Source organism: Phascolarctos cinereus, unplaced genomic scaffold (assembly GCF_003287225.1).
Source record: "Phascolarctos cinereus isolate Bilbo 61053 unplaced genomic scaffold, phaCin_HiC Scaffold_1;HRSCAF=81, whole genome shotgun sequence".
Taxonomy (NCBI): Eukaryota; Metazoa; Chordata; class Mammalia; order Diprotodontia; family Phascolarctidae; genus Phascolarctos; species Phascolarctos cinereus.
The window spans coordinates 281,010,401-281,153,674 of record NW_027555514.1 but is presented as its reverse complement, the minus strand read 5'-3'; the positions used below and the strand labels follow the sequence as shown (position 1 = coordinate 281,153,674).

Genomic DNA, 143,274 nt, shown 5'->3' with positions numbered 1-143,274 from the left:
TCCCTTCTTTCCATCACCCAGAGTGCCAAGCACGGATTGTTCTATGGAATTCTAGACTCACAATATTCTGATTTGAAAGGGACCTTAGAACAGGGAATGTCAGAGCTGGAAGGGACCTTAGAAGAGGAAAGGTCGGGGCTGGGAGAGGCCTTAGAACAGGGCACGTTGGATCTAGAAGGGACCTTCTGGGGAATGTCAGAGGTAGGAGAGAGAGCTTTGAGATTATTCCCACACTTTACAGGAGACGTCACTGAGGCCCAGAACAAGGCCTACTTAGTGGGTGGCCAGCTTCCATATCATGGAACAGGCTCTGGCCTGGATTCTGGGTGCAGGAGAGCAGAGATTGAATCAGCTGTGAGCACCTTCTTTTCCTCTAACCAGGAGAGGGCACAGCAGGGCTAGGTTGGGTGCCTGGGAATCCCTCCCTCCTGGAGAGGTGGGGCCAGGCCTGTTTCCATAGTTAAAGATTGCTAACAATTTCTCTTCCTGGAGCCCAAAGTCCTGGTGTCCTTGGCCACTAGACCTCCTCTGGGCATGGAGAAAAATCCAAGTTGCCCAAGGTCACTCAAGGACTCCAAGGCCAAATCAGGACTGGGATCAGCTCTCAGGCCTCCAGGTCTGCCTTTTCCCATTGTTTCTTAAAACTATAGATGGAAGGGCCCTTATCTGGGAGGGGAACAAATATTTATTAAGCATCTACTGTGTACCAGGCCCTGTGCTAAGTACTTCACAAATACCATCTCATTTAATCCTCACAACAATCCAGGGAGATAGGTGCTATTATTTCCAGTTTATGGTTGAGGAAACAGGCAGCCAGAGATTAAGTGACTTGTTCAAGGTCACATAGCTTGTAAGAACCTGGGACTAGATCTGAAGTCAGATATTCCTAACTCCTTCCCTTTTTTCCTTAAAGAGGGAGTGTGGCAAAGTGGGAAAAGTATTAGTCTGGGAGCCCAAAGTCTTGGGTTCTAACCTCAGTTCTGCTGCTAACTCACTACATGTTGGTCAAGTCCCTTTTCTTCTGTGGGCCTCAGTGGCAGTCTCTATAAAAGAAGGATGTTTAATTAAATGTCCTCTAAGGGCCATTTCTTCAGTCAAACCTGTGATTATAAAACCTATCCCGCCCCCCTTTTTTTTTTTTACAGATAAGGAAATCAAGGTACAGAGAGGAGGCAAGGAACAACTCAAAGTGATTCTGCTCTTCCTGCTTAGACCAGAAATGATTTTCGGTGATCTTCTTAGTACCAGCTGGTTTCCTCTAAGGGGGTGGAAGAAAAATAGCACCAGGTCAAAGAAAGAGGTGTAGGGTGGATGATGAGGAAGACAGGCAGAGCCAGAGTGTAATGACCCATATTAATCTGGTTTAAAAAAAATTCACTGTTGGCCGTAGGGTTCTACAGAGAGCCTTCATTTTCTAATTCAACTCAATCAATCAATAAATCAGCCTTTATTAAATACCTACTATATGCCAGGTTCTCAGCACAAGACAGTGGATAGATGCTAGATATGTGCTTTTATTGATGTAGAAAACTCTCAGGTGAGGAAAGTCCCTCCACAAAGCAGGTGGGCATCTTCTCTGAATCTTATAGTCTTAGAGGGCTGCCCAGGGCACTCAAGGTTACATGACTCACCTGGGGTCACAGACTCAGTGTGTGTTAAAGGTAGGATTTGAACCCAAGTCTGTGAGACCACCCTGTCTTTCACTGTCCCTTATTCGAGGACCTGGAGATATGAAGGCAAAAATAAAACTCTCCCTACCCCCAAGGAGCTTATACTTGATAGGAATTTATTAAGCCTTCCTATGTGCAAGATCTTGGGCTTGGAAATTGGAAGAAATGCCCAGTCACTGTCCTCAGGGTAATTTGTATAATTGGTGGATGGGATTGAGAAACGAGTATCATGATTTAATAAACACAGGCAGTGATGACTGCCCTGGTGGAAGGAGGTCTTTGGAATGTAAAGTGAGAAGTCTGCTGCAAAACTGATTGTAATGGGGACAACTTCAGAGAAACTTGGGAAGATTCATCTGAACTGATAAAGAGGAAAACAAACAGTACCAGAAGAACCATTTCACTGTGATCAATGCAATGATCAACCCAGTAACAAAGCACCTCCTGACAGAGAAGAGCTGGACCCAACATGCAGAATGAGGCAAATGCATTTTTGGACTTGACTTACATCATAATTTATTTTACTTGATTGTGCATCATTCATTAGAAGGGTACATTTTCTTTAATCTCTCCCATGGACAAGGGAGGAGAGAGCTAGAGAAAATAGATTTTTATTAAATGAAAAGAAATTAAATTAAATTAAAACAAAACGAACTGCCCTAGGGAAATCGAAAGAGGGAGAAAACTCCTTCAGCTGTTGGGTTTGGCTACGGATGGTATCAGGGAAGGCTTCCCAGAGGAGGTGGCATCTGTGTTGGCATTTAGAGGAAGAAAAGGACATGAAGAGTTGAAGATTGAGGAGGAGGGAACTCCCAGGGAGGGGGCAGTCTTTGAACAAAGGCTTAGAGCAGGATGACAATGGGGCAGGAGGGTAGGGCAGGCAATAAGCTCTAATTTAGTGCCCATTTGCCTGGGACGCTGCTAAGGGCTGGGCTACAAAGGCAAAAATGATCCCCAGCTCTGATCTCCAGGAACTTATAGTCTAGCTGCAGCAAAAAGTGTGTGAAGAGAGAAGAGGGTGGTAGAAGGTTGGCTGCTGGGTTGGACCAGGGCTGTGGAGAGCCAGTGGGGAAACCCCTGTGACCAGAGTGAGCTTCAACATCTCAGACATCAGCAGATGCTACAATGGCTCAGATTTTTTTAACTGGTGGGTACAGGAATGACAAATTATAGTGGTGCATTAGGGAGACTAGTTGGGCAGAGTGTGGAAGATGGACTGATCGGGAGCAACTGGAGGGAGAAGGTGTGTTCTTTTATCTGGAAAAGTGACTTGAGAAACTGTTATTTCTGGGCTGGGGCTTCCTTCCCTCCACGCTGTGCCAGAAACCCCTGCCCTGGGCCCCCTGCAGCTGAACCAGCTATAAGGCTCAGTATTCTGTTCCCTGTGATGTGGTCCTGGACCCAAATGTCCCTCTCCCTGTCCTCCTGCTGCATCTTGCTGCCATCCCACTGCCATCCCACTTCCATCTAGTTTCATCCCATTTCCATCTTGTCATTCTGCTGCCATCCCACCACCACCCTATGGCTGCCATCTCTACGTATTCCAAATCCTTTCTCCTTTCCCCTTCCTTTGCCCCCTGTTGTACATCCCAGGCATCAGCATACCTGTCCCAAGGCATTTATTTACAAGAAAAAGAAAACAAAGTTAACTATAGAAGTAAGGCTCATTGAATCAATAAAGTCTCCCAGAGAATTCTCTACATTCCAGTCCAATCAACCTGCATTAAATAAGCCCTGACCTGTGCCAGCCACTTGTGGAGGTGCTGGTGACCCAAAGATAAACATGAAAACAACTCCTTCCCTCCAAGGGCTAACATTTTCCTTAGGGCACGTTGGATGGCTGAGTACTTTCTAAGCCATCCAGTCTGATTAGCATTTCCCCTATTATGATCGCGGCTTGTTAGGATGGCTCACATTTCAGTAGCCCTTTGAGGTTTACAAAGAGCAAACAGGAGACCTTTGTTAGCAGCTCCGGGTATATAGAAGAAGAAACAGGATCAGAGAACCTGCCTCCAGACTTGGTCTGGTCCTTAAGCCACTATGTCCCTCTTTCCCTTTCCGGTTTGACTCCTGCCTGTAGGAGAATGCCATCCATCCATCCCTGTTAGAGCGCTCCCCTTGCCCAGCTCCAGAATGTAAGATTGGCCTACCTTGGTGCTCCAGATGAGGTGACTTGTTTTTGTCTGCACGGCAATCCCTGGCATGCTTTCAGCCAATCAGAAGGTGTTAGGATCCCCATTGATGGTGGGCTTTGGGCGCTCCAGCCACACATCTTTACTTAAGCACTGTCTAACTCACTGACCTCCCCGGCTGGATGACCTCCATGTACTACCACCCCTTCCCTCCTCAAGACCATCGGATAACCCAGGGACAAACAGAAACTACTCTGATTATCAGAAAGAATGAAATGTTCCTGGGCTTGGAATCTCAGCAAGAAAAAGGGCCTCAAAAGAAACAAAAAAGCAAATCAAGCATTTGGAAAGCCTAAGGAGAATTCAGACTCGTGTCAGGAGGTTGGATGGAAGAATGTGACACTGAGGAGTGAAAGAAACTGGCAATTGGGGGCAGTGGAAAAAGATGGATTTGGAGTCTGGACATCTGGGTTTAAATCCTGATGCTGCTAAGTACTGCTTGTGAGACCTTGGGTAAATCATTCAATTTCCTCTTCCTTCCTTCCTTCCTTCCTTCCTTCCTTCCTTCCTTCCTTCCTTCCTTCCTTCCTTCCTTCCTTCCTTCCTTCCTTCCTTCCTTCCTTCCCTCCCTCCCTCCATCATTTCCTTCTATTCCTTCCTACCAGCCATTCCATTCTTCCTTTTTTCCTTCCTTCCATTTTTCCTTCCTTCAATCCATTCCTTTGTTTCCTCCCTCCCTCCCTCCCTCTCTCCCTTCCTTCCTTCCTTCCTTCCTTCCTTCCTTCCTTCCTTCCTTCCTTCCTCTCTCCCCTTTTCTTCTTTTCTCCTTTCCTTCTTATCCCCCATCATAAGAAGCTGTTATGGTGAAAAGGATGCCAAGACACAAACCCAGAAGAGAATGACTTTAAAAATCTACAAACAAGATGTCCAACACAACTTGGGCACAAATTCAACTAGAAATCTACAAGAAGTAAAACATGAGTTTAAAAAAAATGATTTTGCAAATGAAGAGAGTGCCAGAAGAAAGAACTGGAGACAAAATGAGAGTTATAGGGGAAAAATTTAGAAAGAGGATAAACAGCTTGGCACAGGAGATATAAAACCACAGTCAGGTTATAGACTCCTTCAAATGCACCAAATAAGACAAGAAAAAATGTTAAAACAAAATCAAATGACTGAAAAAATAGAAGAAAAAATGAGATCAGCAATATCCAGCTTGCAAAAACAGATAGAAAGATCATTTAAGAACTACTAAATTACCTGAAACTCATCACCAAGAAAAAAAAAAGAGGTGCCTAGATGTCGCATTTTAAGAAATCTTGAAAGAAAACTGCTCATATCTCTTGGAACTAGACGGCAAAGTGAAAATACTAGTCACCTTTTGAAAGGAACTCTCAGATGAAAACTCTCAGGAACATTGTAGACAAAATTCAGAACTTTGCCCATAGTTGGTGCTTAATAAATGCTTTTTCATTCATTCATTCATTTTCGTGGTCATCTTGAATGGTCCCTTTGCCGTCCTTGTGCCTGCTGACAGTAGCAATGCTGGATCACTCAAAAGAAGAGTGTGTCAGGCCTGGCTTCCCCTGGCCGAGACTCTGCTGTGTTGCAAGTACTATCTCTACGCTCCCATGAATAATGGAGGAGAGAAGAGGACAGCTTCAAGAAACTGAGGGGCAATTCTTGGCAGCTGACTAGATATGGCAGAGAGGCGAGAAGAGCGAAGAGTTGAGGATGACTCCAAGGTTTTGTCCTTGGGTGCCTGGAAGGATGGTGTTAGCATCTACAGAAATGGGATAATGGAGAGAGATCATGGGTTTGGGGCTTTTGTTGGACGTGTTTATTTTGAGGCATATTTGGTACAGACATCAAGCTGGAGACAATGAAAACTGACTAAATAGACAACGAGGGTCCATAGAAGTCATCTATAAGTAATTGGTAAGTAACAATTATGAAGGAAAAAGAGGTATTAGACTGTCTGGTGACACATTGGTGATGCTACCATATGTTGACCTAGCACAAACAATAGGCTGTTCTACTCTCTTCCTGGGGTGTGACCAAGAGCCACCTAAGACTGGTTAAACCAGATGACCTCTATTCGCTTTTGGTGATTCATGTAATAGAAAAATGATACCGCAAACAGGAACCTAGAAAGCATTGCGAGGGGTTATGTAGTTTTGAATAAGAAATGGAGCCATGAAGGGCACAGACTTTTTTTCAGTGTTACTGAATAAAGGGCTGGGACATCAGAAGAGAAAGGCAGATTTGGGAAGCTAACAGCTGGTTAAGAGGATTGTGGCTGAGGATAAGATTTGCATTTATGGACTACAGCTTAAGCCTTAGAAATGATCAGTGATGTGTGTGCATATGTATGCATATATGCACATGTGCACGTGTGTGAGCATACACATGTATGCATGCATGCATGTGTGCGTGCGTGCATATGTGTGTGTACTGTGTGTGCGAGTGTGTGATGTCCCAAAGTCTTAGTGTAGTTGTAAGCTTTTATAACTTTTAAGCAACTATGAAACTATCATTAAAGCTGCTAAGCTTGAATTATCTTAAACTGCACAAAGACTTTTGGGACAACCTGAAGATCTACCTTTGTGTACTTATACAAATTTTATCTGGAGCTGTGATCAAGAAGGCTTTGAAAACTGCTCACAGAGATCTACCAAAGCAAAGAGCAGCAGATGGGCACTATGCTATCACTGAAACAATCTTGGATTTGGAACTGGAAGACGTGGGTTCCAACCATGGCTCCGCTCCTTACTCTCTTGGATAAATCCTCTCCTTTCTCTGGGTCTCAACTTCCTGTTCTGAAGAATGAAGGGCTTGAGGGGCAGCTAGGTGGTGCAGTGGATAGAACACAGGCCCTGGATTCAGGAGGACCTGAGTTCAAATCCAGCCTCAGACACATAAAAACACTTACTAGCTGTGTGACCCTGGGTTGGTCACTCAACCCCACTGCCTAGCCAAAAAAAAAAAAAAGAATGAAGGACTTGGGCTACATGACCTCTAAAATCCTTTCAAGCTCTAAACTGATGCTATTCTCTCCTTTTAGGCATCTCATAGGAAGAAGAATGCTCACAATATCAGTTATCTATAGGAAGACAGTTTCTTAGAGACAATATCTAAGAAGGGGCACAGATGTCGATACACAAATACACAGATGACTAGTAGTCAGAAAGGTGAACCAGAGAGCAAAACACAGGGAGGGAAAAATCACCTTGATAGGCATCACTGAGGCTTAGTGGGATGTGACTCATGGCTAGAATATGGCCAAGAAAGGGAATGCCTCACACAGATGGAACACATTTGATAAAAGGGGCAGTGAGTTTCATTGTGTCTGTCCTTTCAACTTGCCAGTCTGTTTTTTTTCCCCTTCTTTAATTGTACGGGGAAATACAGATGTATGCACATCTCTGTGTGGGGTGTGTGTGTGTGTGTGTGTGATCTACACACACATACACAGAGTTTTGTTACAATGCCCATCACAAACAACATATTTCCTGTCAAAGTTTAAGCTGTGGACTTTTGGCCCAATGAGTGAGTGAATAAATGTTTCCTAATGTTTCAGGGGAAAGGTACACCATTAACAGATAAAACAAAATTGGCTATTAAGACCACACATAGAACAGCTAGGTGGCCTAGCTCAGAGAGGATTTCATTTGGAGTCATGAAGACCTGAGTTCCAATTTTGCCTCAGACACTTTTTTTTCATTTTAAAAAACGCATTTATTTATTTAGTTTTAGTTCTCAACATTCACTTTTATAATATTTTGAGTTCTAAAATTTCCCCTCTCCCTCCCCCTTCCCCAAGACAGCATACAATCTGATACAGGCTACGCATGTACGATCATATTAAGCATATTTCCGCATTAGTCATGTTGTGAAAGAAGAATCAGAACAAATGAAAAAAAAAACACAAGAGAGAAGAAAAAAGAGCAAATAATATGCTTGGATCTGCATTTAGACTCCATAGTCCTTTTTCTGGACGTGGATGGCATTTTCCATCATGAGTCTTTTGGAATTGTCTTAGATCCCTGCGTTACTGAGAAGAGCTACGTCTATCAAAGTTGGTCATCCAACAATGTTGCTGTTACTGTGTGTACAACATCCTCCTGGTTCTGCTCATTTCACTCAGCATTAGTCCATACAAGTCTTTCCAGGTTTTTCTGAAGTTTGCCTGCTCATCATTTCTGTTTTTGTTAGGCAATGGGGTTAAGTGACTTGTCCAGGGTCACACAGATAGTAAGTGTTATGTGTCTGAAGCTGCATTTGAACCCAGGTCCTCCTGACGCCAGGGCCGGTGCTCTATCCACTGCGCCACCTAGCTGCCCCTGCTCATCATTTCTTACGGAAGAACAGTATTCCATTCCATTCAAACATCACAACTTGTTCAGTCATTCCCCAATGGATGGGCTTCCCCTCAGTTTCCAATTCTTTGCCACCATAAAAAGAGCTGTTATAAATATTTTTGTACGTGTGGGTCCTTTCCCCTTTTTATGATCTCTTTGGGATACAGACCTAGCAGTGCTATTGCTGGGTCAAAGGGTATGCACAGTTTTATAGCCCTTTGGGCACAGTTCCAAATTGCTCTCCAGAATGGTTGGATTAGTTCACAACTCCACTAATGATACATTAGTGTTTCACTTTTCCCACATTTTCTCCAATATTTATCATTTTCCTGTTTTATTCAGATACTTATTAGCTACGTGACCCTGGGAAAGTCACTTAACCTCTGTTTGCTTCAGTTTCCTCATATGTAAAATGAGGATTATAAGAACACAGAACATAACATCTCTGAGACTGTATTATAGCCATGTTATAGATCTGTATAGATCTGGAGAAAATTTGTGCCCCTGCACTGCCTTGCAGAAATCAAAACACTGATCTAGACCAAAACAAAGCAAAATCCCATGCGAAACAGACCATAAACTGAGGGGGGAACGCACAGGGGAGAGTATTTGGGTGAAGAAAACTAATAGCCTCAGACACTGAAGTGGTTTTGTGGTCACAGAACATTCACACAGCACAGAGCAGATTCTCTTGGGGGTAAAGTAGTTAAGCTGAAGCTTCCCCTGGTAGAGAATTAGCCCTGAAAATAGACCACAAGTCTTGGGTTTGAGTCTTGGCCCTGCATCATTGCTCCTGATTCTAAGCTTGAGTTGGGATGCTAAACCAGAGGGAAGAAATGGATGATGCATCAGGAAGTAGATCTCAAACCTGGCAAGGACATAGGTAAGATACAGCAGTGAGGGGAGATTTCCATTGTCTGAACATCTGCTGGAATTTTCCCTGTTCTAAAGACATAAAATGGCCACACAATTGCTGACTGGCCTTACTGAGCATTTTGTTCTTCAAAGATAGAGGAATTAACAAGGGAGCTGGACCTGCTTGTGACTGGTGGGCACAAGGAGGAGTGATAGGAACTTTAGGAGGAAATGACCAAGCTACCTTCAATTTCTTGAGAGATAAAGAGGGAGAGCTGGCTTGAAACATACAGACCTTATATTTGGTGGAAGCTGATTTCAGAGAGTTCAGTCTAAAGCCAGCCCAAGATGAATGAACATGGAACACTGGAACTCTTTGTTCCAACAAGGAAGAAAAGTTGGAACTGTGCAAAGAGATGGATTTTTGAAAGACATGAGCATAACAGAATCAAGAATCATAGAGATGGAAGGATTAAAAGAGCATAGACTGAGAGCTGAGAGGGACCTCTGAGCCATCTCTTCCAACCCCTTCATTTTACAGAAGAGGAAACTGAGACCCAGAGAGATAAAGGGATTTTCCTCAAGGTTACACCTTTAGTAAATGTCAAAGCAGAATCATCCATTCACAGATCTTGAGCTGGAAGGGAGCTCAGAGGTCATCTAGTCTAACCCCCTCTTTTTACAGGTGAGGAAACTGAGGCATGGAGAAGTTAAGTGACCAGGGTTTTACGAAATGAGAAGAGACTGTGTGTCTTCAAGCTATAAGTCTGATGAGCTTAATTTTAATTCTTGGCCAAATCCAACAATTTACTAAAGTTTGTGAGCAGTTAGAAAGGGAAGTGGTGACCCCTAAGAACCGGTCATACCAGACCAACCTCATTTCCTTTTCTGGTAGGATTACTGGATGGGTGGATCATAGGAAAACCACAGATAGAGTTTACCTTGAATTCGGCTGTGTCTGTCACGCCAGGTTGTAGAGACGTGGGATCATAGACAATCAGAAGCCAGCTCAGAAGCCAGCTTGTCTGATCTCCTCAGGTTAGGCAGCCACGTAGCACCATGCCACCTCAATTTGGAGGCATTGAGGTCAGAGTCAGGAAGACCCAAGTTTGAATCCTGCTGTCACGTAGTCCTCAGTTTCCTCATCTGTAAAATGGGGATACTGATAGTACCTACTTCTCGGGGTTATTGTGAAGATCAAAGAAGATAACGTATGTAAAGTGCTTATACAAGAAAAGTTATAATGTTATAAGAAAAAATCTTGTAAAATATTATATAATGTTTCAATATAATCACAATTATATAATTTAATTTATAATTCAATTTATATACAATTAATTTATATACTATATATACAAGTATATAAAAATGTGCAATTTAATAATATAAATGAATAACTACAATTGTAATATAATTATATAATAATAATCATAATTATTATAGCTGAGGGTCAGAGACATTAAGGGACTTGTTCAAAGTCCTAGAAGCAGGGAGCATCAGAGGTGGGGTTTGAACTCAAGTCTTGAAGTCAGTTGTACCACACTGAATCCTAGATCTCAAAAGCACTTGGTAGTTGAAGTGGTCCTGGAGCCCAAGTCTTCAACTCCACCGTCCCATACACATGTAACAAACTTTGTTAGAGCTTTGAAGGCGTCTTGGAGAATCTCTCATCCAACCCCACAGAGAGGCCCAGAGAGGTTGAGGAACTTGCCCAAAGTTACCAGCACCTTGATGGAGGAGCTAGGAACGTCAGACAGGTCTCTGGACTTCTAATCCAGTGCTTTTTCTTCTACTTCCAGGCTGCTGAACCTTTCTCCCAGCTCTTTAAATGAAGTATACAGGCAGGGATACATTTTGTCTGTCCTTTAGCCTCTCGGAGACTTCTTTCTGTAGCCTGGGGCAGGACAGTCATCACCACTCACTGCACAAATATGTATAGCTTGCATGAGGAGGTATGGGAAAAGACTCTCGCATTTACCTGGTATTTTACCTATAGCCCCTCACTTCTGAGCCCAAGAGACATATATCTAAACTCCTTCAGGACACGCACACTTGCCTGGTAATCACACCAGTAAGACCTCAAGCTCAACATGTTCAAAATTGCACTGATTCTCCCCCCCCCAGTAATGCTCTCCCTCCTGACTTTACTCCTTCCCCCATGTTTGACACTCTGAAGCTTTTTGCCTATTTCCCCTTTCTCTCTTCTCCCATCTAAGCTATCACCAGTTTTTGTCCCTATCTTTGTAGCAATTTCTCCATCCATCCCCTCTCCTCCCCCGCTGCTTGCCACTCCTAGTCAGGTCCTCCTTATCACCCACTTGACCTATTGTCACAGCCTATCCCAACCTCTCATTCCAATCTATCCTTCATATGTAGATCAGAATCCACGAATCTACATGCCTCCTCTGCTCAAAATTTTTCTGTGGCTCCCAATTATGGGCGGAGCAAAATTCAAATTCCCCTGCCTGGCTTTCAATGCCCACCAAAATCTGGCACCAGCCTACCTTTCCGTCCTTATCCAGTTTTTATTTTTATTCTAGACCTGTAAAATTCCCCCTACCTACCAAAGCAACCTGTCTGCAATGGATCGTTTTGGAAAATTGCTATGGGCTCCAAGAGCTTAAGTGACTAGGGTCATTCAGCCAGAAAATAGGATCATAACTTTAGAGCTGGAAGGGAACGTAGAAAGCCATCTAATTTAACCCCCTCATTTTACAGATGAGGGAAAACATTCTGTGTTCTGACATTCTGTGTTCTAAGGCCCCTTTGAACTCTCATTGCAAATCCCTTCCAGCTCTGTCATTCTAAGACCCAGCCCCAGCTCCTGGCCTAGGAGAGAGGATAAGAGACACAAAGTGGTTCTAATCCAAGGCAGAGTCTGCTAAATGAGAGAGCAAAGTACGGAAGCTACAATACCAGAGGGTTGAGAATTCAGAGGAGTGAGTCAGAGCAGAGATTATCCCTCCCCATTGTTCCCAAGTCCTTTACTTTAGAGTTCAATTGCCTAGATCTAGACAGACTCTCCCCTCCCCTTCCGCCCTGCTTGGCTGACTCAGTTTGGGAATGGAAGACAGTGTTCTACCTAGGGCTTCCCCTCCCCCATTCTGCAGACCCCCACCCTCCCCAACTTTCTCTGGCATTCCCCAGTTTCACAGAGTGCCTTTCTCCTTCACGGGTCTGCCCCAGGTTCTCTTTCATGTACTCTGTATGTATCTTGTCTGTAGCTAGCTACTGATATGTTGTCTCTCTCATGTGGACGTGAGCAGGGACCAAGACTGTGTTTTGGCCTTTCTTTATTTTCCCAGCACCGTTTCCCGGGTGTTTAATGAGCTCTTCTTGAATGATTGAATAAAGCTTATACTGATGCTTCTGCAGCCTCCCCTATCCCCTTTAGTTCCTACTAGGCTGCTAGGCATAATATTGGTTTTTAAAAATGGATATTGATATCTTTCGTTTTTACATCATTTTCATTTCCAAAGAAGCTCCTCTTCCCACCCCCCACCCCAGAAATCGGGAGAAATTTACAATAAATTTAAATAGAGAAGGGACCGAAAAGCAGCTTGTGATAGATTCAAATTCAGCTGATGTGTTGTTGTTTAGACAAGTTGCTTTTTGTCTCCTTCTATATGTATTCCACATCCATGATGTCCCACCTCTGCAAAGAAGGGAGGGAGAGGGCCCGGGAAGTTTCACTCATTTCCCAAATATATTATTTATGAAGTTCTTGCTCTGGGGAAGTACAAAGCCTAGACAAGAGCCTAAAACAACCTTTGCTTCTGAGACCGGGTTCAAATCCCAATGATGCTCACTGTTTATATAGTTTTAGATAGGCTCTTTAAACTCTCTCAACCTCATCTGTAATTATATACTCAGCCCCTGTCCTTCATAGATCCCCTCAGCTAGTATGGGAATAATAAGGTAGAGGGACCAGACTTGTGATTCCTCCTGGAGGAGGAAACACCTTTCCCCCATGAAGATCAGCACTTTATCTTATAATTTATACAGTTATCCCTTCCACATTGCAGGAGTTAGGGGCGCAGCACCCCCATGGAAAATCCTCATAAAAATTTTTGGCTGTCCCTTCATACCAGAGAAGAAGCCTGAATTACTGCAGTGTGAAAAATGTTGATATTATAAAATACTATACATACATTTTATGTATTTCTGAATTTCTGAACTTTTTCTGTGTTGTTGGCTGGCCTAACTGTGCCATCCTCAAAACTCCCACAAAATTCCCATTTAATTTTTTATGCCAACCCGTGATATATTGAAACCATAATGGGGGAAAGCAGATGTGGAAGGAATAATTTTAGTCTTAAAAAACTGTTGAGAGCACTCGGGAGTTAAATGATTTGCCCAGGTTCTCTAGGCCAGTACCTGTCAGATCTTGAACTCCTGTGTTCCTGTCTTGTCTCTCTATCTGCTCTGCCACATTGACTCTCGGAGGAATAATAAGCATGCCAAGCACTTTATGTATTTTACCTCATTTGACCCTCATGCTATGAGTTATGGTGTGGTGTGGTGGGTAGAGCGCTGGACTTGGAATCAGAAAGGCTCGAATTCAAATCCTGCCTCAGACATTTAGCAGCTGGGTGACCCTAGGCAAATCACCTAAGTTCTCTGAACCTCAGTTTCCTTATCTGTAAAATAAAGAGGCCATGGGACTCAAGTATCTTGAAGATCCACACCAGCTTTAAATCCATAATCCTATGAACAACCTTGTGAGACAGGTAATGAAGATATTATTGGGCCTCTTCACAGAAGGCTATTAATGTATTTGGTGGGTTTTTTTATGTTTTGTTTGTTTTTTGCTAGGCAATGGGGTTGAGTGATTTGCCAGGGTCACACAGCTAGTGTTATGTGTCGGAAGCTGGATTTGAACTCAGATCTCCTGACTCCAAGGACAGAGCTCTATCCATTGTGCCACCCAGCTGCCCCAGGGCCAGAAGGCTTTTAATGTAAAGGCTGTAAAAAAAAAAAGAGTAAAGAGGCTTTTCCATGGTCACACTAGTTAGTGTCACCTGCCAAGGTAGATGTTAAACCCACGTGTACCTGCCTCCGATCCAGAACTCCATTCACTAGGCACAAACACAGATGTTAGTGACATACCGCCTTACATGGTAGATGGGGCAAAACAAAGTGTTATATATTTATGATAAATGTTTTATCTATATCGATATATCTATATATATATGTATATATATGAAGGACATTACCAAAAAGAAGATTTAGGAAGGTTTCCTGGAGGAGGCAGCATTTGATTTGATCTTGAAAACATGGCAAGGAATTTAACAGGTGAAGAGAAGGAGGAAGGGAGAATTTTCCCCTCATTTTCTCTGCACCTTTGCATTTGCATGTAAAATTCCTTTTATGGAATAGCATCTGGAAAGGCAAGGAGGCAGGAGGTAATTGGTGTCTATTCTTCATTCTGGAAGAGGACCCTGACATCAGGGAGGCGATGCCATGACTTGTAAGCGAATTGGATTACAGTGAGGGAGGGCTGTGCAAAGTCACCAGCCTCACTTTCTCCTCCAGAGCCATCTATGGAACAGGACGACTGGAGCTGGCCCGGGTGAAGGCAGGAAAGACTAGAGTAGGAGGAAGTGGAAGGAGGGGTCAGTCCAGAACGACTGAGCATCCTGCTAGTGCAGGGAGATAAGGTCCCAAAGGTAGAGGGTGCCTGGTTGTGGGAGGCCTTGAATGTCAGGCAGAGTTGGAATCTGGGACAGCACAGAGCGAGTGGTGAATATTAACCAGAAAGCACAACATGATCCAAATGTCTCTTGGCATCTATGTGAAGGATGAAAGGCGGCTTAAAGGAGATGGGATGAGCATGGTAGGAAGCCCCATAAGGAGGCTATGAATGGAAGTGATCTTTAAAGGGAAGGGAGCAAGCATTCTGTAAATACCCACTCTGGGTGTCCTACACTCCAGGCAATGCTGTACAATTATTACCTCATTTGAACTTCACAATGACCTTGGAATGTAGGGGCTATTATTTTCATTTTCAGTCGTGTCTGATTCTCTGTGCCCCATTTGGGGTTTTCTTGGCAGAGATACTAGAGTGGTTTGCTATTTCCTTCTCCAGCTCCTTTTACTGATAAGGAAGCTGAAGGTAGACAGGGTGAAGTGACTTGCCCAGAGTCACACAGCTAGTAAGTGTCTGAGGCCAGATTTGAACCCAGGCCTTCCTGACTCCAGGTTAGGCACTCTATCTACTATGCTACCTACCTACTTGTCAGGTGGCTGCCTCCAGGCCACATGTGGCCTAGACCTCTGCCCATTATCTCCTTACATTCTACAGCGCCCTTGACGAGATCACCCTATCACTGCTTGAAAAGCTCCAGTGTTAGGGAGTCCACCATCCCGAAGGCAGCTTCCTCCTATTCGAGACAACTTTTAATCATAAGGAAGTTTCCATGTTGAGCCCAAATTGGCCTCCTCTAATCTCCACCTGCTGAAGCCTTCTCCTCTCCAGCAGTTGCAGCAGCCAAGTTGAAAGGAGGAAGATGTCCAGTTTCTTCCTCCCTGGTAGCCTTCCTCCCAGGTTCTCACTGTTGTCTCAGACTGGTGGTACCCAGGAGTAGGTGAACCCAGCCCTCCCAGCATGGTCTCACCAGAGCAGAGCTGGCTCTGTGCACTCTGTTTCTATTAATCCTAATCAACCACATCTGATGGTTCGCCTGATTTCATCTAGCTCTGGTCCAGGGCCAACGGGGGCGGGGGCTGCACTTTCCCTTCTGCTGCCTTCCAAATGCACTGATCTCATGGGGAAGCCATTTGCCTCGAGCTTATGTGAGGCCAAAAGTCTAGGATTTCCTCAGGAGCCTGGGGTGAAGGGGCCTTTCACTCTAGGCAGGTTGTTTCTGTTGTTGAACCAGAGACCAGAGCCAGAGCTGGGGAGATCTAATCGCCCCCAGTGCAGGAAGACAGCTCACGCGATGCTGCCGTCTGTGCCTGGGGCCACCCCTCCCTTTCTGCTGCAGCAGCTCCATAGCAGCCTACCAGCCCCAGCAGGGCTGAGCAAGGACGGGAGCTGGGGAATTTGGGAGCTCAAAGCACCTTATTGAGGTCACTGTGCTGTGAGACCATACCTACCTCACCTTTCTTGGGAGTCATGTGGGAACTGGGCGAGACCCTCCTCAGTCCAGCAACCCTTAGAGTCAGTCCGCAGTAACAATTCCGGCCATTTAAACACGTGCTTAGTTATTCGAGGGGTGGAGACTTGGGTCCTACTTCCATTTTCCCATTGGCTTGCCTTTGGGCATGTCTGAAGCGCTCCAATTTTTTTCTTATTTGTCAAATGGGTGTAATAAATCAGGTTCTGCCCCATCCTTTAAGAGGGAGTTGAGCCCCTGAGGTCTGGGGAGGTGGGAGTGGAGTGAGTGGGTGGATGGCAGACCTGGAAAAAGCGAACTCCGTCTAACAATCTTGGCTCATACTCATCAGTCCTAGGGGTACCACCTGGGCAGCCTGGACAAGTCTCTTCCGTCCCGGGAGCCTCAGCTTCCCCATGATTGCTCTGACCTGACCTGTTATTTCATTAGTCGGATAACTCTTGATAAGAAAACGCCCAACGACAATGGCAACTCCCAGCCTTGGAGTCGTCTGGGCCACTGAGAGTTGACTTGACTTGCCCAGTCATACAGCCAGCATGTGGCAGGATTGAATCCGAGTTTTCCTGGTTCCTGTGGCTGCCCTCTAAACACTATGCCCTGCTGGCTTTCATGGGATAGTCTCATTTCTACTAATGAGAAGCGGCATTTCTATGGAATTTTAGGGTCTGCAAGGTATTCTACATACGATACTTCATTTGTGCCCCCAAACAACCTGGGGGGCAGGCATTCTCATTTTGCAGATGAGGAAACTGAGGTTTATAGAGGTGAAGTAATATAGGCACAGTCATATGGCTAGAAAGGACTTTCTCATCAGAAACAGGTAGACATGGGGCTGGGGAAGTTTGTTTTAGTCACAGGGTTTGGCATGAATAAGAGATTGAAGAGGGCAGGACAAGAACAGGGATGTGAACAACCCAATTTGGCTGATAGGCAGACTACATGAAATAATGACTGGTGAGATGCAAGGCTGGTCAGGTAGGTAGAGCTTTGAATGCCGGCATTAGAAAGTCCTTGAATGCCAGAATCAGGAATTGATACTCTACTCCATAGGCAGTGTATTTTTCAACTGAGGAGTGAAATGATCTGACCTGGGCATTAAGATTAGTCAGTCAGCAGCGTGAAGGATAGTAATGGGAGACCAGTAGGAGACATAGCATTTCAATTCGACATATTTTTTTTTTCAGCCAAAGACAAGGTTTATTAAAGATCTGCATATTAGCTAGACTCTTGAGGAATCTGAGAGTCTGTGAATTATTGGCTAGATTTTAAGAATCTAAGCAGACATATTTTTTTTCCCCAGGCAATTGGGGTGAAGTGACTTGCCTAGGGTCACACAGCTAGTTTGGCCTGAGGCCAGATTTGAGCAGGTCCTCCTGACTTCAGGGCCAGTGCTCTATCCACTGCGCCCCCTAGCTGCCCCTATATCTTTTTTTTAAAACGTCCATATACACAAGGTTCTTCTTACAGCCCTGTTCAGCTATTGATAGTAAGATGACCAGTTAATAATAATAATAATTAACAGTAATCATTAACAGTGGTCATTATTCCTTAATCACTAATAGTAATCATTATTAATAGTGATTGTTAGTGATAATAAATTCTGACACACAGAAACACTAAAATGATGTTGGCCAAGGGAATGTCTTAGCAGACTTTGCTGCAAAGACTGGGGCCTTTTTGTTACCTCCAATCAATCAGCAAACATTCACAAAAATATCAGTAACCCCGGTCCCAAAGCCCACTGGTATGCAGGTCCCTCCTTATTGTTGGAGATCAATGGGCAGAGTCCTATACCAATGGGCTTTGGGGTTACAGATCTTTTATGAGGCACCTTATGGTTTGTAAAGAGGTATTATTGTTCTTGATCCTCACAGCAGCAGTGTGAGATAAATAGTATTATCACCATTTTACAGATGAGGCTAGAGAGGTCAAATGTCTTGACCAAGATCACTCTTCTATAGCGTCAAGGATCTGAGGTGGTGCTTGAAGCCAAGTCTTCCTGACTTCAGGGCCAGCAGTCTATCCACTTAGCCCCCTAGCTGGGGACTGGGGATATAATGAAATAGCTTTTGCCCTCTAGGAGCTTACTTTCTGTCCGAGGGAGACAGTACCCACGCATACACAAATTAATCAATCATTCAATCATCAGACATTTGTTAACTGCCTTCAGTGTGTCAGCAAGGGTTTAACACCCTGTTAGATGAGTGCTGGGGCCAGAAGACAAACCTAAAACAATCTCTGTCCTCCTAGAGTTCACATTCTCATCATCTTTCCCCGAGACTATTGTAATAAGCAGCCTCCTTATTTGCCTTCCTTCCTAGAGTCTCTCAAGGCATTGAAGATTCAACAACACTTTCACTTCCCCATCACCCTGAGTCTCAAAGGGCTGGAAGATGACAAACTAGAATTCTTAAAATAACTGAAGTTTGTGTTGAAACTGGACTTTCTTTAACAGTCAGGTGCTAAGTAACTTGATGGAGAAGACAAGGCATTGCAATTGGAATCAGGAAGACCTGGGTTCAGATCTCAGCCTCAAACACTAGGCGTATGACCTTGAAAACAAGATGCTGCCTCAGTTTCATCATTTGTAAAATGGGGGAGTTGGATTCAGTGACCTCTATCTGAGCTTCTTCTAGTTGTGAATCTAAGATTCCGTGCTCCCAAAATGAAAAAAAAAAAGAGACTTAGCTATTCAAGAGGCATTTATTTATTAATCACTCTGTGGCAGGCGTGGTGCTTTGGGGTTACAAAGAGAGGTAAAAACACCCTCTGTCTTCAAGGAGCTTACATTCTAATGAGGGAGACAACATGTGAATAGCTAGGTACATACAAGATACATACATAATATAGTCTGTATATTCCATATACAGTGTATATGATATTTACTATAAATGTATATGTATATACATATGTATACATGTGTATACATACATACACATACATATACAGCTATCTATCTGTCTGTCTTTCTATTTATCTGTCTGTCTGTCTATCTATCTGTCTATCTCTTTGCCTATCTATCTGTCTGTCTGTCTATCTATCTATCTATCTATCTATCTATCTATCTACCTATACCAGGAGTGAGGAACCTGTGGCCTCCATGTGGCCCTCTAAGTCCTCAAGTATGGCCCTTTGATTGAATCCAAACTTCATAGAACAAATCCTTTTATTAAGGATATATGGTATATATATATATATATATACATATATATATACATATACATATATATATATATATATATATACATATTATATACATACATAGCTAGAAAGTAATGTCAGGGAAGGCAGTAGCAACCAGGGACACTGGGAAAGGTCTCCTGTAAAATATAGAATTTCAGCTGAGTTTCGAAAGAGACCTGGAATGCCAGGGGCAGAGGTGAGAAGAGAAAACATTCCAGGCATGGAGTACAACTAATACAAAGTCACCATCAACAGAGGACAAAGACGCTGTTGTTCCATCCAAGGAAGGAAAGAAACAAGAGTTTATTAAATACCTACTATGTGCCAGGCATTGCACTAACTTTACAATTATTATCTCAGTGGAGATCTTTGCAAGAACCTTAGGAGGTGGGTGCTGTTACTATCTCTGTTTTACAGTTAAGAAAACTGAGGCAAACAGCGGTTAGGTTGCTTAGGGTTACCTGAAGGCAGATTTGAACTCAATTTATTCACTGACTCTATTTGTTCCCTGAGCCACCTAATTAAAGCTACTGAGTGGCCAGGCTGAGGGTGCAGCATTGGCAATCCTCACTAGAAATACCCAAACCTAATTTTTCTCAAGTGTCAACATTTTCCGTCTTGGATTTACACTTCTTACTTCCAGAAGACATCAGCTCCACTGGGGGCTCCACTAACCTTTGTCCAGTGGCCCCTTGCCTCACCTGAAAGAAGAGGAAAAAGGAAGGTTTCTTCCTAGTTCCTGGATTCTGAAATGAGTATGGATGGTTGTGTTTTGGCTATAACTCACAAGATACCTTGGACTATCTACTCTGGCTGCACAGATCATAGAATGATCAGAGTTATATCAACAATTTTTCAGGCCAAAGGTCATCTATCAGATAATCATTAAAGCTAGACGGGGTCTGAGAGGTCATCTGGGCCAATCCCTTCATTTTACAGGTAAGGAAACTGAGGCCCAAGGAAATGATGAGATCATAGATTTAGAGGTGAAAGGGACCTGAGGAACCATCTAGTCCACCCCTGGCATCTTACATAGAAGAAAGCCGAGATCCAGGGATTTGTCCAGGAAGGGTCATACAGGTAAGAGTTGTCAGAACTGACATTGGACAAACCCAGTTCCTACGACTGCAAAGACAATATGGAAAAGACTTGGATAGCTCTAAATTCTGGGTGTGGTTACATGTTCCTCATCCCTTGGAGAGAGAGGTGCCACCATGCTACCTATACTTGGAACCCTTCTAGATTTCTGTGCTGTGGCTAAAAAGGGGAATTGAAAATTAGCTGCAGATGTGATCACACACATAAATTCCTCTGAATGGGAGCATGGAAATGTTGATGACCGGCATTATGGAGAATTGTTATAGACGGGCATTAGTAAAGTGTCCCTTACATATTTGTCCAGATAGACCATGGTTCTTTGGTGTAATTGTCAAAACAATTCAGTCCCAGGGTGCCTTAGAATCTATAATTATATTCTACCTTGTCCTCAATGCATTATTATCAAAGATATGAGTCTGTTATATCACTCTTTCCTTAATTCACCTGCCACCAATGTCTCTCTGACCCTCAAAGGTACCTAGGATGTTTGTGATAGGCATGTAGGTGTTTCAAAGGATAGAACACTGGGCCTAGGGTCAGACACTTATTAAGGGTATGACTTCTGCTTGTCTCAGTTTTCTCAATTGTAAAATGGAGATAATAATAGTGAAGCAGCTAGGTGGCACAGTGGATAGAGTGCTGGGTATGAAGTCAGGCAGACTCATCTTCCTGAGTTCAAATCTGGTCTCAGACATTTACTAGCTCTGGGACTGTGGGCACGTCACTTCACCCTGTTTGCCTCAGTGTCCTCATCTATAAAATGAGCTGGAGAAGGAAATGGCAAACCACTCTGGTATCTTTGCCAAGGAAATCCCAAATAGGGTCATGAAGAGTTGGACACAACTGAAATGACTTGGCAGCAACAAACCCAGGGTCGTTGTGAAGATAAACAGGAGATAACATTTGTAAGGTGCTTAGCACTGTGCCTAGTATGTAGCAGGTGCTTAATAAATGTTTTCTTACCTTCCCGTCCTTCCTCCCTCCTCCCTCCCTCCTTCCTTCCTTCTTTCCTTCCTTCCTTCCTTCCTTCCTTCCTTCCTTCCTTCCTTCCTTCCTTCCTTCCTTCCTCCCTCCCTCCTCCTTTCCTTCCTTCCTTCCTTCCTTCCTTCCTTCCTTCCTTTCCTTCCTTCTTCCTTCCTTCCTTCCTTCCTTCCTTCCTTCCTCCTTCCTTCCTTCCCTCTCTTCCTTCCTTCCTTCCTTCCTTCCTTCCTTCCTTCCTTCCTTCCTTCCTTCCTTCCTTCCTTCCTTCCTTCCTTCCAACAACCATGCCTACCCATGGTTACCAGCAAATTAGTCAGCATTCTGTTACATATGACTATGAGATACCTTTCTCACCTCTAAGTAGAGTCCTGGAGCATGTGAGCAGTGATGGCTCCTGCTCTCTCCTAACTATCAGAGCCGTGGTCCTTTCCAGCTGTTGAGCTAACTGATGATGAAGGTCTAAATGCATTTACTGGAAACAGGGGCATAGCCACATGTCTGACAAATCTAAAAATATCCACGACGTGGAGGACCTTAGAAGGAAGCTAGAGGACAAACTTCATGAAAGTAACCAGTGGGATTGGGAGTCTTGGTTTGTTTCTACTTTGTGGTCTCTTGGTATTGTTTGAAACAATTGCCCCATGATGCTTAATTCATATTATGAAACAGGTGTCAAATGGTCTTAGCCCAGAACAAAGGAAAGGCATGTATAACGTATATATTGAAATTGTTGAAAAGGGAGAAATGGAGAGAAAAAAAAATAAGGAATCGGAGGTCTTGATCAAATAGGATTGAATTTTGAGGCCATGAAGGGAGTGGGATTATAGAATCATTTGAAATAGGTTCTCAGACTGAAATTAAGCTTTATTGTGTAGGGTGTTAGTAGATAGAGAAGGCAGCAGCCAGAAAAATAAACCTAAACTTGATTCTAAAAATGTAGCAACAAGAATTAAGGAGTTGTTTAGAAATTTGCAAATGTTAAGGTCCTGCTTAGAGGGTCCAAAAGACGACTGATATATCTTATTAGTAGATAACTTTTATATAACACCCACTCTGTCTGTGCTAAGTGCTTTACAATTATTATCTCATGTGATCTTAACAACACCCCTAGGAGGTAGGTGCTATTATAATTCTCATTTTACATATGAGGAAACTGAGGCAGAGACCAGTTTAGTGACTTGCCCAGGGTCACACAGTTAGTAAATGTTTCAGCCAAATTTGAACTCAGGTCTTCCTGACTCCAGGCTCAGCTCTATCCTCTGGGTCACCTAGCTGCCCTGTCATGTTAACACAAAAATAGAGGGATATCCATTCAGTTCTGTTTTGTAATACATAGAGAGGTTAAACTAGAAATAGCTATCTAGATCATATGTATAAAAACTATGTGGTCAGGTCTGTTACTCAGAGTTTGATGAAATGTATGAGGACACTGGGCTGGTCTGAAAATCTCTCTTTCCAGGTACATGAAATGAGAGCAATAAAAACATAGCTCTTTCTAAATACAACGAGAAGCTTGTTCCTTTGATGCTATGGTTATAATAAACTTTAGAGTTGAGAGGGGATTTAATGAGGAAACTGGGAAAATGGAGAAATTAAGTGACTTGCCCAAGGTCATACAGCTACTAAGTAGCATAGACTGTGAACCCAGATCCCCTACTTCCCAATCCATCATTCCTTTCACTAACCTATGTTGGTGAGATTCTCAGGGCAAGACCCTTTCCTGTAAAAGGATCAGACACATGTCTCATGGCCCCTCAGGGAGGGAGTTGTTGAGAAACTCAAAAAGTTGGCTATGATTCACTGGCTTAAAGATAGCTTCCCAGAATCCCCGAGTAGAAGGAGGTCTTGGAGGTGTTAGCCTGGAAATCAGTGGTTATCTCTCCTTTCTCAGGGGAACTCTTTGATTTCTGAGGAAGTAGAGGCAGAATAATGTAGGAGGAAGTGCTCCAGACCCCGGCACTAGGAGGTCAGAGTTAAAAAATTGACCTAATACAAATTGGTGATTTTTTTCCCCTTTCTGAGATTCAGGGGTTTAGGCCAGGATATCAGATGAGCAATAGAAACTAGAAACCATAGAAACGAAGATCTGTTCTCAGAGCCAAGTGCTTCTCTGCCTGAAGCCCAGAGTAGCAAATCACCCCTGGGAGGGGCCGTGTCCTGTGAGGAAAGAGGACCTGGAGGAGGAGGGGGAGAGCTAGGGTGCTGGCACAGTAAGTTCCTCCTGTGTCTGCACTTGTGATCTTTATGTACCTCTACTCCTCCCAAGATGTTTTGGAGGGTGTGTACCAGGTTTGGGGGAGGGGTATGTTTTGTGTATGTTTATCCCCCATAAATACTTCTGTGCATTTCAATAAATGCCTTTGCTTTGAGGCTGGTCCTCTGAGCAGAGAGATAAGGCGAGCACACTAGTGGGGGCTCGTGAAACTTTTGAGAGTGTAGACCTATAAAATACCCTGAACCTGGAGTAGTTTTCCTGCAGGTGACCCACCAAAAGTGAAAATTCCAGGGTGCAGCCCAGAGGGCACCAAAGGAGATGAGAAATTACGGGTGGAGAAAAAACCTTTATTTACATCCGATACCTTGGTTAAAAGCCTGATACCTAAGACATACAGGGAGTTAATCCATATCAAAAATTCAGCACCATTTCCCAAAAGAAAAATAGGCAAAGGATATCAACAGTTTTCAAAAAAAAAAAAAGAGTTGTAAATGATCAACAACAACAACAAAAAAAGAGTTGTAAATGATTAAAAAATGTTCCACATCACGGAGAAGAGAAATACAGATAGATTATAACAACTCTGAAGTTTCATTTCCTACCTAAGACGATGAACGATAGAAGTAATGTTGGTGGGGCTATGAAAAACCAGGCACATGAATGCACCATCTATGGAGGCCTGAACTGACCTGACTGGTCTGGAAAATAATTTGGAGTTATTGAAGAAAAGTCACTAAATTGTTCATATGATTTCACTCGATTCAGCACTGCTGCTGCTGGGCATGTATCCCAAGGAGGCCAAAGACAGAAAGAAAGGCCCTATTACAGGCTATCTGTAAAAGTACATTAAGAACCAGAAACAAATCGGGGGCCCCTCCAAGAGTGGTTCCATAAACTGTAGAATGTCAACATAGTGGAGTGTTATTGGGTTGTGAGATTATAAGACAAGGAACATGACAGTAGATAGAGAGCTGGCCTCTGAACTAGGAAGGCTTGGGTTCAAGTCTTCCTTCTAACATGTACTGGCTGTGTATGTAGGTAACTCATGTAGAACCTTTCAGTGACTCCAGAAAATTTTTGAAGACTGTGAATGGAAAAGAAGGTGCTCATTTGCAAATACAGAAGAAATTACTCACTAGGATCTTCCTAAAAATGAAAATGATTTAAAAATTCATTTTTAATGAATACAAAGAATTCTAAGAATTCAGAGGAACATAGAAAGACATTGTATGAACTGATAAAGAGTGAAGTCAGCCCAACCACTCTAATGGAAAAGGAAATTGGGAGATTGACCTGTGATTTCATGGGTGGAAGGAAACTCCTCTCCTAAGAAGGGTCCAAACTTTTTTACATTTTGTAAGGACTAGTGGCTCTCTATTATCTCTGCCTCTTGATAAATGATCAACTACTTTCTCTTCTTTTTTCACATTGTGGTGCCTGGAGGTGAGGATACCATCCCTAGTCCCCAGGAGATCCCTGTGTTTAATGACTTGATTGAGTCACACCACTAAAGCTATAACTTCCGAGCCCCCACTGATGTATTTACTTTTCATTACCTAGCCATAGGAAACATTTAGGTCAAAACAAAGGCATTTTCTAAAATGTCATGGTAAATCATCTATTTCCCCTATAAATACAAATATACTCAGCATAAGCCGGGAGAGGGTGTGTATGTAGAAAACACAATCAGAAAGGCTCTTGTATCCAATCTACCTCATTACACTTGTTTTATTGATGCCTTCTGTTTTATACACCACAGCTGTTTCCAGATACATTCCCCCAATTCCATAGAACTCTCCTGTATAATACAGAAAAATAGTTAAATCCAACCGACAGAACATTTGATATGATGGCCTGTAAAGCATTTAGCCTTTGCAGTGGCCCTACTCTGACTGTGTCAGAGTATATAGGAGGATGAGCACCTCTAGGGTGAGGGCTGCTGGCTCCTTTACAGAGCTGCTCATCTATCTGCCTTTGGTGTCCACCTTTCACCCAACTGTCACCCGTGCTTCCAAGAAGCTATAGCATGCCCAGCAACCCCACCTTGGCAAAACCATCTCAGCAGACCTGAGCCAGGTTGGAGGTAACCACCAGGAGTCTCTGTGAAGTGCTTAGAGCAATGGGGCCGAAGTTAAATAGACATGGGGGAGACCAAACCATATAGAAGGATCCCCACTGGAGCCTATTGACTTAGGAAACCACAATGTTGATGTTATCTATGTTGTACTGTATTTTTATTTATTTTGTTAAAAATTTCCCAATTACCTTTTAATCTGGTCCAGGTTGTCTTCTGGAGTTTTGTGGGCCTTGAGTTTGACACTTCTCATTTAGAGCACTGGAAAATTAATCGTCTTGTCTTCGTGTGTAGAGAAGGCACTTGAACCAAATTCTTCCTCTTCATCTATTATGTCATACGTGAAATGACTAGAATTCAAAAGAACACCAAAAGCCAGCTGATCTCAAACTGAAGGTGATCACCAATATGAATTCTAGGAAATAGATGGTGAAATAGGGTAGATTCTGTATGGAAGATGTATGGAAAAGCAAGACCAAAAGTGATACAGCATTAGAAGACACAGATGGTACCCACGTTAGATTAATTGAAGCATTGAAGGAAATAGTAGCCCAGAATCTTAGATTCAAACAATTATAGAGAATTATAGATTCTAGATTCATGAATCTGTATCTTGAATCTAGATTCTAGAATCTTGGAATGGGCAGCTAGGTGTCAAAGTGGATAGAGCACAAGGCCTGGAGTCGGGAAGACTCATCTTACTAAGTTCAAATTTTGCCTCAGACATTTCCTAGCTATGTGACCTTGGGCAAGTCACTTAACCTTGTTTGCCTCAGTTTCCTCATCCATAAAATGAACTGGAGAACCACTGCAGTATCTTTGCCAAGAAAACCCCCAAATGGGATCACAAAGAGTGGGATATGACTGAAAAATGACTGAACAACAACAATAAATAATCTTGGAATTATAGAATTCTGACTTGCAAGGGTCTGACCCTCCATCAGCTACTAAATGTGGAGTGGTTTGAAAAACATTGTTCTCTACTGCCTAATAGCTGTAGAAGATTGTACCAGTATGCTTGCTTCTCTCTTAGATGTTGTCCAATTGGACTTCCCACTCCATGTAGGATATTCCCTCTAGAGTATATCTGATTATCTGGTCTTCTCTTGAAAGCCTCCAAGGACAGAGAGATCACTACCTCACAAGATAACCTATTCTATTTTTGGGGGGTTTTGATAGGAGTCCTAGCTTCCTTTAAGTCCCAACTAAAATCCCTTCTTTTGCTGGAAACCTTCCCTATTCCCTCTTAATTCTAGTGTCTTCCTTCTGTTAACTATTTCCTATTTATCCTGTATATAGCTTGCTTTGTTTATATTTGTTTACTCATCCTCTCTTCCATGAGATTGTAAGCTCCTCGAGGGCAGGGACTGTCTTTTGCCTCTTTTTGTATTCCCAGAACTTAGCACAGTGCCTGGAACATAGTAGTTACTTAATAAACGTTTATTGATTGAGTTCTTCTCTTGTTTTCCAACCTAACCTGTCCTCTCCTTATCCTGGTTGTCTTTCTTTATTTCAAGTTCAGAAATGGAGGAGGTCCGTGTGGGTGCCCCCTGGAGACACCTGCTAAAACAGTGCCCTAAAAATGCCCTTCCTTTGCTTGCGGTAAACAGTGCCAGTTTTTTTTATGTATCTTTTTCACTTTGGTAAGAGGTCTTGAGTAACCAGGCCCTTGCAGTTCCGGGAAAAGGGAGATTAGGGGATGTGGGAGGTATGTGGCTTTGCTACTAGCCAGAAGTGTTACTTGGGCTGGCCAGGGCTACAGAGAAACAGTGTTATGCCAGTGTGGAGCAGAGACCTCCACTCCCCCTCTCCATCTACTCCTCATCTTCTTAGCTGGCTGACTTCTTAGGTTTTATCTGACTGCTCAGGGCCCTTGTCAGACTTCTGGAGGACAAAGACAATGAAAAACTCAACCTCTTGATTGAGTGAATACTCATGAGTGGAGCAGGGTAGATTAAGGAACCCGGGGTGGGGGGGAGTCTCCTCAGGCAAATGACTTGACTTCTCCAGACCTCAATTTCCTCATTTGCCATATAGGGATGATGACCTGTGTCCTGACCACCTCTCAGGGTTGTTGAGAGTATCAAATCATAGGAGATCAGAGCTGGGAAGGGCCTTAGAACAGGGAATACCCTAATTGGGAGGAGCTTTCCAACCTAGAATATCAGAAATTGGAGGGGAGGGTAGAACCTGAAAACATGGAGCATCAGAGCTGGGAAGGGCCTTACTGACCAGCTAAGTGCTTTATAAATACTATTTCATTTAATTCTCACAACAAGCCTGGAAGATAGGAGCTGTTATTATCCTTATTTTACACTTGATGAAACTGAGGCAAGCAGGCGAAATTACTTGTCTAACTGGCAAGAGTCTGGGACTGGATTGGAACTCGGGTCTTCCTGACTCCATGCTTAGCCTTCTATCCACTAATCCTCACTTACTCAATGAATGTCTGCATGTCAGAGCTATTGGGAACAACCTTAGAACATGGAATATCAGAGCTGGGAGGGTCTTTAGGACATGCCATGCAAAGTGGCTTAGTAGTCAGAGAACAAAACTTGAGTGAGGGAGACCTCAGTTCAAATCCTGATTCAGACATCTACCAACGTATGTGAATCTGCTCATCACCTCACCTGTGAGCCTCAGTTTCCTCATTTGGAAAATGGAAAGAACAATAGGGTTGTGGTGATAAGATGACACCACCAGGGACAGTGCTTTGTAAAACCTTCAAGGAATGAATGTCAGGTAGCGTTAACACACAAGGTCAGACCTTGAAGAGCTTAGTACGTGTTTGGCACATAGTAGGTGCTTAATAAATGTTTATTGAATTGAATTGAAAAGACCTTAGAAGCTGGAATAAGAGCTAGGAGGGCTCTTAGAACAGAGGATGTTATGGCCTCGATGGTCCACTTCTTGGAACATAAAATGACAGCGCTGGGAGGGGCCTAAAGGCATAAAATGCTAGAACCAGCAGTGATCTCAGAGGTCAGTCCACAAGCTCACCTGTTTTGTGTCTTGGACGCCTGTGGCAGCCCGTCTGGTGAAACTTATGTACCCCCTTCTCCTAGCTCTGTTTTTAAATTCCAAAGAAAGCAGGGTTACAAAGGAAACCAATTCTATACTGATATAGCTATATATTTTTTTTAAAGTTCACAGACCACAAGTTAAGAACGCTTGGGCAGTCTCATATTACAGAGGAGGAAACTGCCAAACTGCCTGCCCTCCGATAATGGATATGTGGTGGTGAGAAGAGAGAATCAGGAGAAGAGGAATCAGCATCAATGCACCCTGGGGGGGGTGAGGTGCTCGGACTCCTGGACCCAATTCCAGAGCCCTAGAGGACTTTGACTTGTGCGCGCGTATGCGCGCTCAATCTTGTGATGTAAGCCTTAATCACAGAATCCTAAATTAGAACCAGAAGAGACTTTAAAAATCATCTTGTCCACACCCTTCGGTTTTTAAACAGATGAGGAAACTGAGGCCCATAAAGCGGAAGTGGCTTGCTGGGGATCCCACAGCTAGACGTGGGGCAGATAGGAAGGGTTTGGTGACATTCTGTGTACAGTATATAAAAGGCTTCCCGTGTGGGGAGGAGGTCACACTGACTTCTCGCTTGGAGCACACGTGAAGGAGCTGAGGCTTGGAGAGGGAAGTGAGCTGCCCCAGAACCCCGTCCGAGAGAGGTATGAGAAGGGAAGCTCGGGGGCGAGTTGGGGACTGTGGTTTGTAAGTAAGGGAGCCGGGAGGTGTGTGTCTGTATGTGTGTGTGTGTGTGTGGGGGGTGTGTAAGGGCTGCCAGCGCATTCCGGGAGACTAGGAGCTGTGAGGTGGGGAGCCGGAGACACACCGACTTTGGGGGCCCGAGACCGGCCCGCCCCGGCGAGCGCCGGAGGGCCCGGGCAGGTGTGGGCGGGTAGAACTCGCGGGAAAAAAGGGAGGGAAACAGGAAGCTGGGGGAGGAGTGTTGCCTCGGGGAGGGTGGGGAGGGGTCAGAAGTCCAGTGGAAGGGGAGGAAAGAGGAGATGGGGGGGAAGAGGGAGGTACTGGGGAGGGGCAAAGGGAGGAGAGGTGGGAAGGGAGGGAGGAAAGGAGGGTGAAGAGAGAGAAGGAAAGAAGCGGAGAGGAAGGAGAGAAGAAAGGGAGGGAAGGAGGGGAAGGAAGGAAAAGAGGAGAGGGAGAGGAAAGGACGGGGTCTGTGTGTGTGGGAGTGTCGTTGGATGGTTGGATGGGACCTTAGGAGTCTGGGTGGGAGGAGAAAGAAGAGGAGGGCGAGGAGGAGAAAAGGGGAGGGGAGGAGCTCAGGACCCCGCCCCCTCCCTGCACCGCCGCGGACTTGCCGCCTCCGCCCCAGCTGCGGGACCCAGGAGTCCGAGGCGGTGGGAGCAGGCGGGTACCGGCGGGGCAGCATGCGGGGTAAGGGCGGGGCGGGGAGAATGCCCAGGAGCTCGTCGGAGTGGGGGGCTCCGGCCAGGCTGCGGTGGCGTTGGGCCGGAGGGTGTGGGTGGGCGCTGGACAAGCCAGCGGGCGACTTCTCTTAGCCGGGAGAGCCGAGCTAGTGAGCGTGCTTAGGGATCCAGGCTGAGTCTCCTGCTTGGGGTGGGCATGCAGGCTTGGCTCCTTCCCCAGCGGGCCCCTGCCCTGCTTCCCCAGCAGTCTTGTGTTCTGGCCGACAGGATGCTGCCCCCGGGAAGAGTCAGGAAGCCGCTTCTGGAGTGCAGGGAAAGGAGAGTGGGAGAAGGGTCGGTGGGAGCTAGTTCTCCCTGGCCCTGAAACAAGGAGGTGGTGCCCCGGGAAGGGTCCTGGGCCGGAGGGAAGGGAGCTCCCAGCGTCCCAAACCCCTTCTACTCCTGCTAGGAAGGAGGAGAAGGAGCTGACTTAAATCATCCCGGGGTGAGAGAGAACCCACGGCTGGGCTCATTTCCTCCCCTTTCCCCCATGCACTAGGGAGATCAGGAACACGACCCCTGTGGAGGGGTGGTGTGGGAGTATCATACAAGGCAGATAGTATTTCAGAAATGCCGAGTTTGGTACCTGCGGAAGAGAGGCGTGGGAATGGTATGGATACGTTCTGCACATCTGGCTAAGTCCCTTTCCCCTCTGGTTCTTGGAGTAGACAGTGATGGAGCCGGGCAAGACTGCTACTAATGGTTTCAAGTCCTTCCCAGCTCTATTGGGCTGCAGTACTGGGCCATAAGATCCCCTCCACCTGTAGCACTTTCTATTCCAAAGTCGGTCCTGGGGTTTTATGTTCTGTGTCCCCAAGTCTCTTCTACCTTCACCATTCTATAGATGCGCTAAGGCAGTGGTGTCGAATTCAAATAGAAACCGAACATTGTCTGGCTTGTATTGTATGCTTATTTGTTTTGTCAAAGATTTCCCAATTACATTTTAACCTAGTTGGGGAGTTTGACAACTCTGTTCTAAGGTCCTTACCATTTTTGACAAATTGTGTTTTAAGGTTTCTCCTCCATCTGACATTCTATGATATTTTCTGCTTGTAATATCCTATACTCTAATGCCTTTCGTTCCCAGTTCTGATGTTCTGTGTTCTAAGGTCTCTCCCAACTCTGACTTTTGGTGTTCTACAATCCCTCCTGGATCTGCCATTCTTTGATCTCTTCTACCTGTGACACTCTATAATCTTAAGTCTCTTCCAGTTCTGACAGTCTGTGTTCTCAGGTTCTTCCCAGTTCTGATGTTCTGTGTTCTAAAGTTTTTCCTAGATCTGACATTCTTGGATCTTTTCCATGTGTAACATTCTATAATCTTAAGCCTTTTCCAGTTCTGATGTTCTTTGTTCACAGGTTCCTGCTAATTCTCACATTCTGTGTTTTAAGGTAACTTGCTGGCTCTCGTATTCTAGGATTTTTGTGAAGCAATCCATCCCCCCATGTAGCTTTTCCTTTTTCTTTTTGACTCTATGGGTTGAGTCAGCCATCTAGGGCCATATCTCCTTGTCTTCAGAGCCCCTGACCCTTACAGGGCACCTGTATTGTTCCTCCCACGTGACTACAGACTCAGAGGATGAGGCCATGAAGCCCCCATTGGCAGCTGAAGTGGAGGAGGAGGTGGGCTCTGAGGAAGAAGAGCTGTGGGAGAAAATCGAGGGTATCCGGCACAAGCTGACTCGAGCGCTCAATCCCGCCAAGCTCACCCCGTATCTGCGCCAGTGTCGGGTGATTGATGAGCAGGATGAAGAGGAGGTGCTAAGCACCTATAGTTTCCCCTGTAGGATCAACCGAACTGGTGAGAAGCTGGACCTTTGGACTGAGGGAGAGAGCAGGGAGGGGGCTTCTTAGGAGGTGCTGTTGAAGGCTTTCTTTCTTCTGGGAGTGAACATTGTCATACGGTGGAAACCTGGGGGCTAGGATACTTGGGTTAGAGATTCTAGCTGTGCTGTGTGCTCTTGGGCAAATGACTTCCCTTCCCTGGGCCTCTGTTTCTCTGTCTTAAAATGAGGTACAGGGACCAAAGTGATGTAATAATAATAATAACAGGTAGGATTTAACATTTGCAAGGTGCTTTATGTGTGTTAACTCATTTGATCCTCACAACAACACATATTACAGATGAGAAAACAGGCAGATGGATTAAATGACCTTCTCGAGGTCACAGAACTAGTAAGTGTCAGAGGTGGGATTTGAATTCAGGTCTTCCTGACTCTAGGCACAGTGCCCCTACCTAATATATTAGATCCCTTCCATCTCTCTTCCTTCTTCTATAAAATGAAATCAAAGGATGATGAAATTTAGAGCTATTTTAATTATGCCAAAAGACCTCAAGTTAGGGTCTCTTCTACTTATAATTTCTATGGACTTTTGTAATTCCGTGAGGATCTAAAGCATGAATGTTTGTGGCATAATACCTGAGTACTGGTCTACAGCCTTAGGCATGTCTGTTTCCCTCTCTTGGCCTCAGTTTCTCCATCTGTAAAATAAAGGCATTGGGATCAATAATCTGTAAGATCTCTCTAGCTTGAAGTCCTAGCACTTCATCTGTTCTTAGCTACAGCCCCTCAATTTATCCATCTCATCCCAGGGCGACTGATGGATATCCTGAGATGTCGTGGTAGGCGAGGTTATGAGGCTTTTCTGGAGTCCCTAGAGTTCTACTACCCAGAACACTTCACCTTACTGACTGGGAGGGAGCCTGCTCGCCTGCTCAACGCTGCTCCATGATCTTGGGTGAGTAGGCCTTCTCTTTTTCTTCTCTGCGGGAGAGAGTCCTTAGAAACAACGGCTTTGAATTTCAGAGAAGAGATATACAGTAGGGGATCCTAGGGATCCCAAATGAGACCTGGAGGGTCTTGTCTGCTCCGTGGATTATTGAGGGATAGGAAGAGAGGGAGGGGACATCAGGTGACCGGGTGGCTGTTAGGCTTTGGAGAAGTCTGTTCTTTTCTAGCCTGTTTCTTCTTCTGTACCATGTGGATGATAACAAAGCTTGGTGTAATGGAAAGAACGTTGGTTTTGGAGCCGAAGGACCTGGGTTTGAATCCAGACTGCTGTTTATAAGCTATGTGACCTTGAGGTCATCTCCCATAATTTCTGTAGGCTACAGTTTGCTCAGCTGTAACATGGACATAATAATGCTTGCATCATTTGCCTCACTGGATGATTTTGAGGAAAGCCCTTTGTGAACCTTAAAACACTAGACAAATGTGAGGGGTCACTGTTACTCTTCCTTTTCTGGAAGAGTAGATCAGCCTGTGTTCAGCAGCAGGAAGAACGTAAGGCAGATAGGAGGAAGGACTTCCTGAGAGAGGATGGGGTGTGTGTGTGTGTACATGCACGTGAACACTGGAATAGGAGAGTATCTAGCTTTTCCATCTTCTGAGAAATATTGTATTAGTATATTTTAAATGATATCACTTGTTTTCTATGTCACCTTTCATTTCCAGGTATACTTCCTCTTGCTCTCTCCAGAGAGCCCCCTTTATAGCACAGGGAAGGAAAAAAAATTGGTTCAGCATAAGTACCCCACACATCTGCCCTATTTACCAGTATATATACTCCTTCACAAGTCCCCCTTCCAAGGAGGGAAAGTGCTTCATTTTTTCTGCAGAGATTTAAGAATAGATTTGATAATGTTCAGTTGCTATTCTGCTTGAATGGAGAAGACTGACTCAGATGATAAAGGAGTATAGTGTGATTTCATTGCTATAAGGAACTCCAGGATGAGGAAATACCCTTCACCAATGCGGGTCAGCACCTGCTCTGCAACTCAGAATCTTAGAGAGTATTGAGAAGTTAAGTGACTTACTTGTCCAGTGTATGTCAGAGATGGGACTTGAATCCAGAATGTCCTAGCTCTGAGGCCAGTGGCCCATCCTCTACAGAAGACCACAAGTAATATTTCACTCTGTATCTGTATCTAGATAGCTAGATGGTTGGGTCATCTAGGTGGAGAAGTGGATGGAGGGCCAGACCTGAAGTCAGGAAGACTCATCTTCCGGAGTTCAAATCTGGCCTCAGACTCTTACCAGCTATGTGACCCCGGGCAAGTCACTTAACTCTGTTTGCCTCAGTTGCCTTATCTGTAAAATGAGCTAGAGAAGGAAATGTCAAACCACTCCAGTATCTCTTCCAAGAAAACTCCAGGCGGGGTCACAAAGAGTTGGAAATGACTGACTTAACTGAACATGATAGATACGTAGACAGAGATTTCTAGTTTAAAAAGTACTTATGTTGATATGCTTTTATTTCCCATTTAATAGAAGAGGAAACTGAGACTTGGTGAGTGAGAGTGACTTGTCCAGCTCGTTAAATGGCTAAGCCGGGATTAGAACCTGGGTAGACGTGCCCCTTTGGGACTTTGAGTGGGAGCTGAGCAAGGTTTGGGATGCTCACCTGTCACTTGCCCCCTTGCAGATGAGGAGGGTCCCGAGGGCCTGACCCAGTTCCTGATGACAGAGGTGAGGCGGCTCCGAGAGCAGCGCAAGGCCCCAGCTACAGAGGGAGCAGCAGTTGCAGGCCCAGACCCGGGCTCTGGAGGAGGAGCGGGCCACACTGGAACGCAAGCTAGGGGAGCAGCTGCAGGCCCAAGAACGGTGTCAGCGACTCCGTGAGGACTGGGAGTCGGGTAGCCTGGAGCTGCTGAGGCTCAAGGAGGAGAACTACATGATAGCCATGCGCCTGGCCCAGCTGAGTGAAGAGAAGAACACAGCCGTCTTGCGCAGCCGAGACCTGCAGCTGTTGGTATGGGCCAGGGGTCCCTGGGAGTCAGCGGAGGGTGGGGGTGATGTCCGGGCATGTGCTAACCTTCCTTGAGAACCCACCTCAAAATTCCCTTCTGTGACATTCAGCCTACCTTGGTAGAGAGAGCTTTGGTGTCAGAGAATCAGAGTTTAAATTCCAGTCACCACTTACAAGCTGTGTGACCTTGGGCTAGACCCTTTACTGTTCTGGGCCTCAGTTTCTTCATCTACAAAATGGGAAGAATTTTGCTGAATCTCCAGGTTATTATATGAATCAAATATAGCAATGTCTGTAAAGCTTTTTACATTTTTTAAAAAATGTAGCTAGATCTATCATTACTATATCAGTGATTATAGTCTATGGGCAGTAAAAACATCGAGGTGGTGCAGTGGATAGATTACTGGGCCTGGGGTCATGAAGTCCTTAGTGTCCCAGACAAACCTGTTACCTTTGTGACCCAAGGCAAGTCAGTGCCTCACTCTCCCCAACTGTAAAATGGGGATAATAATAGCACCACCTCTCTCCCACGGCTGTTGTGAAGATCAAAGCAGATAATTTGTAAAGTGCTTTGCAAAGCGCTTAAAGTGCTATAGCAGTGCTGTATTATTATTAATAGTAGGTGGCATGCATCTGTTGATTTAAGGTTTGCGTGGGGCTTTATAAAAATTATCTCATCTGAGCTTCACAACAGCCCAGTGAGGGAGGTTGGAACATCAGGGAAAATCATTTGATCTGGTCTAAATTCATGTGATCGTGTGGGGTTTAGTGACCAGTGCTGGACTTGGCATCAGGAACACCTGGGTTCTAATCCTGCCTCTTGGCATGTCCCAGGAGGGACCTTGGACCAATCACTTAACCTCCCAGTTTCCTCATTTGTGAAATGGGAATAACCATAGCACCTACATCAAGTGTGGTTGTGAAGATCATATAAGATCATATGTGTGAAGTGCTTTGGAAACCTTAAAGGCCTACAGAAATGGAGGTTATGATTATTAAATTTTTGATTGTTTCTGGTCTGGATCCATGACTTTATTGACATAGGGAACTCTTGGAGTGAAAACTCCTATATCAATTATAAATTATATTCTTAGAGGGTTGCCTTGGACACTGAGAAGCTGTGACTTGCTCTCCGTTAATATCTGTGTCACTGTAAATCATAAAGAACATAAAAATCCTAGATCTTGATCTGGAAGAGACCTCAGATGCCACTGAGTCTGACACCCTCCCTCCCTCCCATTTTACAGGTGGGGAAACTGAGGCCCAGAGAGGGGAAATGATTTGTCCAGGGTCACATTGCTAGTGTCAGAGACAGGATTTGAACCCAGGTCTTTCTGACTGTAAGGCAGCCTCTGTTTATATGTCATGCTGCCTCTCCGTTATTATTATTTCCATCATTATTATTATATCACTGTAGCTGACTCCTTTGGCCAGAGCATCATGTGGTTCAGGGTGGCGTCTTGGGCCTCAGTCCCTGTGGATCATTTTGCAATTCTAAAGTGGTAAAGACCTTCCGCCTGTCCTCTACTCCCCACTTTTTTATTTTTTTAACCACCAAGGCTTGATATGAGTCATGTGGCAGATGGGGTGAGAAAGTGTAGCTGGTTTAGACCAAACCTCTCTCCTAGAGGTAGAGCCCAGTGTGCTTTCTTTGACTCTTTGCCATCAGTCACACACAAAGGGGTCCCAGGGGCCTGTCAGTGTTGTAGCGTGGGCCCAAGGTTGGGCTGTGATACGAGGTGTGCATGAATGGAGCTCCTGGGTCCACCCTGTGGTTGTTTATGAGGTTGTTGTGGGCCTGTAGGCTGATTGTCATGATTTGTGTTTGGCCCTAGGCAGCTTGCATGAAGTTTGGTTTGTGTGTCTGTGCTGTTGACTGTCCATGAGAGTGTAGACTGGTTGTAATCATCACAAGTGAAGCAGAAGTGATTCTTCTTCAGGTACTGTGTAGATTCTGTGGCCTCGAAGCTAGAGAGAGTCAGAATCAATAAATGAATCAAAAAGCATCTACTAAGCACTTGCTATGTGCCAGACACTGAGGTAGGCACTAGAGGTACAAAAGGAAAATAGTTTCTGCCGTCAAGGAGCTTATGTTCTTTCTGAGACCTAACTACCCAGCTCTGCTGCTAAGCATACCCCAACTCCTCTCCCTCCCTCCCTCCCAACCTTGGGTCCTGCTCTGAGATTCTATGATTCTGTGCTCTCTGCTCATCAATGTGTGGCTACAGGGGTGTGTATTGGTGTTAGGCTATAGGTTAGGTGTGTGTGTGTGTGTGTGTGTGTGTGTGTGTGTGTGGCTGTGTGTGTGTGTTTGTGTATTTGTGTGTATTTATCACTAGACTTGAATGGACATCAGGTACCGACAGCCGGTCTATCATATTTCCTGACCTGGAAGCAAAAATGAAGATTTCTTCCTGAGCCTCATATGGGGAGGGGGCTGGCCCTTGGTTCCTGGTCTTTGAGATGCCTGTAATCTTCGGAAGGGTGCTACTAGTCTGGGGAACTGGGAGACCTGGATTTTAGTGCTGACTCTGTCTCTATCTCCCTTTTTTTATCTTGGGCAAGTTACTCCTCATCTCTGAGCCTCAGTTTTCTCATCTGTAATAATATTGATAATAGATCTAATAAGCTATTATTAATTTATTATTCTTGTTATTAATATATTTATTTTATGAATTTATATATTTATAAATATAGCATATAAATATATTTATAAATTTATAATTAATATATTATTAATAAATATAAATAATATTTATATAGCCCTTTAAGCCTGGCAAGGCACTTTAGAAATATGATCTCATTTGATTCGCTCCTAATAGCTATCCAAGGAGATAGGTACTATTATTCCTCATTTTATGAGGGAGGAAATAAGAGGGTCAAATGACTTGCCAGGGTCATACGGTAAGTCATAGGATCACAGAATTATAAATTTAGAGCTGGAAGGGAACTTCCAGACCATTCAGTTCCACTTCTTCCATTTTGTAGATTAAGAAACTGAGGCTGAGACAAATCAAGTGACTTGCTCAGGACGGCGTGGCCAGTAAGTGTCTCAGGCGCAATTCAAACCCTGGTTTTTCTTAACATGTATCCAGCACTAAGGGCCCTTCGGGTTCTAAAAGAATGAGCTGACTCTGTGTGTGTGTGCATGTGCTTGTGTGTGCACGTGTCTTCCTTTGGGGCCTGCACTGTGGGGCGTGTTCTTTTCCAAGGTGATTTCTCCACCTTGGGTACCCTCTGGGCACCAGGCTCTGGCATGCACTGAAGGGATGCTGGGGAAGGACAGGCGTGTGGGTGGGAGGGGACTCTGGGCCATGAGTTCATAGAGACCTTTGGCCAACAGTGACTGCATTCTTCTGTCTGCCCCTCTTCCTGACCTGACATTTTTCTAAGAACTTCACGGTGGTGCCCTTTTGGTTTGCGCTATTCATAGGAGTCACAGCCAACTCTGGAATTCTGGGAAGCCTTTTCAACATGCAGTTTTCTGACTTTCAAGGACACGCCGTAGCTCTACCTAGATGTTAACTGGGTGTCTTGGTGTGTAGGCTCTGCTGAGAAGTCCTTCAAGTCTCTGATAAGGTTCAGTTGAGTTTCCATTTGACAAGCATTTATTGGGACTCTGAGAGCAGAATCAGGGAGCAGAGGTGGTCACAGCTGGAAGAAACCTTGGAATATATAATGTTAGAACTTTTTAGATTCTCACAACCGGAAAGGACCTTAGCATACAGAATATACCTGAACTGGAAGGAATCCTACAAGGCGGAAGGACTTCAGCGCTGGGGGGGGTCCTTAAAACATAGAATGTCAAAGCTGGAGAGGGGACCTTAGAAAACATTGATCGTAACTCCTCATTTTACAAGTGAGGGGACTGAGGCCCAGGTGAGGAAATGCTGCCCAAGATCACACAGGGGGTTAACACTAGAGGGACCAGGTGCATCAATTAATGCAAAAGAATGTTAGAATTTTACTCTGAAACAATATATTTTATATATGAATATAGCAACATCAGTCCCTTATGCCATTAATTCAGTCCATCAAACCTCCCTACTGTGCGCCAGGCCTATAGTCAAGCCACTAGCACGTGAAGACACAGACAAAACTGTCTCTACCCTCAATGAGATCCCTTTCTCCTGGGCTTTCAGGATGGGAGACGACACATAGAAAGATAAGTACATGCAGGATAAGTGGAAGAAGTAGAGGGCATTTTCAACTTGGGGAATCCAAAAGGGCTTCCCATTAGAAGGGGCTTGTCTGCCATGGCTTCTAGGAAGCTATGCATCCCAGGTGTAGGGGATCACCTGGGTGAAAGCCTCAGTTTCTTCATCTGTAAATGGGAATAATAATGCCTGGGTCACCTACTTCCCATGGTTCTTGGGAGGGAAAGTATTTTGTAGATCAAAGGTTTATTAGTTTAGAGCTAGAAGGGTCCAGACCTCCCATTTTACAGATGAGGAAACCTAGGTCTTCCTAACTCTGAGGCCATTCATACTGATGCACTGACATTCAAAATGGCCAATAAGCACTGGAGAAATGTGAGTTGTAATTAGTTTGCATTCACTTTGCATATATTTTGTTTTTATTTTCTATGAATGTGTGGCTTCCTTACATAGTATGTAAGCTCTGTGAGGGCGGTGACTGTTACTCATCTGTAACTTTGTATCCTCAGTGCCTGACACATAGTAGGTGCTGAAGAAATGCTTGCTTCTGGAAAGGGCCTGCTGATGGGCTGCCCAACGCAGCAGCTAACCAGTCCCCAGATCCCTTTCCCTGGCCATCATTTCCCTTTGTGTATTGTCTCCTCTGTTAGAATGTAAGCTGCCTGAGAGCAGGTACCCTCTCACTTTTGTCTTTGGTTCTCCGGTGCCTGATACACAGTAGCTGCTGATAATACTCACCGATGATTGTTATTAAAAGATAAAGGGCTGAGACATGAGTAGGAAGTGCGTCATGGCTTAGAGCCCCGGCTGACCATCTTTCCCTCCTTGCTCTCCTCCCAGGTAGACCAGCTTCGGTGCAAGGTAAGCCGGCTAGAGGAAGAGTGCTCCATGCTCCGGAGAGCCCGGAGCCCAGCCCCCTCTGCCCTAGACATGGAGGAGAAGGATCCCGAAGCGCCTGACCTCATCTCCGAGCTGCAGGCTGAGAATCAGAGACTGACCACTTCCCTTCGAGAGCTTCAGGAAGGCCTAAAGCAGGTCCTGAGCCCTGGAGGGTTGGGTGGGCCAGGACCCCCTCCCACACCTCCTTTTCTGTCCTTATGAAGGCTTCTGATGACAGGGACAGTGTTCTGTTCTGTTTCGTTCTCCCCTCCGCTCCTCCCTTTTCTTCTCCTCTTCTCCCCCGGAGTAGGGGAAAGGACATTGGACATTGAGCGAAGACACTTGAACTCAGGATCCCATTTGGCCACTTATTAGCTGTGCAACTGTGGCGTCTGACCTTGCTTCTGGGCCTCAGATTCTTTATCCATAAATGAGGATAATTAATACATTCACCCTCTATTCCCCTAAGAGATGTAAGGAAAGTTCTCAAAGTAGAAACTTTGAAATATACTACAGGGAAGGCAGATAGATGTTTCCCAATCTAGGACTGAGGCTGCCAGGTACATTGGAGAATATTAGTTCTTTGGCTCATAGAGCTAGCAGGGATGATTTAGTTCTTTTTACAGAAGAGGAAACTGAGGCCTCAGGCTCTTAGGAGAGTACATTTAGAGCTGGAAGGGACCTCAAGCCGTTCAATCCGACTTTCTTATTTTACAGATAAGAGGCCCAAGGAAGTGAAGGGATTTGGAGTCATAGCTAGAGTTAGAGGGAACATTAGAAGCCATCTGCTCCAACCCTATTATTTCTTTTACAGATGAGGAAACTGAAGCCTAGTCAATGGAACAACAGGGTTTTAGACTGAGGTCCTCTGGATTTGAATCCAATGTCCCTCCCTTCCTTCCTTTCTTTTTTCCTTCCTTCCTTTCTTTTTTCCTTCCTTCCTTCCTTCCTTCCTTCCTTCCTTCCTTCCTTCCTTCCTTCCTTCCTTCCTTCCTTCCTTCCTTCCTTCCTTCCTTCCTTCCTTCCTTCCTTCCTCTGTTCTTTCTTTCCCTCTTTCCCCTTCCTTCCTTCTTTCCATCTCTCCCTCTTTCTTTTTCTTTTTTCTTTCTTTTTTCCCATTCAACTTGATTTTATTATCAGCCCCAAATTCTTTCCCTTCCCCAACCACTGAGAAAGCAAGAAATACAATACCCATTATGCGTATGAAGTCATGCAAAACAAATTTCCACATTTACCCGTCTGTGTTCTTTCTACAACATTTACTGCTATTGCTTTGTTTTTTTCAATTAACAAGCATTTGTTTCTCTCCCTCCCACCTCTGCCCTAATTAAAAACAACAGAGAAAAAAACAACCCTCGTAACAAATAGTTAAGTGAAACACATTGCTGTTGGCCATACCCAAGAGCTGTGTCTAATTCTGCGTGCTGAGTCCAAGCTGGGTGGTGGCCCAAGACTTCATCCTCCAGAATCATGGTCATTGTGTCTATCAGGGATTTTAAGGCTTTCAGTCTTTTCATGATTGAAGGTGTTCTGGTTCTGCTCCCTTCCCTCTGGTCTGGTTCGTCCTGGTCTTCCCATGTGGCTTGGGGCTGGCTGGCGATGGTGGTGGGGAGGCACTTCCTGCCCCCCAGCCTTCTGGGGGCTCTTCCTCCTGCACAGGGGAGATTGGAGTTGTGTCTGCTTTGCGGTTCCCCAGGACCCTGGCTCAGAGCAGATCCTCTTGGACATCTTACAACACGACTGGAAGGAAGCTCAGGACGATCGTCAGGAGCTCTGTCAAAAGCTCCATGATGTCCAGGGAGAGCTCCAATGGGCGGAACAGCTTCGGGACAAGGTAACCTTCCAGTCTGCCTCCCCTTGTGACCTTGAACCCACCTGCAAGGATCGATGAGCTTCCAGCAGGATGGGCATGGGAGACCTGGGAGCCAGGATGCCTCCAAGTCTGCCCAGCATGCTCAGGTCCAGATGCAATCTGGGACCACGCCAGGTCCTAAGAGGCCATGGCAGAAATTGCTTTGAACTTGAAGCCGAGACCAGGGTTCAAATCCTGGCTCTACTCCTAACAGCTTTGTGATCCTGCAAAAGCAACTTCCCTTCTCTGACCCACCCTCAGTTTCCTCATCTGTGAAGTGGGCACAACAGTGCCTGTATTCCCTACCTCACGAGGTTCTGTCTGGGAGAATACTTCGTAAACTTTTAAAAGTGCCCATAGAAATGGGAGCTGTGATAGAATGGAGGGAGCTGGACTCCCTGGGTTCAAATCCCACCTGTTTGCCATTTGCTACCTTTCTGACTTTGAGTACATCATTTAGCCTGTCTGGGCCTCAGTTTCCTCATCTGAAAATGAAGTGGTTGGACTAACTGCCCTCCAAGGTCTTTTCCAGAGCTCCTCCAGAGCTGGGAGCCTAAGTTACTGCCTCACTGTGGGCCTCAGTTTCCTCATCTGTAACATAGTGGAGTAGGTGACCCTGCTTGGAATTGGGATCCTTGAATCCTTCTTTCTTACACCCCTCTGGCCATGTTCTCCTTGGCGGTCTTCAGAGGAGGATTAAGGTGACAGCAGAATGGAGGATCCCCATCAGGAATCCTCAGTTATATCCTAATAATGCCTCCTGCTTCCATAGATTTACCCTTTCCCACACTGTTCCCTGTCAAGGCCCTGTGTTTTTATGAGCACAATTGTGCCCATTCTGCAGATGAGCACACTGAGGCTTGGAGAGGGGAAGTGACTTGGCCAGGCTCAGACCGCGGATAAGTGGCCTGGCCAGGCCTGGAACCCTGGCCTTTGTAATTCCAGGCGTCCCCCCCTCCCCCCTTTCTTCTCCTCCACACTGTGCCTGAGACTCCTCTTTGGGTCATCTCCTGATGACCTCCTTTTCCCAGGATCCCATCTGTTCTTTTAAAAACAAGTCTCACTGATGCCTTTTGTTGTATGGAACAGTCATTTCCTGCCATCGTCCCCTCCCATGGAACCCTTCCTCATAAGCCAGAACAGAGGCTAAGCCACGTTGAGAGCATCTGCAGCGCTCCAGACCCAGGCCTCTTTGGGGAGAGGAGGGGAGGGCGGGGAAAGGCTTCACTTGGCTTTGCACCTGAACCAATATTGGACTTTGCGTTAGGCTGAGCTCATCTGCCTTTCAGGATAGTTTGCTCTCCTGCTTCTGTTTGCTTTGTTTGACATCGGTCATTCTATCAACAGACGTTTGTTAAAAGCCAGGCGTTTTGGAAAGCGCCAGCAGAACACTGAAGGGCAAATTGGAGAGTCCTGGATTTAGACCTGGGGGGACCTCAGACGTCTACCAGTTCAGACTCCCTCATTTTACACATATGGAAACTGAGGCTCAGGGTCACACAGCTGGTAACAATCAGAAGCAGGATTTGAACCCAGACCTTCAGACTTCAAGTCCAATGCTCCATTCACTGAGAAACATTGCCTCCTGTGTCTCAGATTTCAGCTTGTTCTCCAGACTCCTCATATTTGTTTATCAGGGGCTCAGTAATATTCCATTATAAGCCTAAACCATCACTGGTAGAGCCATTCCCTAGAGGACCCTGTTCTTGGCTGACCCAGTCTATTGAATCATGGCCCTAACTGGGCCAAGGTCATGTTGTCCACTCCCACTGGATCCGTTGACCTCACTCCATTCCATTGTTAGGAATAAAAATTCATTCAGTAAGCATCTCTTAAGTACCTACTCTGTGCAAGGCCCAGGAGTTACCAAGACAAAAATAAAGCCTCTGCCCCTGAGGAACACATGTTCTATTTGATGGCCACATGTGCCCTGGTTCACCATGAGGTCTGTAGTGTGGAACAGCAAAAACCACTTGAATGTGGCTGCAGGAGGCTTGGGTTCGAGTCCCAGATCCCCTGCTTGATAGCTGTGTGACCTTGGGGAAGTCACTGTCCTATCAGTCAATCAATAAGTGCCTACTATGTGTCAGGCATTGTGCTAAGGCATGGAGGATACAAAAAGAGAAAAGGAAGTCTCTGCCCTCAAGAGTTTAGTAGGGGTTATGACAATCAATCGATAAACACTTACTAAGCTCCTCCTATGTACTGGGCACTGGGCTAAGCCATGAAGAGGCAGAAGATAGCCTTTGCCCTCCAGGAGCTTACAGTCTAATGAAGGAGAACCTTAAAAAGAGGGGGTTGGACCAGATGACTTCAAAGGGCCTTTCTAGCTCTAACCCTGAATCTGTGATCTGCAAAATAAAGACAACCCAACTTTTCCTATGAATAAATGCCTCTGACATTTAATAATAGCAGCTAGCACTTAACAGTTTGTAAAGCATTTTCTAGGTTATTTTATTTGAGCCTCACAAAAAACCCTGTAAGGGAGGTCTGTTATCATCCCCATTTTACAGATGAGAAAACTGAGGTTGAATGACTTGGCCTCCCAGCTGATAGGCATTGGAGGCAGGATTTGAACTCTCCATTTTGATTCCCCGCTCTATCCATTAGGCCATCTAACTTAGCTGCTTCCCAGTTTCCATAGAAGTGTCTGCACATTATCTGCTTTGAGTTTCTCAAGAGCAGTGATACAGCAAAGCCCTTTGTAAACTGTTAAGTACCATGGAAATGTGAAGTCTACCTATAAACGTCCGATTGCCTGGTTCCCTGATGCTCCTCCTTATTTCATTCCCCAGTACCTACGGGAGATGGAAGACCTGCAGCTGAAGCACAGGACCCTGCAGAAGGACTGTGGCCTTTATAAGCACCGAATGGCCACTGTCCTGGTCCAGCTGGAGGAGATTGAGAAGGAGAGGGACCAGGTGAGCCATGCTTCTGCCCAGCTGGGCTTAGCTACAAGCCCCCAACCTGAGCTAGAAGCTTGTCTGATGTGGCTGCCTGCCTGCAACTGATGCCCAAAGCCATTCATTCGTTGCTGCTGCTCTAGGAACAGGATGTGGGAGCCAGCTTAGAGAGGCGGGGCTAGGCTAGACCTTTATCACTGCCTCTTGTTCCTTACATTTGGTAAAAGGGGTTCTTGGTCGGGTTTGGGTTGGGCTGGGTGCTCTGAAGTTCTCCCCAATTTGAAGAGTCCAGGATCTGGTGGGAGGTGTTCTCCTGGGGCTCAGGTGCCCACCAAATCATGACCGTGACCAAAGCCTAGCGATGACACAAGGGGAGAGTCCCTGGACTTAACCACAGCCACAATTCTCTCCCTCCCCCAGGCCTCTGGTTCTCCAGCTTAACAACCAGCAAATCATCTCGGTTCTCTGGACCTCAGCTTCCTCTCTTGCAAAAGAGGAGGCTGGGTATTGTGGTACAGGACAGAGTCCTGGATCTAGGTGTCAAGACCTGGGTCCTAATCTTGTCTCCATATGACTTCTGTCAAGTTACTTTCCCTTTTGCTAGGTCCCAGTTGCAGCTCTCTGGCCGAACCTTTTCTCTGCTGCTCAAGGGTCAGTCTGGGCATCCACAGAAGACCTTCCTTCTCTCCTAGGCCCTTAACCACTCTAGTGCGAATGCTGGCTTAATCAACCAGCTCCTCCTTGCTAGAAGCTAGTATTATTACTTTATTATCATTATTTTAATGCTATTTTTATATGATTACTTTTCATCTCCTCTCTGAAGGAGGAAGAGATGGAGTGACTGCTCTCCAGCAATCATTCCCACGCCCTTCTCTATAGTTCTCTGGATAAGGAGCTGGAAGGGGCCAGAGAGAGGCCTTGGTCTCGGGAGCACCAAGGAGTGGTTGTCGGTGAGCTCAGGCTGAGGATGTGAAGGGCCATCCATCCAAGGCACTGGGTGGGTGGTTGGCCATGTGGCCACATCAGGTCTAGATAGGAGGGAGGTAAGAATGGGGCCAGGAAGCTGCTGCTGGCCTCAGTGGCCAGATTAAACCTATCCTACAAATTTCCTGGAATCTATAACTCAGCACTTTGGGATGCTGTGACTTTCTTGCCTTTTCCTATGTGTATTTTTTGTTGCTGGAAAAACAAAAGCCAACGTTGGTGGTGTTGGGTTACTAAAGGGAAGGAAGATGGGGACAGGCCCTTGAGGCAAGGAGAGCAGGGGAAGGAGGAGCACGGACTTGAAGGGGGAGATTAAGCTGGGACTGGTGGCATTGGCAGGGTGGTATAGAAGGCCCAGCCAGGAAATGTCACATACAGAACAATGGTGGAAACATGTGGGGTCAGAAAGCCTGGGATTATCAGATTTAGAAGGGGCCTGAAGGTTCCTAATTCCACACCCCATTTTATAGATGAGGAAATTGAGGCTTAGAGAAGGAGTGTGAATTGCTCAAGGTTGTGACCCTAGATCTTGAGTTGAAAGGGCTTTTCCAAATCAGTCCTTTCCATCTTTCAAGTCCTAGAATCCAGTTTAGCAAGTACTGGTTAATTAACAAACATTAAATTCCTTCTGTGGGTAATGCCCTGTTCTTGGGAGGAGTACAGAGATAAAAAATAACACAGTGCCTGCCCTCAGAGAGCTTACCTCCAAACTTCTGTAAGTGAGAAGTCTATCCCCTCTTCTCTGGACTATGCTAATAGCCTCCTCCCTTCAGGCTGTCCTCACTTCATTTCAGCCTCCACAGGGACTTTCTTTTTTTTTTTTTTTTTTGGCTAGGCAATGGGGTTAAGTGACTTGCCCAAGGTCACATAGCTAGTAAGTATTATGTGTCTGAGGCTGGATTTGAACTCGGGTCCTCCTGAATTCAGAGCCAGTACTCTATCCACTGCATTACCTAGCTGCTTCCTACAGGGACTTTCCTAAAGCATAGGTCTGACCAATGACTTCTAGAGGCTCCAGATCTAAAGCCCTCAGTCTGCCACCTAAACTCTTCACACCTGACCCTCGCTACCCTTCCAGCCTTATTATGCGTTACCCACCATCATACACTCGGTGATCTGACCCACCTGGCTTTCTTGCTATTCTTCTCTCCCCTCCCCCAACATACTTTTATTTGTCTCATTAAGTATTTCTCAATTACATGTACAAAATTTTAACATTTGTTTTTTAAAAGTTTTGAATTCCAAATTCTCTCGTCTTCCTCTCCTCCCCGCTCCATGAGAAGGCAAGCAATCTGATATCAGTTATACATGTGAAGTCATGCAAAACATATTCCTTATTAGCTGTGTTGCAAAAGAAAATGCAGACCAGAAAACAAACCAACAAAATAAAACAAACCCCCCTGCTGTTCTTCTTCTGCTAAAATCTATTTCCTGTCTTCCTGACTTTTCATTGGCTGCAGCGCCCCCCCCCCCCATGCCCTCCCAGCTCACCAGCACTTCCTACTCCACGGGACCTCATCACTTCTCCACCACCCCTGTTACCTTGTGTTCATCTTGTATGCTTACCGTGCCCAGATTGGAAGCTTTTTGAGGGCAGGAGTTCTTCATTTTTGAATTGGCATCTCCCTCGCCTAACCTGTAGTGGGTGATACATATGAGACCGGGAAGGGAGCTTCGAATTCATCAAGTCCATTTCCCCTCTTTTAAAGATGATGAAGCTGAGGCCTGGGGAGGATGAAGTCACGAGTGACTGATTAATGCTACAAGGTCAAGTATGATAAAGAGGGGTAAAAGAGATCCAACCAAAGACCTGTGAGGAATTCTGGGTGGGCAGAAATCCCCTAGTGGCGCTGGTGTCAAGGCTGCCCTCCCCTCCTTTCCAGGCCCCAGTTTCTATTCCCCCAGGAGCCTTGGCCCCAAGACTGGCTGAGACCGGAGTGTGCTAGTGGGGGAGCATTTGTTTGAGTCTCACCCAGCCCCATGGGCAAGTTCAGAGGAGGCCCTCCTCCAGGGCAAGAACAACTTCCTGACCACTCGAGAAAAGGAGGGATTACCCAGGAAGACAGTGAGCTCCTCTCCACGGAGTGCCATTTGTGGGGGCATCTTTTCTTGTTCAGAGCTCCTTTTCAGCTCAGAAATGCCAAGCCTTTGCACTGACTGTGTCCCCTGCCTGGAATGCTCCCCCTTCTCACCCTGGATTCTCAGAATCTCAGCTTCCTTCAAGACTCCTCTTCTGTAGGAAGCATCTCCCTTTTCTAAAGTTCTCTGTTTTTTGCTCAGGATGTATCAATCTCTAAAATCTTGTCTCTCCCACCCCCCCTTAGAATATTTAATTTAATTTCTTTAATGAATAAAAATCAATTTTCTCTTTTCTTTTTCATTGGGAAAAAAACAGAAGCAAAATTCTTGTAACAAATATACTGATTTTGCTTTTTCTCTGTCTCCCCAGGGCTTGGTACTCAGTAGGTTCTTAAATAAATGTAATTGATTGAGGAAATAGGACTTGAGGCAGGAAAGGGGCCAGCCCTCCACACTCGCCCAGCCCCACTTAGTAGCTTTTTTCTTCTTATCTCTGCTTAGCCGGTTCTTTCCTGGCCATCCCCCAGCCCCCAGCTGTTGAGGGGTGTGGCCCTTTCTGGCTCTTTCCTTCCCCCAGTCAGAGGATCTGGGCTTCAGTCCCTGTCCTGCTTAGCCTGGGCGGGCGGGATGTTGGGATGTACCCTTTCTTCCCCAGAGTTCACCCAGCGAGGATAGTTTTTTCTAGGGACTGAGAGACTGAGCGATCTGGTAGAGTTTGGACGCAATCAGGCTCCATCAGCTCCCATCTCCCTTCTGTGCCGTGTGGTCACTGCCAGAGCACTCTGGGAGGAAGACCCTCCTGGAGCATTCTTTCACTTGGTGAGCAGTTGGGGATTCTGCCTGCTTAAAAGTGGGAGCACAGCCCCAAAGGAATCACGATAGAAATGCTCTCTACCTCCAGATAGAGGGATGATGTACCCAGAGCATAGATTGAAGCAGATTTTTTCCTTTCTTTATTTTTCTTGCTTTTCCCCCCCAGAACATGGCTAATAGGGAAATATGTTTTGCATGACTCTATATGTAAAATGGGCATTGTATTTCTTGTCTTTTTAATGAGTAGGGGAGGAGAAAAATGTGCAACTGGAAATAGAAATAAAATAAAAATTAAAAAAAAAACCCAACCAAGGTGGTTGGAAGGCAGGACAGTCAGAAGAGTGAAGTATTTGGAGTAGTAAGACTTGAGTTATAATCCTGTGACCTTGGACAAGGCATTTAACCCTCTCTGAGCCTAGTTTCTTCATCTGTAAAATGGGGGTGTAGACTTCCTTGGCTTTCAAGGAATCCTCTGTTCCTACTTACTTCACACAGAGAGATAGAGATGGGGCCTGCATCTTCAACTGACCTGATGTGGGGGACTCGCCTTTGCAGTACAGATCTGATACCTAGGGAGGAAGTGGATCCTCAGGACAGGCCCTCCGGCTTTGGCTGGATGGCATCCTTGGAATGTCAGGGACATTCTAGAGGGAAATTGGGGGTGGGAGTAGAAATCCCTTCTAGCTTTGATTCTTTGAGAATAAACATTAGTGGGGCGGCTAGGTGGTATAGTGAATAGAGCACTGGCCCTGGAAACAGGAGGACCTGAGTTCAAATCCAGCCTCAGACACTTACTAGCTATGTGACCCTGGGTAAGTCACTTAATCCTGATTGCCTCCAAAAAGAAAGAAAGAAAGAAAGAAAGAAAGAAAGAAAGAAAGAAAGAAAGAAAGAAAGAAAGAAAGAAAGAAAGAAAGAAGGAAGGAAGAAGGAAAGAAAGAAAGAAAAAGAATAAATACCAGTTAAACCCAACTCCAGGTTCCTTATCCCATTAAAAGCTGGTGCCTTTCAAGGCTCCTTTCTACCAGTCTCTTAGGCCCATAGTTTCAGATGCCAGTGGGCAGTGGACATACAAGGCAGTGGAAGGAGTTCTGGATTTAGATGCAGAGGAACTGAGTTCAAATGTTGGCTTGGCTGTCTGCTACCACGATGCCTTTGGGTGATTCACTTCTCTTCTTTGGGTCTCAGTGTCCTTCTCTGTAAAACAACCTCTGAGTCTCCTAGAGCTGGGATCCTGTGATCCCTCCTCGAATTTGAGGCCCAGAATGGGACTCAGTCTTCCTGACATGGTCCGACCCTCCCTGCAGGCCATCCAGAGCCGGGACCATATCCAACTCCAGTATTCCAAGAGTCTGATTGAGAAGGACCAGTACCGGAAGCAGGTGCGAGGCCTGGAGGCCGAGAGGGATGAGCTGCTGACCACAGTCACCCGGCTCGAGGGGGCCAAGGGCTTGCTGGAAGCCCAGCTCCAGCGGGCCCAGAGCAGTGTGGGCATGAAGGTGAGGCAAGTGGCCCCCCAGGGATGGATGGGGCCAGGCTGGGGCAGGGGCTGGGATGCTGTCCCAGGGCATGGACTGCTGAGATGTGTAGGAAGCTGGCTGCTTAAAGGACTGACTGACTGACTGAAAAGCCATTTATTAAGTATTTACTGTGTGCCAAGTGCTGGGATACAAATGGAAAATCCAGTATTCTCAAGGAGTGTGTGTGTGTAGTGTAATATGCATAGGAGCGTTTAGCTGTCGGGCGAAGTCAAGGTCCAGGGGTCTGGAGGGCACAAAAGCAGGGCAGATGGGAAGGCCTAGTGGTTCACTAGATTATCAGAAGGATTGTAATGGGTGACACCTTGTTCATCAAAGCGGCGTGAGTGGTCTTGTCCACTCTGAAGCCAGAGGGGCTAGAGGGACCCAGGCCCTTAATCTTTGGGAAAAGTAAAGGGGGCAAGACAGCCAGAATAGAGCTGACCCTTCAGGCTTCCTGGGATTGAGGATGATTGAGGTCTCTTCTAGAATATGGTGCTGAGTTTGGGGTTTGCCCAAAGTGAGGTTTGGATCTTGAAGCTTGGGAAAGGTGGGCTGGGGATGGACATCCATTCTCTAGGTCTTTTGCTTCTGGAACCTTTTCTGAGTCCGCTTTTACTTTGTCTAGATCCTATACTTAGCTGCGACATGTTGGAATCTCTGTAGAGTGTAAGCTCCTGGAGGGCAGAGCTGACTGCTCTTGTCTTGTTACTACCACTGTACTTGGTGGGGCCATCGCTGATCTTCCCTCCTTTCTCCTCAGGCCTGCAACTCTTCCCATTCTCTGTGCTCCAACCTCAGCAGCACGTGGAGTCTGAGTGAGTGCCCCTCTCTGCTGGGGAGTCTGGACGTGGCTGGGGAGACCACCACTTCTGGAGGGGCTGAGCCCTGTGCATTGGTAAGACACCGAACTTGAAGGCGTTGGGGATGGCAGAGGTGGACAGGAAGCAGTTACTGCCCTGGGCTTGGGGGTCATTGTCCTGGCTTTGCTGCTTCCTACCTGTGTCACTTGGGACATGGCATGTGCCTCCTCGGAGCCTCAGTTTCCCCATCAGAAAAAACAAAGCAAAACAAAATTGGTCGTCTTCCTAGCTCGAAGAGGATTGTTGAGAAGGAATTCTTTTGTAAACCTCAAAGTCCTTTAGAAAAGGGAGTTGTTTCTATGGGCCTGGGGTTCTTAGGTCCCTTGCCTCTGAATGGGATGTAGCTGTAAGGCGTGGGAGGCCATGCAGGCTGGTATAGAGCCTGGCTCAGAAGCTGGACGATTTGGGCTCCCCAGTTTTGCCCCTGACTTGCCTGGGGCTTGTCCTGACCTGTGAATGGGAGAATAGCTAAGGGGTCATAGGGCTTAGGCCTGAATGAGGTTGCCCATATGTCTTCATTTTACAGATGAAGACATTGAGGGCGGGAGGTTAGGTGACATGCCCAAGGCCATCCAGCTAGTACAGAGTTAAACTGGGAGCTCTTTGGGAACGGGGAGGGCGAGTGAATGGTCCCCAGACTCCTTGTTGGACCTTCCCTTCCCAGGAGGAGACAGTGGATAATGAGAAGGAGATCAACCGCCTCTCCATCCTCCCCTTCCCCCCCAGCGCCGGCTCCATTCTCCGGCGGCAGCGAGAGGAGGACCCTGCTCCCCCAAAGAGGTAGAACGCATGATGAGACCCAAACCTTCGGGAGGGCGTGGCTAGCCCAGGGGGCGAGCCGTGTTTGGGTCGAGTGGCTGGTGCTTTCCCAGCTGGTCCTGAGGACCTGGGAGCACTCCTGCCCCACCTGCCCCTCTTCAGGGATGGCGTGGGGGGCGCGGCTGGAAAGTCTTTGTCTCTGGGCCTGGATTCTCTCTTCCTTTACCCCATCCTCCTCATCTTCTCTCTCTCTCTCTCTCTCCCTCCAGGTCCTTCAGCAGCACGTCTGACATACCAGGTAGTGAAGCCCATGGGCTGTGGGAGGGCAGGGGCTGCACGTGGGTCAGAGGCAGAGAAGGGTCAGCCCAGCCAAGGTCCCGGCTCAGTAGGCCTTCCCCAGACTAGGAGAGGGTGAAGAGGGAGGGGTCATCAGGGAGTGCTTTGGGCTCCTTTGGAAACCTAAGTAAGTCCCTCTTTCCGAGGGATAGTTTCCTGTGTTCCCAGGGTGGAGGAGGATGGGAACCTCCCCCGACCTTTTTCTGGCTTATGCTTTAATCCTCTTCCCTGATGCCAGCCCAGCGTGGACCCCTGGCTTGGGAACTTTGAATTGGATCCTCATGTAGAGCAGGAGTGGGGTTCCCAGGGGCCCCAAATCTAGAGGAGTGAGCTGAGTGGTGTTTAATCTCGCTTCCTCTCAGCCCAAGCTTTGGGATCTTTCTAGTACAAGGTTTGATTGCAAAGGTGCTCAGGGAGTACAGATCAGCCCTGATGGGCTCAGGGGCCCCGGAGGACATCTGGAAGGAATAAGACGGGGACCCAAACCTTAGAACCGACAAAACAGTGACTTTGGCCTGTAGGACTGGGGGCCTCCAGGTTCTGGTGTGTGGGAGGGGAAGCCCCAGGTCCCAGAAGGCTACTCTTCCTGCCCATCCCCCCTGGCCTTCTGGACCCCTGATTTAAGGGCAGGCACAGATCTAGATGCCTATTCTTTCCCCCTCCAAGGGAGCGTCACCCTCAAGCCGTGGTCTCCTGGGCTTTCCTCATCCTCATCCTCCGATGTCCTGTGGCCCACAGGGAAGTCAGACGCCATTACTGCCCGAGGCTGTGGCTCAGAGATGCTGAATAGGTACTGTAGCCAAACTCTGCTCCCTTCTTTCTTATGAGATGGGGGTGAGGGTGCTAACTGTGGTCAGTGCTTGGGCTGAAAAGTGGGAGAGAATGCTAACTGACATTCATCTACGGCTTTACAATGATGAAGCCTTTGTATCCATTAGGAACCAAGCTGTGCAAGTACTGGTGTACCCATTTTACAGATGAGAAACTGAGGCTCAGAGAGGGAAAGAGACTTGTATTTCTTGTTTCTTTGAAGGGTGTGTGTGTGTGTGAGAGAGAGAGGGAGAGGAGAGAGAGAGGAGAGGAGAGGGAGAGAGAGAGAGAGAGAGAGAGAGAGAGAGAGAGAGAGAGAGAGAGAGAGAGAGAGAGAGAGAGAGAGAGAGAGAGAGAGAGAGAGAGAGAGAGAGAGAGAGAGAGAGAGAGAGAGAGAGAGAGAGAGAGAGAGAGAGAGAGAGAGAGATAAGGGAGGCAGAAGGGGGCATCCTGATAACCTCACACACCTTACTTCAATTCAGTCAGCATTGATTAAGCTCCCATTGCATGCTGTTTGACACTCTTGACCACCCCATCCCCATAGGGTCCTAGACAGGGGCCTCGGAGCACCTCTGGTCCAGCCCCATCGTTGTGCAGATGAGGACATGATCCCCTGGGGCCAGCCTGAGATTTGAACTTAGGTTCTTGGACTCTCATTCCATAGCATTGCCCGCCTCTTGGTGATTCTGTCTTTTCTGGATTTTCTCGACGTTGGTGTCTCCTGGTTCTCCTCCTGTCTTGGAGGATCTGTCATATTTTTTCCTGACTCATAACTGGGTGTTCCTGCAAGCTCAGTCCTGGGCCTAGTTCTCTCCTCTCCTAATTCTCTGTTCAAGAAGCTGGCAGTGGGTCATGAGATCCTGGATTTAGATCCAGAGCATTTTCTGCACTTGAACTAAAGAGACTTGTCCAAGGTCACGCAGATTATTAGCAGCATAGCTAAGATTCAAATCCAAGGCTTCCAGCCCCACATCTTGGTCTCTTTACTTCTATACTTTCAGAGAGATTTTGTATCTGTCTTTTCATTTGTTGGAGCATCTTAGGGAGGTAGGCAGGTTTGTCCCCTTTTGAGAGGCTCTCTGCCTGCTGCAGGAAACTTTCTGTGCCTGTGTCAGTGCCAAGGCTGGTGTGAATATCTGAGGAAGGATCCCTTCCCCCACCTGCACACACACACACACACACACACACACACACACACACACACACACACACACACACACACACACAGAGGCTCCGAAGCCTCTGTATTGTTTTGTTCTCACAGACTGTGTTTCTGGGGAAGGGGTAGAAGGAACCACCCTTCCCTCTCTTTCCTGCTCCTTTCCGGCCCCCCTCCTGGGCCCCCCAGCGGCCCCTTCCTTTGGGAGCTGGAGCTCAGCACTGCAGTGGGGGCCATGGCTGCTGTCCAGCTCTTGGCTGTGGAATGTGGGCCTAGCCTGAGTAGTTCATTCACAGGCCCTTCCTGCCCCAGCCTGGAGGCCGTAGGAGGGGGAGCTGCCTTAGCAGTCAGGCCCTTGGTGCTGATGGGGGGACAACAGATGGGCAGGCAGGCAGGCAGACAGGCAAGGCGTTGGGAGGGGGATAGACAGTGAGATAGGGAGTTGGGGTAAGGGGAAACAGACATAGTTGGAGGGACAGATTGGGGGTGTGTGTGTGATGATTAGACCTACAGAAAGCCATGTAGAGGAATAGAGGGAAGACAGATAAAAAGACTGTGAATAGACAGGGATGGAGTAAAGTGGGGGCAGTGAATGGGGTGGAGATGGAGAGAGGTGAGAAATGTGAAAAACCAATGGATTCCAGGAGCAGAAAGCTGGGCTCTGACATCAGGGTGTGGGTCCAAATCCTGCCCCTGAGACTTATTATGGAGGCTTGGGAAAGTCACTGAGCATTGCTAAGCCTCAGTTTCCCCATTTGTAAAATGATGGAAGCTCTGATCCAGTTCTAGGATCACATATAAATTGTATTTGGTGTATAAAGCCCTTTACATCCTGGCCCTTTTCTACCTTTCCAGTTTTCTTATACGTTATTGTCTCCCTGAACTCTGCAGTCCAGTGCTACTGGCCTATTTACTGTTCCTTACACAGGGCACTCCATTTCCTATCTCTACACCTTTGCACTGGCCATTCCTCATGGTCTCCTTCCTTCTCTCTACTTCCTGGCTTCTCTGGCTCCTTCAAGATGTTACTCAAATACTTCCCTCAGCTGCTAGAGCTTCCCCTCTGAGATTACCTTCACCTACTCTCTATGTATCTTGTACATACCTAGTAATTGACATTTTGTCTCCCCCATTAGAATCTAAGCTCCCTGAGGGCAGGGACAGCTTCTTCTTTTTCTTTGTCTCTTTGGAGCCCAGCGCCTGGCATATTTTAGGTGCTTAATCCGTGCTGAGCGGGTTGCTTCTTTGGCTTTCTGATCCTGTAATAATAAGAGGGTTCAACAAGCATTTATTAGATATCTGCAATGGGTGCCAGGCTCTAGAGATATAAAGATGAAATATCCGTGTCCTCAAGGAGTTTGCACTTTATTGGAGGATCACACACACACACACACACACACACACACACACAGAATTCTTGGAAGAGGGACAGAATACTTGCAGTGGGGATTTGGCAGTGGGGGTGGGGTGGGGATCAGGGAAGTCTTCCTTAAGGAGAGGTGCTATGTGATTTGAGTCTCAAAGACAGATTCTGCAAGGTAAAGATGAAAAGGGACAGTGTGCCAGGCCTAGGGTATGGCTTCTGTGACTGCACAGAGCTCAGAAAGTGTAGGAAGGACAATATGGCTGTCCAGCTTGTGGGTGAGAAGCTCCAAGTTGTGACTTACATGCTTTCTGTCCAGGCCAGAATGGGAGCAGGTTCTGGGTTTGGGTGGGTCACCTTACAAATACATATCTGATTTTCTCCCTTCCTTCCTTCCTTCCTTCCTTCCTTCCTTCCTTCCTTCCTTCCTTCCTTCCTTCCTTCCTTCCTTCCTTCCTTCCTTCCTTCCTTCCTTCCTTCCTTCCTTCCTTCCTCCATCAGTCAATAAACATTCATTAAGCACCTACTATGTGCCAGGAACTGTATCCACACTGGGGTACAAAGTAAGTCGAAAGCCCTGCCTTGGAAAAACTGTTGTTCATTCAAGATTTACTTAATATCCAATGTGAAAAAGGTTTGGTTTTATGATAAATTAAAGAATGTGTAGACAAATCTTGCATGCGTAAATCTCGTAGAACAGCTGTTTGCAATAAAAGGACATATTACATATTAATTTTTGCAGAGTTATTACAATGGTAAGGTTAAAAAAATAGGCAATTCTTATGCACGAGGAGCCCACAGTCTAACGGGTGAGACAACATGCAGACGGTTCTGTGCAAACAATACAGACAGAGTAAATTGGGGCTGATCAGCATATTAGGGCAAGCGCTAGAATTCAGGGGATTAGTGAAGGCTTCCTCCCCCTGGTGGCCGGCTGCTGTTACTACATCTCTCTGAGTTCAGTCATACAGTCCTTTGCTGGAACAGAGCTAGAATCCTCACCAGCAAGGTGGGACCTAGCACAGCTTATGCTCCAGTGTCATAGCCTTGGAGAGCCCCCTCCAGGCTTGGCTGAGATGCTGGGAGGCGAACTTTACTGGAGATATAGTAATAATAATGATGATTATGGTTATTATGATTGTAATTATCACCATTATTATCCTCTAAATGATGATTGTAGGATGGAAAGGCAGCGTGTTGTAATGGACTGGAACCTGTGAGTTCAAGGGCTGCCTCAGACACTTTGGCTGTGTGACCTTGGACTAGTCAACTTCTCAGCACTTTAGACATCTCTCTGAGACTATAAATTGCAAAGCAGGTAGTACTGTGCATTGGTGGAGGGGATTTCCTCACTGTTATTCACAGGTCAAGATCCTCCCTGTTTCCTAACTAAATGAATTACACTGGAGTGAGAGGCAGCATAGTAAAGTGAATAGAGGTTTGGCCTTGGAATTAAAAAGACCCGTGTTCAAGTCCTGCTTCTGATACAAGCCACTTAACCTTTCAGAGTCTCAGGGTATTCTTAAAGGTGGTGGTAGTAGTGATAGTAGTAGTAGTAGTAGTAGTAGTAGTAATAGTTGTAGTAGTAGGAGGAGAGTAGTAATAATAGTTGTAGTAATAGTAGTAGTAGTAGTAGTAGTAGTAATAGTTATAGTAGTAGTAGTAACAACAACAACAATAATAATGATAATTCATATTTCTATAATGTTTTAAGGTTTGTAGAGCACTTTATGGGTATTATCTCATTTGATCCTCACTCTGAGAGATAGATGTTTATTATTATCCCATTTTATATATGGGAAAACTGAGGCAAGCAGGGTTAAGTGACTTGCCCAGGGTCACCCAGCTAGTGTCTGAGGTGGAATTTTCTGGGTCTTTGAAGCCCAACACTCTGTCCATTATGCCACCTACCATAATTCATTAGATTGTGAACTCTTTGAGAGCAGAGACTGGTTTTTACCTTTCTATGCACAGGGTCTGGCATACAGTAGGTGATTAATAAATGTTTATTGACTGACTGATTAGCCTCCCTATTTCTACATTGGTAGGAGATTTCTAAACCAATGAAACCACAGGTCCAGTCCAAAATCATAGCGTCAAAGATAATAACAGCAATAAGGAAAATAATAATAAATTACATTGTGCAGAGTATGTGTCTTCCTGGGTGTGGGCCTTCTGTCTACTGAGGCAGATTCTTCTTGAGCTGGTCTTTGTGAGTTTCTGTGGCTAAGAAAACTCCTCCCTGATTGGGTGATGGTGATGAGGCTCTCAGCTTAGTGGGTCTTATCCTTTGTGTGTGACAGACACCCACTCTTTCACCATCACAGCCAATTCCAGTGGAGAGACCACTGCCTTTGGAGTCGTAGCCTTCAGATTGAGAAGGGACCTTAGATGTCATTGAATCCAACCTTCTCATTTTACAGAGAAGGAAACTGAGGCCTGGAGAAGTCTTAAGTGACTCACTCAGGATGGCACAGCTAGTACATGTCTAAGGCAGGATTTGAATTCAGGTCTCCCTGATTCCTGGTCCACCCCTCCCTCCACCATGCCATCTTGCTCCTTAAGGCGAGAGAGTTTCTGTGTTTAAATCCTAGCTTGGCTGCTTACTACTTGTGTGATCCGGAGCAAGGAAATTCACCTCTATGAGCCTCAGTTTCTTTATCTGTAAAAATGAGTAGGTTGGACAAGTCTGCCTTTGGGATCCCTTCCAGCTTAAAATCTGTGCTCTTAGGACCAGCCTTGTCCCCAGGGCCATCTCCAGGGAGGGTTAGGACCTGCTGGAGCATGTAGTTTCCTGGCAAAGCTTTTGAGAGCCCAGAGTTAGCCCCAGGACAGGACGAACATGCAAGGAGTGTTTTGATGGAGGAATGTAATTATATGCTTGGTTGACTCTGCCTTGGCAGCATTGAAAAGTGAGGAAAAATGGCTTCAGAGTCAAAGGACTAGAGTTCAAATTCTGCCCTGGGTAGTCACTACCTGTGTGATGTTAGGTGAGTTGATCCAATTTGATGGGCTAAAGTTTCCTATAAAATGTAAAAATTCTGTAAATGGCAGGGTTTGATGCGCCCCTTCTAATTCTAGAACCAAGATCCAAAGATCCTTAGGGGTTCAGAGAAGGGAATTGGTTAGTAACTCTGACACTGTGTGCATCACCCCTTCCTCCCCTCCCCACCTTCTCTGAGAGCTAGAGATACCTGGGGATCTCAGGTACCAGGATGGTCCAGGTCCATTCAGAGCTGAGACCCAGGAACCAAGATACCTAGAATCCTTGAAGGTTCAGAGAAGGGCATTGGCTCCCTCCTCTCCTTCCCACCTGTTCTTACAGCTGGAGATACCTGGGGATCTCAGGTACCATGATGGCCCACGTATGTCTAGATCAGAGACCCAGCGGCCTCTGACATTCTACTGTATTGGCTGAAAAGCCCCAGGTATCAGCCTTGCAAGAAAAGCTTGCCCTCAAGCTGGACAGCAGGAAACAGTCAGCCAGTCAATAGTTAACAAGCGTTTGTTAGCCAGGCACCATACTAAGCACAGGGGATACAAAGAAAGGCAAAAGACAGTCCCTGCCCTCTAGGAGCTCACAGTCAGTGAAGACAACATTCAAGTGGCTATACAACAAAATTTACACAAGATAAATTGGAGGTAATGAACAGGCAGGGGGAGTGGGTTTGGTTCTTAGTAACTGAATGTTGAGAAGAAGCACCCTGGGACTCATCAGTGGGGCCGTGGGAGTCTTCTTGCACTTTTTCACCACCCTGTGCTGTAGTTACTTCATGCCTCGGTTTCCGTACCTGTTTCACAGTTAGGAAACATTCCCAGAATCAGACCTTTACAAACTTGGAGCAGGGAAGAGGGGTAGATAGGCATTTCCTTCCAGCCAGGTAAAGTGAGATAAGTCCACTTCTGCTTGGAGCACTGGGCTAAGGAAGGCTATTTGCACGCGGTATCCTTGGACTAGGGTGCTTTTGGCTATGACTGAGAAGGGAAGTGGGGTGTGGGGGGAGGTGCCTGGGTTCTAGAGCCAGCTCCCCGATTGTGCTGCTGACTATTGGGGTTACTTGAGGCAAGTCACACTGTGAGACCTAGTCCCTTCATCAAATAGGAGGGTGGTGGTTGTGCTTAAGACGTCCCTTGGCACATAGTAGGTGCTATATACACCACGTGTATTCCCTCCCTATAGTCTTGTCATTTTATGTTTGGGTGCCCAATTCTATGTTAAGAGTACTTATTTAAAATAACTGCTGGGACCCAGGTTCAAATCCACTTCTCTGCAATTTATTTTGTGACCTTGACCAAGTCACTGTCATCTGTGAAAATGAGATGAGCTGCTAGGTGACTCAGTGGAGAGAGTAAAGGACCTGGAATCAAGAAGATCTGAGTTCAAGCTTCAGATATTTGCCAGTCATACGACCCTGGACAACTCACTTAACCTCTGTCTGCCTCATTTTCCTCAACTGTAAAATGGAGATAATAATAGCCCCTACCTCCTGGGACTCTTGTGAGGATCAAATGAAATATAATTGTAAAGTGCTTAGCACAGTGCCTGGCACATAGTAGGTGCTATATAAATGCTAGTTATCATTACTATTAATTATAATATGACCTCTGGTGTACCGTCCTGCCTTAAATCTGTAATCCCATGATCCAGTGAGAATTTTACATAAGCGTGAAAATGAAACAGTCCCTACTTTCCAAGAGTTTACATTTTATTGGGGAAATAAAATGGTCACATCAGTAAATACAAACATTGATTATATGACTGCTGTATGCGGAGCCCTGGGCTGGAGGTGTGGGGAGATACGCAGTTTAAATAAGATCTGGTCCAAGTGTAGTCAAGACCCCCACCCTGGGACATAGGGCTAGTGCACAATTGTGCCATGTGAGGTCTGAAGGGGAAGGTAATTTATTTCCTTTTGAGGGATGAGGGCAGATTTCCTTGAGCAGGTGACGTTTGGATTAATGGGCTTTAAGATGTGGGAAGGGATTCAATGGGCTGATGGATCCCAGGTTAAGAACTGTATGACATAGGAGATTTCAGAGTTCTTACAAGTTGATTGGTTGGAATCCGATTCTCTGTCCCTAACATCCCTCTTTCTTCCTTTCTCCTCAGGTCCCTAGCTGTACGGGGATCATCTAGGCAGAGCTCTCCAGGTGGGCCAGAGTCCCAAGAGAAGGGACAAGATAGTAGCACATCTTTCCGTGGGAACAACCCCTGTGGGGTGGTGCTACGCCGAGCACTATCGGGCCCAGGAACAGAATCCATAGTGAACGTGCAGGATGGCCACCAGTTTTTAGAGGTGAGACCTGTGGCTGATTGGGCCCTGGACATGGATTGGGTTAGACAGTCCTAGATTGGGTTGAACAACCTTGGTGGACTGAAAATCCCAGATTCTGAATCATTGGGAGGGCCTCTGGGTAATGGCCCACACAGAGGTGGGTCTGAGTGAATGGCAGTCTCACTGACTCTACCTTGATTTCAGGGAAGGGACTTTAGACTCAATGTTGGAACTGGACAGGACCTGAGAAAGTGGGATGCTAAAGCTGAGAGGGCTCTTAGAACATGGAATGTCAGAGCTGGGAGGGCCCCTAGAACAGGGAGTGTCTGAGCCAATCTTAAAACATAGAATGTTAACATAGAAAAGTACAGGTCCCAGAGGTGACTGGGCAAACATTCTGTGTCTTTTGGGGGTGTCCAATTTTGTGTTGTTTTTCAGTCATTTTTCAGTCATGTCTGACTCTTTGTGACTCCATTTGGGGTTTTCTTGGCAAGGATACTGCAGTGGTTTGCCATTTCCTTCTCCAGCTCATTTTATAGATGAGGAAACTGAGGCAAACAAGGTAAAGTGACTTGCCCAAGGTCACACAGCTAGTAGGTGTCTGAGACTGTATTTGAACTCAGGAAGGTGAGTCTTTCTGACTCTGAACCTGGTGCTCTATCCACTGCAATGCCACCTAGCTGCCCATCCAATTTTACAGGATATTTATAGTCTTCATAGGGAGACAAAGTGACACAGACTATCCAGATGGGGGCAGTAAATGTGTTGAAGGGAGATTCACTTAGAGAATGCAGTTTGGGTGGCATCAAACAGGGAACTGCTTGGTATTTGGCATGGAGAGGGGTGTCTCTCAAATTTAAATTCAAATAGGACGAGAAGGGGAGGGAATAGAGCAAAGGTTCTTTTTGTGTCCTGGACTCATTGATATCTGGTGTAGCCTATGGACCCCTCCTCAGAATCATGTTTTTAAATGCATTAAGTCAAATGAAGAGGATTCCAAAGGAAACTAAATGCATGGCAGTACCATTACCTATCTCTCTGTCTGTCTGTCTATCTATCTATCTGTCTGTCTGTAGGTCCATCCGTCCGCCTACCCGCCTACCCGCCCACCTGTCCATCTATCCATCTGTCTATCTATCTATCTATCTATCTATCTATCTATCTATCTATCTATCTATCTATCTATCTATCTATCCATCCATCCATCCATCCATCCATCTATCTATCTATCTATCTATCCATCCATCCATCCATCCATCAAACCAAGTCCATAGGCCCCAGTTTAAGAACTTAGAGGGTCACAGTCTGACATATCAGGATAATACCAGGCTGACATATCAAGGATAAAGGCCTTTCATCATGCTATGTTCACTCAGCCCCCAAGACCAGGAGAGGAGTGGGATGTCTGTGACTGGGGGTGAATTCTGCCTGGGGAGAGAGGCATAGGATAGAATGCCAGGCAGTGGGACAATGTTCCATCAGTCCCTAAAGCCCATACTTGAGTGTTCCTGAAAGTTTGCCTTCCCCTCAAAAATCCAAACCCAACTACCTTAATTTCCTGGGGCAATATCTTCACTTTTTCCTTTTCTCTGCCTCACCAGCTGAGAAGAGACAATACAAGCCAGGAGGACGCCCAGGGCCAGCTGAGCACCCTGCGCTGGAATGAGGCTGCCACCTTCACCTTCTTCCAGGATATGAAAGGTGAGGAACATAATCGTTCCTGGAGCTCAGCCCTGTTCTGCAGAAGGAGTCTTACAGTGAGAGGTGGAAGAGGAGGGGCCTTCCAGCCAGGCTCTCCCTGGCACTGCAGCCCTTACAAAGTGGGAGGGCAGGATCATTTCTCTGCCCTTCTCTCACTGGTCTGGGCTTAGTTCCTTTCTCTGTTTTCCGCCCACTTGGATTAGAATAGAAATTCGATATCTGGAGACTCCTGATCATAGGAATCAGGCTCATAAGGTATTAGAGATCAGGTATATAAATGTCCTCATTTCATGGCAGAGGATGGAAGTGCTTATACTCAAGGTCACATGAGAGAATGAGGTGTGAAGCTTGGGAGTAAGCCCCAGCCTAGCTGCCTTCTTGGTCTGGGCCTGCCTCCTCATTCTGATTTCTTGACTGCCAGTTATCTGCCTTCCTTATCCAGTTGCTACTGTAGTGTAGTGGATAGAGCACTTGGCCTGGAGTCAGGAAGACTTGAGTTCAAATCCAATCTCAGACACTTGCTAGCTGTTACCCTCGGCAAGTCACTTAACCTGTTTGCTTCAGTTTTCTCATCTATAAAATGAGGGGAATGATAGCACCTGTGTCCCAGGATTGTTGTGGGGGTCAAATGAGATAATTATTGTCAAACACTTAGCACAGTATCTGACTCATAGTAAGTACTATGTACATGTTAGCTATTATTATTATTATTATTATTATTATTATTATTATTTTGACCTTGATAAATGCTAATGAACATGAACATCTCCCTGCATAAAGACCAAAAAAGAGATTTGTATAACTATGAATATCTATTACATTATAGCTTTTTTACTTTTATTTTTAAACTCAATTTATTATTTATTTTTAGCACTTATTTAAAAAAAAAACTTTTGAGTCTTGAATTCCCTTCTTCCTGCCCACCCCTATCCCACCCACTGAGAAGGCAAGAAATATGATATCAATTATACATGTGAAATCATGCAAAACACATTTCCATATTAGCCATGTTACAAAAAGAAAAAGCAAAAAAAAAAGTGAAAGTGAAAAAATTATGTTTCGATCTCCACTCAGAGTTCGTCAGTCCTCTCTCTGGGGATGGGGACCCATGTTTCATCAAGGGTCCTTTGGAATTGGCTTGGATCACTGTCACAGTTGATCATTGTTACAATGTTACTGTAACTGTGTACAATGTTCTTCTGGTTCTACTCACTTCACTTTGCCTCAGTCATATGAATCTTCCCAAATTTTTCTGAAACCACCCCCTCTTCAGTTCTTCTAGCACAATGGTATTCTATCACAATCATATACCACAACTTGTTCAGCCATTCCCCAACTGATGGGCATCCCCTCAATGTCCAATTCTTTACCACCACCAAAAGACCCAGCTTTTAAAAAATGTGTGCAATCAATTGGATGCCTTAATTCTAAAACTCTTCTCCTTCTCTGTCTCCCTCTGGACTTAGTTCTGTGCGTTTAAAAACAGTGCTTAATTTTTATATTCTTTGCTTTATTTTTTTTTTCCATTCTAAATCAGCTGATACTCTTTTTCCTAAGAGGGCAGCCCTTGGGTTTGGCTTGTTACTTCTCCCAAGTGGCTTCTTGTCATCCTCATCCTTTTTCTTGTCCTGCCTAGAAAGGGATACAAGTTTTCAGCCTCTTTCCATCCCTGTTTACAGCCCATGCCCCCACTTTGGGCTTTTTATTTGCATTCAGAGTTCATCAGTTCTTTCTCCAGAGGCAGATAGTTTCTTTTACCATGAGTGAGGAACCTCACTGTTAATCATTATAGAGCAATGGGTGCTTTAAAATAGCATACAAAAAGAAAACCTTCTAAAGTTATTGTCACTGTGCAGTGATCCAAAGCTCTACAGTGGCCTCTTCCCTATGTGACCTCCACAGATCTCTCCCCTGGATGCAGGCTTCCCACCATCACCACCCTTGGGCTCTTGCTGGCTCCAGCCTCTGCTAAACTTCATCTCATTTTAGTCTTTCCTTATTGCCTCTTTCCTTTGTCTTTCATGCTCCCAATTCACAGGTGGTGGTGGGGAAGTTGGACTGCTCCTTGCTTCCCATGGCCACATTCAGGCTCTCCCTCTGCCACCATAACTCAGAAACCTCCTTTGAGGTTCATTCTCTCTGCATCTCTCTTCCAATCTGGATCCCAGTAACTGTTTCTACTGACTCCAAGGATGCGCTCTTTCCTTCTTCAAATACATTCACTCCATGGCTCGTGCTCTTTCTGTCTTCTCCAACTCTAATCATCCCGTTAGGGGATTTCAACATAGATTTTGATACTCCTTGAAACACCTTACCTCTCAGTTCTTTAATCTACTTACTTCCCATGTCTTTCTTTTCTATCCCACCTCACGTTTGAATTTGCCATCACCTGCATGTTCCATGTTGCCAAACAACTCTGAAATTCCTTTATCTAATCAGAACTTTTTATTGTTCCATCTTTTCCCGTCTCACAATCCCTAGCCCTGTTCTTTGCCCTCACAGTGACCCCCAGTCTCTCCACCCCTCAGTTCTTTCCCAGGCCATCACCCTTTCACTCTCACTACTCTCCTTCCTTTCTCACCTTCATGTCTTGGTGAACCAGTTCAACTCTAGACTGACCCCTCTTCAAGTCTCTTACCTCCTTGTCTTGTCACCAGTCGTGCCTTGCCAAAGTCCAACCCTTGATTACTGCTGCCATTTGCCTCCTTTGTTCCTGTTCACATGCTGCTGAATGGTGCTGATGGGAATCATGAAACCGGTGACACTGCACCAGACCAGCATTCTCTTGTTTCCTAATTGATTTGCTATCCTCATCTCCACAGTGGCTGTTTCAAATCTTGACTTTCCTCAAGCCTCTTATCTTTCCTCATTCTTCCTCAAATGGCACCATCTTCCTGTACCCTCTCAGCTGAAGAGCCCACTTCATTCCTGGAAAAAATCGAAACCCTTTTCCAAAAGCTCCCTCTTTCCCCCTTCTCCTTTCTCCTTTTCTTTCACCATTCAGACATCTTCTATCTCTTCCTTCACTCCTGTCTCAGAGGAAGAGCCGAGCCTTCTCCTTGCCCAGGCAAACCCTTCTACCTGCCCAAGTGATCCCGTTCCATCCCGTCTCCTCCAGCAGACAGCACCCTCTATCATCCTCACTCTGTCTCTTCTCTTCAATCTCTTTTCTCTCCCTACAGCTACTTCCCTACTGTCTACAAATACATCCATGTCTCCCCCTGCCTTAAGAAATGCCCACTAGATCCAAGCATAGCTGCTTGCTATCATCCTATATTTTCTCCTCCCCTTCTCAGCTAAACTTGAGAAGACTCTATATTAAATACCGGAACGGGTGAAATCTGAAATAACCCAGGAAACCAAGGTTCAAGCTTCTGTCCCTCGACTTATTTCCTCTCGCTCTACAGCAAACCTCTGCTTTGTGGTTGCTGACCTCGTGATTCAACTGAAATGGCTCTTTCCAACATTACTAGTGGTTTCCTAGTGGCCTTTTCTCAATCCTTGTCCTTCCTGACCTCTTTCCGACTTGGACACTGTGTCATCATCTGGATTTGCTCTCTAGGTTTTCATGACACTACTCTGCTGGTTTATGACCACTGCTTCTCCGTCTCCTTTGCTGGTTCTTTTCTTTTCTTTTCTTTTCTTTTCTTTTCTTTTCTTTTCTTTTCTTTTCTTTTCTTTTCTTTTCTTTTCTTTTCTTTTCTTTTTTTTTTTTTTTGGTGAGGCAATCAGGGTTAAGTGACTTGCCCAGGCTGAGGCTGGATTTGAACTCAGGTCCTCCTGACTCCAAGGCCAGGGTTCTATTCACTACGTCACCTAGCTGCCCCTCCTTTGCTGGTTCTTCATCCACATCCTGCCCCCTAACTGTGGGTGTCCCCCAAGGCTCTACCCTGGACCCTCTTTTTTCCCCTCTCTACTATTTCACTTGGTGATCTCATCTGCCCCTTTGTGAATGATTCCCAGAACCCTATATCCGTAGCCATTCGCCCAAGCTACAGTCATGTGGAGATTGTCCTAGAAATGTCTCTAATTCACCATGTCCAAAACAGAGCTCATTATCTCCCTCCCCTAAACACTCCTGTCTTTCCAACGTCCCCACGTATTCTCCTCCACATACTTTGTGATTCAGCTACCTTGGCCTTCCTGCAATTCATCAAAGACGTCATTCCATTTCCTGACTCCCATGTACTTGCTTTGGCTGACCCATGCCTGGAATGTGGTATTCTCTCACCTCCACTCCTGGCTTCCCTGAGTCCTTCCAGACGCTGTTCCACTCTTACTTTCTGAAGGAGGCTTTTCCCAGTCCTCCTCACTGCTCAAGCCTTCCATCCACTCTATATATACCCACTCTGCACATCTTGTCTCTTCCATTGGAATGGGGGCTCTTTGAGGACAAGGCCTCTGTTTCCCCAATAGTTTTGTAGCCAGGACCTGGTCTCCCCGTATCCCTGGCTAGAGCACTAGATTTGGAATTGGGAAAGACTTGGGTTCAAATCCTGCCTCTGATCCTGTATGACCCTGGGCATGTGACCTAATAGCTCCAAGCCTCAATTTTCCCATCTATAAAATGGGATGTAAGGACACTTGCATTCAAAGGGTTGTGGTAATGACAGTGCTTTGTAAATTCTGTAGCCCTAGTGCAATGTGTTGTGATTGTCATTTCTTCCCCTTGTCCAAAGACTATTGAATCTGGAGTCAAAAGATCCCAGTTCAAATTCTGGCTCTGTTATTTACCAACTCTGTGACTGTGGGCAAGTTCCATTATCTCTCTGGGGCTCAGTTTCCTCATCTACAGACTGGGAATAATAACTGTAGAGTGGACACTGGCTTCTGGGTCCCTTCCAGGCCTGACAGTCTGTGATTTCTTGTCCTTCCTGCCTCACCAGAATATGAGGGTCAGATGGGATCATGACTGGCAGTGTACCAGGGAAGGTGTGCTGGATTTCCATAGACATGTCTTCTTTTTGGGCCCAGTCTGCCCATCCCCCAGGGAGGACTCTGATGGCATCAGTAAGAAGGGATTGTCGGCAGCTGATTCCTTCTATGTCCGAGTCAACCATCCCTTGCCTGAGCAGGCTGACCCCCGGGCCCTGTGTGTGAAAGGCCAAGCAATCCTGCGTGTGGTGGACCCAGCCTACAAGGGCCGGCCTGAGTGGTACTGTGCCCGAGTCGACCCTCTCACCCTTCGAGACCTGGACAGGGGCACAGTGCCCAACTTCCGGAGGTGACTGAGGGCTGATGGGCACATAGGGAGAGGGGCAAGGTGTGGGAGGAAGGCCCTGGCTATGAAAGGGGGTGGGGTACTATGCTCTTGCTCTCCCGACCAACCCCCCTACTTCCCTGCAGAGCCCAGCAGCTCCTGGAGGCCCAGGACAAATGCCCACACTACGGTCGCTCCAGAAGTCACCGGGGGAGCAATGTGAGTGGGGGCTGGAGCTGGGAAGGGTGGCTGGGGGCTTCTCTCTTTGCCTTTGGGTGTGGCAGAGATACAGGTGAGAGCAGGGAAGCTCTGGCACAGTATTCTAGGCCCTGCTTGACCTCCTTGACTGGCTCCCTCTCTCTCACCCTATACCCTACTGACCCCTCTTTCATTAGAATGTAAACAGGATGATAGAGATTGTCATGCTTGTGCTGGTATTTTCAACTTTTAGCACAGTGTCTGGTATATAGTGGGCACTTAATAAGTGCTCTATTGGTCTCTTTCTGCCTGTCTTATCTGTCTGAAAGTCCTGTCTTTCCGAAAGTCTGTCTGGAAGTCCATTTGTGCGAAAGATCCATCTAATAGTCGGTCTATCCTATCTTGTCCACCTGTCCAGATGGGTGGCAAGGGCAGGGCTCTGGTCAATTTTCTTATTCGCTTTTCCTCTCTCTGCCTGCCCAGCTAAAGAAACGTGCCTTAGACCAGCTCCGTCTGGTGAAGCCCAGACTGTCGGGGGGGCCAGGTGATCCCCAGGAGCAGTTCTTGCTAGACTCTTGCGCAGGTGAGCCCCTCTCCCCCCAGCCCTGGGATATCCTCAGAGACACGGAGATAGCTATGATATAGTGATGACCATCGTGGGTTTGGGGTGGAGAACAGCCTGTTATTTAGGTGAAACGTGCAAGCTTTCCTCTCTCCAAGGCTTGACTCTTTCATCTGTAACACAAGGGAGTTGGATTTCCAAGGTCCCTCCCAGCTGGAGATCTCATGATCCCATGATCTGAGTTCCAATCCTGTCTGTTATTTATGACCTTGGACAATTCACTTTCTCTTTCTGGGTCTCACTTTTCTCACGTTTAAGAGCTGGGAGTGGGATCAGGTGATCTCAGAGGTCCCTTCCAGGCCTGGTTCTAGGCTTCTCTGGTTCTACTGAAATCATTTCACCTCTCTGTGCCTCAGTTTCCTTATCTGTAAAATGAAGGGGTTGGACTAGATGTTCCCTGGGGTCCCTTGCAGCTGCAGAGCTGTGGTCCTGTGAGAAGGGACCTGCACTGTCCAAAGTCACATAGGTTTGGGATAAGAGTGAGCCCTATTAGCTTGTGGGTATGAGAAGATTTTGATGATGGTTCCTGAGGAGGGCCGGTGTAGGTCTCTCCAGTCCCAGCACTTGCCCCTACACTTCAGGTGTCCTGTCTGTCTCTCCCAGAGCCTGACCGGAGCGCCAAGCCCTATAGCTTGGTCCGGCCTCTGCTAGTGTCCTCGCTTCGTCCTGTGGTGCTGTCCCCTGAATGCCTGGCCCCCCGCTTGATCCGAAACCTGTTGGACCTGCCTACATCACGCCTGGATTTCCATGTGTGTCCAGCAGGTGAGGACGGGCCTAGGAAGGGAGAAGAGGGAAGGAGGGGACAACAAATGCTGGAAGAGGCAGCCAGAATGACGGATCATGTCTGCCCCTGCAGAGAGCCTCACTGGAGATGAACCGCAGGTCCCCGCGGCACCGGGCGCCCCCTCGGCCCAGCCTGTGCCTCAGGGCCTGGGCGTGAGGGTTCGGACCATCCAGGAATCTATTGGAAAGGTGTGGAAGGCTGAAGAGGGAGAGCTGGGATGGGTAGGGGCTGGGAATGAAGACTCTCCTTAGCCTGGGTGTGGCGGTCAGGGAGCCCAGCGCAACCATCTCTGTAGGGCCCTCGTGGTTTTCCTTTCAAATCCCTAGCTTCTGTCGAAGCTGAGCTCCAATAACGCTTCCTACGTGGAACCTTTCCTCATTTCCCCAGCTCCTAGTGCTTCCCTTTGAACTGACCCAGCTAGGTAAGCTCTGGGCCTGGAGGCAGGAGGACCTGAGTTCAAATCCAGCCTCAGACACTTACTACCTGGGTGACCCTGGGCAAGTCACTTAACCTCTCTTTCTCTCAATTTCCTCATCTGTAAAATGGGGATAATAATAGTACCCCCCCCCCCCTCAGGGTTGTCGTGAGGATTAAATGAGATAATTGTAAAGCACTTAGCACAGTAGTAGTAGGTGCTATATATGTGTTAATTATTATTGTTATTGTTGCGTTATAATTGGAGATAGGATCCTTTTTTTTTTTTTGCATTTCAAGAAAGGTTGATTTCTTAGTATTTGAACATAATTGAATCATAGGATCTCGGATCTAGAATAAGAGTGGAGTAGATAAAGTCCTGGAGTTGGAGCCTAGGGATCACCTAAGTTCTGCTTTGGATACTAAGTAGCTTTTTGGCCCTGGGCAAGTACTTTCTCTCAGTTTCTTCAGTTTCCTCATCCATGAAATGGGGATAATAATAGCATGTGCTGCACAGGACTCTTGCAAGGATGAAATGAGATCATATCTCTACAAACGTAGCCTTCGTTGTCATTGTCATTATGACAAATGTGGAAAACAAACCAAAGAAGGTGAATCAGGGGCCCAAGGCCCCCAGCTAGAATCCAAGCTCTGGACTTTGGACCCCTGACTTCAGAGCTCTTTCCTCTCTACCAGGCTGCATTAACTCGCTGTGCACCTACCTCCACACTGGGCCTCCCTTTCCTTCTCCAAGAAATTTGTGTTTTGGACCAGACTTTCTCCACATCTATTATTATGTGACTCTAATCTTGGATAGGACATGGCTTATTTGTTCCCATTTATCAGATGGGGAAACTGAGACCAAGACATGACTTCCCAAGGTACATAAGAAAGCCCCAAGCGTCTCTGGGCCCCAGCTGCTTCATCTGTAACATGAAGTAGTTGGGCTGCGTGACCTCTGAGGTCCCTTCAGCTCTAGATCTCGGACCCCATGTTCCCACAGACCCAGGTCTCCAGAGCTTTTCTAAATTGCATCATGCTGTCTAGATGAATAATTTTCCCAGGTGGAAGTGAGGTGGAGAACTCGTGATCTTCCGGCGACCCTGGCTACATCTGGGGCCAGGGCCGGAGCTGGGGAGACAACGCTAGGGCCTGCTGACTGGTGGCTTGGGTCTTTGGCCTGAGGGCAGAACATGTGACCTGAAGGACTCTTTTCCTGCTCTCAAACCTAGAACAAACACTGCTTGCTGGAGTTGAGCCCCCAGAGTGTGAGGGAGTTGGTGCGGAGTGAGATCTACCCGATTGTCATCCACGTGGATGTGACAGAAAAGAATGTTCGGGAAATCAGGTGAGGCCGCGCGCGCTTGGGGCTGTGGGTGTGTGTGCCTGGCTGGGAGGGTGGGGGACAGCTGGGGCCTTTTCTGGGGGGAGGGAATGAGATGGGGCTTTTGGGAAGCAGCCAGCAGCAGTCAGTGAGGAAAGGGCTAAGAGCAGGACTGAGGGGGCCTGGGAGGGACAGGAGGACAGCAGCTGGTTTGCTGGGAATACAAGGGTGGGGATGCTTGGGGGACATGGCAGGGGAGGCCATGAAGGCCAGAGAGCTAGAGGTACAGTCTCTGATAGTCAGGTAGCACTTAGACAGAGGGCTGCATTTGGAGTTCAAATTTCTTGGATGCTAATTCACAGTATGACCCTAGGAAAGTCACTTTCTTTCCTTCTCTGACCCTCTGTTTCCTCATCTGTCAAATGGGATACTTAAAATGATAACTACCTTCCTCCCAGCATTGTTGTGAAGACAGTTCTTTATAGGAATGGGAATTGATTATTAGGTATGATTTTTTTTCTCACTTCTATAAGGCTGTTAGCCCCTTGGGGGAAGGGAATGTGTCCTGTCTAAATTTTGTGTTTCCCCACCGCCCTGCCCTGGCCTCGATGTGTTTAATCATTTTTGTTGGACTCGTTCTTTTCTTTTTTAAATTTGTTTTCCATTGGTTTTTTTTTACTCTTTTTTCTTTTTAATTAATTAATTTTGAATGATCAACAATCACGTCCATTAGCTTTTGAGTTTAAAATTTCCCCCCCCATTCCCCGCACCTCTCTCCCCAAGATGGTGCACAATCTGATATGGGCTCTACGGGTAGATTCCTGTTGGACTTGTTCTTGAGGAGAGAGGAGAGACGCATGTGCGCACAGCTGATTTATAGATGAGACTGTCGAGTAACGGGATCCCAGGTCTGGAGCTGGGAGGGACCAAGGAGGAGGTTTATCCCCCTCATTTTACAGAGGAAGACACTAAAGCACAGAGAGGTCACAGACCTTGCCAAGGGTCACACAGCTAGTTAGGGTCTGAAGCAAAATTCACACTCCAGTCTTCCTGACTATATATTATTATTACAAATGGGAATATTACAAACTGTGTTTCAAATGGGGAAACTGAGCTTCAGAGAAGAGATGGGTCTTGTCCAGAGGGCAGGAATCGGCACTGGCTCCCTGAGGTGCTAGGAGGGCTGAGACCAGTGGCCCTGGACGCTAAGCTCAGGGTCCCTTTTCAGCGTCTGCTCCAGGCTGCCCTCCGTTCCCAGCTCACACCCTTACGTTCCCTTTGGCAGGAGTTTGCTGGGCCGACCAGGCTGGCGAGACTCGGAGCTCCTGAGGCAGTGCCGAGGTGGGGAGCATTTGCTGTGGGACCTGCCGTGCTCCTGGGCACGGGTGGAAGCGCATGCCTGGGCCCATGCAGAAGAACTGGCCAAGGTGGTTCGGGGCCGTATTCTGCAGGAGCAGGCCCGGACAGTGTGGGTGGAATGTGGCGAGATCTGACAGCCCCTGCGGGTGGAGCCAGGAACCCAGCTGGTCTGGGGCCTCCTGCTTTGGGGCAGGCAGACCCCCCTCCCTCTCCAAGACCTGTCTCTCCTTTCCCTTGACTCCTTCCTTCTTCAAGCACTTTGAAGGTGGTGCAGAACTCCCTCACTCTGGGAGGTGGTCGCTAGCTGCCCATCTTGGAAGACTGACTGACCTCTGGCAGCAGAGGCCGTTGGGAGGTGAGTGGGATGGATGGATGGCCTGCTTTGTTCCTCTTGGGGACATTGAACACCCTAGCCGGGATCAGAGTAATTGGGGGTACAGGTGTTTCATTTTCATGTCCTCTCCATCCCTCCCCTTTCTCCTGAGCAGCCTTTCAGCTCCACACTCCCATCCTATGGAGAGGAGTTAGAGGAAAGCCTGACCCTGAACTGTTAAGCAAAACCTCTAAAACAGGAATTCTTAACCCGGGTCCACAGCCCCCCAACCACATGTGAGAACACATAGATGGCACACAAGGAATCTATGGAGAGATTTTGGGGGGGGTCTGTGGTCTTGGTTGGGAAAAAGTACAGCTTTCTTCTCAGTCTTCTAAGCTAAACTCAGTATTCCCTTCGATTATGAATGTAGTCACCAAGCCACGATACTGAATAAGGGTCTGTCAGCATCCCCAGACTTCCCTCTCGAGGGGCCCAGGATGTAAACAAAGTTGAGAGTGCCTGACCTAAAGGGTGCGAGTGTGGCTGCTGCTCCTTCTGTCTGCCCCTGGGTCTGTGGTTCTGTCTCCGGGGATGCTCTCACACTCATGGATGCATACCTGCCTCTCACGTGCCTACGGGTTTTCTCCCTCTCATGCGTGTGTGTTCTTCCTCATTCGTACACGGTTCTTACCTGTGCTCACATGTACACACAAGCACCTACAGATGCATACTGGTCATATTGTGACCATGCCCATGCTCATAGACGTACGTGGACACATTCCCACAATGCATTTGTCACATGTGCTTCCATGCACATATTCTGACCCCTGTGTGCAAAGACAACATCACAGCTACGAAGCTGGAACTGAGGGAAGAAGCCCAAGGCAGTGACTTTCTGCCTGCGCAGGGCCGTCTGGGTTCTCTGAGTCCACATCCAGATTTCTTTCTTCTGTACCACACTGTTACCATGCCATATGTGCCCACAATGCAATATATTGGTTACTTATGCACACGTGTGCCCACTTACATGTGACCCCACATGTTCTCACTGGAGCTCCACATCCATGCTTGTGGGCATTCACCTGCCCGTACCTTCACCCACAGATTCTCCCTGTTGCCGCTGCTGTTGTATAGCATGAGTGCAAACATACGTGCACGTGGTCTCACCTGTATGTGCAGAGTTGGTCCATGTTCACGTGTATTGCCTCATTCTCCCCTGTCAATATACCTTCATGCTGTCACGTGCAATCTCACCCTACCTTTTGCACGCACATGTGCATTTGCACATACCTCGGTTCCCCTGTGAGACACTCAATGAAAGCTGCAGAAACTTCTGGGGTTGGCTCGAACTGGAGACTTTACTGTGTATAAATTATTAAGAGCCTCTTTTTATTAGGAATCTGGTGCACGCACGAAGAAGAAAATTAAACTCCATTTGATACAGAAACCAGTGTCTGGCTGCTGCTTCCCATACCTCCCACAGGGGCCTGGCTGGTCAGGCTTTCTTCCTCCTGCCTGGCTCCCCTTTGCCTGCCCAGCCCCTCCTCATGCCCAGCAGCTCAGATTTCTCTCCTGGCCTTGGAGCCACCGCCTGCCAGCTGGGCCCCTGTCTTTGGGAGGACAAAGGGCCAGGCTGGGGCCCAGATCACCTTACCTGACCCTGTGGGACCCTTGTCCTCTTTGCTCTTGCCCAGATGGACCCAGAGTGCCTGGAGACTTGACCTTTCTTCTGCAACAGGCATAGGGCAAGTCACCACCACCCTTGAGTCTCAATTCCATCATCTGTTCAAGTAGACTAGAATGACCTCTCCCCGATACGTTGCCCCAGATTGTTGGGGGTTCAGATAAGATGTAAAGGTACTCTGTCATGGAGCAAAGGAGACATCTCAGGAGGACTGCAGGATTTAAGAGCTGAAAGGATTTCATTATCTCATCCAACCCTCACTTTATAGATGAGGAAGTTGAGATCCAGAAAGGGGAAGAAACTGGTTCAAAGTCATGTGGATAAGCTTGTAGGTTGCTGGGCTGGAAATGACTCCAGAGATCAGCTGCTCATACATTTTACAGATGAGGAATCAGGCCTGGAGCTTCCAGAACTTGCAGAGGTCACACAGCTAGTGTGTCACCTCCAGAATCAGTGTCCCAGCCTTCTGACTCATTACAAAGCCACTAAGCTCACATTGAGCTGAGGAGAGGGGCCTCAAACCTGGCACCTACTGATTTATCTGGGTGCCTAGATGAGTTCCCTTTGCTAAGCTGCAAAGGATAGAGGTAAAGGGCTTGGGGGTGGGGACACATTTTTCCCACATTTAAAAAAATTCATTTATTTATTTTTAGTTTTCAACATTCACTTCCATATGATTTTGATTTCTGAATTTTCTCTCTATCTCTCCCCTCCCCTCACCCCAAGATGGCATGTAAGTTGATATAGTTCAACATATACATTTATATTAAACCTGTTTTCACATTAGTCTTATAAAGAAGAATTAGAACCAATGGGAGAAACCATGAGAAAGAAGAAATAGAGAGTGAGCAAATAATATGCTTCAATCTGCATTCAAACTCCATAATTCTTTTTTCTGGATGTGGATAGCATTTTCTATTATGAGTCTTTCGGAGTTGTCTTAGATCTTTGCATTTTTTTTTAAAGACAATTGGAGTTAAGTGACTTGCCCAGGGTCACACAGCTAGTAAATGTGAAGTGTTTGGCCTGAGGTTGAATTTGAACTCAGGTCCTCCTGACTTCAGGGCTGGTGCTGTGCCACCTAGCTGCCCACATTTTTGCATTGTTAAGAAGAGATAAGTCTATCAAAGTTAGTCATAGAATAACGTTACTGTGTACAGCATTCTCCTGGTTCTGCTCACTTCACTCAGCATCAGTTCATATAAGTCTTTCTAGGTTTTTCTGAAGTCTGCCTGGTCATCATTTCTTATAGAACAATAGTATTCCATTACATTCATATACCACAACTTCTTCAGCCATTCCCCAACTGCTGGGCATCCCCTCAATTTCCAATTCTTTGACACCACAAAAAGAGCTGCTATAAATATTTTTGTACATGTGGGTCTTTTTTCCATTTGTATGATCTCTGGGATACGGGCCTAGAAGTGCTATTTCTGCGTTGAAGGATGGGGACACATTTCTTAAGAGACAAATGAGAAAGTAGAGATGTGAGAACAAAAGCTCTTATTTGTATTCTCCCAAGGAACAATGGACCATCGACAAAGGAGGGAGTGTATTTCACAAGGTGTCTGGTGTCCTTATAAATCTAAGTAAAGGGTATTTGGACTGAAAAAAGAAGGGAGAAGGAGAAAACTGCCTTGGTTATAAAGCTACATATCAATCAGTAAGCACTTACTAAGCATCTATGGTAGATAAGGCTTTGGGTATACAAAGGCAAAAATGAAATATTTCCTGCTCTCAAAGAACTTACGTTCTATCAGCGGAGACAAAATCAGTTAACAAGCATTTATTACTTCTACTGTATTTGAGGCACTGTGTTAAGCTCCAGGGACATACAGAGAAAAAGAAAACATTCTTTGCCCTCAAGAAGGTTCTATTCTATCAGAAGAGGTTACATCACAAGCATTTATGTAGTATCTACTATATGCCAGGTACTGGGGTTAACTGCTGGGCATACACAAAACAAAACTATGCTTAAGGAATTGACATTTTACTCAGGGAGACTAGATACAAGGTAGCTCTTGTATAGGAAGAGTAGCAATAGAAGGTGCCAGGAATAAAACCTAAGGCTTCACAGGGTGATACAAAAATATCCAAGATGTGAATGAACTTTTAAGGTTTCCGGGACCCTAACATAAGGAAGGAAATTTGATGTTAGAATTACCACTGAAACTTGGTGAGGCTAGAATATAGCTACAGAAGACTACACATTTAAGAAGGACAGAACATGTAAACGTGGGTTGGGGTGGAGATTATGCAAGAAGATGTACCCACATGAGGAAATCCAGGAACCAAAGTGGGCAAGCATAGTAGTAGAGAGCACATCAGTGAAGATCATCAGAAGCAGGAACTGTTGCTGTTATCAGAGTGTGCTACAGACCCCTGGTCAGAAAGAAGAAATTGATGAGGAATCAGAAAATGATAATGTAATAGGGATGATGATATTCAATTGTTTGGACATTTGTTGGAACTCGGCTAAAATCAGAGTGGTTTATAATTTTTAAAATATATTTTATTTTTTCTAATTATATGTAAAAATAATTTGTAACTTTCATTTAAAAAATTTTTGAGTTACAAATTTTCTCACTCCCTGTGCTCTCCCCTCCTTGAGAAGGCAAGCAATTTGATATAGGTTATATGTGTGCAACATGCAAAAATATTTTCATATTAGCCAAAAGAAAACACAGCCCCCCCCCAATAAATAATAAAGTAAAAAAAAAAGCTTCAATCTGCACTCAGATTCCATCAATTCTTTCTCTGGAGGTGGGTAGCATTTTTCATCATAAGTCCTTTGTAATGGTTTGTAATTCTGGGCTTGCCTTGATGATAATTTCATCCTCCCAGGGTAAGAGAGGCAATGAAGAGAATTGTTTTTCTAGATGTGATTCTAACCAAAGAAGAAGGCGGCATTGTTGGAGTAGAAGTGACAGGGAGCAGAGTGAGGTCCAAGAGCAGCAGCAGCAGCAGCCAGCAACGGTGGCAGCTGCCTCACAGCAGGGGGCCTGCAGCAAGGTCTGGGGCAATCCACTACTGAGGCCTGCCCTCTGGCAAACCAGAAGCCCTAAGCAAGTGAGCAGTGTGTACAGCTCAGCAGGGCCCCACACATCATCAACCTCCCCCCCAGCAATAGCCACCAGTGAGGCCTTGACCAGACTGCTGACCAATAGTGAAGTCCCACCCCCAGGCTGGCCTACCAGTAGAGAAACCCTGTTTCCATAGCAACCCAGCAGCAGGGCCCCCACCCCTGGGGCTGTCCAGAAACAAGATCCCTCCTCCAGGGCCAGAAAATCTCAGGGAAAAAAAAAGGCTTAGAAAATCCTAGAGAATCAACTGAAAAACTACTTGAAATTATTAACAACTTTAGCCAAGTTGCAGGATACAAAATAAACCCGCATAAGTCATCAGCATTTCTATATATTACCAACAAAGTCCATCAGCAAGAGAAATTCCATTTAAAATAACTGTAGACAATATAAAATACTTGGGAGTCCACCTGCCAAGACAAACCCAGGCACTCTATGAACACAACTGTAAAATACTTTTCACACAAATAAAGTCAGATCTAAACAATTGGAAAGATACTAATTGCTCATGGATAGGCTGAGCCAACATAATAAAAAAGGACAATTCTACCTAAATTAATTGATTTATTCAGTGTCATATCAATCAAACTGTCAAAAATTATTTTAAAGAGCCAGAAAAAATTGTAACAAAATTTATCTGGAAGAACAAAAGCTCAAGAGTATCAAGGGAATCAATAATAATAATAAAAAGCAAAAGAAGGTGCTTATATATATATATATATATTTTTTTTTTTTGCCTAGGCAATGGGGCTAAGTAAGCTGCCCAGGGTCACACAGATAGTAAGTGATAGTGTGATTGCTAAGCTGTTTGAAAGGTCACAGGGCATGGGAGAGGTGCCCTAGACCTCAACAAGGATTATTTATTCTTATTTTTTTCTAAAAGGAGATTGGAGACTGGAAACTGTAGGCTAGAGGTGTCAAATGGTGACCTTTGGGTCTTATGTGGCCCACAAATACAGCTGATCCAGAGTAAAATGTAATTAGGAAATATTTAGTAAAATAAATAAAAACCCAGTAAAATATAGGTAATAATTACATTTTAAGACTAAGTTAATATGCAGCTACAGGAATTCTTTTGCGGGGGATCAATGACCCCCATTTCTATGTGCATTAACACCACTTCTCTAGGCTGTTTGAGCTTAATTTTTCTTCCAGACAAAATTCCAGGATGTTTTATTAATAGAAAGATCAGAATTTAAGAATACCTCAAGGGTATTGCCTCAATTGACATAGTGCATTTTAAAAAAATCTCTGAGGCAAAGAAAATAGAGATAGTGGGATGAAAATTTTTATCTCAAAGTAAAATTCTAACATCTACTTGTGATGATTTGTATTTTAAGTGTATTTGCACAGATAGGAATTAGAGAAGTTATAATAAAATCATTTTTTAAAATTTCTGCATCAATTGCCATGCTTGGCCCTTTTAGTGAATTACTGAATCTAGAAAAGGAAGCAGGGGATGCAAAGCCCTTGTGACTTCTTCATGAACAGACCACATCAGATGAACTTAATCTCTTTTGACAAGTTTCCTAGATGGGTAGATCAAGGGATGGGGAAGGTAGAGTTGACTTAGCTTTTGGCTAAGCATTTGACAGAGTTTGTCGGGCTGCTCTTGGGTCCAAGATGGCGAGATTAGGACGTCAGTGCTGTTAGGAACCTTCGCAATTGGGCAATGACAAGGCCTAGAACAATCCTTACTGGATCAAAGTCTGCTTGGAGCGATGCAATCACTGCAGTGTCTCCGGGAGCTGTCCTTGGGCTGGGCCGCTGAACATTTGTTATTAATGTCTGGATAAGCTTATCACATTTCCATGTGACATGAAGCAGCCAGGGACAGCCAACTTAGATCAGGCAAAAACATTTTGAAAATGTGGAATAATGGGGGTGAATTGAAGATCATGAAATTGGGATTATGGCACAATCATTTATTTATACACAGCCTTAAAGCTTGCAGAATGTTTTGTGCACATTATCTTACTAGAGACTTAAAACAAGCCTTCGAGGTAGGCTGTATCAGAATTATTATCCCATCTTATAGAAAAGGAGACTGAGGCTGAGGCAGGCAGGGTTTATTTAACTTGCTCTGGGTCACATAGCTAGTGTCTGAGACAGGATGTGAACTCAGGTCTTCTGACTTCAGGCCTGGCGTCTATCCGCTGCACCACGTAGCTAGCCACCAAGGTATTTAGCATCTCTGGGCCTCAGTTTCCTCATCTGTAAAATCGAGGGTGGTCAATAGGACTAGAGGGCAGCTTGTTCCTATGAATAGGAGAAGACCTAGGTGTGAGGTAGACTTCAGTCTAGGTCTCACCTGTTCCTGTGAATTGTCCCTGTACCCCCTGTAAACACTAACCAAGGAATGTTCCTTGCCTGAGGGCTGGGGGTTCAGCGAGAGGGAGCCCTGGCACGCGCCATGCCCAGCCCACCTCCAGCCCTCCTTTTCTCCAGGGGAGAAGGGCAGAAGGGAAGGACATGGAATAGGGAGCAGGTGGAATGTGGTAAGCCTCAGGGGGAGGCAATTACCCAGGTTAACACGTGTTGAGACATTTAGAGGTAATAATGTCTCTGCTCTAAGGCCCCTCTCAGCTCTGACATTCCATGTTCTAAGGTCCCTCCCAGCTTTAAATCCTGTGATACCAATAAATACTCATTTCCCACCCAAGACTGAGATGCCCAAGAGCAGAAGAGGCTGCCCTAGGAGGTCATGAGTTCCCCATCCCTGGAGGATGAACAGTCACAGTGGCCTGCCCAGTTGACCCCTATGAAATGCTTGTTGAAAGGAATGCAATGTCTGTTCTGGGAAAGGTTGGCCTAAATCTCTCTGCGGTCCCCTTCAGTTCTATGTGAGTCTGTGACTCTGTGGCAGGCTTCTGGTGGGAGGCCAGGTGGGCAGGTGATGGCCATGAGTGTGGACATCACAAGGAATCCAGGGGGTCAGGGAGGAGTGGGAGTGTTTGGGAAACATGAGCTCCTTCTTTGACCCTAGGGTGACGTTGAGCTTTCATTTGTCCAGTTCCTTGTGATAACTCACATTTATATGGCGCATTAAGGTTTACAAAGCACGTTTTCTCATGACTAACTCCATGAGGTCTGAAGCGCAAGGATTATCCTCCCCGTTTAACCAGGGAGGAAACTGGAGCCCAGAGAGGGCCAGAGACTTGCTGAAGATCACACAGCCAATGATTATCAATCTGAGGATGAGGATGACAAGGATCAGAAAAGTAGAACTCAGAGCAAGGGGAGGGCAGGGGAGAGATTTTGGTTGATATGCTATGGAAAGCTTCCTGAAGGAAAGGACATTTCAGCTGGTCTTTGAGAATAGAGAAGATATTCACAGTTGGTCAAAGGGGTGGGGTAAGGAGAAGATAGTTACTCCAGGGCAACATTTGGGAATGGGGACCACATTCCAGAGGGGAGTGCAGAGTGCTAGTGGCAGGAGGTAACACTTGAAAGGGAGTTTGAGGACAAATTATGGAGGGCATTGAATGCCAGGCAGAGGAATATGAATTTCATCTCGTAGTCCATAGGGAGCTACTGAAGTGTCTTGAGCTGAGGTGGGGATGTGTGGAAGAGAGTCATGATAAGAACTTGACTTTAAGGTCACGTATAGGATTGAATTCTTGTAGCGCACACACTGCCTCTATCCTCAGACACTTTACCATCTAGCAGAGAGAAAAGGGGATCCTCTCAGTCCTGACAGCAAGGAATAAGACTTCAAAACAACTATATAGTGAAATGGATAGAGTACTGGGTCTGGAGTCAAGAAGACCTGAGTCGAAATCCAGCCTCAGCCACTTGCTAGCTGGGCAAGTCACTTAACTTTTTTTTTTGGCCCTTTGGAAGATGGGGATAAGTATAGCAACTGCCTCACAGGGTGTTGTTCTGAGGTTCAACTGAGGTGATACTTGTAAAGTACTTAGCACTGTGCTGGAACATCATAGGTGCTTCAATGCTCATTCCCTTCCTCCTAGCCCAAAGGGAGGGGAGATCAGCAAAGTTAGGGGGCGGTCTGGTCAGGAGAGCTCTGTATTGTCTTGGAGCATGACAGTCCTGGAGAATCTCAGGAGAAGCAGAGTGGGTACTGGGAGCATTGGTTAGGGGAGGTGGCAGAGCTTTGTGGGATTCGACCTCAAGGTGGGGGGAGCTAGGGTCTAAGATGGCAGTCTAGTGGAGTCCCTTCAGAGAACTGGTCTGCAGGGAGAGAATGTGAAGGTGTCAAACTCCACTGAAGCACCTCGCCTTTCCCCTCAATATCCTGCGGACCCAAGGTTTTTCCCATGGGATATTTATCCTAATATTTTGTTCTCTCCTTGTCTTCTTGCCCCCTAAGGGTTTCTCACTCCTTTGGGGTAGGGAACTATGCCCTATCTGGGTGTGGTGGACACGGCACTCATTGGACCAGAAGTTAGAAGATCTGGGATCTCGTTCTGGCTCTGAAGTTACTGTTCTGTGTGATCTTAAGCGAATCTCCTACTCTCTCTGGGCCTCAGTCACCAAGTAGATAAGGTGATGTTTGGGATTAGGTGATTTCTAAGATGCCTCCCAGCTCCAACATTTCATGTTCTAAGGTCCCCTCTAGCTTTGACATTTCATGTTCTTAGGTTCTCTTGCCATTCTGACCTTCTCTGTTTTCAAGTTCCCTTCCAGCATTGATGATGGCCCATGTTCCAACATTTTGCATTCTAAGGTCCCTTCCTGGGCCGGCATTCTGTGAACCTAGGCTTTTGTTGCAGGGCTGGGTATGCTGTGGGTTTGAGGAAGACATTAAATTTAACAGAGTTGAATTGAGAGCCCTCAGCAGCTCAGGAAGCCTGGAGAGCTCCCTGCTGTTTCTGATTTCCCTTCCTTCCTCCTCCCTCCTCCTTCTGCTTTCCCCTCCCCCTTCTGCTTCCCCTTCCCCCCTGCCCAAGGGCAGCAGCTGCCAGGGCTCCCTGGAAGGCCAAGGAACCCCGCCCCAGTACATAAAAGGAGTGGGCGGGGCTCAGGCTGGCCCTGGCAGCCTCGGCTGCCTACAGGCCCATGGGCTGCAGATCGAGCAGGTGGAGGACAGGAGCTGCTGGGTGGGTGTCGGAGCGTGGACCCTAGTGCTCTACCCTTCTCTCCTCTCTCTCCTGTCCTCTCCTCTCCTCTCCTCTCCTCTCCTCTCCTCTCCTCTCCTCTCCTCTCCTCTCCTCCCCTCCTCTCCTCTCCTCCCCTCCCCTCTCCTCTCCTCTCCTCCCCTCTCCTCTCCTCTCCTCTCCTCTCCTCCCCTCTCCTCTCCTCCCCTCCCCTCTCCTCTCCTCTCCTCCCCTCCCTCTCCTCTCCTCTCCTCTCCTCCCCTCTCCTCTCCTCTCCTCTCCCTCTCCTCCCTCCCTCTCCTCTCTCCCTCTCCTCCCCTCCCTCTCCTCTCCTCCCCCTCCTCTCCTCTCCCTCCCCTCCTCTCCCTCCCTCCTCTCCTCTCCTCTCCCTCTCCTCCCCTCCCCTCTCCTCCCCTCCCCTCCTCTCTCTCCTCCCCTCCCTCTCCCTCCCCTCCCTCTCCTTCCTCTCCTCCCCTCCCCTCCTCTCCTCTCCCTCTCCTCTCCTCTCCCCTCCCTCCTCTCCCCTCCCCTCTCCTCCTCTCCCTCCCTCTCCTCCCCTCCCCTCTCCTCCCCTCCCCTCCTCTCCTCTCCTCCCTCCCCTCCCCTCCCCTCCCTCCCTCCCCTCCCCTCCCCTCCCCTCTCCCTCCCCTCCCTCCCCCTCCCCCCTCCCCTCCCCTCCCCTCTCCTCCCTCTCCTCTCTCTCCTCCCCTCTCCTCTCCTCTCCTCCCTCTCCTCTCCTCTCTCTCCTCTCCTCTCCTCTCCTCTCCTCTCCTCTCCTCTCCTCTCCTCTCCTCTCCTCTCCCCTCCTCTTCTCCTCTCCCCTCCTCTTCTCCTCTTCTCTCTGCTTTGGGCTTGACACACATCAGGACTCTCTGGGCTTGGGGTTTTCAGGATTCCCCTATCTGTTTCTCCTTGTCTTTCCCCCTCTCACACCCAAGCTTTTTCTTCCCTGTTGTCTTGGCCCTCATGTCTGCTGGACTTGGGAGTCCAATTGGTTATTCATCCCTGTTCCTTTGGGAAGAGAGGGTTGATTTGGGGCTTTGGGGTAGACAGAGACGGAGGGGCTCCCCCATCTGTCCACCTAGAATCCGATGCGGCCTCGTCTCCTGCACGGACTCTCTGGGGTCTCTGTCACACTCTTCTGCTTGGCACTCCTTTCGGTGAGACACAAGACTCCAGGACTCAGAGGGACAGGCCCGGGGGAGAATAGCACCAAGCCAGGGGCCCTGGCACTCACTGACATCTACATTGCTGTCAAGACGACCCAGAGCTTCCATAGGTCCCGACTGCAGTTGCTGCTGGACACTTGGATCTCAAGGGCAAGGAAGCAGGTGACTTGGGGCTGGAGAGGCTTGGGCTGATCTGCCAGGGGCCTCAGGCTCCCTCCTGAGCTGGGTCTCTGTGCCTGAAGGGCAGCCTGATGGGCTGACATGGGCAGGGGCTACAGAGAGACAGAAGCCATGTACTGGGAAAATTAGAGCCATCCCAAGGTGAAATGGGCTGCCCTTCAAGAGAGTGGCTTCCCTCTCCCTGGAGGCCTTCGAGGAGAGGCTGGAGAAGCACTTGTTGGGGATGGATGATGCTTAAAGAGGTGGCCTGGAGCAGCCTTGACTTGGGCATAAGAGGAGCTAGCTTCAAATCCCACTTCTGATTGCCTGTGTGACCTTGGACATGTCACCTCCCCAAGAATTGACTTTCCTCATCCAGAGTTGGACTAGGATGCCTCGATGTTCCTTTGAGCTTGGGATCTGTGGTCTTATGAGATTCTGTGACTTTCTGGGCAAAGCTGTCTCTGCCAGGGACCATCCCAGGCAAAGGTTCTCCTCCCACAGTACCTAGCACTGAGTGACTAAGAGGTTGAGGGGAAAGAGGAGTGAGATGTTGCCCCTGATGGGGTTCCTATTTATCACAGGGTCATAGAGTGAGGAGGAGCAGAATCCCGGAATCTCTGAGCTGGACCAGGCCTGGGAGTGGGCCTCCTGTCCAGCCTCCATATCATCCCTGATGAATGTTCCTTCAGCCTCTGTTTGAACACCTTGACCAATGGAGGGGTATCCACAGTCCTCCTGAGATGACTGTCGCACTCCTGGATGGCTCTAATTGTCTTGGACAGACCCATGACAGGAATCTACTTCTCTGGAACCCAACTGATCTTTGTCTTTTATAGGTCAATGACTCAGTGTCAGTAGAGAGGCTGCTATCAATAAATCCACATTCAGATATGATGGCTCAGCAAACTAGGGTAATCTGGAGTGGCATTAGTTGAGGAAAAGCTTCCAGAAATAAGGAAATGCTGCTTCTGCCCTGAGGTCATAGGATCACAGGTCTAGAGCTGGAAGGGACCTCAGAGACTAGCTAGTCCAATATTCTCATTTTTGCAGATGGGGAAACTGAGGCACAGTGATTTGCTCAAGGTCACACAAACAGCTCAGAAGAGGGCAACCAGAATGATGAAGGGTATTGAGTTAATCTCTTCTGAGGATTGGGATGTTCAGCCTGGAGGCACATTGGACTGGGGAAAGATCACCGGCTCTGACTTCAGAGATCCTGGGTTCAAATCTGGCCTCTGATACTTACTACCTGTATGGCTTTGGGCAAGTCACATCACCTCTGGGCCTCAGCTGCCTCCCCAGTTACATGAAGTAGTTTGATGAGAGGGTATCGAAGGTTCCTTTCAGTCTCAATCTCTGATCCTATGAAGTCACTTCCCCTCTCCGGATTTCAGCTTCATCATGTGCTAATATGTATATAACATATATGTGTATATAACCTATATATGTTACAGATGAGGAAGCTAAGGCTGAAATAGTTTGTGACATGATAATAATTATAGCTAGCCTTTGTGTAACACTTTAAGGATTGCAAAGTGTTTATCTTATTTGATTCTCACAACAACCCTGGGAGGTAGGTGCTATTTTTATCCCTATTTTATAGCTGAGGAAACTGAGGCAAATGGAGGTCACGTGACTTGCCCAGGGATCGTGTGAGTGTCTGGGGCCAGATTCGAACTCAGGATTTCTTGATTGCAAGCTGAGGAGTTTGGGCTGCCTGGCCTCTAAGATTCCATCTTCTTTTTCTTTGAGTCTCTCCCCATCTCTGGCATGAGGGCAGCTTTGTGGACCACTAGGGAGCAGGAGGGTGGCTTCTGACTTCTCATGGGCTTGGAGCTATTTCTTTCTAGGGGTCTGCCCCCATTGGAGACTCTTCTCCCCCTCCCTGCAGGCTCAGCCCTACTCCTCCTTGTTCCTCTGTCCTACCAGACCTGTCTTTACTCTGTTCTTTTTTCTCCTCCTGTTTGGTTCTTGGCGCTGCACTTTCTCTCTGGGTTAGGCTTCTCTTTCTGTGTCACTTTTCTTCTCTCTGTTTCTGTTTTTTGTCTCTCTCCCTTTTTTCCGCTTCTCCTCTCTCTCTCTCTCTCTCTCTCTCTCTCTCTCTCTCTCTCTCTCTCTCTCTCTCTCTCTCTCTGTCTCTCTCTCTCTGTCTCTCTCTCTCTCTCTCTCTCTCTCTCTCCTCCCCTCTCTCCCTCTTTTTTCTTTTCTTTCCCTTCCTCTCTCTCTCTCTCACCTCTCTCTCCCCCCTTCTCTCTCTCTTTCCCTCCTTCTCCCTCTCTCCATTCCTCTATCTCTCTCTCCTCCCTCTTTTTTCTTTTCTTTCCCTTCCTCTCTCTCTCTCTCACCTCTCTCTCCCCCTCTCTCTCCCTCTTCTCTCTCTTTCCCTCCCTCCCTCCCTCCCTCCTCTCTCTCTCTCTTCTCTCTCTCTCTCTCTCTCTCTCTCTCTCTCTCTCTCGCTCTTTATTGACTTATGTCTTGTTCTAGGACCATCCCTGTCTTCCCCTATTTCTCTGGTCCCATAGCATAATAATCTTGTGAATAATTCAGCAATGCTTTCCAACACTAGTAATAGCCAATCCTTCCTTGGACACTTTGTAGATCAAGAGGGAGCTGAATGGAGGGGAAAGAAGACAGGGACTGGAGTCAGGAGAATGGGCTCAAACCCTACTTCTGAAACTTCCTGGCTGTGTGAATGTGGGCAAGACACACTGCTTCAGTTTTCCCTCCTTGCCGATGGCTCTAGACAAGCCTGCTGGTGTTATCTCTGGTTCTCACAGTGCTCTGCTACATGTAATCTCATCAGATCTGTTTCGGTGGCTGCCTCCCTCTCTGTCTACTGTTCTCTGCTGGTCTTTGTTTCCATCTGCACCTCTGTTCATCCCAGAGAGTCCTAACTGCCTTCCTGGCCCTGTGTGGCTCTGTCTCCATCTCTCTCTGGCCTATTCTGTCTGTCTTCCTGACCCTATATTTATTTAACTTTCCTGCTGGTGTCTGCTCTCAGGGGCTGGGGCTCGAATCACAACACTTTTGCTTGGTAAGGTCCAGCTTATTTCCTGTTCTTAGGGCCTAGCTCTTCCGCAGGCCCAGAATGGGCCAGGCTCCCCCCACCCCCAACCCTGACCTTCCACCCCTGCATTTCCCCCTTGCCTACCCACTGGGCCCAAGGCCTCAGACAACTTCCTGTAGGGACAAGGTTGGGGGCTGGGATCTAGGCAGGGGAGATGCTAAGGCTGGCTCAGAGCTGGAGGGGAGCAGGAAGGATCCAGGGGTTCTTCCCAATCCTCTGACCATCCTGCTTCCCTGGGACCCCAACTCCCCATCTCCCTCTTCCCCCCTCTCTGTAAGTGCTGGAGTAGGGGTAGGGAAAGCTCTGGAGGAGAATGGACCTTGTAGGGAGGAGCCCCTTCCCCCATTCCTTCTCCCTGCCCCTCCCGGTATTTCCTGATGGTGGCCCAGGGTGGATCGGAGGGAGGCATGCTGTCACCTCCGGTGTGTTTCCTGTGGGGGCTGTTTCCACAGGGAGGCTGTAGGGTAGACACTCTGTCTTACTGAAAGGGGTGGGATCAGGAGGTGTCTGGCTTGTGAGAGTGGGAGGCATGTGTGTATGTGTGTGTGTGTGTGTGTGTGTGTGTGTGTGTGTTTGTATGTGTGTGTGTGTGATGGCAAAGGGACAATGAAGAAACTACTAGATTGGGGTCCAGAGGAGCTGGCCTCAAGTTTGCCTCTGATACAACCTTGGTGACCCGAGTCACCTGATATTCCTGGGCCTCAGTTTCTTCCTCTATAAAAAGGGGGCTGGACTAGATGACCCCTTGAGATCCCTCCTTGATCTAAAGCCTTTGACTCCAAGTATGCGTATCCATGGATGAGGGGGCAGTGGAAGAGGCTTATAAGGAAGGATCTGGAAAGATAATGGGATTATAACAGGATCAGAAAGTCCAAGCTAGAGGAGGCTCATCTAATCCTCCTTGGTCATTTTACAGATGAGGAAACTGAGGCCCAAGGATATCAAGGGGTAAGCACATGACAAATACTTTCTAATTCCTTCATTAATTCATCAATCCTGTGGTCTCCTGGGTCAGGAGAAGTGGTCCCCGGGGCATCCTGCACCCCAGAACCTTCTGAATCTGGCCTGTGTGAGCATCTGGCCCTTTCCAGCCCTGGCACCATTCCCTCGGCCGGGTTGGGAGGAGGAGGAGGGGGAGAGGGGCGGACGCTGTGGTTAACTCCTCTAAGCTGATCCTCCCCCGTCCCTAGTTTTGTGTGTTAAGTGGGCAGAGTGGCAGGTGGGGCCATTGTGTGGCAGTGTGGGGCGGGGGGCCTCTCCATTGTGGCTGGGGGACGGGGGGGGGCGGCTCCCATCCCTGGTTATTTGCCCTGCTGATCCCGTCCCCCTCTCTCTCCTGTGTGGTGGTGGATGGAGTTGGGCAGGGACAGCCCCAGTGGGCGGGGAGCCCCACGACCCCTTTCTTTGGAACAGATGTGCCTCTTTTCAATCTATTGAACCCCGGGTGGCAGCTTTCCACTGTCTGTTCCGGCAGCCGTTGGCCATTTTTACAGTCTCGTCTGGCCCAGCCCCTCCTCACCCGGGGACGAGGAGAACTTATAAAGATCACAGAAGTGAGGGGCTTGAAGGGACCCTAGAGGGCATTGAGCCCAATCATAATCTGTTTTCAGTTAAAGTCGGCAGAATGCTTTCCTCACAGCAACCCTTTTGGAGCAGGTGCAGTGGCCACTAAGTAGATAAGGAAATTGAGACTCATTAAGGGCCAGGGGCAGTATGAGAACTCAGGTCCCCTGCCTCCAGCTCCTGGGTTCTCTCCCAGGCACTACCGGTTACAGATTTAGAGCAGGAACCTTTCTAATTTTACAAATGGGGAAACTGAGGCCCAGAGAGATAAGTGCATTGCCCCTGGGTTCTCCTACTCCATATCCAACTCTCTTTCTATCTGTTTGTAGATTTAAAGTGGGAAGGTGCCTTGGGGGTCACGTAATCCAAGGCCCATGTTATACAAATCTTTCTATCCAGAAAGAGAGAAGGGTTTGCTGCCCATGATTGCCCCAACAATAAGCGTCAGAAGTAGCACTGGAACCCAGGTCCAACGGCTGTCCTCCAAAGCCTCCCTTCCTGATTCAGTCCGCTTAGGGGTGAAAGCTGGCAGGGCTACCCCTGTGCCCACGTCTGAGCATTAGGCAGGTTCCAGGGTTTAGGATGATGGGAGTTAGATCTGGAAGGGAAAAAAAGCTAATCCCGTTTCCACACGATAGACCTTCAAATGCTTGAACATGACTATCTACCCCTCCACGGAATGAGATAACGTATGTAAAGTGCTTTGCAAGCTTTAAAGTCTTTCATAATGGGAGCTATTATGGTTAAGTCTATGATTCTATGATCCTGCGCCCTGGGGGAAAATGAGGCACAGTGTTGATGAGTTGCTGTTCCAGGGGTTACAGAGACCCTCAAGAAAGGATAGAGCAAAGGACTGAGGCATGGGCAATGCGTTTCTTTGTGTGGTAGTGGGGAGGCAGCTGAGGAAGAGCGAGGGGTGTGTGTGTGTGTGTGTGTGTGTGTGTGTGTGTGTGTGTGTGTGGTGTGTTCGTGTGTGCATGAAACTGGAGCCAAATCCATTTCCCAGGGGGCCAGACTTACACAGAATGAATTAACCAGGAAATCAGCAGGGAGGATGAGAAACTGGGTGGGGGGGGGGATCAAATGCAAAGCTGTGGAAGAGAGGAAAAGGAGAGGAGAAGACCCTGCTGGAAAGCTGCCTGCTGAGACCACCTCCCCCCCCCCCCCATGGACCAGCTGGGTGGCCCTGAAAGATGTAGGGAGCTGGGCTTAGGTGGCTCTTCCCGTGTGTCAGGGGATGTGTGCGACACTGAGAAAGCTGTTACTGTAAAGCGTGTGTCTGTGTGGGAGACTGGACACAAAGTGTGTGTGTGTGTGTGTGTGTGTGTGTGTGTGTGTGAGAGAGAGAGAGAGAGAGAGAGAGAGAGAGAGAGAGAGACAGACAGACAGACAGACAGACAGACAGACAGACAGAAAGAGAGGAGAGAGAGAAAGGAGGAAAAGAGAGTAGGGAGATGGGGAAAGGAGGGAAGGAGAAAGAGAGGGAGGGAGGGAGAGACAGAGAGACAGAGAGACAGAGACAGGAGAGAGACGGGGGTGGAGGGAGGGACTTTTGAGGCTGCATCTCTCTGTAAGGGCAGCAGGACGCTGTAGCTGATAGAGAGCTAAGAAGACCTGGGTTCAAGTCCTGTTCTGACTATATGAAATATGGGTGATGTGTAATAGCCATTTGTGATAACACTTAGCACTTATATGATGCTCCAAGGTTTTCAAAGCACTTTGTAAATGACATCTCATTTGATCCTCACAACAAGCCTGGGAGCTAGGTGTTATTATTATCCCCGTGTTACTGAGGCAGACAGGATTAAGTGACTTGCCCAGGATCACATGGCTAGTGAGTGCTATCAGTTGCTGATAAGATGCTAGCTCTTGTTGGCAGATGGAGTTCACCTGGGCATTCTCTACGTCAAGGAAATCATGGTCCACTTCCTATTTTTCTGTCAAGTATGAGTGTATTAATATAAATAACAGCTATTTGAAGCAACTAGGTGGTATGGGGGTAGGATGGATCTGAGTTCAAATCCAGTCTTGGATGATGTGAGACCCTGGGCAAATCACTTACCTGTTTTCTGCCTCAGTTTCCTCAGTTAAAAATGGGGATCATACAATTCCAAAGGAGTTATGATGAAAAATATTCTCTTCCTCCAGAGAAAGAACTGATGGAGTCTGAATGCAGATTGAAGCTATTTTCACTTTATTTTTTTTTCTTTTGGTCTGTTTCTTCTTTCACAACATGATTAATATGGAAATATGTTTTATATGATTACACATATATAACCTCTATCAAATTGCTTACTGTCTTAGGGAGGGGGGAGGTGAGGGAAGGAGGGAGAAAATTTGATACTCAAAATTTAAAAAAAGTTAAAATTTGCCTTTATATGTAATTGGAAAAATTAAATACTACTAAAAAAAATAAAAGAAAATGAGGATCATAGCAGCCTCTACCTCCCAGAGCTCTCAAGAGGGTCACAGGACACAGTATCTGTAAAGCCCTTAGCGCACTGCCTGGCACGCAGCAGATGCTATATAAATGCTCACCCCCTTTCCTTCTTTTGTCTTGGTGTAACAGGACACAGATGTATTTAGCTAGAGAGGCCACAATGTGTCTCTGATGCTCACCCTAATGCTGGCCCTCACCTAGGGAAGGGTGTATGACCAGCTCCCAGTAACCTCTTGCTTCTCTCTGGTTTTCCCCTGTAGACTTACATCTTCACCGATGGAGAGGACGAGGCCCTCCAGGAGAGACTAGGTAACATGTCTCCTTCCTTTCCCAGGACTGGGGCACCCACCCACCACAGGACTGAGAGCTACACTTGGACTATAGAGTTTATCGGACCCAGTGATGAGGGGGACCTACCAGGCTGGAATGACTTTGCCTGTGTCATGTAGGTGATAAGTAGCAGAGTCAGGATTGGAACCCAGGCCCTCTGACTTTAGATACACTGATGGCTTGTTCCTTTATGCTCTGCTGCCTCCTGGCCCTGGCGTCCCTGAGATGGCTATGTGGGAATCCTTGATGTGATCTGAGACACGGTACTTGGGGAAAAGCAGGCAGTGGGATGGGAATGTCTCCTTCCCCCACCTCAGTTTTCTCAGCTGTAAAATGGAGATCATAATAACACCTACTTCCCTGAGTTGTGGGGATCAAATGAGATATTTGTAGAGCCCTGAGCACAGTGCCTGGCCCATAGTAGGTGCTATATAAATACTTATCTGTTTCCCTTTTTCCTGTCTCTGTGTAAAAGGACATAGATTTATGTAGAAAAGAGGTCAGGATGTGTCTTTAATGGTCATACCAATGACTAAGTGAGGAGATTTCCCCCGGGGAATCTCATTTTCTCCCCAAAGTTACAGTCATTAGCTTCTGCCCTGGGACTGTTTTGAGGGGTGAACATTCCCTGAGGGAAAGAGGATGACTTTCTTTGGTACCTGAATTTCTCTTCAACACAGGATGGGGCTGACCTCTCTGAGGGACAGCTGTGAGGGGGAGGGATGATGCCCTAGGGAGCAGAGGGAGAGTGGGAGAAGCAGTAAGGGTGTGTGTGTGTGTGTGTGTGAAGATGGAAAGATCAGTCAGAAAATCTGGAAGTGAGCCCTGCTGATGTGATGAGAGAATTGCACTGATGTCTCCTCCAGCTCTGACACTCCCTATTCTAAAATCCCATCCTTAAAGGACTGGCCTTGGAGTCAGGAAGCCCTAGATTCAAGTTCTGCCACAAATTGTCGAACCAGAGGCAAGGCACTTCACCTCTTGGAATCCCAGTAAATTTTAAGTTGCTGAGCTCCCTACCTGGAGTTCCCCATGCCAATGAATTCATGGATCCCAGGCCCAGACCAAGCTCCCTCCCATTCTGCCTTTCTATGAGTCAGAATATTATTCTGCCCCCTGATCAGAGGAATGAAGCCCATTCTTTTAGCTCCTGAGCCCTAAATTCTGAAGGAGGCTAGACTGTTGAAACACAGGCCTAGGAAGGGGGAGTGGAGGCCCCATTTCACTGACTCTCCTGTCTTCTCTCTAGGGCCTCACCTAGTGGTCACAAACTGCTCTGCTGAGCACAGCCACCCAGCCTTGTCCTGCAAGATGGCAGCAGAATTCGATGCCTTCCTGGCCAGCGGGCTGAGGTCAGTGGGTTTGGGTGGTGTCTGGCAGGGCCCTGCACCAAGTGAGGTGGGTGTGGTCATGGACCCAAGGTAAGGACCATGGGGATTCTTAGAAGATAGTAGTTTTAGCTGAGGCTGAATGGTTTTAGCTTCCATCAGAAGAATGGGAGCTTCTTGAGGGCAGGGACCCTATATATCCTCACTCTTGTCTCTTACCTAGCAAGAGCACATGGCTGGATGCATAGTATATAGCTTACTGATTATCAATCTACAAGCATTTATTAGATTCCTACTGTGTGCCAGGCACTGGGGCTACCAAGACAAAGAATAAAACAGACCCTGCCTTCAGGAAGCTTACATTTTATCAGGGGAGAAAACCTGTAAATAAATAGACACGCACAATGTGTGGACGGGATCCATACACAACGCATTTGAGGGGGACAGTGAAGGCACCAGCTGTTGGGAGGGGATCAAGAAAGGCTTCTCCTTGAAGGAGGAGCTAGGACTGGACCAGTTCTGACGGATGCAAGGGCTTCTGGGAAGTGGAGGTGAGCTGAGAGTGTGGGCTTTGGTGCTTGCCCTCCTCAGTCTGAAAGCCCTTCTTCATCTGCCTTTATGTCACCCCTCCCCTTATGACACAGGACACCTTTTTCTTGGTGTTATATTTCTTTGTGGACACTTAGATAATTGGATTGTAGATTTAGAGCTGGAAGGGACAGTAGAGGCCATCAGATCTAACCCCCTCTTTTTTTTAAGTTAAATTTTCTTTTTTTTCAATGAACAAAGATTTATTGTCTCTCTACCTCTCCTTTCTTGAAAAAAGAAAAAAAAAGAACCAAAACCATTGTAATAAATATTCCTAGTCAAGCGAAACCAAGTCCCCCATTGTTGTTCAGTCATTTCAGTTGTGTCTGACTCTTTGTGACTCCATTTGGGGTTCTCTTGGCAGAAATATTGGAGTGGTTTGCTATTTCTTCCTCCAGTTCATTTTACAGATGAGGAAACTGAGGCAACCAGGGTTGCATGACTTGCCCAGGATCACACATCAGTATCTGAGGCTAGATGTGAACTCAGGAAGATGAGTTTTCCTGACTCCGGGGCCCCCCTCTATCTATTGCCACCTACTTGGCCCCACATGGCCTGCGCTCCAGATGTGTATCTCATTGTGTATCTGGAGTCCACCACCTGTCTGTCAGAAGATGGGTCACAGGCTTCATTCTTGGTCCTCTGGAATCATAGCTGGTCACTGAGTTGATCAGAATTCTTAGGGCTTTTAGAGCTGTTCCTCCTGACAATAAGATTTGCAGGAACTGATGGAAAGTGAAGTGAGCAGAACCAGGAGAACAATTTATCCAAGAGCAGCAATATTATAAAGATAATCAGCTTTGAAAGACTTGGCATCTCTCATCAACACAATGACCAAGCACCATTTTAAAAGACTCATAATGAAACACGGTACCCACCTCCAGATGGAGAGCTGACAGATTCAGAGCACAGACTGAAGCATATATTCTTCTCTTTCTTTCCTTCTTTCCTCCTTCCTTCTTGCCTTTCTTCTTTCTTTCTTTCTTTCCTTCTTTCCTCCTTTCTTTCTTTCTTTCCTTCTTTCCTCCTTTCCTTCTTTCTTTTTTTCCTTCTTTCTTTCTTTCTTTCTTTCTTTCTTTCTTTCTTTCTTTCTTTCTTTCTTTCTTTCTTTCTTTCTTTCTTTCTTTCTTTCTTTCTTTCCTCCTTCCTTCCTTCCTTCCTTCCTTCCTTCCTTCCTTCCTTCCTTCCTTCCTTCCTTCCTTCCTTCCTTTCTTTCTTTCTTTCCTTCCTTCCTTCCTTCCTTCCTTCCTCTCCTTCCTTCCTTCCTTCCTTCCTCCTTCTTTCTTTCTTTCTTTCTTTTTTTCTTTCTTCTTCTTTCTTTCTTTCTTTCCTTCTTTCTTTCCTTCTTTCTTCCTTCCTTCCTTCTTCTTTCCTTCTTTCTTTCTTTCTTTCTTTCTTTTCTTTCTTTCTTTCTTTCTTTCTTCTTTCTTTCTTTCTTTCTTTCTTTCTTTCTTTCTTTCTTTCTTTCTTTCTTCCTTTCTTTCTTTCTTTCTTTCCTTTTTCCATGACTAATTCAGGAATTTATTTTGCATGACTACACATATTTTTAACAGGTTTGTTTTTCTTTCCTTCTTAATAGGTGGGGAAGAAGAAATAGGAAGGAAGATAATTTAGAAATGAAAAGAAAATAAAACTAAATTTTTAAAAATGTAGTTCCAACCCCCTCACTTTACAGATGAGGAAATTGAGACTGGTTAAATGACTTGCCCAGGGTCACACAGCTAATAGCTGCCTGAGGCAGGATTTGATCTCAGGTCTTTCTGATGTTAAGCTTTGCACTCTATCCACTGATTAGAAGCTTCTCGAGCTCTGTGGAAGCTATGTCCTTGGATTCTGAGGAGGAAGATATGAATTTTTAGCCCTGGCTTGCTGGGGAAGCAGTTAGGTAGTGCAGTGGATGGAATTCTGGGCCTGGAGTCAAGAACATCTGAGTTCAAACCCTGCCTCAGACACTTACTAACTATATGACCCTGAGGAAGTGACTTAATCACTATTTGCCTCAGTGACTTCAACTACGAAATGGGGATGATAGCAGTATCTACCTCCCAGGGTTGTTGTGAGGATCAAATGTGATGATAGCTATAAAAATCACTTAGCATGTTGCCTGATGCATAGTAGGTGCTTGGTGAATGAATACTATCTAACTGTTACTAAGACAAGTCACCTCCTCTCTGGGCCACATTTCCCTTATCTATAACCTGTTGGGGTTAGACTAGGTTGACCGGACGTTTCCTTTCTGCTCGGACATTCCAGCACTCTGTGCTTCCGGTCTAATAAGTAACATGGACCATACACTAATTAACAATCCATAGAGAGGGGGAGCTCAAGTGGACTTGAGTAGTCAGGGAGGGCTTCTCAGAGGAGGGGGCACCTAAGCTGGGTCATGAAGGATGAATAGAATTTCTTTCAAAAGGAAGACAGTGTTGGGGAGGGAAGACTCCTTCTGTTTCTAATTTCTGGCTGTTATGGATTGTTCGCAGCTCAGTGTGAATTCATTTAATTAGATGGTTTTCCTCTTGACTGTTGGCTGGGTGCCTGCACACTGAAGGAATGGAATGAATTGGGATGGAAAAGCATTTATGAGGCTCTTATTTTGTGCCAAGCCCTGTGTTAAGTGATAGGGTTACAAATAAGAAAGGGAGACAGCTCCTGTTCTCAGGGATCTTATACTTTAATTAGGAGAGATGACACTCTCAGGAAAGGGAGATTTGGGAAAGGGAATATTGCTGATTCACTTTTTATAGCTAATGGCAAGTATTTGGTCTGAGGCCAGATTTGAACTCAGGTCCTCCTGACTTGAGGGCTTGTGCTCTATCCACTGTGCCACCTAGCTGCCCCTTGTCTGACACTTTTTGGTTAGGAACTTAGAAAAGTCACTGAATTCTCTGCCTTGGTTTCCCCGAGGCTGAATGGAAGTAATGGCATTAATAGTACCTCAGGGCTGTTTCAAGGAAAGTGCTATTTTAAAAAGTGAATCAGAAGGCAGCTAGGTGGTGCAATGGATAGAGCACCAGCCCTGGATTCAGGAGGACCTGAGTTCAAATCCGGCCTCAGACACATAACACTTACTAGCTGTGTGACCCTGGGCAAGTCACTTAACCCCATTGCCTAGCCAAAAAACAAACAAAAAAAGTAATCTCAAAAAGTGTCAGACGCTGAATTCAAACCCAGATCTTCTCATCTCCCCAACACCACACACTTAGGTAGTGCAGTGGATAGAGTGGAGAGGAAGACCTGAGCTCTATTCTGCCTCAGATTCTAGCTGTCATCTTGGCCAAGACACTGTAATCTCTCAGGCTCAGTTACTCCTGATCTGTAAAATGGAGGGGGGGAGATTTGGATATGATAAAAGGGAATTTGAGGCACTGGTTAGTGCTAGGCTGTATTTTCTAGGTGGTCACAGAACAGAAGGAGAAAGGGAGGGACATGTAGGACAAACCTCTTCTGCTTTAAAAATTTGCCTGGGATCCACCCTCCCCTTCGCCTTCCTATATAGTGAGATCTTCCAGAATGTCCTCTTGCCTCCCATTCCTTCTCTTGGTCAAAAGCCTCAAGTTCAGTTCCCTCATCATATCCTAGTTAGATCTCAAGGCCAATCTAATCCTATCATATGTGTGTGTGTGTGTGTGTGTGTGTGTTGCGGGGCAATTGGGGTTAAGTGACCTGCCCAGGGTCAAGTGTCTGGTCTGAGGTCATATTTGAGTGCTCTATTCGCAGAGCCACCTAGCTGCCCCTCAATAAACATTCATTAAGCTATGTGCTACTATGTGCTAATCTACTGGGCATACAGTTACTTAAAAGAAAGTCAGTCCCTTGAAGCTGGGACTGTCTCATTGCACATAAGTGCTAAATAAAGGCTTTTTCATTCATTTGCAGAGGCCCTCCACCTTCTTTGCCTCCTCTGTGACTCTTCAGTTTATCAATGTCCTGCCTAGAACGTTGGTGCTGAGGACTGACCATCATCCTCCAGCTGTAGCCTGACAGGGGCAGAGGGAGATTGGCATCTTTCTAGTCCTTCACACAAAGCTTCACTTAATGTAGATCCATATTAAATTAGCTTGTGGTCCACTAAGCCCCTTAGCTCTTTTTCAGACAAACTTCTGCCTAGCCAGTTAGCCCTTCCCTCAGTTCTCAGTTATCATCCCCTCCATCTCATCCATCACTACCTCAGTGGCTTTTCCTGTTGGGTTGCTGTGAGGCTAGAGGGACTGGGAACTCTAGATTCTGCCCCAAGAGTCTGGCTAAGAGATTACTGCATCTGTCTCTTTCCCCCAGTTGGTTCTGCCACTTGGATGATGACAATTACCTGAACCCAGAGGCCCTGCTGATGCTCCTGTCCTCCTTCTCACCCACCTGGGATGTGTATGTTGGTAAACCAAGTCTGAACAGGCCCATCATGGCTTCAGAGCCAATGCCCAACAACCAGATGGTTAGTGCTGCCCCCTACTGCCTATGTTGGCTGGGATTTCTCAGGGGAGGGGAGAGGGAGACAAAGATGACTTTGATTGGGGACTTAGTGACCATAAGCATTGTACAGTAGAATGAACATTGTCTCTGGGATCAGAGGACCTGAGTTCGAATGTTGCTTGTGGTCCATGTTGCCTTGTGACTTTGGGCAAGTCACTTAACCCCTGTGGGCTTCGGGTTCTTATCTATAGTCTGAAGAGGTTGACCAGACAACCTCTGAGGTCCATTCTAGCTCCAGAGCGCTGATCCTTCATTTCACACGTGAGGAAAATGAGGCCCAGAGAGAGGAAGTGATTTGCCCCTCATGGAACAATGAATAGTGATAGATTTGAAGTCAGGGAACTTGGGTTCAAATCTTGCCTCAGACATTTACTAGTTTCACGACCCTGGGGAAGTCCCTTTCCAGTGCTTGGAATTAGGCAGTCCTGAGTTCAAATCTGGCCTCAGATACTTACTAGCTGTATGACCGTGGGCAAGTCACTTGACCTCTGTTTGCCCTAGTTTCCTCAGGTTTAAAATGGGGATAATAATAGCACCTACCTCGAAAGGTTGTTGTGAGGATTGAATGAAATATTTGTGAAGTGCTTAGCATAATGCCTGGCACATAGTAGGCACTATTCTTGTTTAGTTGATTAGTTATGTCCAGCTCTTTGTGACCCCATGTGGGTTGTTTTTTTTTTTTGGGTAGACATACTGGAGTGGTGTGCCATTTCTTTCTCCAACTCATTTGACAGATGAGGAAATTGAGGCAAATAGGGTGAAGTGACTCACTCAGAGGCACACAGGAAGTGTCTGAGGCCAGATTTGAACTTCAAGCCCTCTTGATTCCAGGGCCAACACTCTACCCACTTTGACACCTGGCTGCCCAGTAGGTGCTATGTAAATGCTTATTCCTTTCCCTTGCCTTAACTAAGCCTTCCCTCTCTAAGCCTCAGTTTCCTCACCTGTAAAAGGACTACATCATATAGTTATTTGTGAGGACTAAATGAGGGAATGTGTATGTGTGTGTAAAAGGCTTTGTAAACATCAAAGTGTGATAAGCATGCAAGCTACTCCTATTATTATTATCTCATTCTCATTTTTTGTGTGTGTGTGAAGAAGTTCAAATATAAATTTGTCCTGGGAAAAGCTGATACTCTGCTTTGTTTAATGTTTAATGCAGCCTAATAGATAAAGGGATTGAGAAGCCAGGAAGACGTAGGCTCCAGTTTCACCTCTGATTCATGGTGGTTATGTAACCCTGGGCACATCACTTAACCACTGAGTGCTCTAAGACTTAGGTGGCAGAGAAGGTGCCAAGCTGCATCGGTAGAGGGATTTTCCTCACCTGGGAGTTCCCTATATCAGTGACATCACAGGTCCTATTGAACATTTTCTGGATGCTCCCAGATGCTTAAGATTTCCTCAAACTAGGTCTCTATGTTTTGAAAGCTTTTCATTCCGGGTAGGCTGGAGATTATGAGTCTTTGGTATGTGACATCCATTGAAATCATTGTACTTAAAGTTTTATGGATCCACATTATATCCGGGCAACTGGGGCCAACAGTCCTGTCTGTCATGATGTTCTGGGTTTGGTGCAGTTTATGACTTGAATTCTCAAGGAGAGTTAAGGGGAGAGAATGTATTTGCTATTATTATTACCCAAGGTCTTACAGCAAGTTAGAGCCAAGATGGCAAGCCTAAAAGACCAAAAAAAAAAAAAAAGGAATGAAAAGGAGAAGAGTTTGACAAATGCAGTGTCAGGAAACCAAAAGAGGAGATCGAGAGTATCAGGTGCCTTGGGCAAGTCATGTGAGGTCAAAGCAGATGGAAAGGGTCATTAGATTCGTCAGTAGGGTAATCACAACTAATTTTGGAGACAGCAGTTGCAGTTGATTGGTGGGGATGGAAGCCAGACTTTGAAGGTTTGAGGAATGAGTGGGTAGTGAGGAAGTCAATGGAAGCAGCTCGTGTTGACGGCTCTTTCTAGGATTTTGGCAAGGAAGGGGAGGAGAGAATGAAGAAATGACAAAACATTTATTAAGCAGATGGTCAAGGTCAAGGAAGCTTAATTTTTTCCCTTTTTTTAGTTTGGGGAAACCCTGAATATATTTATAGGCTTTGGGGAAAGGAGCCAAGAAGAAGAGATTAAAGATGCCTGAGGAGGGGATGATTGATGGAGCAAGGACAAGGAGGACAATTGGAGCAGATGATTAGAGAGTCAGAGCTGGGAGGGACTTTAGAGGTCTTCTAGGCTGACTCCCATTTTACAGAATGGGAAACTGAGGCCCAGAGATGTTAAGTAACCTACCTCAAACCACATAGGTAGTGTCAGAACCATGATTTGAGATGGTGGGATGGAGGGTACAAGTGGAATCATTAGCCCTGGCAAAAGGGATGGCCACTTTATCTTCTTAAAACTTGTGGGAAGGAAGAAAGGATGAATGAGAATACTGAGAGTTTTAGAGACATTGAAGGGAGAGCTAAATTAATTTTCCATCAGATGGCCACAATTTTCTCAGTTAAAAAGGCAGATGAGGTCATCTGTTAAGAGGGAATAGGGCCAGTGTATAGTAAGGGCTTGTTAGGAGTGGGGATAAAAGATTGGGAAGAATTATTGTGGGAGGTGTGATAGATAATCACCAAGAAATGTCTAAAAGGAGGGCTATATAGCAATGGTGGCCCAGTTGAGATGCCAGTACATGACTTGATGGGGTTCCTCCTCATTTGGCTGATCTGGAGTAGGAAGAAAGGGTTGCAGACAGTGGAAGTTGCCAACTGGAGTTGCCTGGGTGGTGAAACATAGGAAGCTCAAAGGGTTGAGGGATTCTAGGGTGAAGGGGAGGGCATCTACACACAGTGGTGGGATAGGGAAGCTGGAGGTGTCAGGAGAGGCTTCACAGAGGAGAAGGGACTTCATAGAAACTAAGTTCTCAGGGCTGGAAATGACCTTCATAGGCTTGTGTCTGAGCTGGAAGGAATCTGTGAGATCATTTAGTCCAATCTTGTCATGCACACTTGAAGAGACTGAGGCCCAGAGAGAGGCAGTGATTTGCCCAAGGTCACACGGCTAGAATCAGTGAGATTTGAACCCAAGGCATTTGATACCAGATCCAATGTTCTTTTCACTGTACCATCCTCTGTTTTGGGGGAGACTGGGAGATGAGGCCATTGGGGTAATTCTCATGTTGAGCCTCCCTCCTGCTCTGGTTGAGGGAATTTGAAGGATCCGGCCATGTCCTGGGGCCCAGAGTTTCCCCAGCCAATCCCAGTCTTTGCTCTTCTCTCCCTCAGAGGCCAGTGCGATTCTGGTTTGCTACAGGTGGAGCTGGCTTCTGTATCAACCGAAAATTGGCCAGGAAGATGGTGCCATGGGCCAGGTGAGCAGGACTCCTGGGGGATGGCTGGTGGGGTGGCCTGAGAGTGCCCAGCTAGGTGATACCTTTGGACACTAGGGCTGTGGGGAAGTTTCTTCTGCAGCAGGAGGTGTTTGAGAGGGAACTCTCATAGGACCTAGGTTCAGATTCTGCTTTTAACACATCCCAGGCTGTGTGACCCTAGGAAAGTCACTTTTTCCCCCTCATCTATAAAATGAAGTCATTGGGTTAGATGACTTCTAAATTACCTTCCAGCTCTAGATCTTTGAGCTTACCTGCGTGACCTTATGTTTTTTCTCTTTGGGCCTCAGTTTACTCATCTCAAAATGGAGTAGGAAACGAGCTCTTTCAATTTTTTTTTTTTGTAACTCCAGTGCTTAGCATATGACCTGATACATAGTAAGCAGTTGATCAATGCTGGTTGCCTTGCCTGTGATTATAAGACTCCCTACCAGTGAATGTTGGAGATTGTCAGATTGGATCATGGAAGGAAAGGTAGGATAGTACAATAGAGAGTCCTGGACTTGGGATCAGGAAACTCCATACCTCCTAACTGAGTGACCTTGGACAAGTCATGACCTTCCTGGGTCTCAGTCTATTGATATTGTGAAGATTAAATGAGATAAGGTATGTCTGATGGGAAGCAGTAGAGGTGACCAGAGAAGGCTTCAAGAAGGAGGTGAGCTTTGAAGAATGGTCATTAGCCAAGGCTAGCAAAGCCTGCTTTGGATCTTGTCCCAAATGGCTCAGCAAGAGGGTTCTTCTTCTCCCAGTGGCCCCAATTTCCTGAGCACCTCCACTAAGATCCGTCTACCTGATGACTGCACTGTGGGCTACATTGTTGAGTGCAAGCTGGGGCGCCGCCTGCTCCCCAGCCCTCTGTTCCACTCCCACCTAGAGGACCTGCGGATCCTTGGGGCTGCTCAGCTCCCAAATCAAGTGAGTTGGGAGAGAGGGGAGAAACGAGAAGGCGCTGGCAGTTGGTGGGAATGACAGGTGGGCCAAGGGCTATCCCTGGGGTGGGGGCATCAAATTTACCTTTTTCTCTGTCCCATTGGGCTGTCCCTTCTCCTAACTCACTGTATAACCTTGAGTAAATCACTTCTGTCTCAGCCTGTTTCTAATTCTATAAGAAGAGAGTTTTGGAATAGAAGGGCTCTAAGGCTCCTCCCAGCTTTAATGTTCTGTGTTCTGAGATCTTAGAATCTTAGAAGTAGAGCTGGAAGGGACCCCAGAGGCCATCTAGTTCAATCACTTATTTCACAAAAGAAGAAACTGAGGCACTGAGTCATAAAGGCGGTAAGTGGAAGAGTTGAGATTTGACCCTAGGTCCTCTTTCTAATGAATTAGTCTTTCCCAGCTCTGATATTCCATGTTCTAAGATGGTCCCTCATTTGTGTGGGTGTTTCATCCTTTATCCTGAGTGTTTTTTGCCCACATCTTTCCATAATCCCCCAAAGAGGAGCCATTCAATATCCAGGGAATCTGTTTGTGATGCTTTTAATACTCCAGAATATAAGCATATTGAGGGTAGTGATAGTTTCATTCTTTGTGTATCCAAAGCTCCTGGTACACAGTAGGCACTTAATAAATTTTCATGGATTTCTTGATTGATATGTACATGTTGCCTCCCCCAAGAGAATATAAGCTCCTTGAGGGCAGGGATTGTATTATATTCATCTTTTTATTCCTTCTCCTTGGCACATAGTGGGTTCTTAATATGTGTCCGTTGGCTGATGGATTAAAGCTGTCCATCTTTTACTTCTCGTTTTCACCGTAAGACCAGTTCACCTCAAGCCCATCATATGTTTCTTCCACCAAGTCTTTAGAGAGTTATGGTGGGTATTATGATATGGCCCTATTCCCACTATACATCAACTTGTTATTCTTTGGGTCACTTGTCTTTGGGATTTTCTGAAGATGATGTTCATGGTTCGTGTCCCAAGATCCCATATGTATGATAAAGTACCTTATTTGTGCCATGCTTAAATCTTAAATAAATGATGGGATGAGTAAACGAAAAAACACCTACTTGGTGCTAGGCACTGTGCTAAATGCTTGGAATACAAGCAGAAAGGCAAGATCATGGCTACTCTACAGGAGCTCGCACTCTCATAGAGGAAGACAACATATATAGTAGGTTCCTGCTGCAGATGGAAAGGCCCAAGGGTCCTTAAGGTGCATCTGCAAAGCAGAGGGAAATGCATCTTCTTTAATGTCATTTTTGTGGAATAAAATTCTGACAGTTTCCAATGTTGAACCATCAGATAGCCTTGGGTCTTCAGCAGCTATTGCTATGTGATCCAAGATTTAGAATTGGAAGGGACCTTCTTGGTCATCTAGTCAAGCCCTTTCACTTTGCAGATGAGGAGACTGAGGCCTGGACGAATTAAGTGACTTGTCCAAGGTTGTACAGGTTGTAATTAGGAGAGGCAAGATTTGAACCCATATCTTTTGAGTCCAAATCCATTATTCTTTCTGCTTATCTCTGAGCCTACTCCCATGTCCCTTCCCTCTCCAAACCCTTCTCTTATCTTCTGTCTACCTAGGTCACTCTCAGTTATGGAGTCTTTGAGAAGAAACTCAATGCCATTGACCTGGAGGGCCCCTTCTCTCCACAAGAAGACCCCTCTAGGTGTGTCCTCCTCTGATGGATCCAGAGGGGAGGAGATTGTGGTTGGGGGGGAGATGAAAAGGGTAGATGTGACTAGAGAGGAGGGAACTATGTATGGGCAGGGCTGGGATCGTTTTACTTTCATTGGATTCTGGTCTGTTATCTAGCCGCCAAGGTGCTAAAGGGAAGGGATTATATTTTTAGAGAGGAGGAATGATCAGGAAAAGAGATTTAAGCCAGAAGACTTCTCCAGCTTGATCAGTAGAATTTACAATAAAGATGACCTAGAGTAAGAACCGGGACTAGGAGAATGGGAACTTTAGGATCAAAGAATTGGAAGAGACCTTCGAGGTTATCCTGGGAAGCTCTTGGAGTAGCAATGTCCTCCCCCCCCACCCATATGCCCTACACACAAGTGGCCATCCCATTTCTACTCAAACACCTCTAGTGACAGAGAGCTCAATACCTGTCAAGGTAGCCCATTTGGTCGTTGGACAGCTCTGATGACTAGAATGTTTGTTATACTGAAACCTGAATTTTCCTCTCCATTTTACACACAGTGATCTTTATTTTTCCCCTTGGGGTGATATAGAACCTTATGGAAGATGATGTGGAGGAAATTTATGTGGGTGTGTGCATTGATTTTTGGAGCCTATAAAATTATACTTCCATGTATTCCAAGGGTGGATAGGAGCACCATTCCTGCCTCTTCCGGCCCCTCAATTTCAATAGGAGATGACAGTCCCTCAGACTGACACCCATGACCTATAGGAATTTACCTCCCCACCTCCGCATCATTCCTTCACCCCGCTCCCTAAGCAGTGTGGTTCCCCTGGTGTAGCTCAACCAAAGGAATGCCTCAGGCATTCACCTAGTAGAGAGAGGGAGCAGGGTCTGGGCTTCAGGCAGTTGAACAGTGACTCAGGGAGGAAGTTGGAGGACGAGAGGGAGCCTCATTCTTTTCTTTTCTTGGTTTCTCTTGGCAGGTTCCGATCCCTCCATTGTCTCCTTTATCCTGATACCTCCTGGTGCCCACAGCAGGCTGCTCAGTGACCCCTGACACCTCCTTCTTGGGCCAAAGGCCAAAGGAGGCCTTTGGTTACTGTGTCACTTACAGAGGACCTGAGAGTCACCTCCAGCCCAACCTTTCCTTCTGCAGTGGGCTTCCCAGGAAAGAGCAAGGGTATTGCCAATGGCGGAACGTCTTGGTTTCCTGACCTCCTTCAGGACGAGGTCTGGGTTTGGATAGTGGCTATCATCTAAGGAAAAGACTGATCTCCCCCATTCATGGGACACCATCTCCCCCAGGTGACCTAGTAAAGAGTTGGGTAGCTAAGGAAGCTGGGAAGACTGAGTTGGGAGGTGGAAAGGCTCCATGCATTCCTATGAAGGATGAGTCAAACAGAGGGTTAGGGACAGAACTTTGGGGAAAAGGGGCCAGGAAGTTTCTCTACCTTCCTGAGGTGGGAGGTCCTAACTGTCTACAAAGGGCAAAGCAAAACTCCCAACTGGATCTTGGGGCAGGGTTGTCCTTCTTTGGACCTCAGTTTCCTTATCTGAAAAATGAGAGGATTACATTTGATGGTTTCTAAAGTGTCATTCCATGTTCTAAGGGCCCTTAGCTCTAACTGTTTTCAGGTCCCTCCCACTTTCTGTGTTCTGAGGGCCCTCCCATTGCTGACATTCCATGTTTTGAGGTCCCTCCTAGCTTTGACATTCTGTAATGCCTTCTCTACTGACTCAGACTCTTGTTGGGGCTCTGTCCTTCTGAGACCAGCTGCAAATACCTGTGAACTGGTCACGTCCCCCAGTAGAATAAAGTGAGATATTGGGGCTCAGTCACAAATTGGGTTCTTTTCTAAAAGTCTATGTATATATACTGGGCCCCATCTTGGGGTACTTGTACTGATCCCCCTAAGACTCTAAGTGACAGAGGAGTTGCTAATTTGTATTAGTAAAGGGAATTTCCTCATGTGGGAGCTCCTTGCACCAATGAAATCACAAATCCCCCCAAAAGTATCTTACTATAGGGAGAAAGAACAGGAGAGCCCATTGGGTAGCGTCCCTGCTACTTTAGACTTTCTATTTGCCCTAGACATCCTTCTCCAGTGATCAGTCCTAGGATTTAGAGCAAGCAAGGCACCTTAGAGATGATATGACTGAAGTCTCCTATTTTGCGGAGGAGAAAACTGAGGCTATAGAAGGAAATTAATTTGCCCAGATCACACAGGTAGAGAGCATGTCAGCTAGGCTTAGAACCCACATTTTCTGCTCCAAATCCAAAGTCCTTTTCATCTGTACTTCAAGCCCCCTCCTAGGTGTGGCATGGTGTGATGATTGTAACAAAGTATGTGGCCTGGTGGTAAGGGAAAAGGGGAGTGTCAAGAGGCAGGGACCCTTTGCTTCACCCTTTGGTCCAAAAAATGGGAATGGGTTTGAGTTGGGATGTGAAAGAAACAGGATACTGTATGGTTAAAGCTGAGCTAAGTAACCAGCAATATGGTATACTTAGGGAGGTCCCTGAGGATGAGTGATCCAGGGCCTGGCACATACTAGGCATTTGTTAAATTGAGTGATTAATTGATGGATGTCTGGCGGGGGGGGGGATGCTGGATGAGTTAAGGGGGAGATTAAAACATTCTTATTTTATTGATGGTGTGTTTTCTTTTACATTGCTGACATTTCCCAATGCACCTTCTCCTCCCCCACCGTGAAATTCTGTAGCATCCTTTCCAATCCAAAAACCGGACAGCTAAGCAAAACAAATCAATACACTGTCCTTGTCTGATGACATATGTTTCATTTTCACCTGTAGTTCCCAACTTCTGAAGCAAAACAAACCAATACTTTGATGTTGCCTCATTGCTAGCCTGTAGCTCTACTTCTCAGGGTTTTTCCCCCCATGAACAAACATTTATTTTGTCTCCCCTCCCCTGTAATTTGAAAGAAAAAAGAGGAAAAATAAAGCCCTTGTAACAAATCTGCCTAGACAAGCAAACAGATTCCCATGTTATTGATGTCCAAAAAATATATGCCTTATTGTTCATCTTGTGCCCATCGCTTCTCTGGCAGGAGATGGGCAGCTGGTTTTATTGAGAGTCCTCTGCAGTGGTGGTGGTAGTGGGGTCATTGTGTTTATCAGAGTTCCTAAGTCTTTCAAAATTATTCATCATTACAATGTTATTGTATAAATTTTCCTGCTTCTGATCACTTTGCTCTACAGAAGTTCATATAAATCTTCTCGGGTTCCTTTGAATCCATCTCCTTCACCATTTCTTACAGCATAATAGTATTCCATAATATCCATCTACTATAACTTGTTCAACCATTCTCCAGTGGATGTTTCTACCCTCTCACATAACAAACCATTACACTGTCAGTGTCTGACTATGTGTGTCTCATTCTTCACCTGTAGTCTCTAACCCAGGGGTAGGGAACCTGCGGCCTCACGGCCACCTGTGGCCCTCTACATCTTCAAGTGCATCCTCAAGTGGATTTGATTGAATGCAAAGGGCTGCACTTGAGGACCTAGAGGGCTACATGTGGCCTTGAGGCTGCAGGTTCCCCACCCCTGCTCTACCCTCCTTCAAGAGGAGGGAAATAGATTTCACCATCAGGGTAAGGAGGGGAATTAATCTATCCCCAATGGTGTGAACATCCATGTTAGGAAGAGAGAGGGATTCCATATCTGACTCATCCTGCCAGTAGGTGAGCAGTAGACACTGGGACCACCCTTTTATCACTGGTTTTCTTTTGGGGGTGGATAATTTATTCAGTTCCATACAATTAAATCAATATTTATCTATTTAAAGGTCTATAATGTCCAGGGCTGAAAGAGATCTTGGTAGCTAGGTAGTGCAAGGAATAGAGTTTGGGACTTGAAGTCACAAAGACTTGAGTTTAAATCTAGCTTTGGAGACTTACGGGTTGTGTGACGCTGGGCATGTAACTTCTCTGTGCCTCAGTTTCTTCATCTGTAAAATGAGGATAATCATAGCACCTACCTCCTAGAGTTGTGAGGATCAAATGAGATGAGACTTATAAAGTCACTTTGAAAACTTTAAAGTGCTGTATAAATACTGGTCATCATCACCATCATCATCATCACCATCACCATCATCATCATTATTATCATCACCATCACCATCACCATCATCATCACCCTCATTGTCATCATCACCATCACCATCATCACCATCATCATCATCTAGAAGTGGTTTTGCTACAGCCTTACTTAGGGCTGGGCCTGGGACAGGTGTGGGGATGTAAGCATAGTAAATAAGTATATAAGTAAAATAAATAAGAGTCAGATTTTAATGCTTCTGTGTAAACCTTACAGCACTATACAAATGTGAGTTCTTCTTATTAATTACTACCTGTGTGATCTTGGGCTGGTTGATCACCTGTCAGGCAGGCTGTTGAGGGGATTGTTGTTCAGGAACAGATTGGACTAAGTGGTCCCTTTCAACTCTGAGATTCTGTGTGACGTTGGTCAAGTCATTTATCCTGTGCTTATTTCTTCATCTGTAAAATGAAGGGGTTTGACTAGGTGCCTTCTAAGATCCCTTCCAGCTCCAGATAATAATATTTAAACTTCGGATCTTCGGTTACCTCTGAGGTTCAGAGGGGAGGGTACAAGATTTTAAGGCTAGTATCTGTGCACTGGAAGAAGCCCATCGAGTGGTTGCTCAGTAGATAGGCAGGGTTGGGGCTCATGATGAAGTTCAAGCCAAACTGTGACCTTCTCTTCTGTGACCCTCTCTTCAGGCTCTTATGAACCTGTTGTGAAGGTGGAGGGAAAGCATTTAGGGTGAGAGCAAAAGACGTTATCTAAACATTGTAATTTTTGTCCCATCATGTGCTTCTTAGGTATACTGTACAGATACAGAGGATTCCTGTTCAGGTAGGGGTTAACTCAGCTCACCTCTGAGGCCCCTTCCAGCTTGGAGATTCTATCAGATTTTTTGAAAATTGTCCAGCCTGCCTGTTCCTAGACTGGAAGCTCCATGTGGGCAGAGACTTTCTACTTCCCTCATCACTAGGCACAGTTCTCTACACACAGTAGAGTCATGGTGGCAGGAGCCAAAAAAGATCTTGGACAGATTAGAAAAATGAGCCAAGACAAGTAAGAAATTAAAGACAGATAAATGCCAAGTTTTATAACCGGGATAAAACCAGGATTTGCTACAAAATGGAGGCAGTATGAAAACCAGACAGCATGAAAAAGGCTAGTGGATCCACTGTGGTCTGAGTGGCTTTCAAGCGCAATGTGATGCAGTAACCAAGAAAGCTAATGAGACCTGAAGCTGGATTAAGAGAGGCTTAGTGCTCAGGACTAGGGTGAGAAGAGTGCAGCCATATTCTTCCTGGGTAGACCACTTCTGGAAAATTGTATTCCACTCTGGGCACTCCTCTTTAGGAAAGCCAGTGTTGAGCTAGAATGCATCCAGAGAGGACATCTCGTCTTATAAAGAGACTAGAGGTTATGTCATAGGAGGATGGGTAGTGGGAACTAAGCCCAGAGAAGAGAAGACTTGGGTGGGGGTGGGGAACATTAAAGCATGTAAAGGGTGGCCGTGTGCAAGGGGGATTCAATTTGTTCCGCTTGGCCCCAGAGCGAAGAAGTAAGAATGAATGGTGACAGTCACAAAGGGAGAGATTTAGGCTTGATGTAAAAAAATGGGAGTTATCTGAAAAGGGAATGAGTTACCCCAGGGGGTAGTGGGTTCCCCTCACTGGGAGTCTTCCAGGGGAGGCTGGGAAGACCACTTTTTTGGAGCTTCTGTGCAGGGGATCCCTATTCAGGCATGGGTTGGATAAGATACTTTTAAAGCCTCCTTACAACTCTTGAGTCTCTCAACCTCATGAATACCGTGAATGCTGAAATTCTGGGATTCTGTAGATGTCACTCTCATGTCTGTTTTTAGAAACATCAGCAGATTTGATAGCCTCTGATAGTGGGTTGCTGAGTATCCAGAGGGATGGAGAAATTGAGAGTTCTGCCATCTGGCTCCATTGTCCAGGAATTGTGGAGGGGGAAGGGGAAACTGAGAGGACAAAGCAGGGGGATGGAAAAGGGAGGAGGAGGAAGAGAGAGGAGGAGGAAGAGAGAGGAGGAGGAGGAAACAATAGAGAAAAGCCTGGGAGGCATGGATTTTTCACAAATGAGAGATCTAGGTTATAGGCCTGGCTTTGCTACTAACTTGCCAAGTGTCTTTGGTAAATCAGGTTCTCCTCTCTGGACCTCAGTTTCCTTATCTGTAAAATGAATCAGCCGGATTTAATGATTTGTGAGTTCCCTCTTGGCTTTGACATTTTGTGATAGTAAAGAAAGGGATCCTTCCCCTCACAGTGCCCAGGCAGCATTAAGGGTGCAGAACTGCCATTTGCCTTGAAATATTTGCATAGCCTCCCTCCCTCATATTCATCTGGGTTCCTTTCCCCTCCTTCTCCCAACAAATCCCCAGGCTTAAGAAGCTATTTCAGCAAACACACCTTGTCCTCCCTCAACAAAAAGACTGATTCCCTTTTCACCCAAATGTGGAATGGAAGGGGGGAAGGACAAAGAAGGAAAAACTATATTGACTACTTTTAGGTGACCCTCCTGATTCTTAGCTTGCTTTGTCTCTCCCATCAATTTTTTCTGCACTCATGGGATCATAGATGTTAGAAGTAGATTGTTTACCTCCTTGTTTTCCCCATAGTGGGAAGCACAGATTTCTCCATGGGATAGTGGAAAGAGCACTGGTGTGATCCCTTGGGTAAATCACATCACCTTTCTAAGGAGCCTCAGTTTCCTCCTCTGCAAAATGGGGATAAAAAGAGCTGGCTCCTTATGTTAGGGGAATTGAATGATAGAACCATGGAGACTCAGCACTTGAGTGTGGAGGGTGAATGGGTATTCAGCACCATGGACAAAGACATTTCTTCACAGGCTTAGTCAGGCACGTTTGGAAGGAGTTGGGGGGTCTTGTACTCTCTAGCTAAGAAGTGACATGACTGAAATCCAAAGTTTCCCTTCTCCCATTAGGGGGCAGGAAATCCTAGCACAAGAAAATTGGCTGGAGGAACTGGGGATATTTGAAGAAAAGCCTTAAAGGATACAAGATAGCTGTCTACAAGTAAATGAAGGGTTGTCATGTGTAAGTGAAAATACTCCTGTTTTGTCTGCTCCCACAGGGCAGATCTAAGAATTCTAATTTCAGAAAGCCAGATTTGGGCTCAATAGAATGAAAGCCTTCCTTAACAATGAGAGCTGTCTCAAAATTTAATGAGCTACCATTGAAGGTGGAAAGTCGCCCATTACTGGAGCTCTTCAGGCTGGATGACCTCTTGTTGGGGATGTGGAGAGACACCTGTTCAGGTCTGGCTTGGGCCAGATGACCTCGGAGGTCCTTCTGATGGAATATTCTGTGATTCTGTGCCTCATGCTTTTAATGTCATAGCTACAGTGCCTTTGGGGTCTGTATTTGGAAGGATGAGATTAGCCTGGAGGAGCATGTAATTGATTCTATATGGAGGGAGCTGTATGATTAATATTTTCTCTAACTTTTAAAAAATGGGATTAGCCAGTCATGCTCCATGGGCCATGAACTTTGAAGCTGTGGACACAGGGTAATGATTCAAGTCAACCAAGATGTATCATGTATTGGAAATCACGGTCTGACCCTCAAATCTAGGAATAGTGAGCACTGGATTTAAAGTTAGGCCACTAGGGTTTGAGTCCTTTATAGACTTTATAATTTATAACACGTTTGACCTTGAGTAAGTAATCTCTGTGGGTTTTTGTTTCCTTATCTATAAAATGGGCATAATAATAACACCTACCTTACGGGTTTGGGAGTTTATCTAGAGTATTACACAAATGTAAATTATTACTATTATACCATCTATCTTTGATGATTTCTAATGTCACTCTTCACTCTAAATTCTATTACCCTATCTTCCTATTCAGGATTTAAGAAGATTAAAAGAGAACCCAACAACATGGAAATTCAGTTTATTTACTGGGTCTGACAGGGTGTTATTTATATGGTATCTTCCCCACATCCTCCCACTGTAAGTACTGATACTTGAATAGAAACATGGCACACACACTCTTTCTCTAACCATCCTTTGTGCATGCAGCTAACCTGCTTCAGCACAAAACCAAGAAGAGGGCCTGAGATAGAATATGTAGTTCGATGAGTTCATAGCGCAAACAGCTGTGAGTACAAGATCTAGTGAGGGACAGAAAGGGAGGCTGGAAGATGAAGAACTCCATGTATGTGAGGTCAGTGGGCTGGGAAAGAATGAGAACCCAGGCTCCCAAAGACTCCCCCACTTCTGCCATGCGAAAACAATGGCTCACCTGAGGAGGGCACATCTGGATGTTTGAAAAAGGCAGGCCTGGGAAGTGCTTTTGACCTTGGCTACCTCAGGGCTGTGATTGGAGGGATTTGAGCATGAAGAAGCCTGATAAATATTGGACAGTCTCAGGATGGAGTTTGTTTTCTCAGCTGGAAAATTGGGATCGTAATTCCTGCTCTCTCAAGGCTGCTATGAGGATGAAATGAGAGATGAGAGTGAGTGTTGTTTTGTAAACTGTCTGACTCTGGAGGCAGGTAAGGGGTTAGGGTCAGCTTTAGAATTAGAACCTTAGTCCAATTGCATTATTTTATAGAAGAGGACCCAGGTACAGAGAAGAAGGACTTACCCAAAGTAACACAAGGTATCCATGTATTATTTAGGACCTCCGGTCTTTTTGGGAGCTAAAGGAATGAATCTCTAATGGTGAAATTTGGGGCCAATGCAATAGACAATGAGGGCAGATATGTTTGGAGAGGGGAGGGGGCTTTCCTGGCATCTGGTAAGTCAGGGCCCCTAGTCAGCTGCATACTCTCCCTATAACTAAGGCCAGCAGGCTCTGTGCCCAGGGACAGGCTGGCCCTACTGAAGGCTTGGAAGCTTCAGCTGCTGTCCATCCCTGGCTCAGGCTTGGGCTATGTTTGGCATATTAGCTTGCTCTGATTGGAACTGGCCACTGTTCCCCTGTGCTCCATCCTCCCCCAGTAACCTCTTGGATTGTGTCCCCTGCCTGCCTCTTGTTTTCCATCCTGTTCTTTCTTTATAGGCATCTCCAGCAGAAAGAGAGAGCCCCGGGTTTGGAGTCAGAGGACCAGGATATGAATCCTGGCTCTGCATTTTATATGACCCTAGGAATGCCATATCAGTAAGGTTAATTCTCGAAGCCTCAGTTTTCTTACTTGTAAAATGGGGATGATGAAATTTGCTTGAGCTCACTCACAGGATTTCCGTGAGGGGCTCACAATATTCCAGGGGATCTTTGATCTCCTTTATGTGGACATTCCCTTCTGTCATGCATATTGCAGCCCAGCCCCCCCCCCCATCCTGTGCCACTCTGATTTGTGAGTGAGTGGCAAACAAAAGAACCACAGGAAGGTGAGATATTATTGTGATTATCCTGCAGGGTTGGCCTCACCCATAGGCAGACTGGGTGGTTGCCTTCAGAATGTAATTTGAAATGTGCTGGAAAGAACTCTCTAACCACAAAAATGCCTCCTTTCCATGCCTAGAACTATAACAGTGTGTAGGATCATGTCCTATCAGGGTACATTTAGCATTCAGAGAGACCTTCAAGGCATTGTCCCTGGATACAAGGCCTGCTGGCCTCAGTGATAGGCACAGTAGGCAGCTGCCTAGGGGCCCTGGCTTCCTAGATGCCAGGAAAGCCTCCTTCCCTCTCCAAACATATTTTCCCTCATTGTCTGTCATGTTGGCCCTAAATTTCACCATTAGAGGTTCATTCCTTTAGCTCCCCAAAAGACCTGTGGGTCCTAATATATCCAACACCCTCATTTTATAGATGAGGAGACAGAAATATTAAATATCTGGACCAACGTCATGACATTAGTAAGTGGCTGAAGTGGGATTTAAATCCAAAGACCCTAACCACTGCACCATACCATAGTGCCATGTGGAGTGTGCTGGGTTTGAAGTCAGAGGACCTGAGTTCAAATCTTGGTTCTTTCAACTGATGTACATGCTACATTGGGCAAACCACTTAACCCCATTCAGGTTTGGTTTCCTCTTCTATAAAAAGAGAAAGTTGAGGATATACATAATATATAAATACCACACACAATATATTATACATAATATATAAATATCACATAATATACATCATACATAATGTAGACTATATCATACATTATATATAATATAGAATATATCACAGGGTAGCTAGGTGGTGAAGTGGATAGATGTCAGGCCTGGAGTCAGGAAGATTCATCTCTGAATCTAGAAAGTGGACTAGTCATGTCAGGAGAGCAACAGACCCACTGATAGAAAACCCAGTATAGAACCCATGTAAGAACTGAGACTTTGTGTCTAGAACCCTTTGGGTGATCAGTCTGGTAAAGCCTGCCTTCTCAGTATCATGTTTTTATATGCATAAAATTATAGAGGAAATGAATCATATTGAAATAAAGATGTGATTTCCCCCATGAGTTCATGGACCCTATTTGATCCCTCCACAGCACCCCCTCCCCTTGGCTCTATTCCAAGGCTCTACTCACTAGACTGCTCTGTGAACGTTTTTTAAGGTCTATAATACGGCAGAGAGGGCAGGCTTTTTCTGCTTGGCGCCAGAGGGCAGATCAAAGACCAAAAGGGGCAAGAGTTTGGCTTAATAAAAATAGAGCTGTCCCATATTAGAACAGGTTTCTTGGGAAGAAGGAAGCTCCCTTCACTGGAGGTCTCAGGCAGAAGCAATTGCTGTTTTTGAAACAGATGACCTCGGAGGTCCTTTCCAGTTCTGAGATTCGGTGATGCTATAATCAGAGAATCAGTGAGGCTGTAATCACAGAGGCATCAAACTGAAGGGTCACTATTATTTGCCCTGGGGTCACAGGATCACAGGATTTAGAGTGGAAAAAGGCCTCTGGAGATCACCCAGCCCAACTTGCTCATTTGTCTGTGAGCCCTGGGGCTGGGACCTTAGGACTCCTGGTTTCTGTCTAGTCAGTGGTCCAGCTACAGGGCCTGGAGGCTCATTCTCTGGGGCTAGGCTTTCCCGCCTCCTCTATATATTGTACACACCACATGATAATGTTATGGGGCAGTCTTATATGAGGGAGGGGGGCAGAGAAAAGGGACTCCGCAGTCCAGGTGAATGGGAAGGTGGTGAAATGGTTCAAATGAACCTCCTGGTGTATCTGTGTTACGGGGAGGGGGTGGGAATGGAGCAAAAGAGAAGAGAAGATGTGGGAGGAGAACGAGAAAGAGAAGGAGGGAGAAGGGAAAAGGGAGAGGGAGGACACTTAGCTTGAAGCTGTGATGGGTTTTGAAAGAGCAAAAGGCTGCTCAGGTGTGTGGGGAATAATTGTACACAAATAACACCAGCAGAGGGCGATCTTGCTTCACAGCTCACCTGACATATTCCAGAATGTCGAACCAGGGAGGGAACGTAGAACAGGGAATGTCAGAGCTGAGAGAGGCCTTAATTATCAACTAAACCAATGCCTCCATTTTTACAAAAGAGAAATATGAAGCCCAGAAAAGGAAGTCACTTGTTTAAGGTCACACAGCAACTCAGTGGCAAGCCAGAAATTGAACCCAGAGCTAAGCATTAGGAGCTGACAAGAGGAGATGGAGCTGCCTTTTTACTTCCTGGGACAGGCCAAGGTGTTTGGAAGTGATGTAGGTGAATTAGGCCTTTCCTGCTCTGGGTAGATCTTATAGAAGATGAAGGCTGGTCTTACATAGTCTGTCTACGCTCTCTATGCCTGCTGTAAAGTGAAATGAGCAATCACAGGGGGTAGTGAGCTCCCTGTCATTACATTCCCCTTCAAGTGGAAGACTTGATAGCATTTGTGGGAAATGTTTTAGTTGATTCCTGATCACATTAGGGGTACTCTGCGGTCTGAGTTTATGAGTTTCCCCATTTGTCTCCTATTAATGACTGAGCCACCCCGCAGATCTCCATCTTTCCTCTCTGTCCCTCCACCAATGTCCCCAGTGCCTCCATTAAAGCCCAGGTGTGAAGGCTCCCTTTAGTATGCCCTATAAAGATGGAGGCCATCCTTTCAGCCCCCTTGGACAATAATCCCCAAAGATAAGGATGGGCGTTAATGACATCATTATCATGAGTAACTCACATTTCCAGAGTCATCCAAAGGACTGGCTTCACGTCAACCTTGTCTGGAAGGGGATGCACATATGGCTAAATCCCATTTCTCTGGGGTCTGAACTTGAGATCACCAGGCTAGGGAACTTCCGGTACAGAAATTCCCTCCACCAATACCAATCCACAACTAGTCTTGTACCTTAAGGTCTTAGAGAACTTTTGGAGGATGCTGAGGGATTCAGTGACTTGCCAAGGGTCATGTGATCAGCATGTATCAGAAGCAGGCTCCAATTATATTGAAATGAAGTTATGAAAATATATGGAAAAAACCCCCCAAACAAACAAGTTCCCAGACTCCAAATTAAGAACCTCCGTTTTCCGACTTTTATCCAATATTCTAGGATGCTTCTCACAGTACCATTTCACAGAGGAGCAAATGGAGGCCCAGGGGATTGTGAAGATTGGGACGCGGTAACAGCAGCAGAATCAGGACGTAGGTTCAAGTCTACTGACTTGAAAGCTTGAGTGCTCATGGGAGGAGTATTGATGATGGTGATTTCAAAATGATCGTTTTTTTCTCCTCTTCTGGGTCCTTCATGGCAGTTGGGGCTAATTTATAATCTGAAAAAGTCCCTGCATAATTGTGCCTTGATTAAGCTAGTATAATTAGGGGCTCCGGATTCCTCTCCCCTTTTCCCTCCGATTATTTCTGCCTAATTGCATTAATCTGTGTTTCCAGCACCCGGTAGGAAATCAGAGGCGGCTGTCCCAGGGGAGGCCTGGCTGGTGAAAGCTCACTAAAAGAGACAGGAGCTGGCTGGGTGTCCCCCCCAACCCCAGAGCCTATGCCTAGTGGAGAATCAGGGCAGGAGGGAAGAAGGAAGGAGAGAGTAAGTGGAGTCAGAAGCCAGAGGCGCGTTCTGCTCCCTCAAGCTCTGATTCATTAGGGAAGGATCTTAGAGGTCCCAGAAAGGGCCAGGGAAAAGGGATGGAGTATTTGCTCGCCTTCTGGAGGGCTCTGGAGACCAAGGAGGTGGAGAGGGAAGAGTTCTGGCCTGCCTTCTCTTAAGGACAGACATTATATTGTGCTGGGGAAGTGAAGGCAAAGTCATTTCCCCACTCAGGACCTGAGTTTCCTTATCTGTAAAATGGGCAGTTTCGATAAAGTGCCCTCTAAGGTCCCTTCAAGCTCTCTAACGGGCAAAGTTTTTGTTTAATTTTAAGTGGGAGGGGGCACTGACAACTGGGAGAATAAGGAAAGATTCTGAAATGCAGGTGGCCCTGAAGCGGAACCTTAAAGGTGAAGGGAGGGCACCATTCCAGGTAGGAGGCACGGCTAGTTCAAAGACATGGAGGTGGGAGACGGTATGTCAGTTACAGCTTCAAGGAGGCCAGTTTGGCTGGACCATGAAGTCCACAAAGGCTGATAACTTGTGCTCATTCTGCAAGGACAAGTTGGCCCCGGACTCCAAAGGGCTTGAAGTGCTAGCCAGAGGACTCGGTATCTAGTCTTAGAAATAACAGAACCATACACGCTTTTGAGAAGGGGAGTGATTCAGGATACTTTCAATGACCAACTTTGGACTGCAGAACAGGTGAGAACACAGTCTTTGGGCTTCTTGGTGAAGAAGTCAAGGGTAGAGAGCTGGTGCTGAATGTAGCATTGGCTGACAAATAGCATCAGTCATGGAATTTCTGTCTGCCTCATTTGTAGTATGGGGATCATGATAGCACCTACTTCCTGGCATTGCTGTGAAGAGCAAATAACATGTTTGTAAATGACTTTGAAAACCTTTAAGCTCCATAGAATTATGGTTATGATTATTTCATGCTCTAAGGCCCCTCCCAGCTCTGTTCTAATGCCCCTCCTACCCTGACATTCCATATTATAAGGCTCCTCCCAAACCCCTGTTCTTCTTTCATTCTGTTCTAAGGCCTCGCCCAGCCCTGACATTCTCCGGCTCTCAGCATGTAACAGCTCTCAGATCAATGCCCTCCCACTCACCTGTCTAGATTGAGTTGTTCTTCCCCTGGGGTGAGTGTGTGGGTGGCCTTTCCTCTGGGCTGCTGAGAGCAGCAGGACAGGCAGATGTGGACTCTTGAATTACTCTGGGATCTGACGTCACAATTGCTGATTTTCTCTTTGCCTCAGTTTTGTTCCATGAAACTAAAAACTCAGTCAGGGTGGAGCCGCGCTTTGTACTTTTAGCAAAGCATTTTTGATTGAACAAATTTGATTCAGTAAGAATTGACTTCCTCTCTCCAGGCCTCAGTTTTCCAATCTGTAAAATGAGGAGATGGGGCTAGATGTTCTTCCGAGCTTGGAATCTTATGATTCTGGGTAGAGCTTGTGTAGAAAGCCCCCCTGGGCCTTAAGTCAAAAAACCCAAGATTTCTCCTGGCTCTGGGACAAACCACTCCAGGTCTCTGGGGCTCAGTTTCATCACCTGTAAAATGAGGGATCTGGTGGCTTCTGAGCTTATGACTCACTACACACCTACTAGAGGCAGAATCTTGCCTTGGGGTCTTGGGGAGAGACAATGTTTCAACAAGACATCATCCCTGCCCTTGCCTGGCTTATTCTCTGCTAGCTTTTTGATCCATTATTTTGTCTGATTTCCCCAGTATCTCTGTGAAGGGCAGCAAGGAAGGACTAATTATTCCCATTTGATAGATGAGAACTGAGGGCCCAATCGAAGCAACCCATTCATGGCCTCACATAGTGTTAGGACAAGGATCAGAATCACCAAGGAGGGCTTGGGACAGGCTGCCTCAGGAGGAAGGGAATTGCCCATTACTGAGGCCTTCCAGCAGAGGTTTTGTGGGCATGTTGTAGAGGGAAGGGATTCTCAGGCAGAGTTGAGGGGGCTGCCAGCTCCGAGATTCGAGAAGTCTTTGGCCCTTCTGATTCTGCCCATGGCTCTTACTCCTCTCAAGAGAAGCCTTGGGGTGGGGAGAGGGCTGGGATGGGCATGGCTAGTAGTCATTAAGGGCTGGAGAGAAGCCAATGTGGCTAAATTTCCTCCCCACCTCACCCCCCAACACCCCAAACCTTTGGTCTGATCCCTCCCTTCCCTCAATTTTTCTTTCCAAATGTTGGTTTCTTTTCTAGCATTGATTTGTTTTTAATCCTGCCTGAAAGATTAAAGCCAAAGAGATTAGTAGATTAGGATAGGCAGGGAGGAGGTGAGATCTGCTTTCTCTTTCTCTCTCTGGGAGGTGGAGTGGGGGGGGGGTGCGGGGAGGCACCGATCCCTCCTTCTCTGAGCCCTCTGGCCGTCAGCATCTGCCTGCTGCAGGCAGATTGGGAATCACGGTGCAGAGGAACGGGCTGGCTCTCAGGAGACCTGGATTCCTGTCCTAGCTGTTATTTCCTCTGAGACTTTGAACCAATAACGTCTTCAGTCTGGGCCTCCATTTGCTCCTCTGTTACCCGGATAAGTTGTATGAGAGTAGAGGTTCTTAACTTGGAGTCAGTGAGCTTCGATGAGAGAAATTACATCTTCCCCTCCCAGCATAATTTCGTTATATATAATCCAGTATAGTTTCCATTATAATCCTATGTATTTTTAAAATACATTTTAAAACACTAGTCTAAAAAGCGGTCCATAGGTCTCATCAGACTGCCAGAATGATCCAGGACACAAATAAGGTTAACAACCCCTGAATTAGGTCTCTTTCGGCTCTAATATTCTGTATTTCTAAGGCCCCTCCCAGCTCTGGCATTCCCTGTTCTAAGACCTCTCCCAGTTCTGACTTGGGGTGTTAAGGTCCCTTCACCCTCTAATATGGTAAGGGTCAGACACAGTGGGGTCAGATCAACTTTCCCAGCTGCCCTCTGGTCACCCCTTATTCCCTTCTATTTCCTTTTTTAGGAAGCTCTGGGCCTGACTTTTACCTTCAGGCCCCTTGGCACTGGGTCCCTCTTCCAAGTGACCTGGACCAGTCCCTAGGTCCTAATTCTGTGTGAGGTCAAGGTCAAGGTAGAGCCGGAATGTCGGAGCTCCATAGCTTTAAAGATGATCTAGCCCTGCTCCCTTTACAGATGGAGAAAATGAGGCAGGGGGAAGGGCAGTCACTTATCTAAGGTCATATAGAAAGCCAATGGCAGATTCAGGATTTCAACCCAGGTCCCTCTGAGGGACCTGGCTCTTTCTGCTGCCTTCCCAGCCTTGGGCTTTTGATAGTTCTGAGCTCTTTCTTTCTCCTTACCTTTCAGCTAATTTCCAGCTAATCAATAAGCAAACACTTAAAAATAATTTTTAAATTAGTAAGCATCTATTTTCTTCCCGCTCCCCCACTGGATAAAAGGAAGGGCACAAGCATTTATTACTATGTGTCAGACACTGTGCTAAGTGCTATTTATAAATATTTTATTTTATGCTCACAACAACCCTGGAATATAGGTGGGGCTATTATCTGTAGTTTACAGTCAAAAGGAAAACAAAAGTGAAGTGACTTGCCCAGAGTCACACAGCTAGTAAGTTTCTGGAGTTAGATTTGAACTTGGGTCTTCTTGACTCCTGGCCCAGCCCTCTATTCACTGTGCTGCTTAGCTTCCTAGAAATGGAAGGCAAGACTCTTATCAGAAATATGCAAAAAGAACCAAAGCCAGGTCTAAAAATATAGGTTTCATTCTGTGTCCTGAAACCATTACCTCTCTGTCAGGAGAAGGGTTTGGGGTTTCATCATTGATCCTCTCTTCTAGAATCTCATTTGGTCTTTGTATTGATCAGAGTTTTTAAGTCTTTCAAAGTGGTTTGTCTGCCCATCGAATCAACAAATATTTATTAAGCATCTACTATGTGTCAGGCAGTGGGGATAGAAATACAAGTGAGATATTCCCTGATCTCAAGAAACTTATGTGCCCCTGGGGGATGCAATATGGTTCTCAAATAAATAGAAGATTTTGCAAAATGCTTTGAGGCAGGGATACTAATAATTAAGGACATCAGAGCTACTGCTTATGAAGGGAGTAGTACTGGAGTGGAGTTTGAAAAAACTCAGAATTCCAAGAGGGGGAGGGGAGAATGATGAGTATTCCAGGGATGGGAGGCAGCCTGGAAAATGAGTGACACAGAGATGGAAGAGGGAAAGGAGTATACAGGGAACAGTAACAAGCGGGTTGGCTGGAATGTGGAGTGGGAGTAATTTATGACCAACCTGAAAAGTGGGGCGGAAATCAGATTTGTGAAGGGTTTAAGATGCCAACCAGAAGAATTTGTGTTTTATGCTAAAGTCAATAGAGAGTCACGGAAACTTTTTTGGGCAGGAGAGTGATATGGCTGGATCTGTGCCATAGAAATATGGATTTTTCAGCTGTGTGGAGGATGGATTGGAGAGGGGAGAAACCAGATTGAGAGAGACCTGCTAAGGAACTATTGCAATAACCCAAGCAAGCGGTGAGAACCTGAACTAGGAAGGATGTGCTGTGAATTGAGAGAAGGGGTCAGAGAGGAAGGGTGGTTGTTATGAAAGTGGGAACAAAAAGTCTGAATAAAGGATCGGATATGGGGGCTGGAGGAGGCCGCAGTGTCTAGGATGACTCTTAGGATGTAAACATGGGTAGCTGAAAGATGGTACCCTTGACAGAAACATGGGAATTAGGAGGAAGGATGGTTTTAAGGGGGGAAGATGTAGAGTCTGACTTGCCTATGGGACATCCAAGTGGAGATGGGAAGCTGGCAGTTGGAGACGTGAGCCTGAGGCTCAGGTGGGAGATGAGGGCTGAATATGGAGATCTGGGAGTCATCTGCATAAAGATAACAATCCAACCAGTGGGAGCTGCTGAGATCAGCAAGACAGAGAGTGAAGGGGAGGAAGAGAGAAGATAAGGCCCAGGACAGAGCCCAAGGGCACACCCACGAGTGGGGAGCAGGACATGGATGGGGATCCTGCAAAGGAGCCTGAGAAGGATTGGTCAGACAAATAGGAAGTGAACAGAGGCACTGTCATGAAAACCCAGGGAGGAGAGGGGATGGTCGACAATGTGAAAGGCTGCTAGGTGGGAAAAATCTGCTGGATTTTGAAATAAGGAGATTGTTGGAGATCTCAGAAAACAGTTTCGGTCCAGGGATAGGGGCAAAGGCAGATTCTGAGGAACTGAGAAGTGAATAGGTGAGAAAAAGGAGGCGAGGAACCAGCAATCCCCCAAACTGGGGGTGTTTGCCCGCTTTACCTCAGCCTCTTTGAATTCCTAATTTCCTTCAAAGACCAGTTTAAACTCCTACAAGTAACCTTTCCTGATTTCCCTCCCCTCCACCCCCAGCAGATGGCGGAGTTGGCCGCTGGACTGTTGGACTACCTGTGTATGAACCCTGTCTCGGGCACTCACCAGCGAGCACCACTTGACATCTCTGTGCCTCAGTTTCCTCATCCGTAAAACGGAGATAAAAATAGCACCTACCCTCCAAGGTTGTTGTGAAGATCAAATAAGGTAACAAATTTAAAGGGATTTGCAAATCTTAAAGCTCTATATAAATTCTTGCTATTAGTGAGCCAGCTAGATGGGCCTGGGGTCAGGAAGACCTGAGTTCAAATCCCACCTCAGACACTTGTCAACTGTGTGACCCTGGGCAAGTCACTTGACCCCAATTTTCCCCAACTGTAAATTGAGGATAATAATAGAACTTACCTTGAGGGGTTGTTGTACGATCAAATGAGAGAATGTAAAGGCACTTAGTAGTGGGTGCTTAATGAATACTCCTTCCCTTTGTAGCCATTATTATTGTATATTTTATATATTCCCATATATATGTGAGTGTCATTTTCTCAAAAGAAGATTCAATTTTTTGTATTTGTATCTTCAACACCCATCACAATAGCTGGAACATAGTAGTTAATTAATAACGGTTTGTTGATTGATTGCTTGGACCATCCATACACATTTGCATTTATATACACTGTGCATGCAAAGAAAAGTGAAAGGAGCCCGTGGCCTCAGGAGCTCTTTTTCTAGGAGTTTGATTATGAAAGAAAAGAGAAACATGGGGCCATGGTAGGGTCAAGGGAAGGTTTTTGTTTTTTGGATGGGGAAGAGCTGGGTATTTTTAAAGACAGCAGACATTATGGGGCATCTGGGTGGCACAGTGGATAGAGCACCGGCCCTGGAGTGAGGAGGACCTGAGTTCAAATCCAGCCTCAGGCATTTGACACTTACTAGCTGTGTGACCCTGGGCAGGTCACTTAACCCCAATTGCCTCACCAAAAAGCAAAAAGCATTAAAAAAAAAAAGAGCAGACATTAGAAAAAGGGGACAGCTAAGATGGTGAAGTGGATAGAGCACCACGCCTAGAATCAGGAAAACTTATCTCCCTGAGTTCAAATCCAATCTCAGACAGTTACTTAGCTTTGTGACCCTGGCCAAGTCACTTCACCCTGTTTGCCTCAGTTTCCTCAAATGTAAAATGAGCTGGAGAAGAAAAGGCAAGCCCGTCCAGTATCTTTGCCAAGAAAACTCCAAATGGGGTCATGAAGAGTTGGACACAACTGAAAATGACTGAACAACAATGAATTGGAAAAAGCAAGGTTGAAAATTCAGCACAGGGAGGGAGCGATTGAAGTCATTATTCTTCTCTCACATCTGTCCCACCTTTTCAGAGACCTTTCCCATCCACTATTTATTTCATTCCATCTTTGGGAGGTGGGCAGGGCAGGTATTCTGATGTCCATTTTACAGATGAGGAAACTAAGGCTCTCAGGGGTTAAGGAACTCACCTAAGGCCATAACAAGGAGCAGTTGGATCAGTGGTATGGGGATTATGATTTCGGTCTCCTGACTCCTAGCCCGGTGGCCCTCTCTTCTCCTCTAAACTCTGTGCTCCTTGCCCTAATAGATTCTCAATAGCCTGTGATAGGCACCCAGGGATCGGTGAGATAGCCCCTGGCATGTGGCCCTTCACATCAACAATATAGGCGGCTGGAGCTGAGCCCCCTGACTGCCGGTAAGGTCTCAAGCCTTCCTGGGGTAGGTGGGAAGAAGTTGGATGGCCATAGTAGCACCTTTCGGAAATAGGTTTGATTTGTTGTTCAGTTTAAGTCCTGTTTTCCTACTGTGCCCATCTGACTGGAAGGGGTGGTGGTGGTGGTGGAGGTGAATCTGTGCTCAGTTTACCTATCTGTGAAATGGGGAGAGTACTTCCTGGTGAATGCTCTCCTGGACTTTTTTGGGAGAAGGGAGGGGGTCAATGAAGCCTAGAATTAAAGAGGGTCAGCTACCACCTGCCTCTTCCCAGAGCTCTTTGGAGGAAAGTGTTTTATTAACTGTGAAGGGCCAGGGAAATGGGTGATATCTTTACCAGAGACTGCAGTTAAGGGTAATCCCTCTTTGTGTCTCCTTAAAGAGGTGTTAATCCCTTGATGAGATTAGCTCTTGGATAAAGTGTGAACTGGCTTGGCCCCTGGGTATTCACTTAGTCTTCTAATACTGAAAGGAAGGTAATTGGCTGACTCATTGTCAATTCAGGCACCTGGACTTGGCCTTTTCCTGCGGGGCTGGGGAGAATGAGAGCTGAGGAATGCAAAGGGGAAAGGAGCTACATAAAGATATTTGGACTCTGTTCTCCAGAGGGGAAGCCTGTGTATCTGTCAGTCACTATGCATTTATTAGGCACCTACTACGTGCCAGGCACTCTGGCAAACTCTGGGAATACAAAGAAAGGCAAAAATGAGACCCTTCCAGGGAAGCGGGGAATCCTATAGGTGGCAGAGGATTGAAGTGGTGATGGAGCCCTGAGGAATTCCTAACCCAAACTAGGAGCTTCAGAAATCAATTAACCAACTCATAAGCATTTATTAAATGCTTATTATATGCTTAGGCACTGTGCTGGGTGATGGGGATGCAAATATAAAAATGAAATAGGAGCATAAAGTCTATTGAGGGAAACACACACAATATATACACACAACACACTCATGTATATCTATATATCTTTCTATCTGCCCTGTTGTTTTTCATCAGATCTGTAATTTCTTTGGTAGTGAGCTTTTGCAGAGAAATCAATCCCAGGGAGGCATATTCCCTGCAAGTTATATTATTAGAGAGCTGCTTGGAGAATTGATTGGTTAAGTGACTTGTCCAGAGTCACACAGCCAGTATGTGTCTGAGGCAGGACTTGAACCCAAGTCTTCTTGACTCTTAGGTCAGATGTCTATGCTCTACACCATGCTAGATCTCACATATATAAAGGTATACAACATAATGATAGGGTGATTTTCAGGAGCCAAGAGGCAACAAGGGATTGGCTGAGGAGTTTTTGAACCAGTAGAGGAAGACCTCCACCACATACAAGATGGAGCCATAGGAACAGCAAGGGACAGGGCCATGGTGTGGAGGAGCCAACTTGGACCTTGTCCTTTCCTGGTATTATGAGCTATGTGGATTGTGCAATTGTGTAAGTAGATGGAAAAGGGTTAACTTAGCTTTAGTGAGTGCATTCCTCTAATTAGGTGCTGGGGTGGATGGATATCTTTAACTCTAGGATAGTACTATAAATATGGAGAACTAGATAGGTCCTCAGGGCAGAATAGGCTCAATGGAAGAGAGAGTTTTTTGACTTTCTTGCCATCCCAAGTCTTTTTTGCATATGGGGAAATGGGGAGAGCTCACCCAAAATGGTGTTATAGGTCTGGAGGACTATATAGGTCTCTGGACAGGTGGAGGCCTTTGGAGAGGGAAGAAGAGTCTTGGGCTTAAGAGTCTTTTACATTTTTTTCTTAGGCTAAATAAAGCCCATACGTTAATTAATGGTTTGTTAGCCTGAGTGCTTGCATAGGAAATAAGGGCTCTTCTTCTTTCATCGTGGAGACCTAGACATAAACCAAATTCTGATGTTCCCAGCGAAAACCATGAGTGCTGGGGGGGGGGGCATGAGTCAAATGAATATGTTTATGTGAGAAAGCTCCATGACTGGATTTTATTGTTTAAATCCAGAGCTTTGGCTCTGGGGCCAGGGAACCAAGAGAGAAGAGAGAGAGAAGAAGAGAAAATGTTCAATACAATACATATTTGTTGAATGAATGAACTGGAACTAGAGAGAGAAAAAGAGAAGTCTTTTCATTAATTTTTCAGACATCTCTGTCCATCAATCTCCAGCTTCTAGGGAGGGAAGGAAGGAGAGAAAATAAAACCCCAAATGAAAAAAACAAAAGACCATTCCACCCTTCATTCTCCACCCCACCCCCCAGCAGCAAAAAGAAGAAATCATAGCAAAGAAAATTGAGTCGAGCCAAGGCCAGAGAAAGCTGATTCATCCCTTGCCCAGGGCCAGCAGCGGGCTCTGAGAGGAGCTGTAAAACCAACCTGTCACTGTCCTCTGCATTCCCAATCAGCGTGGAGATTGCTACTACAGCTCCCTGCTCTCATCAGCCTCTGCCTGGCCTTGGGCTCTGGAGGGCAGCCTGTGGGGACTATCTGGAGGTGGGCAGGGGTGAGGGGAATACCCCCCCCCGGGCCTGGGCTGAGCTCATCCCTGGGGCTCCTACTCTTCACTCCCTCTCCCCTCTCTGGCTATTATTCCTTGTTGTCCAGAATCCCTCCCATGCTTCCTCTTCTCTGCCTGTTTCTTCCTCACGCTTTAATGCCAACTGAAATGCCATCTCCTTAGGCAACATCCCTGGCCTCCCAAGTCAGTAACCTTTCCCTCCCCACCTCCCATAGAAATCATTGCTCGTTCCCTCTGCAGTTTGAATCATTCTGTATACATTATTATGGTCATGTAGCTACACCCTAAGATGCCCAGGGGTCTTTCCATCTGATGGACAGCTGAAATCTTCTATATGTGTTGTCTTCCCTGTTAGACTCTAACCTCCCTGAGGGCAAGAACTATCCTACTTTTTGTATTTGTATCCCAGTAACTACTAAATCCTTCCTTCCTCCCTCTCTCCTCCCTCCTTCCTTCTTCCTTCCTTCCTTCCTTCCTTCCTTCCTTCCTTCCTTCCTTCCTTCCTTCCTTCCTTCCTTCCTTCCTTCCTTCCTTCCTTCTTTCCTTCCTTCCTTCCTCTCTCTCTTTTCTCATATTTGTTCATATTGTCTCTGTTATCAGTATGTAAGCTCCTTGAGGCCAGGGACTGTTCAATTTTTGTTTTTGTATCACCAGAGTTTAGCATAGTGATTGGCACATAGTAAGTGATTAATAAATGCTTGTTGATTAATTGATTGGTATTGCGTAATATTGCGTATAGTAATGATCTCTGTGCCTCAGCCCCCTCCTGGACTATGCACTCCTTGGTGTGTGTGTGGGTGGGGGGGTCTTAGCTAAGTCTTGTATCTCTCCCAGGACACAGTAAGTACTTAGTAAAAATTGGTTGAATTGTCTTTTTAGCCTGTTCCTCCTGGACTGTCAAGTTCCCTTTCCTAATTCTTCCCCACCATTTCCTTGAGTTCCTACGGGGAGGTGAGTGCCCTCTGTCCACAACCCACTCCCATGGTGGAAGCAGGAGGGAGGAATGCTTGAGAGATGTTGGCTTCAGGCAAGATGGGGTCCGTTTCTGTAAGAAGTTGCCAAAAAGTCAGGAAAACATCTGTGTGTCCATCTGGAATGTGGGTGTGTGGATGGGGTGGGAGGAAGAGGGGGGCCATGGATTCATTTTTCTTTAGGTTTCAGTGAGTCAGTGGGGCACGGGATGCTTCCTTTTTCTTTGGGGAGTGATCACAGGTGTGAAGCTGAGAGGGTTGGAAGGCAGGAGGCTTGGTTTAAGACTCTCAGCAACTCATTTCTGGTCTCTGGGCTTCAGTGCTTTCATTTACAGAATGGAGATAATAGACAGCCTTCCCATGCATGGGAGTAAATTCAAGGAATTAGGTGAGGGGGAAACCAAATGATGGGAAAAGTATGTAGTTGCATAGAGGATAAAGTACGTTTCTTAGAATCAGGAAGACCTGAGTTCAAATCCAACCTCTGACACTAGCTGTGTGACTCTGGGCAAATCACTTAACCAATTTACCTGTTTCCTCATCTACAAAATGGGGATAATAATAGCCCTTATTACTTCCCAGAGCTGTTGAGAGAATCAAATGAGATGACACATGAAAGGCACTTTTTATTTTTTGTTAAGTTTCAAGTGAGCTTCCCCCCCCCCCCTTTTTGGAAACTTGCCCAGGGTCACACAGCTACTAAGTGTCAAGTGTCTGAGCTGGGGCTGGATTTGAACTCAAGTCCTCCTGACTCCAAAGCTGGAGCTCTATCCACTGAACCACCTAGCTGCCCCTTGAAAGGCACTTTGTATAGAAATACTTACTACTATTATTTTCCACAAACACTGAGTTGTACACAGGGAGGATTCCATTTGTTGTGTTCCTTTGTGAGGGTCAGTCTCTGTGTATAGCTGTGAGTATGTCCTGCCTTGTTATTCAAATCAGCACAACATACAGTACAATATACTTACAGAATACAGTGCTGGGACAAAGAGATCCAGTTTAGATAATCTATACTCCCTACCCGCAAGAAATTCATCATCTAGTGGTCATCAACAAGCATTTATTAAGCACCTACTGTAAGCCAGGCACTATGCTAAGTGCTGGATATGATAACAATGGCAGTCATTATAATACACAGTATTATTACATGATAAGTGCATTAGAGAGGAGCAGAACAAAGTTTGATTCCTATTCTGACTCACTGGTTTCTCTTAATAGATTGAATGTTTTTCTGCTCCCCCCACCTCATCCGCTCCACTCTCCTCTCTTTTAATATAGTGTATTGATGGCTTTTGTTTTTAGGGCACAGTCACTTGGGGAAAACCAAAAACTCTCCTCTGCTGCCACTTCTCACCTCCAGCCTTTCCCACCTCCAGATCGAATACTCCCTTGTGTCCAAGAAAAACAATGAACCCGAAGCGACTGATAGAGAGATGCCATGCACAACGATCTGCCCTAATATCCTCCCCCCCAACTATTTGCCACAAGCAAGGAGGTAGGTTTTAATATTTGTAATCTAGGGCCTTTATTATCATTTTTAAATTCTCTTTTAAAATCTCCATCACTTCTTAATGACTTCTCCCACCCCCAGTAACACAATCTCTTGTTAGAAGGATAGCAAACCAACCCCTTGGACATGTCTGATAATACTCTACCTGCAGCTACTCTATAGGATTGATTAGTCACAGCCTTGGTCAAAGTTCAGAAGTTTTTCCCTTTACTTTATTTAGTCATCATGTCAATTGTCCTTCCTATTCCACTTACTTCACTCTGCATCAGTTCATACAAGTCTTACCAAGTTTCTCTGAATTCTTTGTATTTGTCTTTTGGTATGATGCAATATTCCATCATGTTTCTTGGTCACAATTTCTTTAGGTCACATATTTCTAGGTCATAATTTCCTTCAATCAGAGGAATTAGCACTTTCCCTTACTGTGCTATAGAAAGGAATTTGACCTCCTTGCCTAGTAAGGGTATTGATGGACCAAGGCGGCACAGTGAGTAGGTGGTCCTTGAGTCATGAAGACCTGAGTTCAACTCCAGCCTCAGACATTTACTAACTTTGTGACCCTGGGCAAGTCTCTTAACCTCTGTCTGCTTCAGTTTCCTCATCTGTTAAATGGGGATAATAATAGCGCTTACTTTGCAGGGCTGTGAGGGTTAAATAAGAATATTTGTAGAGCCCTTTGCAAACCAGAAAGTGCTATTGTTAAGGATATGAACATTTTAGTCACTCCCCCCCCCCCCCCCCCGCCAATTCCATTTTGTTTTCCAGAAGTGTTGAATCAATTCACAGCTCCACCAACAATTTATTGATGTGCGGTCTTCCCACAGCCCTGCCAACACTTACCATTTTTGTCTTTCATCGTCTCTGTGAATCTGATGGACTCACTCCCTTCTCCATGCTGTTCTCCTCTGCCAAGAATGCCTCAGAGACCCTCTGGATGAGCTGATATTCTTCTACTTCTGAGATTCTGACCTTTCCCAATAATTCAAATCTTCCCCTTCCTTCAAGAGCAGCTCTCATCTGATCAGCTCTAGAAAGCCTTCCTTCACCCTCCAGGGCTGAACAATTGCCACCCCTTTCCTCTTCTCCTTTCCCTTTTCTCTTCCTCCTCACTTCCTTCTTTCTCTCCCACTCTCATCTTCTCCCCTCTCTCTCCTCCCCTTTTCTTCCTCTTCTCTCACTGCTCTCTCTCCTTTCCCCTCCTCCATTCTTTCCTCTCTCTCTCTCTCTCTCTCTCTCTCTCTCTCTCTCTCTCTCTCTCTCTCATCAATCTCCCCAGCCTCCTCTCCCTTTCTCCCTCTCCCTTTTTCTCATCACCCTCTCTCTCCATCTCCCTCCCCTTCCTTCCCTCTTCTTTCTCTTCAGGCCACCCTCTGTTTTCTCTGTTGTCCTCCCTCTCCCTTTCTCCCCCTCTCCCCTATCCTTCTTCTTTCTCCCTCTTTGCTCTCTTTCTCTCCTTTCCCACTTTCTTCCTCCCACTTTTGTTATCTTCTCTCCCCCTTCCCTTCCTTTCCTTCCTCTCATCTCTTTATCCCCTCCCCCTCTTTTTTCCTTTCTCACCTCTGAGTTCTGACAGCTCTGGCAGCCAGGACTACACATTTGTGGATTAATCATGTGTCCCTGTGGCTCTTTCATTCTTCAAGGACCTGTGATTGTGTTGATGTTGTCCCTCTCTCCTTTTACCAGAGCAGGTCAGGATGCCTGTGTGACTTAGGAGTTGCACTTCCTGAGTAGCTGTGACTGAAAAATGTATCCCTTAACAGTCATCATGGTGAATAGTCTCTCTGAACTGCAGACAGGGGGCATGTAGTCTGCTTCTCAGTCTGTTTGTACATGCAGGTTCTTAATAAATGCTTAGACTTGGCTGGCACCTATGTTCACCTCTATACTATGATGAGGATAGCAGTGAAAGTTTTTTAAATTACGTTTTATTTTCTCAAAGATCTGCCTTTTCTTTCTTCTACCTCACTCTTCCCCTATCCCATTTTGAGAGAATAAGAGAAACAAAACCCTCTGTTATAAACAGGAAATAATTTCAGAGAAGCCTGAGAAGACTGGTATGAACTGATGCAGAATGAAGTGACCAGAACCAGGAGAACAATTTCTACAATGACAACAAACATTGTAAAGACAAATAACTTTGAGAGACTTAGGAATGCTGTTCAACACAATGACCAACTGCCACTGCAGAAGACTCATGATGGAAGGCTCCCCACCTCCTAACAGAGAGGTGAAGGACTGAGGCAGAATTCAGATGGAGAGAGAAAGCTTCTGGACGGGGCTAACTCAGGAATTTGTTTTGTTTGATTATATGTGTTGGTAACAGAAGGGGTTGTTTTTCTTGCCTTCTCTGCCATCCTCGTGTGATGAGACAAGAAATAAGTGACAGTTCAGTATAATAATATAGGAAATCTCAAAATGCCCTCCATTATTCAGACTGTGCTGTAAGAAATGATGTCTTGTCACTTTTCACAGAATTCCAGAACCTGAAAGCGGGAGGGGACCACTTGTCCAATATTGGACCAATGGTCATCGAGGCTTGGCTGAAAGATTTGTGGTCAAGGGGTCGATTCTCTAGCCTTAGGAACTGTCAGTGTTGGATGGTTTTAGGGTTTTGTTTTAGAATGAAAGGTAGCAGGGAAGAAGTGATCAGATAAAGAGAGAACATTAGAGAGAGGGGGGAAGGTGTCACAGTGGATAGAGCATTGGAGTTGGAATCAGGAAGTCCAGAGTTTAAATCTGACTTCAGACACTTACCAGCTGTGTGATGCTGAGCAAGTCTTAAATTCTTAAATTTAATTTCTTAATTCTGTCTGCCTCAGTTTCTTCATCTGTAAAATGGGGATGATAATAGAACCTATCTCCCAGGATTATTGTGAGTATAATATTTGTAAAGTGTTTTTCAAACCTTAAAGGGTTACACAAATATTATTATTAGTTATATTTTGATTGAAGGGGCAATGTCCTAGAAGAGATGGGAGGGAATAGGATTTAAGAACTCATTTAGAAGTTCTGGCTTTGCCTTTGTTTGAAATTTGGCTTTGTTTCTGAGAATTAGAGGATTGTGTGATTGTTAGATTGTGTATTAGAGACTCTGTTTCCTAGGGTTTAGGGTTTTTCAGAATCTCGGCTCTTACTGCAGGGCTCTGAGGAGAACTGGGCTGTCAATGGTGTCATTGAAGTCATACTGATGTTGGAGACTGGAGGCAGGAAGGCTCTAGGAGTTTCACTGAGTCAGGGCTGGGACTGGAGCCTGTGGTTGTGGGGCTGAAGAAGAGGGAGAAAGATCAAGGAGGAAGACAAGCTGGCTGTTTGCTGACAGACTGATCTGGCTGTAGCAAAGAGAAAGCAACCAGTGGTCTGATTCCAAGGAAGTGAGCCGGAGACTTGTAGCAGTGGTTTGGTGGAAGAGGGGCAGGAAATGGTGAGAAGGAAGATTCTGCTTTAGAGGCTGTGGGGCTATACAGTGGAAAGACCACTGGTTATGAAGTCAGAGCTCCTTTTGTGGGCTTCATTTTTCTCTTCTGTAAAATGAACTGAAATGATTAACTTAGGGGGCATTTAGCCGGTGCAATGGATAGGGTGCAAAGCCTTGAATTAGGAAGATCTGAGTTCAAATTCACCCTCAGACATTTACTAGCTGTATGACCCTCGGCAAGTCATCTAATCTCTGTTTGCCTCAGTTTCCTCATCTCTAAGTTGGGGATAATAACAGCCTCTACTTTCCAGGGTTGTCATGAGGATCAACAAGATAATAATTGTAAAGTGCTTAGCACGGTGCCTGGCACATAGTAAGCGCTATATAAATGTTAGCTATTATCATTAGTTCTTAGATTTCCATGAACTCTGACATCCTATACTTTTAGCAATCTCTGTTGTTCTGAGCTCACTGAAATAGGAAGTTTTGAGCTTTCCAGATGGAAGCCATTGCCAAAACTTAAAACACAGGGAATGCCCAGCTTGTGCTCTCCTCAAAAGGCCAAGCAGGGTCACTTCATGCCATAATGGAACATCGGAGAACTTTGGTGAAGCCTTTGGGTATGACTCTACTGGGGGATTATGTCTGTTCTCCATGGGCCAGTCACCTGGGGTTGGGGGTGGGGTGGGATGGGGAGGTTTCTGACTCCAAGGCTCTTTACCAAGGGCTGACTCTTCTTGGGTTTAATGACTCACTGAAGACCCTTGGCTGAGATGTGGCATCCCAGTGGCATTTCAGCATGATGGAAGGAGTGCTCAGCTGGGAATCAAAGAAGACCTGAGTTTGAATCCTAGTTTTAACACCTTTTGGCTGTGTGATCCTGGGTAAATCATTTTCATCTCATTAAGCCATAGTTTCTTCTTCTGTGAAATGGAAACAATAATATTTATAATACCTCTCCCACAGGTTTGCTGAAAAGAAACCTTTTGTAAACCTTAAAGTGTTAGAGAAATGTCAACTGAGGCTATTATTACTAAAACTATAAAAATAATTTTTCATGTTATTAATTCATCATCATTTGATAAACAGTGATCATTTATTAATAAACAATTATTTAATGAAGTACGGCACAAACTTGGGTAGATTCTTTTGGAACATGATAATAAATCCATGATTCTTTTTGGGTATACTTAATAAGATAAGAAGCATGCTTTCCCACAATTATACTACTAGTCATAAAGCAATAATGATATTAATTACACTGACGTTTTATAATAATATTTGCAATAGTTGAAGGAATCTCAGCAATGAGTGATCCAGGGACCTTTTGAAGTGCTGAAACAAGACCTCACAATTATTAGAATGCCGCAGGCAAGGATGACTTCTCAGTCTGTTGTTGACATAACCACCCTCACTTTCCCAACCTGGATGGGGGAGCCCTGTCAAAGGCGCTTGGTGACCTCCACAGTCCCCAGGGCAGGTGTGAGTCACACAATAGTAAGCTGAGAGAGACGGATAGAGAGTAGGGGGGGAGAGAAGGAGAGGGAGAGGAGAAGGAGGAGGAGGAGGAGTCATCTTGTTCAGGGACCCTGCTGATTTCATGGCTTGAGAAAGGAGGTGGTTCACAGCTTGACTCATCTCAAGGTGCCCCCTTTTCGAGGCTTCTCCCCCTCTTCCTGGCTCCACACTATGACCATTTTGAGATAGATGGTTTGCAACCTACTCTTTCCCATATTCCCATAGACCAGCACACTGAGCTGCTCAGCTATAGTGCCAAGCATCTATGTCTCATTCTATTTCTCAAACCCAAGCCATTCTGCATCCTCAGCAAGGATATTCATTTAGTAGGAAAAGGATAACACAGTAACTGATGAAGACCACTTACTGTGTCATAAAGGGGTTGCAATCTACATCACTGGAGAGATCAGCCACACCAAGGAAATCCCAGAGTCATTGAAGTCCTGAAGTATGTTTATTTATTTACAGGGAGAATGATTTATTCATTCGAATAAACTGCAGAGAGGAGAAGAGAACTATGGAGTATTCATTAAGCTGTCCTGGGTCTGACGGAATCAATCAACAAGTATTTGTTAAATGCCTACTATGCTCTAGGTACCATATTAGGAGATAAGGATACAAAGAAACAGTTTCAGCTCTTGGAGTACTTACAGTCCAGTTAGGGGAGACAACTTTTACATACACATGAATATACAAAACAAATATAAGGCATTAGAATTATAGCTCTAGAACTTTACAGGCCAATCCTCTTATTTTTTTTGGTAATTTTAAAAATTTTAAACTTAAATACAAAATGAGGAAAGAAAAAAAACCACATTGCTGTGCACACAGCAGACCATAGGAGAGGATTCCATGTAAAACAATACATTTTCATCTCAAGAAAACCTGTATAATAAATACTACACCATGTTTTCAAAACTTTCCAGCTTTTCTTTGCTTCCTTGTTGGATTTCTTTTGTTCTCTGCTGCATACTTTTTATTTTAGTTTTCCCCTCCCTCCACCTACCACCCTAAAGAAGGCTACAATTAAAATTCAAAATGAACTTTATTATTTTTTCTAACTCAGTAAAATAATTTTAAAAGGAATTTAATTGGGATGACATTGAATAAATTGATTAGTTAGGTAAAAGAGTCATTTTAAAAACTAGATTGGCTTCACCTACCCATGAGCAATGAATATTGCTTCAATTATTTAGATCTGAATTTATTTGTAGAAAAAGTGCTTTATGTTTGTATTTGCATAGTTTCTGTGTCCTTTTTGGCAGTTATATGCTTAGGTATTTTATGCTGTCTAGGTATTTTAAACTGTTTAAAACAATACTGAATAATATGGCTGACATATAGTGCCAATCCTCTTATTTTACAGATGAGGAAACAGAGGTCCAGAGAGTGGAAGTGAGCTTCCCCAGATCACATGAATAGTAAATGGAGATCCCAGAATTGAACCTCCATCCATTCCATCATGCCTCTCTCCACTGTGCTATGAGTCTTGGGCACTTTGGCAGAGCCATGGTATCATTCCCAGGGGTTCTCCATCCACCTGTGCAGGTCACACCTTTCCATGTTTTCTTATCGTGTGAGATTCTTGTTCACTTTTCTTCATAAAGCCTTTCTGGACCAGTGGTTCCTCACCTTACGCAACCCTGTGGTACAGTGCCAAGCTTGGAGTTATTGGACCTCTTCAAATGACATTCAAATTCTGGTTCTGTCACTTACTACCTGTATGACCTTGAACAAATCACTTGCCCTCTTTGGACCTCAGTTCCCCCATATGCACTAGGGAGTTGGACATGATGAACCTCAAGTTTTCTTCCAGTTCAAAGTCTATAGTCCCTTTTGAAAAAGGACCCCATTTTGATTAAAAAAATTTTGGGGGGGACACAATTGGGCTTAAGTGACTTGCCCAGGGCCACACAGCAAGTAAGTGTCTGAGGCTGAATTTGAACTCAGGTCTTCCTGACTCTAGGTTCTATCCAAGGGACCCCTTTTGTAACAACAAAAGTTTTTGTGGACCTCCATATAATACTCCTAATATTTGCATCTGTTCATTAAGCAAAGACATGCCTGGACATGGATCTGCTTTGGTAGAAGAAACTTTCTCAGCCCAGATTTGCCTATACCAATGAAATGACAAGCTTCCTCCCCTCTTCTAGCCCTTTGTTTTTATAGCACATCACAGTCCAAGACAAGCAGTATGAAGCAGTGCATAGAGAGCCAGCTGCAAAACTGGGAAGGTTCAGGTCCTGTCTGCTGTGCATAGGCCATGTGATTCTGCACATTGCTGAAGCTCCCACTGCTCCAGACAACCATCTAAGACTCTCAATTGCAGAGGTGGGGCTGACCTGCATTGGAAAAGGGAGTTCTCTCATCTAGGAAATTTTCTACCAATGAAATCATAGGTCCCCATCCCTATTAATTTTAAAGTCTTTCCTTCTCCACCCCTATTTTGTTTTTCTTTTTTTTTAAATTTCAATCACCCTCTCTCTTTTTTTAATTAAAAAAATTTTTGTTTTTTAGGCAATTGGGGTTAAGTGACTTGCCCAGGGTCACATAGCTAGTAAATGTCAAGTGTTTGGTCTGAGGCTGGATTTGAACTCAGGTCCTCTTGACTTCAGGGCTGGTGCTCTATCCACTTTGCCATCTAGCTGTCCCCCCCCTTTACTTTGTAAGACAAATCACATATCCTTGGGTTGCTGAAGCATGTGGTCAGCACTTCTGAGCTAAGCCTTCCCTTGTAATAAAATTGTAAAAGAAAAAAGGCAAACACCTCAACCAAACCAACCAACACATTGACAAGGACCACATGTTTCCCCCTTTTTTTTTGCTTTTGTATCTCTAGGACTTAGCGTGATGCCTGGTACTTAGGTGACACTTAATAATTGCTTGTTGATTGATCGACTACATCTGGTAATTTACGAAGCATTCCACACCGATAATTCCTTGCTTCTGCATGAAAGGAGAGCAGTACATTTTGAGAGCTTACTTTCTCCTGGAAGGAAACCACAGGCAAAGAGATGCAAATACATGCACACACACATACACGCAGATGTAGAAACAAGTAGATTCACAGATAGAAATAGAAAGTAAATGCAAAGTAATTTTTTGGGGGGCAGGTTGGGGTAAGGAAGCAGGAACACCTGGGAGGATCAGGAGAGGCAAGAGGTGGGTGGAGCTTGAGTTGAGTTTTAAAGGGAGTTAGACATTCCAGGAGGCAGAGGTTAGGAGGAAGAGTATTTCAGAAATGGGGGACAACCTGGGCAAAGACATAGAGCTGGGTAGTGAGAAGAACAAGCAGGTCAGTTTGGCTAAGTGCAGAGAGGCTAATCACCAGAAGGATGGCCTCTAGGGGTGAATTATTTTGGGCATAATAACTGATAAAGATTTGCTTTTAATACATGTAGGGTTTGTGTTGATGGCAGCAAAGGCTTGGATGGCACCTTTAGTTTTATGCTGTTCGGGAAAGCCAATGACACTGAGCAGGACATGGATTACGAGTTCACAGATCCTCGAACTGTGTGCCAAAACTTCTAGGCACTGGGGGTTACAAAGATGCACCAATAGATTCACTGCTCTCGAGGGTTCTACTGTTTAATAAATGGCATACAGGTGAGCATAATTAAGGCATGGGCAGAAGTAAAGGGGGAGGGCATCTCCTACTGGAAGCCTATGTCAATCTCCTCCAAAATTACTATGTATTTGTATTACATTTTGTGTGCAGGTTCTCCCCTTAGTAGAATGCAAACTCTTTAGGATAAGGGACTTTTTCTGTTTTTGTCTTTGATTTCCCAGTGACTAGCCAGTGCCTGGCATGTAGGAATAAATACCAGAGCTGTGATTTCCTCAGTTTCCTCATCTGTAAAATGGAGAGAATAATAAATAGCACCTACCTCCCAAGGTTGTTGTGAGGATCAAATGAGATAATAATGGTAAAGAGATTAGCACAGTGCCTGGCACATAGTAGGTGCTATGGAAATATTATCATCTTGCACATGTATATCCTATATCAGACTGCTTAGCGTCTCAGGGAGGGGGAAGGGGAGGGAAGGAAGGAGGGATAGAATTTGGAACTAAACATTGAAAAAAACCCCCAAAATGTTAAAAAAACCTGTTTTAACATGTAATTGGGGGAAAAATAAAACATTAAAAAAGCCAAATACAATCATCCCCATCATTTTCAGTGATATTGGCAGCTTACGTTAGAATGGAAGCTCCTTGAGGGCAGGGATTCTTTCTTACTGTTTGTTTTCTGTATTTGTGTCCTTAGCTCTTAGCATAATACCCCTACAGTAGGTGCTTAATAAGTGCTTATTGCTTGTCTCCCATAGAGGAACTTCCTTTACCACTGCTCTACACCTTACAACCTTTGAGAGTTGCTTGGAGCACTGGGAAATTAAGGTTGACCCCTTGTCCAACATCACATAGCCAGTTTGTGTCAGAGGTGGGACCCAGGTCTTCCAAGCTACAAAGCGGTCTCTTTATCCATTCCCCCATGCTGCCTGCACAGAGTAGGTGCTTCATTGGTTGTCCTTCGTTTTTGAAGAGGACCAATGACATTAGATTAAATGAAGCAGAGTTATTTTGAAATCATCTGCCTCACTCTCTCTTCCTGAGTCATTGAAGTCCAGTGTCAGGACAAAAGTCAAGACAACTTCTGTATAAGTCAGTCATTTTTATTGTTAAACATTATTTTATTTTTATTATTTTATTATATATTGTATTATTAAATATTATTATTAAACTCAAGCATTTCTATTTCTCTTTAAAATTTATTTTTATTGATCTATTTTCTTTTTATACCACCTTAATATATATGTATATGTGTATATGTGTATACACACATATGTATGTATGCATGCTTGTGTACATGTTTCTACTTCTGCTCCAGAAGCCTTCTCTCAATGGCAATGTCTCCATAATAACTAGCATTTATATAGAACTTTAAGATTTGCAAAGAACTTTACCAAAATAACCTTATTTTATCATAACAACCCTGGAAGGTAGGGGCTATTATTATTTCCATTTCCAGATGGAGAAATCAAGGCAGAGTGGTAAAGTGATTTTTCAGTCTGTGTCTCAGGCTGTCTTTGAACTCTAGTCAGCCTGACTTCAGGCCCAGTGCCCTATCCACTGTGTCACCTTGCTGTCTCCATCTCCATAAGTTCCTGGTGAGTTCTTCCCTGGAACCTTCTTTTGAGGAAGCACCCTCACCAACCAAGCTCATTTCATGCTTGTTGGCTCAGGCCATGCCTCTGAGAACTACTTTTCCACCTCAGCCCACCCTCCAGTTTGGTTTCTTTTATGTGTTGTCTTAGATTGTAAAGCTCTTCAGGGCAGGAGCTTTCTGTTTGTATTAGTACCTGAAGCACTTAGCACAGGGCTTGGAACATAATGAACACTTAATAAATGTTTTATCTATTTATCTTTGTCTCTCACTTCCCCTATCTAGCCCTGTGAGCAAAACCTTTTCACAAAGAACAAAAAAGAAAGAAAACAAAAAATCTGTTCTGCAAAGCTAGCCGGCACATCAAACAGTATATGCAGCATTCCAAACCCATCACCCCCCACCTCAGAAAAGAAAAGGAGGAGGGGCATTTTGTCATTTCCTTTTCAGCACCAAGCTTGTTGACTTTAATTAAAAAAATAACAACAACAATAAAACAAACAGACAGCAAAATACCACATGGAGCCAGTGAGAATTGAAGGGGAAAAAAACCCCTAAGCACAAAGAGTATACTTTATCATAATTTAAACAGAGACAAAGTACAAAGTGTTTATATTATTCCCATCCACAGGCTCCCCCAGATCATTCTCATTGATCTGCCCCTTGTATATTCTAACTTATTCTGGCTGGTAGTAAAGTACAGATGTTAAATACCACATTAACAACTCCTCCTCTACCAAGAAAGGAGCGTCTGTTAATCTCATTTAGATTTCTTACATTTTCTTGGCCTTAGTGATCTCTTTGAGTTTTTAAAACAACCATTAAAGCATTTAAAAATTTTGATTCTCCCCCTGACATGTTCTTTATCTAAGCTATTTCCTGTTCTCCCTGTTTCTGAGTTGGCTCATATTGAATCTTCAAATCTTAGAGTTGGAAGGGTCTTGAGAAGTCATCTAGGCCTAGTTTTCTCTGAAGTATAAATTCTGTCTACGATGTGTTCAACAAATGGTTATCCAATTCTCTGCTTGAACACTTCCACTGACAAGAAACTCACTATCTAATAAGAAAGCCCACCAATGTTGGATTGTCATTAGAAAGTTCTTTCTTATATGGAGATAAAATCTGCCTCTCTGTGACATCTACTTATTAGTTTACATTTTACCTTTTGGATTTCTGTAAGGCAAGTCTAATTCTTCTTTTATATGAAAGACCATTAGACATTTTTACCACACAGTGATCATGCATGCCTTCCTGGCGTATCCTTGGCCCCAGGTTGAACATCTCTAGATCTTTCCAACTGGTCTTTACTTGGCCTGGCGTCAAGGCCCCTTACCACCCTAGTCATACTTCTCTGACCATAAACCGGTTTGTCAATACGTCTGCTAAAAGGTGGCACGCAGAGTTAGCACAATATTCTGGATACTGTCTGAATGTTGTATGACTCAATGCAGACTAAGATTGCATATTTTTGGCTACAGTATCCCAAAGTCGACTTATAGAGCTTGGATTCCACTAAAACCTTCAGATAGGAATTTATGTCTCATTCCCAGTCTGTACAAGTGTCATTGATTTTTTGCACCTAAATATAGGATTTTACATTTCTCCATGTTACATTTTATTTTGTGACTTAATGTCTATTATTTTAGCCCAGTTCTGTCATTCAATGTATTTGATATTTTCCCTAGCTTCATGTCTGTATATTTATTTATTTATTTTCTGCTAGGCAATGGGGTTAAGTGACTTGCCCAGGGTCACACAGTTAGTGAGTGTTTTGTGTCTGAGGCCAGATTTGAACTCAGGTCCTCCTGACTCCAGGGATGGTGCTCTATCCACTGCACCACCTAGCTCCCCCACCATGTCTGTATATTTAATAAATGGAGCATCTATGCTTTTATTCAAGTCACTATTAGGAATGTGAAACCAGGCCAGCTATAGATCTTGGGACAATCCTCTGGAGACCACAGTTTTTGACATAGAAGGTTTGATGGCTACTATGATCAATCAATCAACAAGCGTTTCTTAATCTCTTACCACATCAGGCAATGTGCTAAGCACTGGGAGATTGCAGACTTTCACAGATGTAGGGACCTCAGAGGTTACAAGACAAAATCTTCCCTGTGGTATATCAGCAGATGGTCATCAAGCTAATGTCTCATGAAGGGGAACCAGCTACCTCCGGCGGCATCTCATCACTGTTTGATACCTCAATTAGGAAATTTTTCCATATATTAACCCAAAATTTGTGTCTTTGCTAGTGACACCCGCTGCTTTCAGTTCTGGCCCTTAGGGCAAAGCAAAACAACCCTAATGCCTCTTCCATGGCAAGGCCCTTTGAATACCTGAAGAAAATAATCACATTGCTTTGGAGTCTTCTCTCAGCCAGGCTAAACGTGGCGACTCTCTTCAGCTGCTGCTCCTATGGCATGAAGTCAAGGCCCTTCACTACCTCCTCTGGACCCTCTCTAGCTTATCCATGTGTCCAGAACTGGACACAACACTTCCAGTGTGATCTGACTGGTTGTTCAGTCATTTTTCAGTTGTGTCTGACTCTTGGTGACCCCGTGAGGGACTTTCTTGGCAAAGATGTTTGCCATTTCCTTCTCTAGCTCATTTTACAGATGAGGAGACTGGTCTGACTGGAGAAGAGTAAACCAGAACCAGCCTCATTCTTCCTGGACATTGTTTCCTCCACTCCTTGGTCTTTTTTGTCAACCCCTTTCAAATTCAATTCCCCTGAGGGTTCGATGGTCTAGCAGAGATTGCTCCGTCTTGTCCGCAAGAACGACTGGGTTGAGTGCTCTGTGGAAGCCTGAGCATTCTTCATCCAGGAAGGACTTCCAAATGCTGCGAGTTTCCCCCTTTCTCCCAGCTATAATTCTAGTCCCCCAATCCCATTTTCTCTGGGAGACTGATACACTAATGATTCCATATTTTACATGTTGCTTGAGGATATCTACCTGAACCTTGAGGCCTGAACCAGATGAAAATGTAATTGGCAAATATTTAAAAAAGCAAAAATACAATAGAACATGCGTAATGTTAATCTGTTGTTTCCCCAGTCAATGTGTGGCCTGCAAGGATCATTCTGTATAGTTTAGTGACCCCCATTTGTATTTGAATTGGACATCACTATTTTACTGCATAACCTTTTATTTAAAAAAAATCCTGAACTTAAGAAACACCAAATAATTCCTTTGTTACCACATAACTTCTTAAAAGATCCAAATGCTAATTCCTATTCTGAACACTAGACAGGGATGGGAATTGGAGTGGGCAACTAGATGGCACCATGGTGAATGCAGAGCTGGCGCTGGAGACAGGAAGACCCGTCTTTCTGAGTTCAGAGCCGGTCTCAGATACTTACTAGTTGTTTGACCCTGAATGAGTCACTTAACTCTATTTGCCTCAGTTACCTCATCTGGAAAACCAGCTGGAGAAGGAAAGGTAAACCACTCTGGTATCTTTGCCAAGAAAACCCCAAATGGGGTCATGAAGAATCAGACACAATTGATATGACTGAACAACAAAAAGGGATCGGATTATGATTTCAGTGATATAGAGAACTTGCAGGTGAAGAAAGTTGCTCTACCAGTGCAAGTGGACATCTTTGCAACTTACAGAGTGTTGCCTGGATCACTGAGAGGTTAAATGATTCACCCAAGGTCACACAGCCAGGCAGGACTGGAACTCAGATTTTGTGGTTTTGTTGCCAGCACTATCTACTAGAACTCATTGCTTTTCAAAAATTAGCACTATAGCAAATAATTTTTGTGTCTGAGGAAAGTGCTATGAAATATGTACTTCACACACAGCTGGGGAGGAGGCTGCAAGCAGGCTGCCCAGGGAAAAGCTCACCTGGTGGTACAGTGGCCACGCGCCATCTGTTAGCTTCCTATTTTAACTAATTATTGTTGCTGTAGAAATTCTAGGCTCAGTTGTTTCTAGTTGCTGGAGGACTGTGAGGGCTGTTAGTGTTCTCTACATTTCAGCCCTGGGCTGATGTTCTGATTGCCATGCCCTAGTTATGGCTCTGTTGAATCCCACAATAGTCTATAGGGAAGCCCACCATAGCTTAAGGAAAGATAAATCACCCAATTCCACTAAATTCAATTCATTTTAATTCCACAAATCCTTGTTGGTTAGCAGCAGGTGCAGTAGGTTTGTGATCAGACGGCCTGGGTTCAAATCCCATTTCTGACAGTTATTGTCTATATGACCTTGGGCAAGTTACTTAGCCCACTTATTTCCCAGTTTCCTGATCTGTAAAATGAAGAGGTTGGATTAGACTTTTGAGGTCTCTTCTAGCTCTAAATCCTATGATTTTATCATTTTTACTAAATGAAAGTCCTTGTGCTCAGAATAGACATGGGAAATGCCAAGATGAGGCATCCAATCTAATTAGGGATAAAACATATACACAAATTATAATGGTGTATGTGAAAGATTTCTTTACATGGTGATCTTCTTCATTTGACTCATTCAAATTAGAGTGCCTTCAAGTTGGGGAATAGCCCTACTGGAAAGTGCAGAGGGACCTGATGCTGTTTCCAGCCCCAAAATCCTCTAATTGTGTGATCTTGGGCAATGCACTTAACCTAGCTAAGACTCCATTTCCTCTTAAGCAAAATGAGGTGGTTTGATTAGATGATTGCATGGTCCTTTCCAGCTCTGAC

The 143,274-nt window shown here is 45.7% G+C and overlaps 2 protein-coding genes across 3 annotated transcripts; both read left to right on the top strand.

Annotated features, from left to right (window-relative positions):
* Positions 1 to 29,850: 29,850 nt before the first annotated feature.
* On the top strand, positions 29,851 to 73,993 carry CARD10 (caspase recruitment domain family member 10). Its single transcript, XM_078147257.1, is given in 23 exon segments — positions 29,851 to 30,097; positions 31,700 to 31,930; positions 32,723 to 32,838; positions 32,841 to 32,868; positions 34,555 to 34,628; positions 34,630 to 34,881; positions 39,876 to 40,070; positions 41,611 to 41,748; positions 44,562 to 44,687; positions 49,853 to 50,044; positions 50,826 to 50,960; positions 51,590 to 51,705; positions 51,954 to 51,982; positions 52,687 to 52,810; positions 60,463 to 60,649; positions 62,230 to 62,329; positions 67,304 to 67,553; positions 67,676 to 67,748; positions 68,211 to 68,310; positions 68,953 to 69,111; positions 69,206 to 69,321; positions 70,780 to 70,895; positions 72,157 to 73,993. Coding segments are annotated over 23 exon segments (3,261 nt in total). The 5' UTR covers positions 29,851 to 29,901; the 3' UTR covers positions 72,365 to 73,993.
* Positions 73,994 to 82,292: 8,299 nt separating this feature from the next.
* Positions 82,293 to 106,452, top strand: MFNG (MFNG O-fucosylpeptide 3-beta-N-acetylglucosaminyltransferase). Of its 2 annotated transcripts, XM_078147256.1 has the most exons (9): positions 82,293 to 82,373; positions 83,456 to 83,701; positions 91,032 to 91,080; positions 92,351 to 92,453; positions 97,293 to 97,446; positions 100,758 to 100,843; positions 101,614 to 101,779; positions 103,390 to 103,475; positions 104,441 to 106,452. In XM_078147256.1, the coding sequence occupies exons 2-9, from the start codon at positions 83,462 to 83,464 to the stop codon at positions 104,505 to 104,507; spliced, it is 951 nt and encodes a 316-aa protein (XP_078003382.1). In that variant the 5' UTR covers positions 82,293 to 82,373; positions 83,456 to 83,461; the 3' UTR covers positions 104,508 to 106,452. The 2 variants fall into 2 exon arrangements, with proteins under 2 accessions (XP_078003382.1, XP_078003379.1); XM_078147253.1 differs by lacking the exons at positions 82,293 to 82,373; positions 83,456 to 83,701 and adding an exon at positions 83,720 to 84,612.
* The last annotated feature ends 36,822 nt before the right edge of the window (positions 106,453 to 143,274 follow it).

What these genes read in the sequence shown, in the direction of transcription:
- MFNG (XM_078147256.1), top strand. Translation starts at nt 83,462, where the DNA reads ATGCGGCCTCGTCTCCTGCACGGACTCTCTGGGGTCTCTGTCACACTC. An exon ending in GGCCCTCCAGGAGAGACTAG is followed by an intron (nt 91,081 to 92,350) that starts GTAACATGTCTC and finishes TCTTCTCTCTAG; the next exon opens with GGCCTCACCTAGTGGTCACA. An exon ending in CCACAAGAAGACCCCTCTAG is followed by an intron (nt 103,476 to 104,440) that starts GTGTGTCCTCCT and finishes TTCTCTTGGCAG; the next exon opens with GTTCCGATCCCTCCATTGTC.